This window comes from Triticum urartu, chromosome 7A, assembly GCF_056163025.1.
Source record: "Triticum urartu cultivar PI428250 chromosome 7A, HENAU_Tu73, whole genome shotgun sequence".
NCBI classification, from domain to species: domain Eukaryota; kingdom Viridiplantae; phylum Streptophyta; class Magnoliopsida; order Poales; family Poaceae; genus Triticum; species Triticum urartu.
This window is the reverse complement of record NC_141879.1, coordinates 606,317,674-606,439,569: the sequence shown is the minus strand read 5'-3', so window position 1 is coordinate 606,439,569 and position 121,896 is coordinate 606,317,674. Positions and strand designations below refer to the sequence as shown.

Below are 121,896 nucleotides of genomic sequence, written 5' to 3'. Positions count from 1 at the left end.
TCTCCACACCGCTACATATCTTCTCAATGTCCGTCCTACCAAAGCCAATCCCAACATCACCCCATATTTTTCTCTGTTTCTTTGCCATCCAAAGTACTCCAACATTCGTGTTATTGGTTGTCTCTGTTTCCCTAACACTTCCGCTACCGCCGCTCATAAGATCTCTTCCCGCTCTCTCCCGTGCGTTCTCCTCGGGTTTTCGGATGAGCACAAAGGCTATCGCTGCCTTGACTTATACAACGGTCGGGTTCTTGTGTCTCGGCATGTCACCTTCGCCGAACATATCTTTCCATTTGCTCAACGTACTACTCCATCCGACACCACTACTTCCACACCTAGCCTCCCTCCTACCCGTTTCCCTCTCTATGCTCCTCTCCTGATGTCTCAATCTCTAAATACCTCTTCTCCACCAAACCAACCAAACGCCACTATTTTTTTGATACACCGATGACTCCCACACATGTCGATCCACCACGATCCCCTCCAGCACCATCACCCACACATGCTGATCTGCCATCATCCCCTCCAGCACCATCACCCACACATGCTGATCTACCATCATCCCCTCCAGCACCATCACCCACACATGCCGATCCACCACAATCCCCTCCATTGTTCGCATCTTCCGCTGCGCCGGACACCAGTATAGCTCCTCTTCCCATTCACGTTGTTCCCACTATCCCATCAGTCAATGATCATTCTATGCGCACTCGTTCCAAATCGGGTTTTCGTCAACCCATCGACCGTCTCAACCTTCATGCCACACTGTCCCTGTCTCAAGTTGCCAAATCATACAAAACCGCGCTTCTCGATCCTAATTGGGCTGTAACTATGCAAGAAGAATTTTTGGCCCTTACTGAAAATAATACCTGGCAGCTTGTTCCTCGCCCTTCCAACACCAACGTTGTCTCTGGCAAGTGGGTGTTTCGCCAGAAGTTTCACTCCGATGGTACTCTTTCCCGCTACAAAGCACGTTGGGTATGTCGTGGCTATTCCCAACAGCATGGCATTGATTACGATGAAACCTTTTCTCTTGTAGTTAAGCCCAGTACCATACGCACTATTCTCAGCCTTGTTGTCTCCTCCACCTGGCCTATTCACCAATTAGACGTCAAAAATGCCTTTCTTCATGGTTCTCTTCAAGAGACCATCTACTGTCAGCAACCTCTCGGTTTTGAAGACCCTTCCTATCCCAACCATGTTTGTCTTCTTCAAAAATCTCTCTATGGTCTCAAACAAGCTCCACATACATGGTTTCAACGTTTTTCTTCCTTTATTCAAACCATAGGCTTTATTCCTTCTCTTTCTGACGCCTCTCTCTTTGTCTACCATCATAATTCTGACATTGCCTACTTACTTCTTTATGTTGACGATATCATTCGCACTGCTTCTTCTCAATCTTTTTTGGACCGCATCATTACTCATCTACATTCTGAATTTTCTATGACCGATCTTGGTCTTCTTCATCATTTTTTAGGTATTGCAGTGATTCATGATTCATCTGGTCTGTTTCTTTCCTAGCGTCAATACATTATAGATCTTCTCAATCGTGCTGGTATGCTAGACTGTCATCCTTCCCATACTCCTGTCGACACTAGTATCAAACTTTCTGCCAATGGTGATCCTTTCTCTGATCCTACTCTCTATCGTAGTCTTGCCGGTGCTCTCCAGTATCTTACCATTACTCATCCTGAAATCTCATTTGCCGTCCAACAAGCTTGTCTCTATATGCATGATCCTCGAACTCCTCACTATAATCATATCAAACGCATCCTTCGGTATCTCAAAGGTACTCTTGATCATGGTATCCACATAAACAATTCATCCCCCATCTCTCTCATCGCGTATTTTGATGCAGACTGGGCTGGTTGTCCCAACACTCGACGATCTACATCCGGTTTCTGTGTTTTTCTTGGTGACAATTTGATTTCTTGGTCCTCGAAAAGGCAGGTAACCGTCTCCCGCTCGTCCGCTGAAGCTGAATATCGTGTTGTTGCACATGTTGTGGCTGATATGATTTGGTTTCGTCAGTTGCTCTCGGAGTTGCATCGACCGCTTGCACATGCTACCATTGTTTATTGTGATAACATATCATCTGTCTACATGTCTGGAAATCCTGTTCAACATTGCCGGACTAAACATATTGAGATTGATATACACTTTGTTCGCGAGAAGATGGCTCTTGGACAAGTTCGGATGCTCCATGTTCCTTCTACGGCTCAATTTGCTGATATTTTTACCAAAGGACTGCCATCTACTTCATTTTGTAATATTCGATCCAGTCTCAACGTTGTCGAGCCTCTCGTTGATACTACGAGGGATGTTAGACTATTACTTGGCTCTCATGTTATCTAGTCCTAATCGTATTGTAATCTAGTCCTAGTCGTATTGTAATAGGCCTATTTGGCTTGTAAACTCTTATATATACCGCTATATGCGGCCAACAAATCAATATCAATAGTTCTATTCAAAGCTTACAATAGAATAGGCCATCTTTTAAGAAAAAAAGCTTTACTTCTTCTGCGAAGAATCCCAGTGCCATGGACCCGTGGTAGTAGGAAGTTTAGAGCATTTCCAGCCGCGCCCCCAACAGGCCTCCCCAGGCCACTTTTTCGGCGCCGGCGCCGAAAAAATGGCTCAGTCGCGCCCCCAGGACACCGAAAATCGCCGGTTCGGCCCTTTTTCTGCCTGGCGGTCACAGGCCGAACCCGGGGCACTAGGGAGCAGTTGGGGGCTCCGGCGCAAGGGAAAAGCGTGGCTGGCCCACACCGTCAGGGGAAAAGTCAAGCTTTTCTTCCCCGACTCGCCTCCCACCCCCCGCGCCCTCAGCCACCAGTAGCTATATCCCAACGCCGCCCGCCGCCCTACACCGCTAGATAGTCATTCCCCACCGGAAAAATAGCAGCGCTTCGCCGCGGCAGCCCCTCCAACAGCAGGTGGGCGTTTCTGGCCGTCGTTTCCGGCCGCGGAGGCGTGGTTTAGCGGCGGGTACACGCCCATCAAGCGCAAGGTGTTCGGCGATTTGCCTTCCTCGGCGATGCACTCGGATGACGAGGAAGCGCTCGCCGCGCTGCTGGAGGGGGAAGCCGAGGCCGACGTCCAGGAAGAAGAGCATCTCATGGTGCTCGCCGCCCTCGCCCAGCTGCTGGCGAGCAATGAAAAGCCGTGGCGAGGTGGCTCGGCGCTTGGGCGGGTGAAAGCAAAGAACCGGCATCGTCTCGAAGGCTACCGCATGCTCTACTCCGACTACTTCGCCGATGCTCCACTTCACGGCGAGAAAACATTTCAGCGCCGTTATCGGATGAGCCGAAAGCTCTTCCTCGGGATTGTGAATTCCATCCGGGAGTTCGACAACTACTTCAAGTGCAAGATGGATTGCACCGGCGCTCTTGGATTCACCTCCATCCAGAAGTGCACGACAGCGATGAGGATGTTTGCATATGGAGCTCCTGGTGATTCACTCGACGACTATGGGCGCATGGTCGAGTCCACCAGCATAGAGTGTTTCTACAAGTTCTGTCGGGCAGTGGTGGCAGTGTTTGGATCACAATACTTGAGAACACCCAATGCGGAAAACACTGCTCGGATCCTAGCACAAAATGCAGCAAGAGGATTTCCTAGGATGTTTGGAAGCATCGACCGCATGCATTGGAAATGGAAGAATTGCCCATTTGCTTGGCAGGGGATGTACAAAGGCGCCAAAGGCGGTTGCAGTGTGGTGCTTGAGGCGGTGGCCACACAGGACCTCTGGATTTGGCACTCCTTCTTTGGTATGCCAGGAACTCACAATGACATCAACGTGCTGCAGTGCTCTCCTGTCTTTGCCAAGCTTGTTGAAGGTCATTCTCCTCCGGTGAACTTCAAGATCAATGGGCGGCACTACAACAAGGGGTACTATCTAGCTGATGGCATCTATCCGAGATGGTCGATATTTGTGAAGACGATCTCAAACCCTGTGCCAAGAGGCAAGAACGCCTGGTTTGCGAAGGTTCAGGAGGCTTGCAGGAAGGATGTCGAGCGGGCATTTGGTGTGCTCCAATCTCGATTTGCTGTTGTCCGGTACCCCGCTCAAGCCTGGTCGAAAGATCAAATGTGAGAGATTATGACTTGCTGTGTCATCTTGCACAACATGATCATCGAGAGCGAGCAAGAAGATCCAGTGTTTGACACTGAACCATACTACAGACAGGGTCCTCTAGCCGAAGTTGATCACCAGCTACCGGCAACCTGGACTGCCTATCTCAGTATGCGTCAGGAGATCCGAGACCCACAGGTGCATCATCAACTACAGCAAGATCTAATAGAGCATCTATGAAGGCTCAAGGGCGACGCCGGGCGCGACGTGTGATGAAATATGAGTTTTTATTTGTTGAACTATATAATTTGTATTGAACTATTTGTTGTTGTACTATTTTGTTGAAGTATTTGATATTTTTGTGATGAAATATGTGATAAAAAAATTTATGTGCATAATTGAACGCCGAACAACGGCGAACCACGTTGAATATGGGCCTATTGTCGCCCATATGGGCCCTTTATTCGCCGAAACGAGGCTGAAAATTAGGCCAATTTCGGCGCCTGGGGGCGACGACTGGGCGCGAAACCGCCCCCAGCGCTGATTCATCGCCGGCTCATCCCCAGGGGGCGATTTTTATGCGTCCTGGGGGGGGGGTGCGAACGGCTGGAAATACTCTTACGGTATAAGTAATTCGGTAAGGTACATCTCAAGACAAGTAGCTACGTTAGTGTCCTGACTTACTGAATTTCTCTATTATTATTACCACTAGACTTAAGCTCGAAGCATCATTGGGATACGACAATTAGTCAATTCCATTATTTCGTAGGCCTTTCAGAAGATCAAATAGTATGCCATTTCCACTCTCTAAACAAATTGTTCTTTAGCATCCTAAGGACGACTAGTGATAGCGATATCCTGACGCACTGAGAAGTTTCCAGCAAGAGGATGGAAAAACAAATTACGGACCTAGTACATCATGCTTGGTTTGACAAACACTAGTGGCTGGGACGCGCCCCGGGCGCGTCTCTTGACGCGGTCATGTGCGCACCTATCTTGCTTATCCACATTGACACGTCTAGTGTAATCCTTGATGGCACTAATGTAAATTTATTTGAATTATCTGAATATAGGTGAATACGCTATCTTTGCTGACTTCAACCTCCAAAGGGGTTCTAGAATTTATGACAAACTTGCTATTATGAGGATCACAAGTGCTCAAACGCGAACATATAAGAAAAATTTAGGTATAATAACAACAAGAGAAGTTGAAAGTAAACATATATGGTTTGGCCTCAAGTCCCATCATCCTAGAAACTTCTGAATCATCATCCTTGTGATAACTAACTAAAAATGATAAATGGTTGTGGGTGAGGAGCTTCTCAGCCTTGCTCTAGAAACATATTTGTATATGTGAATTCGCTAGTCCCAATCATATGTGTACAGGCTTTTGATCCTTTTGTCTTGCTACCCGTCCATATCCAAGTTGACAAATTATGGCACAAACACCGTATAATTTGTCAATATGATGGTGTGCACTTTGTAGGTGCATAGAAAGATCAGGACCTGATTGTTGCATGGAAGCATGTCAAAATGTACAACGCAACACTGATCAAGGTTGCTTACCTCATGCCGTTGCTGCCGGCGCTCGCACCCAAGGCCAGTGTGCTCGATGAAGGCTCACAACGTCTGAACCAGCATAGCAAATCCACAAAAGACCACTCTCATGGCGCAAGAAAATGTCCAGCACTGAAAATGATGTCTGAGGGTAAGAAACATAAAGGGAGCAGGGCATGAATTATAAGTGTAGTTACAAAAGAGAAAAGAAGAATTGCACAAATTCCAGCCAATTAGTGAGCTTCTATCGGCCCTTCATATTTCATGATATGCACCTAGCGCATCTTATGTAAGGCAAATAGATGAGAACAAACAGTCAAACAGAGCACACAAAAAAGGGTATTGTCATAAACTTCACAAACTGACAACATCTAAAGGCTTAGAACCATAGAACTGGAGCTCATGAAAATCAAGATCTATATATCTTCCTACCTGCCCCGACAATAGCGTGAATATCGCCATTGAATGTAATGACATGCGGATCAGAATATGTGACTTTTTAAGTACAACTGTCAAGCAATCAAAGCACCCATGTCAAGTACAATTAGCTACTAAAAAAAAAGTAAGCATCAGACATAAGATCCTCCTAATATAACCCTAGATGACATAACATCATTGCATTGACAAATAAACTTACTCGTTGGTTTGTCTACTCGCCTGTTTGTCAGTGCTTGTGGAACATCTCCTTTGTTGGCATTTCCTCAATTAAAGTTTGATTGACATGACGATGAGGGCCTGTGAAATTTTGCTCAAGCAAAATCTGTGTAAGCCATTTTACAGAAATTATTATGGAATAGAGAGCCGAATCAATAGAAATGTCATAAAACTTCGATGGAGAAATCTAGGAAAGTGTAAAGGTGTAACTAAACGGAATTACTCTGGGTGAAAATCAGAAGAGGCATTACTAAAACGCATAGCACATTCAGCATGTCATTTTGACAAATCGTGGTGGGCATTCTTCTAAAAATCAGTAGTGATGCTTCAAAAGAAAATCACTAATGCATCTAATTAGAGTCTCAACAACACATTAGACAACGTGCTAGAAAAATGTCGGATAAGAGATGATGAGAAGTTCCAAAACCCTTATAGGCTAAAGAAACAAAATTATGTCACTTATTTTTGAAATGGGTATTGAAGTTGCAGTTCTAGTTCAATGCAAACATATTTTATCAGTTTGTGTTCAAGTACACTTCAGGGCTCTTGGACAGAACAACTCTATGACAGAAGAATGCAAGAACTTACATCACTGTCAGTCATGGCACCCCAATGAGCATCAAGAATCTGATTCATCGAGAAGCTTTCATAAGATTCCACTAGATGAACATCGTCCCAGTAATAAGAACATAAGAGTACATAAACACCTATCTCCTGCCTTATCATGATAAAGAGATATGCCCAAGAAAATCAATAGGGGATATTTAAACAGGACAACAACTACAGCGTACCGCAACAAAATTCTACTACAAATTTGCAATAGCAAGACATAATTTTTCTCACCTGTCTCCCTGCTCATTGTGATCCATGAAATCAAGGTTCCACTGGATGACCCGCCTCATAGTTATGTAACCTCCTGTCGCGATAGCACGCAGCAAGTTGAGCATCGCCACCGACTACGCGTACGTCCTGATCATCCTATCTGGGACAGACACGGCCCTTCAGATCAAACGCGTCGCCCTTGACGTTTTTTCTCCTGTAACTGGGCAGCTTAACCCCATCCTTCTTTTCAAAGTTACCAGACCTCAGCTTGGTGAACTGGCCAGCCATCCGCCCCACCTACTATGCGCAAAGAACAGGAAACAGATAGGATCAGATCTCACAAATCAAATGACCAATAGGCGTATCTGGTTCAATTCAATTTGATTTGGGCAATCGATTTGCACCTTGACGATGGGGACATGGCCGCCGAACACGAGGACATTGCCCATCTGGAGCAGGACAGGGAAGGTGCCACGGATGTTGTTGGCCTTGAACTCCTTGAAGCTCTCGGCGCAGTCCCCTCCCTGAAGGCGCAGTGGCCGGAGTAGCGGCGCCGTACGACAGACAGGAGGCACACCAACCATCTGTTTGTAGGCAAGCAAACAATACATGGTACAAACACAATATTTGTGTTACTGCATGAACTTAATAGAAGCATCATCATGAAGTTAGGGATAGGACTGCTGAGCACGTTGCTTCCCTCACGGCCAGCAACGCCAGCGAGGCCTTGGCGAAAACCATGTTCTGTTGTCCTTGGTTGGTCTGCCTCTTGCATCTGAAAACGTCAAACAATACATAACACTTTCAGGGAAAAGTTCAGGAAACTATACGAATTTTCAATACGTGATTTGGGAGTACAAGCACTTGAATCTCTTCTTCTTAATTCTTATTAAATCTGAAAATGGTGTAAACAAACACATGGCATCCAACGGGCAAGTACACCCCCGAAATCCACACATAATAGGAGCAAAAAAAAAAAACGTCCATGGATCAGCCGAGGTCGGCGCCATCGACAGACTCTGTCCGGCTTGAAGACCACCCCCAAAATCCAAACGAAATGGCGAGGTCATGGCGGGGCGCGCGAAGGAAGCCGCCGCAGGGGAGAGTGGGTTGGGGGAGGGGGCAGTCCACTTGTCGCCAGTGGATGGCCGCAACTCTCCGTTGTCGTTGCTGCGATGAGCCTTCCTCGCCCGTCAATAGATGGCATGTGATGGCCACCTCCGCGGATCCGGTCATAGATAGGGAGAGACGGGTGGTAACCCTAGCTGGCCCGGCCGGTCATGGATAGAAGAGAGCTCGCGTGGGAAAGAGGAGAAGACGGCGGCTGCATCTGGGGAAGGAAGACTTGGGAACGACACTATTTTTCTGGCCAATACACAGGTGCGTGCGTTTTTGTCTCGCTTGTCCAGCTCCGACGTGGCATGCGCGAGCACACACTCCATCCGCGCACCTTGATTGGTAACATTGCACATTTTTTCAGAGCGTGGTTACGTTGCCTTGAAAACCAGGCGCTACTTTCCTTAAAGAAACAGCAAGTGCTAAATGCGCTATAAATATACTGGCTGGAAGGTAGAAGCTGCAGTTTGGAAAATGGAGGGTGCAATCATCAGCTTGACCGAGGGCGCCGTGCGAGGCCTCCTGTGCAAGCTCGGCGGCCTCCTCGCGCAGGAGAGCTGGCCGGTGCAGCGCCTCCACGGCGAGGTCCAGTACATCAAGGACGAGCTCGAGAGCATGACCGCCTTCCTCCGTAGTCTGGCCGAATCGTCCGACGGCCACGACGACCAGGTCCGGGTCTGGGTGAAGCAGGTGAGGGAGATCGCCTACGACGCCGAGGACTGCATCGACGACTACGTCCGCGGCCGCCAGCCGTTCGACAGGGACGGCGGCGCCGTCATGGCGTCCCTCCGCCGCTTTGTCCGTCTGCTCGCCACGCTAGGATCAGGCGGTGGTGGTCGCCGTCACCGGCGCATGGCGGCCCAGCTCCAAGAACTGAAGACTCGCGCCAGGGACGCCGGCGAGCGGCGTTCCAGGTACGGGGTGCTGCCGCCAAAGACGGCGCTCGGGCGTGCCAGCAGCCACGCGTCCAGCTCCGGCGTCTCCGGCCGCCTGGACCCGCGGCTGCACGCCCTCTTCACCGAGGAGGCGCAGCTGGTGGGCATCGACGGGCCGAGGGACGAGCTCGTGGGCTGGCTGATGGAGGACGACGCGCGGCTCCGGGTGCTCGCCGTCGTCGGGTTCGGTGGGCTCGGCAAGACCACGCTGGCGAGGATGGTGTGCGAGAACCCGCGGGTGAAGAGCGCTGACTTTCAGTGCTCCCCGTTGCTCATCGTGTCGCAGACGCTAAACGTCAGGGCGCTGTTCCTGCACATGCTCAGGGAACTGATCCAGCGGCCGCGCCTGGCTGCCGGCGACGATACCATGGATGATAGCTTGCACGGGGCGGAGAGCTGGGAAACGGCGCTGCTGGCCAACAAGCTCAAACTTTACCTGCAAGACAAAAGGTACGTACATCCGCATCAGTGGACCGAGACCAAGTCACGCACTATTGGGCATTAAGGCCCTGCTTGGAATGTCGTTTTTCAGCCCATTACACCTGTAAAACATCCCCTCCGTAAAAGAAAACAGCTGGGCTTCGACTAGGTGCTTGGAACGCCGTTTTCGGGCTGTAAAAAATACACCAGTTTTTGCTTTTACACCCGGAACAGGCCCGTAAGATGGATCGGTAATTTAGCTTTTTCAACTTACTTTTGCCTAGGTAATTGTTGTCAAGGGACGCAAATATCATACTAGTATACACAAACAAAATTTGCATATTCGTGGCGCTACGGTTTTAGCGAGATTTTGTACACAATCATCATAATTTACTAGTTATTTATTGCTCTCCCCGTCCTAAAATAAGCTGATTCAATACAAATTTACTATTTCATCTGTTCCATAATATAAAAATGTTTTTTACATTAGTTTTTTTTTCTTTTTCGAAAAGGAGGCGTACCCCTGGCCTCTGCATCTCTATGCACACAGCCATTTATTAAAATTAAGTTTCCCAAAGGTTCCAACAACAAGTCTCAACATGAAACAAAGATCTTACTAAACAAAGAAAAGCCACAAGCGGCCAAAAATAAAAATCACAACCGGCGCCATAAAGACTAGGAGACTGAACGCCTATCTTATTATTGGACCATCATCCAAACCGGTTGTATGTATCCCGTGCAACCATCTCCCATCGGCTGCACCCAATATGCATATGCTTCCTGTGGTCCGCACGGCTGAGTAATGACCACGTACGGATCCAAGTAGACGCTCTGAAAATGACCTGCAAAAAGTTGGTAATGGTTTGTCTGTTGAAGGCAACGTCATTGCGATAATTCCATAAAGACCAAAGTAATGCACATGCTCCCACTCGGATATGTGCCGCGGACTTTGGCTTCACTCCAGCCAACCAGTTATCAAACAAGTGTGATATCGTGAGAGGTGGAGTTATGTTGAAAGTAACGTGAATAGTTCTCCAAAGCAATTTAGCAAGCGGACATTTGATAAATAAATGTTCTATTGTTTCATCTTGATCACAAAAGCAACATCTTTTACTTTCTTCCCACTTACGCTTAGCTAAGTTATCTTTAGTAAGAATGACACCCTTATGCACAAACCACATAAATATTTTTATCTTCAAGGGCACCTTAATTAACTTTCCAAATATGTACTGTCCTCGGGATAGTCCCGGTATTAATGAAATCCGTGTACATGGATTTAACCGAGAAGACTCCTGACCTGGAAAGCTTCCATTGCAAAGTGTATGGTACATCCGAAATGTTAACCTCCATTAATCGATGCACAAGATGTAACCATCTATCCCAACGCTCACCTATAACAGACCGCCTAAACTGAATATTAAGCGGAATGGAACCCAACACTGTAGCAACGAACACCTCTTTCCGTTGTGCAATGTTGTATAAGGATGGATACTGCAAGGCCAGCGGTGCATTGCCTAACCAAGTATCCTCCCATAATCTAGTATCCCGTCCATTCCCGACGATAAATTTAGTCCTGCTGAAGAAGGCTACTTTCGTCCTCATAACCCCTTTTTAGAACGGTGAGCCAGACGGTTTTGCCGTAACCTAGGCTAGTGTTTTGGCATAGAGATATTTGTTACGCAATATCTGAGCCCAAACTCCATCTCTTTCTATCGATAAACGGTATAGCCATTTGCTAAGTAAACACCTATTTTCACCTCCAAATTTTCAATTCCCAAGCCTCCCTGGTCCTTTGGTCTACAAATTACATCTCATTTTGCCAATCGATACTTATTTTTATTCTCATCAATTTGCCAAAAGAATCTAGATCGATAAAAATTCAATCTTTTCCGTACCCCAACCGGGACTTCAAAGAAAGAGAGGGGGAACATGGGCATACTTGTAAGTACAGAATTAACAAGCATCAATCTTCCTCCATAAGACAAAAGTTTACCCTTCCAGCAACTCAGCCTCTTTTCAAACTGATTCTCGATACATTTCCATTCTTTATTAGTGAGCTTGCGGTGATGAATCGGAATCCCTAAATACGTGAAGGGTAACGTGCCTATTTCACACCCCAAACAGTATGCCTTTTCAAAATCCACTTTCAAGACCACTCCATCGAGCTTCTTCGAGTGAATTTCGTGCAAGGTCTCATGGAGAACGACCACTCCCTCAAGAATGTGTCGACCTGGCATGAAGGCGGTCTGGGTTGGTTGTACCACATAATGGGCAATCTGAGTCAGACGGTTTGTGCCAACCTTTGTGAAAATCTTGAAGCTCACATTGAGCAAACATATCGGCCTGAATTGCTCAATGTGAATTACTTCCGCCTTCTTTGGTAACAACGTGATAGTACCAAAGTTAAGCTTAAAAAGCCGAAGGTGGCCATTAAACAGATCCTGGAACATGGGCATCAAGTCGCCTTTAATAATACCCCAACATTTCTTATAAAACTCATCTGGGAATCCATCCGGACCAGGTGCCTTATTATTTTCCATTTGGGATATCGCGTCAAACACCTCCTTCTCAGAAAAAGGTGCAGTGATCACTTCGTTCTCTTCATCCCTCAGTTGAGGAATGTCGTCCACCATGCTCTCATCGAGGGCGACATAATTCTCAGCTAGGGCCCCAAACAGATTCTTAAAATAGTTGGTGATATACATTTTATAATTTTCATGACCAACAATCGTACCCTCATCTTGTTCAAGTTGAATGATTCTCTTTTTCCTATGTTTCCCGTTGGCAATCATATGGAAAAACTGAGTATTGTTATCACCTTGAACAACCTAGCGCACTTTCGCTCTAAGTGCCCACTTCAATTCCTCTTCTCTAAGAAGCTTTGCCAAACTAACCTCAGCTTCTCTTTTAGACACTCGCTCATCCATATCCACCGCAGTGCTTTCAGCTTTTATGTCAAGGTCATTGATAACCTTTGACAATCTTTCTTTCTCTTTTCTGTAAACACCACTATTGTTCTTAGCCCATCCTCTCAAGAACTGTCTAAGATGTCGAATCTTATACTGCCACCGATCAATATTTGACTCTCCCCTTTGTTTCGCCGCCCATTCCCTTGTGATCAACTCAAGGTAATCCTCTCTCTTGAACCACGCAGTTTCAAAAGAGAAAACATTCTTGTTTCCTTGGTGAGCCGCCTCACCAGAGTCCACAAGAAGGGGTGTATGATCAGATATCCCCCTCTGTAATGCCTGCACCGTCACTAGAGGAAATTTTTGTTCCCACTCTATACTTGTGAGGATTCTATCAAGTTTTTCATACGTCGGATTTGGAAGAGTATTTGCCCAAGTAAATTGCCTCCCCGTGAGATCAATCTCTCGCAGGTCCAGGCTTTCAATAATCGCATTAAACATGAAAGAGCATCTGCCATCAAAATTGTCATTATTTTTCTCTTCTCGTCTTCTAATAATGTTAAAGTCACCACCAACGAGAATAGGTAGGTTGTCATCCCCACAAATCCTAACTAAATCTGTGAGGAAGTCCGGTTTTAGCTCAGGCTGTGCCGCACCATACGCAGCCACTAAAGCCCACCTGAACCCGTCAGTTTTCGACCGCACATGGAACTTAACTGCAAATTCCCCTCATAATACATCTAGCACTTCCAGAGACTCGCAATTGACACCGAGGAGGATCCGCCCCGAGGTGGCAAACAATGCCAATCAAAGTCAAGACCACCTGAGATCGTTCCAAGAAATTGCGCAGTAAAATTATCCCTACCAGTCTCTAACAACGCAATAAAATCAAGTTTGTAATCCCGAGAGGCATCCGCCAAAAACCTACGCTTAGCCAAGTCCCTTAGACCTCTGCTATTCCAAAAAATGTCTCTCATGAATCGTCATGAATTTTTTTCTTAAACTTAAGCCTAGCACTTCGACGCACCGCAGAAAGGCCATACACCTTTTTTTGCCGTTTACGCGTTGGTGCCTGAGGGAGGATCATACAGTCCGCATAACTAGTGTCCTCGCCGAGACCTACAGGTGATGACAGAGTGGCCGCATGCCCCTCTTCTTCCAAGGTCTCCTCATGTAGAAGGTTCACAGGAACGAGATCCTCGCATAAACCCTCCAACTCACATATACCCAACTCATTAATCTCACATTAGTGTAGTGTAAAAAACACTTTTATATTATGGGACGGAGGGAGTACAAAGTTGTATTAAATCAGCGACACTTATATTTGAATAAATTTGTATTAAATCAGCGGCACTTATTTTTTGACGAAAGAGGTATTAATTTAGTTGAAATAGTTTCAAGACAATTATAATTGAAACCCGACCATGCCTCTGTTCTTCCTTCCCGAGGCACCATGATAGATAGCATGTTTGTTACCAAGGCGTCGTGTACTGAAATTTCTTGTTTTTAGTAAATTTGGCATACATAAAGTTCACAACACATACTTTTGTTCACGACATATCATAAGGACATTCATAACATTTCACATACATAAAGTTCATGACACATGGTAAGTATATGATATTCACAAGATCTGACATACATGAAGTTCACAAAAAGTTCATAACGTTAAGCCCTAAGGACGAGTACAACACTTCACGGCGACCTAACATCCAAGTCAATAAACAAAGGCATTTTCGTGGCCACCACCATCGCCTTGGCCATGTCCACCATCACCACCACCACCGCGACCATGTCCACGACTGACACCACCAACGATGTCTCCAACACCGCCATCACCACCACCGCTATCACAAGGCTTCGCCCCATTCGTGATGGAATCCACCACCCAATCATCCATGTCACCCCAAGAAAACGTTTTGTCTTCCATCTTCCACATGTTACCACCTTCATCTCCGGATCAGGGTATAGTGAGGTTCCGTGATATTAACTGTTGTAGCTTCTATAGGAAACCAATTATGGGAACCTTCTAGAAGTTTTCGAGCCCCTTTTTTCATTTTTTTTCTTTACCGGTTTTGCTTCTTCATTTTTAAATGCTCACACAGTCCAAAAAAATGTTTACAAAATTTCAAAAAATGTTAATTTCTTCCAAGAATATCCACCTCTTAAAAAATGTTCCCTTTCTTTTTGAATTGTTTTTCAAAATATCTTTATATTTTAAAAGTATTTACAATAAAAAATGGTCAAAATTTTCTAAAATTATTTAAATCGACTAAAGACAATAAAAACCCGAAATCACTAATTATGGTGTACTCCTTGCAAAGATCACTCCCACCTCCCCACGTTGTGACAGGTGACGCGCTGCATGTGCATCACTTGTCGCAACCTGGGAGTTTTCCCTTTATTCATAGATTTGTTTATTCAAAACGTCTTATCTCTTAAACCGTGCGTCCAAATCTCGAATCATTTTCATCATTGGATTCCTCGCATCAAGATTTTCAAAATTAGATCCCATGTTGATGGGTTTTGACGAAGTCTTTTTTCTAAAAAAAAAACAACCCGGGACCACGGTTTTTTCTCTTTCTGGAAGAGGCACGACCGTGCCTTTCGCGAAATCACAATCGTGCCTCTCGCGGAAGAAAAAACATAGAGAGCATTTTTTTTCGTTTCCGAGAGGTACGGCTGTATCTCTCGCGAAAGCACAACCGTGCCTCTCACGGAAGAAAAAAATGTGTTTTCCCTTTCCGAGAGGCACAACCGCGAAAGCACAACCGTGCCTCTCGCGGAAGAAAAGAAAACAGTAAACGCGGTTTTTTTCTGAGAGGCACGGTCGTGCCCCTCGCGAAAGCAAAACCATACCTCGGCCGAAAGGGAAAAAAATATCATAAAACACGTTTTTTGTTTCCGAGAAGCATGACTGTGCCTCTCGCAAAAGCAAAACCGTGGCTCTCGCAAAAGCAAAAAAATGCCTTTTTCACACAAAAAGAGTGTTTTTGAAAAAAAAATTGATGCAAAAGCTAAAGAAGACCAATGAAAAACCAAAAGGCAAAAAAAGAAAACAATTTAAAAAACTGAAAACGTTTGCGAAAAAATTTGGAGGAAGTATCCAAAGCGCTATACGTGACGACGGCTGAGAGCGCGCAACACTGATCACTGCGAGCCTCCCAAAAATGCGCTCGCCAACTAGTTGCTTCTATATAAACCTCTAGAAAAAAATCGTTCACTACAGCCAGTGGCTCCCAATATATGGGCTAAAAAAAATCTTAGTAACGAATTTCAGCCGACGGCCCATTTCCCAATTTGTTTCTCCGCTCAGCCACGGTCCACTCAGGCCTCACGACCCGGCCTCACCTTCCCTCTCCGGCTAAGGCCTGGCCAAACGGGCCGGCCCGGCCCGGCCCGTGCTAGTCGTGCTTGGCCCGGCACGGCCCGCCGTGACACGTTTAATAGTCGGGTCGCGATGTGCCGGCCCACGGGCGCTGCTCCTTGGCCCAGGCACGACCTGATAATGGGCCGGCCTGTTGGCCCGTTTAGCATGTTGGGCTGCACATTTTCAGCATGTTGGACTGATTTTTAGACCTATTAGACTATATTTTAGGTATACATATAACATATGTATTGATTTAAAAATTATATAAAAAATAAGCGGGCCGTGCAGTGCCGGCCCGTGTGCCCAGGCTCCAGGCCCAGGCACGACCTAAGGCGTGCCACGTGCCGAGCACGACCCATTTAGCCCGTGCTGTGCCTGGCCCATGGCGGGCCGGGCCGGCGTGCTCGCGGGCTGGCCTGTTTGGCCCGGCCCGTTTGGCCAGCTATACTCCGGCTCTCCCCCGCAGCCCCAACCTGACAGCGACGCCCACGACCTCGCGGCCGGCCCGCGCATCGCCGGAGCCCGTGCCGCGGGCCACCATATCCCCTCCCGCAGGCGGCCCCTCGTCCTGCCGAGCTCGACGCGCCAACGCCGGTGATGCGGAGCTCGAATCGGACGAGGACCTAGGCGTCTGACTGGCCGTGGGGGGCTTGGAGGCGGGGCTCCGGCATTAGCGGCTGCGAGGCGATGCTCCTGTGACCGGTCGTCGTCCCTCGTCGAGCAGGTCGCGATCGCGAGCTGCGCCGCGCAGCTGGACGCGCTCGTCCCAGATCGCCCGTGGCAGCTCCATGCTTCCATGGGAGGTCGAGCACTTCGCAGGCGTGCCGCGTGCGCGGGGCGTGGCCGTGCTGCTCGCGCGGGAGGAGGCCGAAGGCCGAGCTGGGTGTGCGCTACGCGCGAGTCAGCCGCATCCACTGGGTCGTCCGGACTGGGTGTGCGCCGCGCGGTGGCGACGGCCTCCCCGGCATGGACGAGGACGGGCTCGTCCTCAGCTGCTGTGCTTGCTTGCTGCTACATGTGCTGCTGTGCGTGCTCTGTGGGGGCTGGCGGAGGGCATGCTCGCCGGGGAGATGATGACGGCATGCCAGTGGTGTGCTGGTACCGCGACGTGCAAGGCAATGCCTGTGGCGGCGTGGCCTTATCATTGCTCATCCCGGTCGACGCTCAATGGCGCACACCGATTGCTCGATGAAATGTGTGCACAAATGGGGGAATCCCTTGTATTACCATGGTAAAGTCTCCACCCCCCGTTGTCCGTTTGTCCACAAAATGGGAAAATGGGGTGGACAATTGAGGATTTTCCCTTCGAGATGCCCTCGAGATTGTCCTGGACGGATGTTTCAGAAGATAGGTGTGGCTGTGTTTGCATCGGGAGAAGATGAGTTCCTTTTTCACCCAATTGATATCTGGTTCACCACTCTTTGTTCACAGGACCTACAATGCTAGGTGCTTAAAAAAATAAATCAGGTTTTTCAGAAGCACCAGTGTCTATTTCTACAGGAGAGGCACCTAATTAAGCATCTACCCTCTACAAATAAACACCGGTGCTTAAAGAAACACTAGTTTATTTTCTAACCATCTCCCGTAAGCACCCTGCATTGTATAAGGCCTTAGTAGCCTTAAGCATGTGACGTCATTATGCTGATGATACACACGGCCTAGCACGATATTGGTCCACTCTGCACATGGCTCTCCTCAATCGTCATAAGCAATGAAGGATTGAAGGCAATTTTAATGTTCTTTTTCTTTTCGTTATTAAGCAATGTTCTTATTGTCCTAACAAACATGTCTATGATTTGATATTGTAGGTGCTGAGATTTTCTAATATAAATTTGGTCAAAATTTACAAATTTTACTTAAGACAAAACTAATATGCGAAGTAAAAAACCCGGAGGGAGCACATGTTCCTCGAGTTAAAAGAAAGTTTCCTTTTCTTTTCCCTGGTCGAGTGAATCCATGGCATGATAGCCTGGCCTCTGCTCTTTGGACATGACTAGTTAGTGTCCAAAACTAAATCTATCAATTTTTTTGATGATGGTATAGTCCTTGGACGTGAGTACGCTTAGTTACTAATATAGTTTAGGGAAAAGGAGTAATTTTTATCCCTTAGCCCCTACTCAGAGTGTAGTTTTGATCATTAAACTCTAAAACCACATAAAGACCTCTCTTTATTTGGTGTTCAAATCTTCTGGGCTGTATCGTTCATATATCTCTGTTACCTGTTGTGTTTGTTATTTTGCATTAAGTAGCTCTGGATAAAAATTATATTCCAATTAATTGTACTTCATTTTTATATCCATGTGCTCCATCTCCTGAATACTGGATGTTTTGATTCTAAAATATTGTCCAGTGACTTTAGTATTGTGAACTTCATATTGTAGGTACATTGTGATTCTTGATGACATATGGACTTCATCAGCATGGGAGAACATCAGATGTGTGTTTCCTAACAATGAAAAAGGAAGCAGAATTATAGTGACCACCAGGAACGAGGATGTCGCTAATACATGTTGTTGTCATTCCCAAGATCGGATTTACAAAATTCAATGCCTATCTGAGATTGCATCACGTGAGCTATTCTTCAAGAGGATCTTTGGCTTAGTAGATGGATTGCCAAACAATGAGTTGGAAGAAGTTTCAAATGTCATACTCAAGAAATGTGGGGGGTTACCATTAGCCATAGTCAGCATTGGTAGCCTTCTCGCTAGCAAACCAAACAGAACCAAACAAGAGTGGCAGAAGGTTTCTGATAACTTGGGCTCTGAACTTGAAATAAATCCAACTCTGGAAGGGACAAAGCTAGTCTTATCTTTGAGTTACAATGATCTGCCATACCATCTGAAGGCTTGCTTCTTGTATCTAAGTATCTTTCCTCAAAATTATGTGATCAAGAGGGGACCTTTGGTGAGAATGTGGATAGCCGAAGGATTTGTCACCGCAAAACATGGACTTAGTATGGAGGAGGTTGCTGAAAGATACTTTGATGAGTTCGTCGCCAGAAGCATGGTGCATCCTGTGAAAATTGATTGGAGTGGTAAGGTGAGAAGCTGTCGAGTTCATGATATAATGGTTGAAGTCATCATGTCCAAGTCACTTGAGGAGAACTTTGCATCCTACTTCTGTGAAAATGGAACCACACTGGACTCCCATGACAAAATCCGGCGCCTCTCCTTCCAGAGCAGTAGCCACTTAGTGCAGAGAACAAGTGCTAGTGTAGCTCATGTTCGCACATTTAGAATGTCACCTTCCATGGAGGAAATCCCATTCTTCTTCGCACACTTGCGGCTGTTAAGAGTGTTGGATATGCAAGGCAGTAGCTGCTTGAGCAACAAGGATTTAGACTGTATCTGTAATTTTTTCCAACTGAAATACCTAAGCCTCAGAAATACCAGTATTTCCAAATTGCCGAGATTCATAGGTCATCTAAATTACTTGGAGACACTAGATATCAGAGAAACACTTATCAAGAAGCTACCAAGTAGTGCCAAGAGCCTGGTACGTCTGAAGCATTTGTTAGTTGGACATAAGACACATCTTACTAGGACAGGTAGTGTGAAGTCCTTCAGAAGATCCTCTGGTCTAGAAATGACACCTGGGGTTCTCATGAACATGGCATCCCTTCAATCAGTATGCCATATAGAGATAAAAAAGGACCCATCAGTGTTCCAGGAGATAAGCTTGTTAAGAAATCTAAAGAAGCTGAATGTTCTCTTCCATGGGGTAGAGGTAAACTGGAAACCTTGTCTGGAATCATTAAGAAATTTGCCAGGCTCTGTGCGCTCGCTTTCCATTCAAATATTTGATGGAGATGGAAGCATCTCATCGGAGGAAATGCTATCTTCAGTGGAGTCACCCCCTCTCTTGGTTACAAGCTTTGGCCTGACGGGCAAGCTGGAGCGCTTGCCTCTGTGGGCAGCATCACTTAGAAACGTCTCGACGTTTACTCTTCGCAACAACGGGCTCCACGCTGACGCCATAGACGTCCTTGGAGATCTGCCAAGTCTGCTCTGCCTCAAGCTGTATCACAAATCATATGCCGATGACTGCCTCATATTCCCGCAAGGTAAATTTTTGAAAGTCAAGCTATTGGTTATTGACAACTTGGAGAACATTGACAAGGTGTGCTTCAAGGATGGTTCTGTGCCGTGTCTTGAAAGGCTTACATTGTCATTCCTACAGGAACCCAAGCACGGGATCTCTGGTCTTGAGAACCTTCTGAAGCTGAAGGAGATAGAGTTCTTTGGTAACATCTATTCCTATCGGCCGTTGTTAGGATCTAGGGTTCGGGCTCCTCTAGATCGTAGGTGGTAGGGAAAGGAGGGAGCGGGGCGTGGGCTAGAATACGGCGGCCGGCGGTGAGGCGCCGTCCTTGCGGCTGGGTGGCGGCGGCGCAGGAGAGAGAGAGCTAGGGTTTAGGGTTCCGGCTCCTCTGGGAGCCGGGCAATAGAATAGTCTTATTGCTTAATCCTCAAAATAGTCTTACAACTTGTATATATAATCATAATCTGAAAATAAACTAAGATAACTTGGGCCTTAAGCCTGCCCAGTGGGCCCCCGGCGGCCATAGACCTGGCCGGTCATAACATCTCTCCCCGCCTGCGCAAACAGCTCGTCCTCGAGCTGAAAGTGTGGGTAGTGCTGGCGGAACTCCTGCGTTGCTCCCAAGTAGCGTCCTCCTCTGGTAATCCAGCCCACCGAATCAACACGTACCAGGAGCCTCGGCGCAGCTGAGCCTTCAGCGCCTTCTCTGGTGCAGGAAGGAGACGCCCGTCCGCGAGCAGCGGAAGCGCCGGTGGTGCCGCGGGTGGATCGCCGCAGAAAGGCTTGAGCAGCCCGACATGGAAGACATCATGGATCCGTGCACCTGCCGGAAGCTGAAGACGGTACGCCACTTTGCCAATGTGTTCCAGGATAGCAAAGGGACCGGCATAGCGAGGACCGAGCTTCTTCCTCGCGCGGGGGTCCAACGACTGCGTAGAGCGATGAAGTAGACGCAGCCAGACCCAATCACCCACCGCGAACTCCGCCTCGCGATGGTGGCCATCATAGTATCGTTTGGCCAACTGCTGGGCCTGGAGGAGTCGTTGCTAGACCTCCGCAAGCATCTCATCACGGCTCCTCAAAAGAGCCCCGGCTGCCTCGGTCCGTGCCGAGGCTGGATCAACCGGCAGAATCGGCGGGGGCGGCCGGCCATACACCACCTCAAAGGGCGTAGCACGGAGGGCAGAGTGGTAAGAGGTGTTGTAGCAGTACTCTGCCCACGAGAGCCAGTCCACCCATGCGCGAGGGCGATCACCTGTAACACAACGCAAATACATGGCAATCACCTTGTTAACGATCTCCGACTGGCCATCTGTCTGAGGGTGGAAGGCGGTACTCAGGCGGAGCTTCACGCCTTCCAGTTGGAAGAGGTCGCGCCATACATGACCCGTGAACACAGGATCTCGATCACTGACGATCGAAGAAGGAAACCCGTGGAGACGGACAATGCCATCGAAGAAGGCCCGCGCGACAGATGCCGCTGAATATGGATGGCCAAGGGCGATGAAATGAGCATACTTGGAGAAGCGGTCGACCACCGTGAGAATGACAGACTTGCCGCCCACCTTGGGAAGGCCCTCGATGAAGTCCATGGAGATGTCCGCCCAAACCTGAGACGGGACCTCCAAGGGCTGAAGCATACCAGCTGGTCGCAGGGTCTCCGTTTTGTTGCGCTGGCACGTCACACAAGAACGTACCCAGTCGCGGACCAGGGCACGGTCACCTGGAATGTAGAAGTCGGCGCGGAGGTGATGTAGCGTCTTCTGCATGCCCTCATGGCCCGCCGAGTGGGCGAGACGCAGCACCTGCTGACGAAGATCGTCGTGGTCCGGAACGAAGACGCGGCGCCCGTGGAGAAGCAGGCCGTCGGCTAGACGCCACGGCTCCTCTAGCTCGCCCGCCGCCAGCTGTTGCTGCAGGAGGAGGGCGTCGGCCGCGGCAGCGTTCGCCCGGCGAATGTCGGTGTAGAGGGCGAAAGAGGGCCCGGTGATGATGCAGAAGGCAGCCCCTTCCGCCGCCCCATCGTCCACATCGGCGTCACGCCGAGATAGGGCGTCGGCGACGGTGTTGACGCGACCCGGCCGGTACTCGACGGTAAAATCAAAGCCAAATAGTTTACTGATCCACTGGTGCTGGGGAACCGTCGAGAGCCTCTGATCCAGCATGAACTTGAGGCTGTAGTGGTCCGTGCGGATCTGGAAGGAACGGCCCCAAAGATAGGGCCGCCAATGGCGTACTGCCTGCACCAACCCAATGAGCTCACGCTCATACGCCGCCAATTTAAGATGGCGAGCAGCAAAGGGGCGGCTGAAGAAAGCGAGGGGTCCATCGCCCTGGTGCAAGACCGCACCAAACCCCTCACCGGAAGCGTCGCAGTCGACGGTGAAGGGAAAGTCGAAGTCCGGCATCTGTAGTACGGGTCCCGTCATGAGGGCCCCCTTGAGGGCCTCGAACGCTGAAGTGGCCTCCGTATCCCAAGAGAAGGCGTCGCGGCAGAGGAGACGCGTGAGCGGGGCCGCGATAAGGCCAAACTCCCGGATGAACTTCCGGTAGTACCCGACAAGACCAAGGAAGCCGCGAAGAGCCCGCGGAGACTGCGGAATGGGCCAGGCGGCGACGGCCGCCACCTTGTCGGCGTCCATGGCCACACCCTCGGCCGAGGTAAGCGACCGAAGGTGTCCCGAACGAGCACTTCGAGCGCTTAAGATGAAGATGATGCGCCCGAAGCTTGTTGAAGACGATGGCCACATGCTGGAGGTGCTCTGCCCAAGAGGCGCTGTAGATAAGAATGTCATCAAAGAAAACGAGCACAAACCGACGTAAGTAGGGCCGGAGGACATCGTTCATCAAGGCCTGAAATGTCGCCGGGGCATTGGCGAGGCCAAAGGGCATCACCAAGAACTCGAAGTGGCCGTGATGGGTCCGGAACGCCGTCTTGGCGATGTCGTCGGGATGCATGCGCACCTGATGATATCCCGACCGGAGGTCCAGTTTGGTGAAGAAGCGCGCACCATGTAGCTCATCCAGGAGTTCATCGACCACCGGAATAGAAAACTTATCCTTAAGTGTGAGAGCATTAAGGGCGCGGTAGTCGATGCAGAAACGCCAAGTTCCGTCCGACTTATGGACGAGGAGGACCGGCACCGTAAAGGGTGATGTAGAGATACAGATAATGCCCGCGGCAAGCATGATGGCGCACTGCCGCTCCAACTCGTCCTTCTGCAACTGAGGGTACCGGTAGGGTCGTACTGCCACCGGAGCCGAGCCCGGCAGGAGATGAATACGGTGGTCGTAGACCCGGGCCGGCGGAAGGCCCTGGGGTTCCGCAAAAAGATCACCGTGCTGCTGCAGGAGGTGATCCAGCAGCGGATGCTCGGCCTCCGTGGTGGCCGCGGCTAGCTGGAATGGGGGCGACGCCGGGGTGCCGCCAACGCCCTCCCATCGGATGCGGCGGCCGAGGCGCCAGAAGGTCATCGTCAGGGCGTCGAAGTCCCAAAGGATGGGGCCGAGAGTCCGCAAAAAGTCGACGCCGAGGATGAAGTCGAAGCAGCCCAAGTCGATGTCGGCACATGTGATGGTGAAGTGCTCGTCGCCGATAGTAATGGGAACGCCCCGAGCGAGCCCATGGCATCGAAGGCGGTCGCCATTAGCGACGGTGACCCGCAGCTGCTCCCCTCCCGTCGATTGTAGGGCAAGGCGCCGCATAGTAGCCTCCGGAAGGAAGTTATGTGTAGAGCCCGTGTCTAAGAGAGCCACCAGAGTCTCGCCGTGGATCGTGACCGGAATAAGCATAGTCCGCTCATTGCGGATGCCGGCCAACGTGTGGAGGGAGACGACAAGGGCCGTAGCCGGCGCAGGCGCGGGTGCCGGCGCGACCTCGGCGGCGGCTGGGTCGCCGAGTCCCTCGTCGGTGGCAGCATCCTCGGTCTCGTCGACTGTCTCCAAGTAGAAGATGCGCGGGCAGACATGGCCCGGGGCATAGGGCACATCACAGTTAAAGCACAGCCCCAGGCGGCGGCGCTCGAGCTGCTCGGCCTGCGAGAGGCGCCGGAAGGGCCGCGTCGCGGCCGGAGTGGCCGTCGGTGAGGCGGCTGCAGAAGCTGGTGCGGCCGGCGCGGCCGGCGGTGGTCGTGGAGGCACTCGGCTCCCCCGAGGTGGTGCGGGCCGTGTTAAGGCCTGGGCGCGCTGCTCGAACACCCGAGCGTAGTACATGGCCGTCTGCAGGTCCTGGGGTCCCTTCATCTCGACGTCCACGCGGATGTGGTCGGGAAGGCCGCCGACGAAAAGCTCAGCCCGCTGTAGTGCTGTCACCCCCGGTGCGTGACACGCCAGAGCCTGGAAGCGGTCGGCGAAATCCTGGACCATGGAGGTGAAGGGTAGGCGGCCCAGCTCGGACAAGCGGCTGCCGCGCCGTGGCGGACTGAAGCGAAGGAGACACAGCTCGCGGAAACGATCCCAGGGGGGCATGTCGCCCTCGTCCTGCTCGAGGGCGTAGTACCATGTCTGGGCGGCACCCCGGAGGTGGTATGACGCGAGCCAAGTGCGCTCGGACGCGGGTGTGCGCTGTCCCCGGAAGAACTGATCACACTGGTTTAACCAGTTAAGAGGGTCCTCCGAGCCATCATACGTGGCAAAGTCGATCCGGGCAAAGCGAGGTGGTGTCGGGGTCGATGCGCCAGTGCCCACCGGTTCGTCGATGCGAAGGGCCGAGGACGGCGCGCCGAACTGTAGCGTGGGCACCGCCGGTTTGCCGGCCTCCGTGTAGACCGGCGGTGGCGACGATCCGGTGAGCCAAGCCGGAATCGGAGAGGGCGACGGTGGAAACCGCACCTGCTGGATCGGAAGCCCCCCGGAAGGGTCTTGACTCAGGCCGGCGGTAGGCGGTGGGGACGGCGTGGGGGCTGGCGCAGCCGGCGCGGAGGGGGTCGAGGCAGACCAGACCGGCCACAGGGTTGGGGCGGACGCGGCCGATCCCGCGGGTGCTGGCGCGGGCCAGTGTGGCCAGGCCGGCGCTGGAGCGGCCGGCTGTTGTAGCGCCGGGTAGCCGCCGGCGAGCGCGGCAGGCACCGAGTGCCACAGAAGCGTCGGCGGCCCGGAGGGCGCAGGCGGCGGGGGCGGCTGTGGCGGTCCGTACGGGCTGGCCAGGAAGAGCCGGATGCCCTGGACCGCGACGACCAAGTCGTTGAGGACCCCCGCCATGGCCTCCGGGGTGTAGTGGGCCGGTAGAGTTGATGGCGACAGCGGCGTAGTGGTGATGGGGGCCGGCGGATGGCCGGGTGACGCGCCGGGGATGAGGTCCAGCGACGCGGACGGGAGGACCAGCGACCCCGTGGCGAGGGGCGCTGACGCGGCGGTGGTGGTCACGGGCAGCGACGGCGATGATGGTGAGGATGACATGGTCGAACCAGAGTTGGCTGATACCAAGGTGTTAGGAGCTAGGGTTCGGGCTCCTCTAGATCGTAGGTGGTAGGGAAAGGAGGGAGCGGGGCGTGGGCTAGAACGCGGCGGCTGGCGGTGAGGCGCCGTCCTTCTGGCTGGGTGGCGGCGGCGCAGGAGAGAGAGCTAGGGTTTAGGGTTCCGGCTCCTCTGGGAGCCGGGCAATAGAATAGTCTTATTGCTTAATCATTAAAATAGTCTTACAGCTTGTATATATAATCATAATCTGAAAATAAACTAAGATAATTTGGGCCTTAAGCCTGTCCAGTGGGCCCCCGGCGGCCATAGATCTGGCCGGTCATAACAGCCGTGGTGACTAAAGTGGTGTCCTCTGTGAAGACATATGTAAATCGTCCCAGAGTAATAGGTGACAAAGGGAACATTGTGACAGAGTATTCTTAGGAAGCAAATAAAGTTTGGTGTATCTTGCTAGCGCATTGAAAGGTCACGTGTTGGTACTAAGTCGAGACTCTTCACTTCACAGGTAATAATTCTTTAGTAGGTAGCCTGCAGGGCAGCATATTTTGTGCATGTACATATACTCTTCTGATTTTAAGCGAGTTGTAGTGTTGCTAGTTTCATCTGCACATTATGATTACTTGGTTGAATCTGTGCAGGCATTTGACGATGGCATCCTGTCTGTCAGCGCTGGAGTACTATATAGTGTGGTTAAGCTGCTGCGAAGGCCGGAGTGGAATGGAACTGAAGTGGCTGCCACCTGCCAGTAAGCTCTGCTCCGACCATATGTATGTGCCCGCCTTTTGATTATCTAGTGTATATGACGTAAAGGGGCTGCAGTACGGTGCACTCCTGTTCGCTCCTGATCGTATATGCTCCCCACAGTTTTCTCTAACATGCTTGCGATTCTGTGTTCTGACTAGGAACTTTTTTCTAGTCATGCGTACCACTATTTTAGCAATTTTATCGATAGTTCTGATCTGACCGTGACCAAGCATCTGCCACTTAGGAGTACTTGTTTAAGCCATGAATCTTTTAAGAGACTTTTGTGTAGGGAAAGATCGTGCCACTACGAGTGGGATGATTCCACTCACAGTACTGGGACAACGTCGAAGCACAACATAAACATCTTTGCCCCCTGGGCAGCATCGACTGTACATCAAAATCCAGTGACTCTCTCCTGATCCATCAAACTTTAGTTTCAATGTTCCTCTACTTGTTACAGCAAACACAACATAAACAATGATGACTGTGATCCCAAGAACAAACACAACGGATATATGTATCCAGTCCTGAAATAGGTGACCAAACAAAAATACATGAGGGCCCAGTCCACCTATAAGAGCATTATTCCACGAGAAATAATACATGAGAAGCAGCTTTAAAATCCAGTAAAAAATGGTTAACTAAATTAGTAATGGATATGCCAACATGTCTTGGACATTGCATTCTTAACAAATACTCCCTCCATCCCAAAATAAGTGACTCAACTTTGTACTAACTTTATACTAAAGCTAGTACAAAGTTGAGTCACTTATTTTCGGATGGATGGAGTATCATGTTAAATCAAGGTTTATATATGTATTGTATTCCTCTAGTGTTTGATGAAGTATAAATATCCATACTGTAATATCAATTAGGAAGAAAACACGGCTTGATGTAACACCTTGATGATGATGATGATGATGATTTATGTAAGCCTACTCAATTTATTTGTATAATTTATTGCTTTGTAATGCTTTTACAAAACAGGATGTCCCGGGGCTCTAAATTCATGTAGAGTATCCTTTAAGAATAATTTTAAGAGCTTAAATTCCTTTTGATCTGCCAACTGTTTTGTTACATAACCATGGCATCTTGGCCTTTTAGCATAAGATTTTTTTTAGAAAGGAGTTTGAAGAAGGGGAGCCTTGGCGCAGTGGTAAAGCCGCTACCTTGTGACCATCAGGTCACGGGTTCAAGTCCTGAAAACAGCCTCTTACAGAAATGTAGGAAAAGGCTGCGTATAATAGACCTAAAGTGGTCGAATCCTTCCCCGAACCCTGCGCAAGGGGGAGCTACATGCACTGGGCTGCCCTTTAAAGGAGTTTGAAATCTCCAGCCTCTGCATTATTGTGATGCACACATCCATCTTTATTAAAGTTGATGCAAGAAAATAAAAAGTACTCCCTTCGTCCGGAAGTACTTGTCATCGAAATGGATAAAAGATGACGCATCTAGAACTATGGCAGGATCATTACAAGATATAAAATTAACACCTACGACTAAGTTGACTTCTTGGACTTCTTCCGTAGCAATGCTTTAAGAGGACTTGAACCCTGCTGGGCTGGGAATACCACTGTCCCTCTAACTATCCAACTACTGCTTGGTTCATGATACATCATGTTATTTTAGTTCTAGATATATCTCTTTTTATCCATTTTGATGACAAGTATTTTCGGACGGAGGGAGTAGTATTAAGTTTATTCAATGATTCTTTTTACAATCAATCCAATGTTATGATTAGGTGGATGGATTCCTAGCCAGTGATGAGAGTGCAGTTGCGTGGTCCCACCGACGCGGGTTCGAACCCTGACTAGGCTTCCGTCCTTCATGTTGGGTACAACGCCGGCTGCCACCTCAAATCTCTTTTTAGCGAATTTTTTGGCACCACATGTAAGAACATGTCCAGCCGTTGGAGCCCCAAGAACACCATCGAACCAAAAAAGTTGGTGTATTAGGGGGCCAAATGCTTCATCCAGCAGAAATAGAAATGCATGTGGAGGGCATCTTCCCAGCCACACCCCACCTCAATCAAAAGTTTATGAGGGAAATAATTAAGTAGCCAAGAAAAAGGACATGGGAAGACACGATTCGCTGAAACTTCCGCAGGCATCCCCAAGAGCCCACCAACGCGCTGGGTTTCGCTTGGGTTTGCCGGCGCTATTTTAACGTCATGGGGTGGACAACAATACATAAGTATAGTTTGACGCCCCCGCAAAAAAGAGAAAAAAAACAGTTTGACGTACGGGCGTACGGACGCACGCGAGATTTTAATTGGTGATGAGAATGAGAAGGGAAAAAATAAAACATACTCCTATTACTTAGCATACGAGCTACTCCCTTCGGTCCCTTTTATTCTGCACATTAAAATTCTCTAAAGTCAAACTTCACAAAGTTTGATCGTATTTATATGAAAAAATATCAACATCTGCCATGCTAAAGTTATATAATATGAAACTTTAAGTCATGACACATCTAGTGGTATTGATTTCAGATTGTGAATGTTGGCACTTTTTCTACAAAATTAGTCAAACTTTATGAGGCTTGACTTCAGTCAAATCTTATATGAAAACTAAAAAGGACCGGAGGGAGTAGTAGCTTGCTTTATTCGGCCGCGTAGTGTACGATCGAGTTCTTTTCTCTTTCTTTCTTTTTTGGGCGATCCGCGCGTGACGGCGATATGATATATCAACGAATCAATCGCTCCATCCATTCTCGTGGCCGGCTCCTTCGTACTGCGAAAGGTACCGCGCGTGAAGGCGTCGCAACTGTGAAAACGAGGGTTAAGCATATGCTCGTTGCAGGGACGCGTGTGTGTTGATATAGGGGCCGAAGCCAGGATAGATACAAGGTTAGTTGGGCTCGGATTGATCTCCAAGTTAGCTAACAACCTGATAAGATCATATCTCATAGACCCAACTGAATACACAACACGCACGCCTACTCACCTGTACAAATACAACACATATACGGTTTATATACTCTACTGTATATGTTTACAATGTTTAACACTCCCCCTCAATCGCAACTATCCAAGTTGAGATTGCGTCTAAAGGCCTCAAGCTGCTTAAGAGTAAGAGGCTTAGTGAATCCATCTGCAACTTGATCTCCAGTAGGTATGAACCTAATATTCAACAATTTATCTGCCACCCTTTCGCAAACAAAGTGATAGTCTATTTCAATATGTTTAGTCCTGGCATGAAAAATGGGATTAGCAGACAAATATGTGGCACCAAGATTATCACACCAAAGTGATGCAGCCTTTGAATGATAAACACCCAATTCTGTCAGCAGATTCTGAACCCAAATAATTTCTGCAGTGGCATTGGCTAGAGCCTTATACTCAGCCTCTGTGCTTGACCTGGAAACAGTGGGTTGCTTGCGAGCACACCAAGATACCAAGTTACCTCCAAGAAATACTGCAAAGCCTCCTGTTGATCTTCTGTCATCAGGACAGCCTGCCCAGTCTGCATCTGAAAAAAACACTTACAGCATTGAATCTGACTTACCAAGTTTGAGACCATGACCCTTGGTTCCTTGAAGATATCGAAGTATCCTCTTAACTGCTGTCCAATGCACACTAGTAGGAGCATGTAAGAACTGACAAACTTTGTTTACTGAATAAGAAATATATGGCCTGGTCAAAGTCAAGTATTGAAGTGCTCCTACAATGCTCCTATACCTGGTTACATCCTCTGCTCCAAGTGCTTCTCCATCATACAGAGACAGTTTTTCAGAAGTAGACAAGGGCGTGGATGAAGGCTTGCAACCCTTCATGCCTACTTTCTGAAGCATTTCTTGCACATATTTTCCTTGTGACAGCACAATCCCTTCTTTAACAGGTTTTACCTCGATTCCAAGAAAGAAATGAAGACTACCAAGGTCCTTAAGTGCAAACTCCTCGCCCAAGTCCTTGAGAAGAGCTTCAACAACATTAGGCGAAGAGCTTGTAACCACAATATCATCAACATAAATGAGCACAAAAATGGTAATCCTATGCCGATGATAAAAGAATAGTGAGGTGTCCCCCTTTGAAGGAGAGAACCCTAGAGATTGTAACTTTGATGACACTCGAGAATACCAAGCCCTAGGTGCCTGTTTTAATCCATACAGTGCCTTATCAAGTTTGCAAACATGACGTGGAAACTTTAAGCTTTCATACCCAGGAGGTTGTTTCATGAACACTTCCTCTTCCAGAACACCATGCAAGAACGCGTTCTTTACATCTAGCTGTCGAATGCACCGGTTTCTAGACACTACAACTGAAAGGATTAATCTGATAGTAGCTACTTTGACTACAGGACTAAACATGTCCTCATAGTCAATCCCATACCTTTGCTTAAACCCTTTTGCAACCAAGCGTGCCTTATACCTATGAACAGTACCATCAGATTTCTGCTTGACCTTGTAGACCCACTTGCCGTCAATGACATTCCTCCCCTTGACTGGAGGCACCAAACACCATGTTTTGTTCTTCATAAGAGCATCATATTCCTCATCCATTGCCTCCTTCCACCGACGTTCTCCAAGGGCTTCTCCCAAGTTTTGCGGTTCACTTGTGGCACAAAAGGAACCCCAACGAACACAACCATCATTATAAAGCTTAGGCTTGATAATACCACTCTGTGACCTGGTATGGGACCGTGGAGGAGGAGGCAGAGCTGGACGTGAGATATGGTGTTGAAGACGATTTGAAGAAGAAGACACAGCAGATCCAGAATCCGCAGAAAATCCACCCGAGAACTCCTGTTGGAACTCCTGTGTTGGCTCAGCGCGATCAGCCTCGAGGCGCGCGCCAGCCTCTCCGAAACTGCCACTTGGAGCCATCAGCGATGCGGCAGGCGATGGAGCGGGACCGCCCAATCCAGCAGGCACGCTCGTCCCCGAGGAAAGCCGACCAAGGCCATGCAGTGGGGACCCGCCTGGTCCCGTCGCAGGCGCGGCCCGTGACCGACCAATGCCATGCAGGGGGGACCCACCTGGTCCGGCAATGGGCGCGCCCCGCGGGTGAGACTGCAGCGCGGATCCCGAAGGCGATCCACTTGACGCGCCTGCCACAGCAGATCCCGAGGGGATCCCGCTGTTGGGTTTCGTAGTAATTTCAAAAAAATTCCTACGCACACGCAAGATCATGGTGATGCATAGCAACGAGAGGGGGAGAGTGTGATCTACGTACCCTTGTAGATCGACAACGGAAGCGTTAACTTGGTTGATGTAGTCGTACGTCTCCACGGCCCGACCGATCAAGCACCGAAACTACGGCACCTCCGAGTTCTAGCACACGTTCAGCTCGATGACGATCCCCGGACTCCGATCCAGCAAAGTGTCGGGGAAGAGTTCCATCAGCACGACGGCGTGGTGACGATCTTGATGTACTACCGTCACAGGGCTTCGCCTAAGCACCGCTACAATATTATCGAGGACTCTGGTGGAAGGGGGCACCGCACACGGCTAAGAATATGATCACGTGGATCAACTTGTGTGTCTAGGGGTGCCCCTTGCCTCAGTATATAAAGGCTCAAAGGGGGGGGGGGCTGGCCGGCCAAGAGGAGGCGCGCCAGGAGGAGTCCTACTCCCTCCGGGAGTAGGACTCCCCCCCTTTCCTAGTTGGAATAGGATTCGCGGAGGGGGGAAAAGAGGAGAGAGAGGAGGAAGGGGGGCCGGCCCCCTCTCCTTGTCCTATTCGGACCAAGGTGGGGAGGGGCACGCGGCCCATCTATGGCCACCTCTCCTCTCTTCCACTAAGGCCCACTAAGGCCCATATACCTCCTGGGGGGTTCCGGTAACCTCCCGGTACTCCGGTAAAATCCCGATTTCACCCGGAACACTTCCGATATCCAAACATAGGCTTCCAATATATCAATCTTTATGTCTCGACCATTTCGAGACTCCTCGTCATGTCCGTGATCACATCCGGGACTCCGAACAAACTTCGGTACATCAAAAATGCATAAACTCATAATATAACTGTCATCGTAACCTTAAACGTGCGGACCCTACGGGTTCGAGAACAATGTAGACATGACCGAGACACATCTCTGGTCAATAACCAATAGCGGAACCTGGATGCTCATATTGGCTCCTACATATTCTACGAAGATCTTTTATTGGTCAGACCGCATAACAACATACGTTGTTCCCTTTGTCATCGGTATGTTACTTGCCCGAGATTCGATCGTCGGTATCCCATACCTAGTTCAATCTCGTTACCGGCAAGTCTCTTTACTCGTTCCGTAATACATCATCCCGCAACTAACTCATTAGTTGCAATGCTTGCAAGGCTTCGGTGATGTGCATTACCGAGAGGGCCCAGAGATACCTCTCCGACAATCGGAGTGACAAATCCTAATCTCGAAATACGCCAACCCAACATGTACCTTTGGAGACACCTATAGAGCTCCTTTATAATCACCCAGTTACGTTGTGACGTTTGGTAGCACACAAAGTTTTCCTCCGGCAAACGGGAGTTGCATAATCTCATAGTCATAGGAACATGTATAAGTCATGAAGAAAGCAATAGCAACATACTAAACGATCGGGTGCTAAGCTAATGGAATGGGTCATGTCAATCAGATCATTCAACTAATGATGTGATCCCGTTAATCAAATGACAACTCTTTGTCCATGGTTAGGAAACATAACCATCTTTGATTAACGAGCTAGTCAAGTAGAGGCATACTAGTGACACTCTGTTTGTCTATGTATTCACACATGTATTATGTTTCCGGTTAATACAATTCTAGCATGAATAATAAACTTTTATCATGATATAAGGAAATAAATAATAACTTTATTATTACCTCTAGGGCATATTTCCTTCAGTCTCCCACTTGCACTAGAGTCAATAATCTAGATTATACTGTAATGATTCTAACACCCATGGAGTCTTGGTGCTGATCATGTTTTGCTCGTGGAAGAGGCTTAGTCAACGGGTCTGCTACATTCAGATCCGTATGTATCTTGCAAATCTCTATGTCTACCACCTGGACTAGATCCCGGATGGAATTGAAGCGTCTTTTGATGTGCTTGGTTCTTTTGTGAAATCTGAATTCCTTCGCCAAGGCAATTGCACCAGTATTGTCACAAAAGATTTTCATTGGACCCGATGCACTAGGTATGACACCTAGATCGGATATGAACTCCTTCATCCAGACTCCTTCGTTTGCTGCTTCCGAAGCAGCTACGTACTCCGCTTCACATGTAGATCCCGCCACGACGCTTTGTTTAGAACTGCACCAACTGACAGCTCCACCGTTTAATGTAAACACGTATCCGGTTTGCGATTTAGAATCGTCCAGATCAGTGTCAAAGCTTGCATCAACGTAACCGTTTACGATGAGCTCTTTGTCACCTCCATATACGAGAAACATATCCTTAGTCCTTTTAAGGTACTTCAGGATGTTCTTGACCGCTGTCCAGTGATCCACTCCTGGATTACTTTGGTACCTCCCTGCTAGACTTATAGCAAGGCACACATCAGGTCTGGTACACAGCATTGCATAATGATAGAGCCTATGGCTGAAGCATAGGGAACATCTTTCATTTTCTCTCTATCTTCTGCAGTGGTCGGGCATTGAGTCTGACTCAACTTCACACCTTGTAACATAGGCAAGAACCCTTTCTTTGCTTGATCCATTTTGAACTTCTTCAAAACTTTGTCAAGGTATGTGCTTTGTGAAAGTCCAATTAAGCGTCTTGATCTATCTCTATAGATCTTAATGCCTAATATGTAAGCAGCTTCACCGAGGTCTTTCATTGAAAAAACTCTTATTCAAGTATCCCTTTATGCTATCCAGAAATTCTATATCATTTCCAATCAGTAATATGTCATCCACATATAATATCAGAAATGCTACAGAGCTCCCACTCACTTTCTTGTAAATACAGGCTTCTCCGAAAGTCTGTATAAAACCAAATGCTTTGATCACACTATCAAAGCGTTTATTCCAACTCCGAGAGGCTTGCACCAGTCCATAAATGGATCGCTGGAGCTTGCACACTTTGTTAGCTCCCTTTGGATCGACAAAACCCTCTGGTTGCATCATATACAACTCTTCTTCCAGAAATCCATTCAGGAATGCAGTTTTGACATCCATCTGCCAAATTTCATAATCATAAAATGCGGCAATTGCTAACATGATTCGGACAGACTTAAGCATCGCTACGGGTGAGAAGGTCGCATCATAGTCAATCCCTTGAACTTGCCGAAACCCTTTTGCGACAAGTCGAGCTTTGTAGACAGTAATATTACCGTCGGCGTCAGTCTTCTTCTTGAAGATCCATTTATTCTCAATTGCTTGCCGATCATTGGGCAAGTCAACCAAAGTCCACACTTTGTTCTCATACATGGATCCCATCCTAGATTTCATGGCTTCAAGCCATTTTGTGGAATCTGGGCTCACCATCGCTTCTTCATAGTTCGTAGGTTCATCATGATCTAGCAGCATGACTTCCAGAACAGGATTACCGTACCACTCTGGCGCGGATCTCACTCTGGTTGATCTACGAGGTTCAGTAGTATCTTGTCCTGAAGTTTCATGATCATTATCATTAGCTTCCTCACTAATTGGTGTAGGTGTCACAGAAACAGTTTTCTGTGATGCACTACTTTCCAATAAGGGAGCAGGTACAGTTACCTCGTCAAGTTCTACTTTCCTCCCACTCACTTCTTTCGAGAGAAACTCCTTCTCTAGAAAGTTTCCGAACTTAGCAACAAAAGTCTTGCCTTCGGATCTGTGATAGAAGGTGTATCCAATAGTCTCCTTTGGATATCCTATGAAGACACATTTCTCCGATTTGGGTTCGAGCTTATCAGGTTGAAGCTTTTTCACATAAGCATCGCAGCCCCAAACTTTCAGAAACGACAACTTTGGTTTCTTGCCAAACCATAGTTCATAAGGCGTCGTCTCAACGGATTTTGATGGTGCCCTATTTAACGTGAGTGCGGCCGTCTCCAAAGCATAACCCCAAAACGATAGCGGTAAATCAGTAAGAGACATCATAGATCGCACCATATCTAGTAAAGTACGATTACAACGTTCGGACACACCATTACGCTGTGGTGTTCCGGGTGGCGTGAGTTGCGAAACTATTCCGCATTGTTTTAAATATACACCAAACTCGTAACTCAAATATTCTCCTCCACGATCAGATCGTAGAAACTTTATTTTCTTGTTACGATGATTTTCAACTTCACTCTGAAATTCTTTGAACTTTTCAAACGTTTCAGACTTATGTTTCATTAAGTAGATATACCCATATCTGCTTAAGTCATCTGTGAAGGTGAGAAAATAACGATATCCTCCACGAGCCTCAATATTCATCGGACCACATACATCTGTATGTATGATTTCCAACAAATCTGTTGCTCTCTCCATAGTACCGGAGAATGGCGTTTTAGTCATCTTGCCCATGAGGCACGGTTCGCAAGTACCAAGTGATCCATAATCAAGTGGTTCCAAAAGTCCATCAGTATGGAGTTTCTTCATGCGCTTTACACCGATATGACCTAAACGGCAGTGCCACAAATAAGTTGCACTATCATTATCAACTCTGCATCTTTTGGCTTCAACATTATGAATATGTGTGTTACTACTATCGAGATTCAATAAGAATAGACCACTCTTCAAGGGTGCATGACCATAAAAGATATTACTCATATAAATAGAACAACCATTATTCTCTGATTTAAATGAATAACCGTCTCGCATCAAACAAGATCCAGATATAATGTTCATGCTTAACACTGGCACCAAATAACAATTATTTAGGTCTAATATTAATCCCGAAGGTAGATGTAGAGGTAGCGTGCCGACCGCGATCACATCGACTTTGGAACCGTTTCCCACACACATCGTCACCTCGTCCTTAGCCAATCTTCGCTTAATCCGTAGTCCCTGTTTCGAGTTGCAAATATTAGCAACAGAACCAGTATCAAATACCCAGGTGCTACTGCGAGCATTAGTAAGGTACACATCAATAACATGTATATCACATATACCTTTGTTCACCTTGCCATCCTTCTTATCCGCCAAATATTTGGGCCATTTCCGCTTCCAGTGACCAGTCTGCTTGCAGTAGAAGCACTCAGTTTCAGGCCTAGGTCCAGACTTGGGTTTCTTCTCTTGAGCAGCAACTTGCTTGCTGTTCTTCTTGAAGTTCCCCTTCTTTTTCCCTTTGCCCTTTTTCTTGAAACTAGTGGTCTTGTTGACCATCAACACTTGATGCTCCTTCTTGATTTCTACCTCCGCAGCTTTCAGCATTGCGAAGAGATCGGGAATAGTCTTATTCATCCCTTGCATATTATAGTTCATCAAGAAGCTCTTGTAGCTTGGTGGAAGTGATTGGAGAATTCTGTCAATGACGCTATCATCCAGAAGATTAACTCCCAGTTGAATCAAGTGATTACAATACCCAGACATTTTGAGTATATGCTCACTGACAGAACTGTTCTCCTCCATCTTGCAGCTATAGAACTTATTGGAGACTTCATATCTCTCAATCCGGGCATTTGCTTGAAATATTAACTTCAACTCCTGGAACATCTCATATGCCCCATGACGTTCAAAACGTCATTGAAGTCCCGATTCTAAGCCGTAAAGCATGGCACATTGAACTATCGAGTAGTCATCAGCTTTGCTCTGCCAGACGTTCATAACATCTGGTGTTTCTCCAGCAGCAGGCCTGGCACCCAGCGGTGCTTCCAGGACGTAATTCTTCTGTGCAGCAATGAGGATAATCCTCAAGTTACGGACCCAGTCCGTGTAATTGCTACCATCATCTTTCAACTTTGCTTTCTCAAGGAACGCATTAAAATTCAACGGAACAACAGCACGGGCCATCTATCTACAATCAAACATACATAAGCAAGATACTATCAGGTACTAAGTTCATGATAAATTTAGGTTCAATTAATCATATTACTCAAAGAACTCCCACTTAGATAGACATCCCTCTAATCCTCTAAGTGATTACGTGATCCAAGTCAACTAAACCATGTCCGATCATCACGTGAGATGGAGTAGTTTCGTTGGTGAACATCACTATGTTGATCATATCTACTATATGATTCACGCTCGACCTTTCGGTCTCCGTGTTCCGAGGCCATATCTGTATATGCTTGGCTCGTCAAGTATAACCCGAGTATTCCGCGTGTGCAACTGTTTTGCACCCGTTGTATTTGAACGTAGAGCCTATCACACCCGATCATCACGTGGTGTCTCAGCACGAAGAACTTTCGCAACGGTGCATACTCAGGGAGAACACTTCTTGATAATTAGTGAGAGATCATCTTATAATGCTACCGTCAATCAAAGCAAGATAAGATGCATAAAAGATAAACATCACATGCAATCAATATAAGTGATATGATATGGCCATCATCATCTTGTGCTTGTGATCTCCATCCTCGAAGCACCGTCGTGATCACCATCGTCACCGACGCGACACCTTGATCTCCATCGTAGCATCGTTGTCGTCTCGCCAATCTCATGCTTCCATGACTATCGCTACCGCTTAATGATAAAGTAAAGCATTACAGTGCGATTGCATTGCATACAATAAAGCGACAACCATATGGCTCCTGCCAGTTGCCGATAACTCGGTTACAAAACATGATCATCTCATACAATAAAATTTAGCATCATGTCTTTGACCATATCACATCACAACATGCCCTGCAAAAACAAGTTAGACGTCCTCTACTTTGTTGTTGCAAGTTTTACGTGGCTGCTACGGGCTTAAGCAAGAACCAATCTTACCTACGCATCAAAACCACAACGATAGTTTGTCAAGTTGGTGCTGTTTTAACCTTCGTAAGGACCGGGCGTAGCCACACTCGGTTCAACTAAAGTTGGAGAAACTGTCACCCGCTAGCCACCTTTGTGCAAAGCACGTCGGGAGAACCGGTCTCGCGTAAGCGTACGCGTAATGTCGGTCCGGGCCGCTTCGTCCAACAATACCGCCGAACCAAAGTATGACATGTTGGTAAGCAGTATGACTTATATCGCCCACAACTCACTTGTGTTCTACTCATGCATATAACATCAACACATAAAACCTAGGCTCGGATGCCACTGTTGGGTTTCGTAGTAATTTCAAAAAATTTCCTACGCACACGCAAGATCATGGTGATGCATAGCAACGAGAGGGGGAGAGTGTGATCTACGTACCCTTGTAGATCGACAACGGAAGCGTTAACTTGGTTGATGTAGTCGTACGTCTCCACGGCCCGACCGATTAAGCACCGAAACTACGGCACCTCCGAGTTCTAGCACACGTTCAGCTCGATGACGATCCCCGGACTCCGATCCAGCAAAGTGTCAGGGAAGAATTCCGTCAGCACGACGGCGTGGTGACGATCTTGATGTACTACCGTCGCAGGGCTTCGCCTAAGCACCGCTACAATATTATCGAGGACTATGGTGGAAGGGGGCACCGCACACGGCTAAGAATATGATCACGTGGATCAACTTGTGTGTCTAGGGGTGCCCCTTGCCTCCATATATAAAGGCTCAAAGGGGGGCTGGCCGGCCAAGAGGAGGCGCGCCAGGAGGAGTCCTACTCCCTCCGGGAGTAGGACTCCCCCCTTTCCTAGTTGGAATAGGATTCGCGGAGGGGGGAAAAGAGGAGAGAGAGGAGGAAGGGGGGCCGGCCCCCTCTCCTTGTCCTATTCAGACCAAGGGGGGGAGGGGTGCGCGGCCCATCTATGGCCACCTCTCCTCTATTCCACTAAGGCCCACTAAGGCCCATATACCTCCCGGGGGGTTCCGGTAACCTCCCGGTACTCCGGTAAAATCCCGATTTCACCCGGAACACTTCCGATATCCAAACATAGGCTTCCAATATATCAATCTTTATGTCTCGACCATTTCGAGACTCCTCGTCATGTCCGTGATCACATCCGGGACTCCGAACAAACTTCGGTACATCAAAAATGCATAAACTCATAATATAACTGTCATCGTAACCTTAAACGTGCGGACCCTACGGGTTCGAGAACAATGTAGACATGACCGAGACACATCTCTGGTCAATAACCAATAGCGGAACCTGGATGCTCATATTGGCTCCTACATATTCTACGAAGATCTTTTATTGGTCAGACCGCATAACAACATACGTTGTTCCCTTTGTCATCGGTATGTTACTTGCCCGAGATTCGATCGTCGGTATCCCATACCTAGTTCAATCTCGTTACCGGCAAGTCTCTTTACTCGTTCCGTAATACATCATCCCGCAACTAACTCATTAGTTGCAATGCTTGCAAGGCTTCGGTGATGTGCATTACCGAGAGGGCCCAGAGATACCTCTCCGACAATCGGAGTGACAAATCCTAATCTCGAAATACGCCAACCCAACATGTACCTTTGGAGACACCTGTAGAGCTCCTTTATAATCACCCAGTTACGTTGTGACGTTTGGTAGCACACAAAGTGTTCCTCCGGCAAACGGGAGTTGCATAATCTCATAGTCATAGGAACATGTATAAGTCATGAAGAAAGCAATAGCAACATACTAAACGATCGGGTGCTAAGCTAATGGAATGGGTCATGTCAATCAGATCATTCAACTAATGATGTGATCCCGTTAATCAAATGACAACTCTTTGTCCATGGTTAGGAAACATAACCATCTTTGATTAACGAGCTAGTCAAGTAGAGGCATACTAGTGACACTCTGTTTGTCTATGTATTCACACATGTATTATGTTTCCGGTTAATACAATTCTAGCATGAATAATAAACTTTTATCATGATATAAGGAAATAAATAATAACTTTACTATTGCCTCTAGGGCATATTTCCTTCACCCGCCCTGATCTACTCCGGGATCAGCATGCGGATCTTCTGCGGCTGAATAAGTGGACTCCGTGGCCTGCATAAAATCATGCGGATTTTCTTCCATGTTTGCACTGTTTTCCTGCACACTTTCATCAGAGTTTTGATCAAAGGAATTATTGGGCATTGACACATGATCATCAGCATCCTCTACGCCCCCGAGAACAAAGTTGGGTGATGGCAGAAGATGGGAGGGAAGAAGGACAGGTTCTTTACGAAGTTGTGCGCCGGCGTTAGGGTGAAGTTTTGCAAAGGAAAAAATTTGCTCATCGAAAACCACATCACAGGAGACATAGATATGACCCGTGGCAACATCCAAACACTTGTAGCTTTTGTGAAGACTACTGTACCCAATAAACACACACTGTTTCGAGCAGAACTCAAGCTTATGTTTATTGAATGGGCGAAGGTTGGGCCAGACAGCACAACCAAAAATGCGAACGAAAGTGTAATTTGGTTTAGTGCCAAAAATACGCTCAAGAGGAGTCTGATTATTGATGACTTTACTAGGAACACGATTTATGAGATACACCGCCATGATAAACGCCTCGTCCCAAAATTTGAGAGGCATATAGGCATGAGCAAGAAGGGAGAGGCCAACCTCCACGATATGGCGGTGTTTATGTTCAGCGGATCCGTTTTGCTGATGAGCATGTGGACAGGAGACATGGTGAGTGATACCTATGCGCTCAAAAAACAAATGAAGTTTTTGGTATTCACCTCCCCAGTTCGTTTGCATGGCAAGAATTTTGCGATCAAAAAGACGTTCAACATGTTGCTGAAAGAGATTAAACTTTGCAAACACATCAGATTTATTCTTAAGCAAATAGATCCAACTGAACTTACTAAAATCATCAATGAAAGTAACATAATACTTTTGTCTGCCAACAGAAACGGGTCCAGGACCCCAAACATCTGAAAAAACTAGCTCTAAAGGAGCCTTTGATTCACTAGTAGAGCGACAATATGGAAGTTGATGGCTTTTGGCCATCTGACATGAATCACACACAAGAAGATGATCTTGCTTATTTGATACTGGAAGATTAAAATCTCGAAGAATTTTCTGAACCACCGGAAAAGCAGGGTGCCCTAGGCGTTTGTGCCATCTTGAAGTGGAAGGCTTGACCACACTGAGGGCTTGTCGAGGAGGGGCATCATGGCGGCCAGAGACAGGAAACAGGCGACCCCTAGTCCTGTTTTGAAGAACGGTTCTCCGAGTGGCCCGATCCTTAACAAAGAAAATTTCGGGGTAAACTTCCAAGAAAGCATTGTTATCTTTGATAAGTTGATAGGCAGAGAGTAGGCTTTGATCGGCTTGAGGAGCATGGATGGTATTATTTAGATGCAAAGAGCCATGAGGGGTAGTAAGAACTAAATGACCAATGTGGGCAATGTCTATACCTTGACCACTCGCAGTGTGGATTTGTTCCGTGCCGGTGTAGCGGTCGTGAACCGCAATTTTCTCCAGTTCTCCCGTCACGTGATCAGTTGCACCAGTGTCAAGATACCAATTGGTATCAACTCCATAGGAGTGGGCAGCGTTGGCCGAGCGGTGTCCTCCACCACCACCGCATCCTCCGCCACCACCGCCTCCTGCGGGGTTGCGGACGTTGTTGTTGAAGTTGCGATCGTAGCGTTTCTTGCAGCGCCATGCGCCATGCCCTTCAATCTTGCAAATTTGGCACTTCTCGCGCTCACGGTCACCACGGTCACCACCTCCTTGCTGCGGACCACCTCCAAAGCCGCCACCACCGTGGTTGTCAGGGTAGTGGGCGCCCGCGTTGTTGTTGATGTAGCCGCGGGAGCCACTTCCACTGTTGCCGCCGCCCCTTGAGTTGCCGCGACCTCCACCCCTTGCCGCCAGATTTGCGGGGTGGAGGGCGGTGTTTTGGGCGGCGATGCGGGCTTCAGCCGACAGCAGCAGGGAGAAGAGTTCGCTGAGGCCGATCGGCTGCTCGGTGGTGGTGCGGGTGGAGATGGCCGAGACGAAGCCGCTGTAGTCGGGTTCGTGGAGGAGGCCTTGCAGGATGTGATCGATGACGTCGTCTTCATCCAGGGGCTTGCCTGCGGCTGCCAGCTCGTCGGCGATGCTCACCATCTTGGTGTAGTAGGCAGCGGCAGACATGTCCCCTTTGCGGGTGTGCTCGATGGCCGAGCGGAGCTGGATAACCCTAGCCCTTGACTGCGAGGAGAAGCTCTGCAGCAGGGCGTTCCAGATCGATGCGGCGGTGGTGTGGGAGCTGACCTGCAGTAAAACCTCACGGGAGAGCGATGAGATAAAAAACGTGAGGATTTGCTGATCTTGAGTAACCCACACAACATGCTCAGGGTTCGGCGAGGATGTGGTCTCCTTGCCGGCGACGTCCTTCTCGGTGTAGAGCACGGCGGCTGGCTCCTTGATCGAGCCGTCCAGATAGCCCATCAGCCCCGCCCCCTTGATGTGCGGCAAGACCTGCGCCTTCCACACTAGGAAGTTCTCTCGGGTCAGTTTTTCGGTGATGGTGTGACCAAGAGAGGCAATGGAGGGCGTGGCCATGGCGACGGCTGAGGAGCAGCTCGACATCTAGATGCGATGGAAAAGGTAGGCTCTATATACCATGTGAAAACGAGGGTTAAGCGTATGCTCGTTGCAGGGACGCGTGCGTGTGTTGATATAGGGGCCGAAGCCAGGATAGATACAAGATTAGTTGGGCTCGGATTGATCTCCAAGTTAGCTAACAACCTGATAAAATCATATCTCAAAGACCCAACTGAATACACAACACGCACGCCTACTCACCTGTACAAATACAACACATATACGGTTTATATACTCTACCGTATATGTTTACAATGTTTAACAGCAACAAGTACCCTGATCCATACTAATCACCACTCTGCAGTCTTGAGCTTGCCTGATCCAGACTTGAACTGAATTCTGTTTTTGTGCAGGGCATGCCGATGACAGCTCTCTCCGCGTACCTGCCGCCACCAACAGTGAGGTGCTGCAGCGACGGCCGGATCGGGTGCAGAGTTGCTATTGGAGATTATTACTACTACTACTCCGTACTCCTAACTGGAGTGTTCTGATTGCCGATGGTTTGTTCCTTCTCCCTCGCCGTTTATATATAGGACGCCAAGCAACACCAACCACCAGAGCCGCCATTAAATCTGCGAGTTGGCCGACCTGCCGTTTGCCAGAATGATGGACACCGCGGCGCACGTTCTCGTGTTCCCTTGGCCACGGCAGGGGCACATCAACCCCATTCTCCATTTCGCCACCGCCCTCGTCGACGCCGGTCTCCAAGTCAGCTTCCTCCACACCGAGCGCAACCTCCGCCGTCTGGCCCAGGCGCCTCTGCTGGGCCTCCGCTTGCTTTCCATTCCCGACGGCCTCCCCGAAGACCAACCCTGCAGCTTCTTGGATCTCATGGAGTCCATGTGCACGACCGGCAGCGCCGCGTACCGTGCCCTGCTCCTGTCGCTTCTCTCCGCCGTTGATGCGCCCGTGACATGCGTTGTCGCCGATGGCACCATGCCGTTCGCCTTCGACATCGCCGAGGAGCTCGGCATCCCGGCGCTCGCCTTCGCCCCGCACAGCGTGTGCAGCTACCTGGCGCTCCTGTCCATGCCCAAGCTCCTCGAGCTCGGCGAGGCCGCCTTCCCCGCGGACGACCCGGTGCGTGGCGTGCCGGGGATGGAGGGCTTCCTCCGCCGACGTGACCTTCCTCGTGGTCTCTCCTTCGCTGAAAAAGGCGACGGAGACCCCTTGGTGCTAAAGCTTGCCGAGGTCACCGCCCGGAGCTGCAAGGCGCGTGCGCTCATAATCAACACCGCTGCGTCCATGGAGGGGCCAGCGCTCGCTCACATCGCGTCGTGCGCATGCGAGGTCTTCGCCGTCGGCCCACTGCACGCCAGGTCCACGATCGCCGAAAGCGCGAGCCTGTGGCGGGAGGACGACGGGTGCATGGCCTGGCTGGACGGCCACGAGGACCGGTCCGTCGTGTACGTGAGCCTGGGAAGCCTCGCCGTGATCACCCACGAGCAGTTCACTGAGTTCCTCTCTGGTCTGGCAGCCACCGGGTACGCCTTCCTCTGGGTTCTCCGGCCGGGCATGGTCCAGATGACCAGCTCCAAGCTCCTCGGAGAAACCGTCGAGGCAGTGGGAGGCGGCAGGGGGCGCGTCGTCGAGTGGGCTCCTCAGCGGGACGTGCTGCGTCATCGGGCGGTGGGCTGCTTCCTGACACACGCCGGATGGAACTCGACGCTGGAGTGCGCCGTGGAGGGCGTGCCGATGGTGTGCTGGCCCTTCTTCGCCGACCAGCAGACCAACAGCCGCTTCGTGGACGCCGTGTGGAAGACGGGGCTGGACATGAAAGACGTCTGCGACAGAGGCGTCGTGGAGAAGACGGTGAGGGAGGTCATGATTTCGGACGAGATCAAGGAGGCGGCCCAAGCCATGGCGCAACAGTTGAGGCTCAACATCGCGGAGGCGGGGTCGTCGTCATTCCAGTTCGAGCGGCTCGTCCGCTTCATCGGGGAGCTCAACATCAGCTCCTCTCTAATGAAGCCCAGAATGAACGAAGACTAGTACAGGCTGGTAGCAATTTGCCAGACACTGAGTAAAATAATCGCATTGTTAAGTGCCACCATCAATTATGGAGATATATGCAGAGCAATAATGTTTTCTTAAAAAACTAGATAATTGTCCGTGTATTGCAAAGGAATATACTATTAAGTTGATCCAATGATTATTTTCTCAAAGAAAAAATTGATCCAGTGATTAGTATGATTTGGTGGATGGACTCCTAGCCCAGTGTTGGAGTGCAGTTGCGTGCTCCCACCGACGCGGGTTCTCGAACCCTGTGGGTGTTTATCATCACTCCTAATTAAAAAAAGCCACACCTTCCCTGTTGGATTCAAATAATTGCTGCCACAGACGTAGGCTTTCGTCCTTCACGCTGGGTGCACAGCCGGCGGCCACCGCAATTTTAATCATTCGTATCTTTTGAACAATAATTTTGTTTAATATATATATTGGAGCTTCTAGTGTCAATACCTTTAGAACAAGGTCAATCTAGGATAAATTTTAAACATGTCTTAATTTTGATGATTCAATCCACTTATTTCACTCAATCTGTTTCGATCCACTTATTCAAAAATGTGTTTAATTTTGAACAACAACATGAGTGACATAAGTTTCTAAAAATAAAAACTATTTGAAAAGAAATATTGTAAACAAACCTATTTCAAAAGAAATATGTGACACAAACCTATTTCACACATTTCACATGTTAAAAAATTTGTAAAATATTTGGAGGAGCGAAATATGTGTGGGGACTACGTACCCAAAACAAAAGAATGAGTAAAATGTGTTTTTGAGTGAGATAAGTTACTGAAACTGAAAAATTATATTTGTGAAAATGAGTGAACAAATATTCAAAAGAAACATATTTGAAAAGAAATATGTGAAACAAAGCTATTTCACATTCCATATGTTGAAACTTCTGTGAAATATGTGGATGAGTGAAATCTGTGTGGGAATTTCTTAGAACAACACAAATGAGTGGAATGAGTTAATCGAAACTGAAAAATGATATTCGACTTTAACATTTCAACCCACCTATATCAGCCATTCAATTTTCAGTGTGCAAAACAGCTTATAATAACACCAATGAGTGAAATATGTTTTTCAATTTAGTGAAATTGGTTCTTTGAAATGAGTAAAATCGGTTATTTCTGTGATGAAATCATTTTTTATGTGAGTGAAATATATATTTTTTAAATGAGCACAATCATTTTTCCACATGGGTGCAATATGTTTTTTTGATTTGAGTGAAATATGCAATTTGGAATCTGTGCAATAAAATTAGTTGAAATGTATCAAGTATTGAACTTATTTAATGGTCTTGCCACGAGTAATTCAAATATATAAAGAATATCACCAATCGGATTTATTGTTTAAAAGATATCACTCTTCAGATATTTGGCAATGAAATTTAATAATACTCCATCCATTCCATAATTTTGTGCAGACATGCTTTTCGAGATTTAAATTTGATTATAAATTAGACGAATAATACATCAATCAAGTCACTGAAAAATTATACCATTGAAAACTTCCGTCGAATACGAATACAATGGTATCATTTTTATGACACATAACTCACATTTCATTGGTTAAATTTATGGTCAAAGTTAAATCTTAAAAAGCGTGTGTGCACTACATTGTGAAATGGAAGGAGTGTTATTTAAAAAATATGGGTATTCCAAATAGACTATATACAAACTAAAATGATTGAACACACACATTAAAGCACGCTTACATACATCCAGTTCCGGGAAAAATAGAATATCTTATAATTTAGAACGGAGGGAATAAAACATACGAGAAGTGGAAGTCCTAAACTGGCCAGTTTACGTCCTAAAACAGGATTGAGGACTCTAAATATACTTTTTTGGCAGATGAATAATGCAAGATTAGATCAAATAAAATTTTAATGAAGAAAGGTAGAAATTTGTAGAAGTTAAATGGACGAAAGTGGACTTTCTCCATGAGAAATACTGAAAGGATACGTCAAAGTATGCATTCTTTTTTTGCGGGGGCCAAAGTATGCATTCTGATCTTCGAAGAAAATGAAATGACAACCGGGTCCTTCAGTACTCACCGTCTATGTTCACACCTGGGGATCCTGAAACATATTTTTCTTATCAAAAATGCTAAACATACAGACCCTTACATGAGTTTTACAGGGACCTTCACTCTAATTCGCCCCCCTCCCCCTGATTTTCAGGTGGGTGGGGCTCCTTCCTCACCTTAATCCAATGATTAGTTGACAGCTCCACACCTGTCCGTAAAGCCCTGTAAAGAGCCCGTCGATGTAGCATTACTGCTTTCTTATTTAACGATGTGGTTCTTCAGCAGTCAGCACATGTGGAATTGAGGCCAAATTGTCATCAATGACGTAGCCAACCTGATTGATTGAGCAGATATTCAAAAGTAGAAGGAGCATCGTAGCTTCGTTCTTTGGCATGAGTCACGGGTTGTACCAACTCAAGTTCTATCCCACAACGACATGTGCAGAGATGCTACTGTAGATTGATTTGGAGGGCTCTTCGAGCAAATGGTTTACAAAAATGGTAAACATACAGACCTTTATATGAGTTTTACAGGGCTCTAATTTGCCCCCCCCCCCCATCACGCTGAGTAAATGGCACTGGTGGTCCCAGAACTTGCGCTGCGGGTGCATTTAAGTCATGGTACTTCCAAACCGGAAAAAACCCGTCATTGAACTTGCATTGCGGATGCAGATAGGTCACATATGCCATCTGAACCGGCCAGCTGCCCTATTTTCGAGAAAAATCCGTCATAGAACTTGCGTTGCGGGTGCAGATAGGTCACGTTTCACATTTTTCATTCCTGGACTTTTTTTTTAAAGTCACGAATCACAAAAAATTTAAATAAATATTTTCTAATTTTTTTAAAGTTGCGAATCATTAATATTTTTTTAAAATGTTCACAACTTAAAAACAATGTTTGTGAATCACAAATATTTTTCAAATTTATCATTCGCGAACATTTTTTATAGTCGTGAACAAATAGTTTTCAAATTAATCTTTCATTAACATTTTCAAATTTATTATTCATAACTATTTTCAAAATTTTTCTTCGTGAACATTTATTAAAAGTCACGAACACAAATATTTTTAATAAATATTTTTTAATTTATCGTTCACAAACTTTTTTTTAAAGTCGTGAATCACAAATATTTTTTTAAATGATCACAACTTAAAAAAATGTTCGTGAATCACAAATATTTTTCAAATTTACCGTTCTCGATTTTTTTAAAGTCGTGAACAAATAGTTTTCCAATTAATCATTCATGAAGATTTTCAAATTTATCATTCGCAAGCATTTTCAAATTTTTTGTTCGTGGACCATTTTTTAAAGTCACGAATCACAAATATTTTTAATAAATATTTTTTAATTTACCGTTCGCGAACTTTTTTTAAAGTCGTGAATCAGAATTCTTTTAATGTTCACAACTCTAAATAAATGTTCGCGAATCAAAAATATTTTTCAAATTTATCGTTCTCGACCATTTTTTTAAAAGTCGTGAACAAACAAATTTCAAATTAATCATTCACGAAATTTTTTTAATTTATCATTCAAAAATATTTTCAAAATTTTCATTCCTGGACATTTTTTTAAAGTCATGAATCACAAAAAAAATTTAATAAATATTTTTAATTTATCGTTCGCGAACATTTTTTTAAAGTCGCGGATCACAAATTTTTTTAAAAACTTTCGCTAACATTTTTTAAAGTCGTGAACAAATAGTTGTCAAATTTATCGTTCACGAACATTTTTTTAAAGTCACGAATCACATATATGTTTAAAGTCGTGAACAAATTTATCGCGCTTGACTGTTAGAGAGAGAAAACCAGGCAGCTGGCCGGTTCAGATGACCTGTATGATCTATCTGCACCCGTAATGCAAGTTTAATGACGGATTTTTTCGGTTTGCAAGTAGCGTGACTTAAGTGCACCCGCAGCGCAAGTTCTCGAACCGCGGGTGCCATTTACTCCATCACGCTTGTAGCAAACGCCGGCCCGAGCTTGCACTAAATCTGCGAGTTGGACGACCTGCCGATTTGCCGCGGTGATGGATGACGCCGCGGTGCACGTTCTCTTGTTCCCTTGGCCGCGGCAGGGGCACATGCTCCATTTCGCCACCGCCCTCGTCGATGCCGGCGTCCAAGTCACCTTCCTCCACACTGAGTGGAACCTCCGTCGTCTTGCTCAGGCGCCTCCACCGGGCCTCCGCTTGCTGTCCATCCCCGACGGCCAACCCGACGATGCGCCGGGCCCACCGGGCGTACCGGGCCCTGCTCTCTGCCGCCGATGCGCCGGTGACATGCGTTCTCGCCGGTAGCACCATTCCGTTCGCCTTCGACATCGCTGACGAGCTCGGCATCCCATCGCTCGCCTTCGTCACGCACAGCGCGTCCAGCTACCTGGCGATCCTGTCTATGCCCAAGCTCGTCGAGCTCGTCGAGACCGCCTTCCCTGCAGACGACCTGGTGCGTGGCGTTCCGGGGATGGAGGGCTTCCTCCGGCGACGAGATCTTCCTCGAGGACTCTCCTGCGCTGAAAAAGGCGGCGAAGACCCCTTGGTGCTCAAGCTCGCCGAGGTCACCGTTCGTTCCAGCAAGGCACATGCGCTCATAGTCAACACCGCAGCGTCCATGGAGCGGTCAGCGCTCGCCCACATCGCGTCGTGCACAAGCGACGTCTTCGCGGTAGGCCCACTTCACGTGAGGTCGAAGTTCGCCGCAAGCGCGAGCCTGTGGCGGGAGGACGACGGGTGCATGGCGTGGCTGGACGGCCACGACGACCGGTCCGTCGTGTACGTGAGCCTGGGGAGCCTCGCCGTGATCACGCATGAGCAGTTCACTGAATTCCTCGCAGGCCTGGCAGCCACCAGGTACGCCTTCCGCTGGGTGCTCCGGCCGGACATGGTCCAAATGGCTAGCTCCGCGCTCCTCGGAGAAACCGTCGAGGCAGTGGGAGGCGGCAGGGGGCGCATCTGATAGCTAATCTGTTGCAAGACTCAACACTGAACTTGTTGTTTCTCTGAATAAAAGGGATCGGGAGCGTGCACCTGTACACGCATGGTTCAGTAGATTCAGTTAGGCGTTTTCTGTCAGTAGTTTCAGTTAGTTTGTTAGCTAGAAATGCTCGTCTCACCGGGTCATGGGATGGCATGATCGTAGCGGTCTGTGCGGGCAAAGTAGTTGCTCGATCTCAGCTTGGCGTCGTGGGATGGCACGACCAGTAGGCCAGCCGGAGACGTGGGCGTTTTCCTTGTATCTCGGCAGCCGTTTGAGCTTGCTACAAATAACAGAAAAGCAGAGAAAAGCTGCAGTTCAGTGCGCAGCACAAAATACCTCTGTCAGACTTGATCTTCTCTCTCGCGAAATTCTCTCTCTCGTGCGATCGGCAGCCATCTGCAACTACAAGTGGCATCAGAGCCTCGGTGGTGTTTGATCCATCCTGGGCGCCGACGGTGTCTGATCCGCCGGAGTGATGGCAGGCAGCGACGACGAGAAGTCGAAGAAACAGCAGGAGGAGGAAAAGGGCGCTGCCGATGCGGCGGCGCTGGAGAAAGCCCTGGCGCGTCTCTCCACAGAGGAGGGGTCGGGGGTGCGTGTGATCGAGCGCGTCGTGCACGGTGGCGGCGGCGGTGCTCCCCCGATGATGCTCACGCGCACGAACTACTCCGACTGGGCCATGATCACCAAGCTGCAGCTGCAGGCTGATGAGCTGTGGAGGGTGGTGGAAACTGGCCAAGGTACGGATCGCGACGACCGGCGCGCCATGATCGCCCTCCTGAAGGGGGTGCCGCCGGAGCTCATGCGTATTCTGGGCGCCAAGGCCACGGCCAAGCAGGCATGGGACACCCTGAAGACCATACGCGTCGGGGTCGAGCGCGTGCGTGAAGCCAAGGCGCAGACTCACCGTTCGGAGTACGAGGCGCTCCGGTACAAGGACGGCGAAGGGATCGAGTCGTATGTGATGCGGCTTAGGACGATCATCGACGAGCTGGAGGCGCTCGGCGACCCGGTGGACGAGCACATGGCTGTTCTCAAGGTCCTCCGGACGGTGCCGCGGCCCTACCGCGAGATGGCGGTGGTGATTGAGTCCCTCGTGGACACCAAACAGCTCTCCCTCGAGGAGCTCTGTGGCCGACTCCTTGTGGTCGAGGAGCGTGACCGCGAGGAAACACCGGCGCCCGGCGCGCAACTGCTCTTCACTGCTGATGAGTGGCGCGCGCGCGAGAAGCTGTTGGATCAAGCCGGCCGGTCGTCGGGGTCCGGAGATCGACGCGGGCGCGGCAACGGCAAGCCGAAGAACTCCCAAGGCGGCGGTAGCCGTGGCCAAGGTGGTGGCCGTGGCAACGGCGGTCCGGCGACGCCCAAGCGCAAGGGCGACTACCGATACTGCAACATCCCAGGGCACTGGGCGAAAGAGTGCCGGAAGAAGGCAAGGGACCAGCGCGAGCAGCGGGACCAGCAGGCCAACGTCGCCCAGGTCGACGTCGAGCAGCCAGGGTTGCTCCTGGCCACTTGCGCGGTGGTGAGCAGCGAGGTCACGGACACCGACGCGCGCTGCCCGGCCCCGGAGATCTTCCTCAACGAGGCGCGGGTCGTGCCGGTGGCCACGGATGACGACCGCTGGTATCTGGACACCGGCGCCAACAACCACATGACAGGGCGCCGCGACATGCTCTCGGAGCTCGATGAGACAGTACGAGGTACGGTGCATTTTGGTGACGGCTCTGTCGTGCAGATTTGTGGGCGCGGGGTCGTGTTGTTCTCATGCCGCAATGGCGAGCATCGCGCACTCGCGGACGTGTACTTCATCCCGCAGCTATGCACGAGCATTGTCAGCCTCGGGCATCTTGATGAGAACGGGTGCAAGTCCGTGATCGAGGACGGCGAGCTCTGTCTGTACGACAGGCAGAGGCTGTTGCTCGCACGGGTGCGGCGGACGAGCAACCGGCTTTACGCCGTGGCTCTGAACTTGGCCGCTCCCGTGTGCCTGCTCGCCAGAGCCCAGGACGAGGCCTGGAGATGGCACGCCAGGTTCGGTCACTTGCACTTCCGTGCGCTGCACGATCTCAGAGCGAAGAGCATGGTACGCGGGATGCCGGCGATCGCGCACGTCAATCAGTTCTGCGAGGGCTGCACCATTGGGAAGATGCATCGTACGCCCTTCCCGCGCGCGTCGGCGTATCGCGCCGAGCACGCGATCGATCTCGTCCACGGCGACCTGTGCGGCCCCATTACTCCGGCGACGACTAGTGGTAACAAGTACTTTCTGTTGATTGTGGATGATTACAGTAGGTATATGTGGCTTGAGGTACTGAAGAGCAAGGACGAGGCTTTTCGGTACTTCAAGAAGATCAAAGCACACGCAGAGATGGAAGGCCGTGTCAAGCTCCGGGCGCTCCGGACTGACAGAGGCGGCGAGTTCACTTCAACTGAATTCGCCACCTACTGCGAAGAGCTGGGGATTCAGAGGAACACAACGACGCCGTACTCTCCCCAGCAGAACGGAGTCGTCGAACGACGGAACCAGTCCGTGGTGGAGATGGCACGCAGCCTCATGAAGGCCATGGACGTGCCGTGCACGTTCTGGGGTGAGGCCGTGCGCACTGCTGTCCACATACTGAACAGGTCACCGACGAGAAGTTTGCAAGGCATCACTCCATACGAGGCGCGGCGCAAGAAGAAGAAGCCGGCGGTGGATTACTTCCGCACCTTCGGCTGTGTCGCGCATGTCAAGCTCGTCGGACCCGGCGTGACCAAGCTGGCGGATAGGTCGCGCCCGGGCGTCTTCCTGGGGTACGAGCTGAGCACCAAGGGCTATCGGGTGTACGACCCGATCGGCAAACGCCTGTACATCACGCGCGATGTGCGCTTTGAGGAGGATCGGCGCTGGGACTAGCGCAAGGGCGGCGGCGACTCCGAGCCCGCTCACACCAGGGAGTTCACGGTCGTGTACTCCAGTGCGGGGGCGCCCGTGATGACAACCTACACGGTGTCCACTGACACAGCTGCATCGCCACGCTCTCCAGCAACAACAACGGAGCCGTGCTCACCTGTTGGGCCGGTGCAGTCGCCGCACACGCCGACCGGGGCGGCTAACACGCTCTCGCCGGCTGGCCCCGTCGCCTCTCCATCACTCACGCCGCTCACCATTGACGACGATGGGTGGGTGTCTGCACCGGACGGCGAGACCTTCGACTCGGAGGGGGTGCCGCTCCGATACAAGACCGTCGAGCACCTGATCGATCACGCTCCGGCACGCACCCTTGAGTACAGCGGGTTGTGTCTCTCAGCTGCGGAGGAGCCCGCGTCCGTCGATGTTGCACTGAGCGAGCCGGCATGGCGTGGCGCCATGGAAGCGGAGATGGAGTCAATCCGCGCCAACAACACTTGGGAGCTCGCCACGCTCCCGGCTGGTCATCGTGCAATTGGTTTGAAGTGGGTGTTTAAGGTGAAAAGAGACCCTGCTGGCAATATTGTGAAGAACAAAGCACGGCTAGTGGTGAAAGGCTATGCTCAGAGGCAAGGCATTGATTTCGACGAGGTCTTTGCTCCCGTCGCGCGGCTGGAGACAGTGCGCGTACTGCTTGCCGTGGCCGCACACCGGCAGTGGAAAGTGCACCACATGGACGTCCGATCAGCATTCCTCAACGACGACTTGGCAGAGGAGGTATATGTGCATCAGCCAACAGGTTTTGTCAGCAGTAACAGTGAACAAAAGGTTCTCAAACTGAAGAAGGCCCTATACGGGCTCCGGCAGGCGCCGCGTGCTTGGAACACCAAGTTAGACTCCACACTGGTGTCACTTGGGTTCGAGCGATGTCAGTTGGATCATGCATTGTACCTACGAGGTGATGACAAAGAGTTTCTTCTGGTTGGAGTCTATGTTGATGATCTAATTATCACTGGAACATCAGACTCTGCTATCGGACAGTTTAAGAGACAGATGCAGGATCTTTTCCAGATGAGTGATCTCGGTTTGCTCAGTTACTACCTGGGAATCGAAGTAAAGCAAGATTATGGAGAGATAAAAGTCTGTCAGGCAAGTTATGCAACCAAGATACTTGAGGATGCAGGCATGGGACAGTGCAACCCTAGCTGGACACCGATGGAGAACCGTCTGAAACTGACGAAGAACAATGGTGAAGTTGTTGATGCTACCAAGTATCGCAGTGTCATTGGCAGTCTCAGGTATCTGGTTAACACGTGGCCAGACATCGCCTATGCAGTGGGTGTTGTGAGCAGATTCATGGAGGCACCAGGGAAGGAACACTGGACTGCAGTGAAACAAATTATGCGCTATGTGAAGGGAACTTTGAGCCACGACTGTACATTCAGAGCAGGGAGGGGTGACACACTAGTCGGTTTCAGTGACAGTGATCATGCGGGGGATCCTGTTGATCGCAAGAGCACGACTGGGCTGGTTTTCTTCCTTGGAGCCAGTGTGATTACGTGGTCATCCCAAAAGCAGAAGATTGTGGCGATGTCGTCCTGTGAAGCTGAATACATTGTAGCAGCTACAGCAGCAACTCAGGCAGTGTGGCTCAGTAGGTTGCTTGCTGAGATGTTCGGGGGTGATGTTCAGAAGGTGAAACTGAGAGTGGATAACAAGTCTGCGATCGAGTTGAGCAAGAACCCGGTTCACCATGAACGGAGCAAACACATCACCTCAGGTACCATTACATTCGCGAGTGCGTTGAGCTGGGAAGAGTTGACATTGAGCATGTTCGGACTGGCGATCAGCTAGCTGACATACTTACAAAGTCCTTGGGAAGAACTCGATTCGCTGAACTACGGCTCAAGCTCGGAATCAACCAGGTGCAACAGATTTAGGGGGTGAATTGATAGCTAATCTGTTGCAAGACTCAACACTGAACTTGTTGTTTCTCTGAATAAAAGGGACCGGGAGCGTGCACCTGTACACGCACGGTTCAGTAGATTCAGTTAGGCGTTTTCTGTCAGTAGTTTCAGTTAGTTTGTTAGCTAGAAATGCTCGCCTCACCGAGTCATGGGATGGCATGATCGTAGCGGTCTGTGCGGGCAAAGTAGTTGCTCGATCTCAGCTTGGCATCGTGGGATGGCACGACCAGTAGGCCAGCTGGAGACGTGGGCGTTTTCCTTGGCAGCCGTTTGAGCTTGCTACAAATAACAGAAAAGCAGAGAAAAGCTGCAGTTCAGTGCGCAGCACAAAATACCTCTGTCAGACTTGATCTTCTCTCTCGTGAAATTCTCTCTCTCGTGCGATCGGCAGCCATCTGCAACTACAGCATCGTCGAGTGGGCTCCTCAGCGCGACGTGTTGAGGCACCGGGCGGTTGGCTGCTTCCTGACACACGCAGGATGGAACTCGACGCTGGAGTGCGCCGTCGAGGGCTTGCCGATGGTGTGCTGGCCCTTCTTCCTCGACCAGCAGACCAACAGCCGCTTCGTGGATGCCGTGTGGAGGACAGGGCTGGACATGAAGGACATCTGCGACAAAGGTGCCGTGGAGAGGACAGTCAGGGAGGTCATGGTGTCCGACGAGATCTAGGGGGTGGCCCAAGCCATGGCGCAATAGTTGAGGCTCAATGTCGCGGAGACGGGGTCGTCGTCCTCTGATTTCGAATGGCTCGTCCGCTTCATCGGGGAGCTGAAGCACTGTGTGAAGCCTGCCTCTAGGTGTGTATAGGTGTAGGGCTCGGGACGAGGGCCGGAGAGTGCAGTGGCTGCACTATGCCGATACCACCAAGGGACTTTTCAGGGAGCTTCAGTTGTAGTACTCCCTCCGTCACAGTTTATACAAGTCTTATGCGTATACCTAGGTTATCAATTTTATCATACTAATATAAACTATATAACACAAAAATTATATCTTTTGAAAATAGAACATCTGAAGTTTATATTGATATATTTTTTGTAATATATGACTTGTATTAGGTTAGTCAAATTGATGACCTAAGGGTACGCGCACGCCCTGTAAACTAAGAGAGAGGGAGTACACACAAACATTGGGGACCCAGGGACGCTGGAAGCATTGGTAGTCCGGGAGACTCTTGCGCTGGCAAATGTACCTGTTGGAAATATGAGCAATTTACCAAATGATTTTATTAACAGAAATACTAGATAAAGCATGATTAATATAGAAGAGATAAAACAAGTCATGCGTTCTGACAGAGAGAAGGTAAATAGCTTCTGCATATATGAACCGTAGCCTATCATATCTAAAGCAGACAGTATAGCAAGTAGCATATATGAAGTAGAACCTAACATGTGTAGGACAAGGACTAGAACAAGGAACTGTGGCAGAACCTTTAACAGGAAAGACAAGAACACGTACGGGACAGCAGCAGCAGAAGCGCTGGACTTGGGGTCGGTGTCCTCGCCTGCCATGTCGTTGAGGAGGTCGTGGACGTCGGGGAAGAAGTTGTCGTCGGGGAAGTAGTCGTCGGCGACCGGATCGTCCGTGATGAAGCAGCCAGTAGTCGCGCTGAGCGCTCCCCAAAAACCTTATCACCCTTCTCCCGTACAGGACTCAAAAGGTGCGGTTTCGGAGGCCTACTGTCCCGACCTGCGGTGCACGCCGCAAGATGGGATGGGGAAGAACGTAGCAGCAGCGCAGTGCTCAGGAACTTTGTGGCGAGAGGAAGGGGATTTTCTGGTGTGTCTCTCTGGAGAGGAGCGACCTCTCTTATATAGGCACAGGAGAAGGACGCGAAGAGGCTGCGGCGGGAGCCTTATCACCCTTCTCCCGTACAGGACTCAAAAGGTGCGGTTTCGGAGGCCTACTGTCTCGACCTGCGGTGCACGCCGCAAGACGGGATGGGGAAGAACGTAGCAGCAGCGCAGTGCTCAGGAACTTTGTGGCGAGAGGAAGGGGATCTTCTGGTGTGTCTCTCTGGAGAGGAGCGACCTCTCTTATATAGGCACAGGAGAAGGACGCGAAGAGGCTGCGGCGGGAGGTGAAGCAACGAAGGGAGACGAAGCGAACAGGCAGCGGCCGAAGAGGCGTGCCATTCGAATTCAGTGTCCACTACAGAAAACGTTTCAACTCCCACGTGACCTTTCGTATACCCGTCGTGCGTGGCAAAATTTTAGACATCGGCTCGCCTCATTCCCGCAACCCGCGGCGCGTCGTGGCGAGGCGAGGCGAGGCATGGTGTGGCGAGGCGGGCGGCAGAGGAGGAGCGCGCGTGGATGTCCCTCTTGTTCTCATGCTCATACATGTGGGGAAAGAACCTCCCTTATAAAGAGGTCCAACTCCCTCTAAACTAGCAATGTGGGACTAAACTTTTGTTCCACCTCTTGCCTTGCACAAATGGGCTGCATGGGCCTCTAGGATTTATTAGGAATTTCTGAAACTGCTATTGGGCTAGGCCCAAAATAGACAAAATTTCAGCAATTCCCCACCAGATCCCAGAGGCACACAAAAATTTGCCTTTGGTTCCAAAACACTGTTTTATATACCGGTACTGCAGTGGAGACTGTTAAGTTGAACTTCCACCTAGAACTCTATGCTACACTAGTAAGCAACTTGAACAGTGGACTGGGCCTTGAACTGCAAGTTTTCTGCGAATCTAGCTTCACATAAAGCCTTGACCGATATGTGGCTACCGTGGGTCTTCCCCACGGATGGAGCTTATGTGTCATACTCCGTGACCTTTCATGAGTTTACTAGAGAGAACCCTACTCTCATAGATTGCGACGTTTGACAATCAGACTCATATAGGTGTGTTCTTCAAAAGATGTTCTGCAGGATAACATCTCTGCTTAAATAAGCCACTTAGAACACATTAAGATATACATCAACCTGCCATGCAGATAAGGAGAGTATTGCATCTTCATGGAGTGGTATTGTGAATAGTAAGGATACTCTCCTCTCAGTTGACCAACAGCTTGTCTTCCACATCTAATTCACGGGATCTCCGATCACAAAGAATAGGTTACCACTGTGAACAACTCATATTGTGGGTCTCATACCCATCTCCCTCGATGCATTATCTATCACATTACGTGATAGACCCTTAGTAAAAGGACCTGCCAGATTTTTAGACGTTTGAATATAATCCAATGCAATAACTCCGGAGTTTTTCATTTTCCTGACAGATTTTAACCTTCTCTGAACGTGTCTTGATGACTTCATGTTATCCTTTGAGCTGCTCACTTTCGTGATCACAGTTTGATTGTCGCAGTTCATAAGGACACCCGGTACAGGTTTCTCAACAACCGACAAGTCATTCAAGAGCCGGCGAAGCCAATCTGCTTCAACCGTAGCTGTATCTAGTGCTGTGAGTTCTGCTTTCATTGTTGACCTCGTTAAGATGGTCTGCTTGCAAGACTTCCAAGAAACAGCGCCACCTTCATGAGTGAATATATAACCGCTCGTGGCCTTTATCTCATCAGCATCTGAGATCCAGTTTGAGTCACTATACCCTTCAAGCACCTTTGGATGCCCGGTGTAGTGAATTTCATAATTTGCAGTGCCTTTCAAATAACGCAAAACTCTCTCTAGAGCTTTCCAATGCACATCTCCTGGTTTTGAAACAAACCGACTCAGTTTGCTAACAGCAAAAGAGATGTCAGGTCTTGTAGCACTGGCTAAGTACATAAGCGAGCCAATAATATGAGAATACTTCAATTGGTCTTTAGCAATTCTTCGATTCTTTCGAAGCAACACACTAGCATCATATGGTGTTGGAAAGGGCTTGCAGTCACTATAGCCAAAGCAACTCAAGATCTTTTCCACATAGTGAGATTGAAGCAATGTAATCCCACCATCATCGTCTCTCAACAACTTGATGTTCAGAATGACATCAGCCACTCCTAAATCCTTCATCTCAAAACAACGAGATAGGAAATCCTTGACCTCCTTAATAACATTTAGATTGGTTCTGAAAATCAGTATGTCATCAACATACAAGCACAGGATAACTCCCTCGCCCCCACCATGGCGATAGTACACACATTTGTCAGCTTCGTTCACAACAAAGCCTGCAGCTGTTAAAGTTCTTTCAAACTTCTCATGCCACTGTTTGGGTGCTTGCTTAAGTCTGTACAAAGACTTCAGCAACTTGCACACTTTCCCTTCCTGACCATCTAGTACAAACCCATCTGGTTGTTCCATATAAATTTCCTCGTCCAACTCTCCATTTAGGAAAGCAGTCTTAACATCCATTTGATGAACGAGAAGACCATGCGAGGTAGCTAGTGAAAGTAGAACTCGAATAGTGGTCAGTCGAGCCACAGGTGAGTAAGTATCAAAGAAGTCTTCACCTTCCTTTTGGGTATAACCCTTAGCCACGAGTCGAGCCTTGTACTTTTCAATAGTACCATCAGGCCTAAGCTTCTTCTTGAATACCCATTTGCATCCTATAGGTTTGCACCCATAAGGACGATCAGTTATCTCCCAAGTTTCATTTGCCAAGATGGAATCCATCTCGCTACGGACCGCTTCTTTCCAGTAGTCAGCATCTTCAGATGCATAGGCCTTTGAAATAGACTGGGAGTGTCATCTATGAGGTATACAAGAAAATCATCACCAAAGGACTTTGCAGTCCTCTGTCTCTTGCTCCTAATAGGAACTTCATTGTTCTCCTCCACAGGACTTTCAAAGTGTTCCATCGAAATTGTGGGTTCGGTAATTGTAACTGGTTCCTGATTGGATGAACTAGGCATCTCCTGATTAGATGAGGTAGCCATATCCTTCATGGGAAAGATATCTTCAAAGAAAGTCGCATCATTCGACTCCATGATCGTACCGACATGCATGTCAGGTACCTCAGATTTTACAACCAAGAATCTATAGCCAATGCTATGAAAAGCATATCCCAGGAAAACACAATCTACAGTCTTTGGTCCAAGCTTCCACTTCTTTGAAATTGGAGCATTGACTTTCGCCAAACAACCCCATGTTCGCAGATAAGAGAGTTTTAACCTTTTCTTCTCCCATTCCTTGAATGGAGTTATCTCTTTGTTCTTTGTGGGGACTCGGTTCAGGACATGACATGCTGTCAATATTGCCTCCCCCCACCATGCCTTGGAGAGACCCGATGTATCTAACATGACGTTAACCAAATCAGTTAGAGTATGGTTCTTTCTTTCGGCCACCCCATTTGACTGAGGTGAGTAGGGAGGAGTCCTCTCATGGATTATACCATGTTCCGCACAAAAAGCATCAAACTCATTGGAAAAATACTCTCCACCATGGTCGGACCTAAGCCTCTTGATTTTTCGATCAAGTTGGTTTTCCACTTCAGCTTTGTAGATCTTGAAAAAGTTCAAAGCCTCATCCTTAGATTTCAGAAGATACACACGGCAGTATCTAGTGGAGTCATCAATTAACATCATGAAATATTTCTTTCCACCTTTTGTCAACACACCATTCATTTCACATAGATCTGAATGTATGAGCTCTAGTGGTGCAACATTTCTTATTTCCGCAGTCGTGTGAGACTTACAAGGTTGCTTAGCTTGCACACACACTTGACACTTAGATCCCTTGACGGTGGTGAAACTAGGGATTAAGTTCAACTTCGCTAGTCGCGAGATGCAACCAAAGTTAACATGACAAAGACGTGAATGCCACACATTGGATTCACTATTGTTGCAAATATGATTAACAACTTTATTGCAAACGTCTGATAAGGATAAACGAAACAAACCTCCTGACTCATAGCCTTTACCAACAAAGGTTCCATACTTGGATATTACAAATTTATTCGACTCAAAGACAAGCTTGTAGCCATCTCTACACAGAAAAGATCCGCTAACAAGATTTTTATTGACGGAGGGGACATAATGCACGTTCTTCAGCCGCACGATCTTCCCCGAAGTAAACTTCAGATCGACCATGCCAACACCATGAACAGAAGCACTTGAACCGTTGCCCATCAACACGGTTGAAGTCCCTGCGGTCTGATAAGACGAAAACATGGAAATATCACCGCATACATGCACATTAGCACCCGTGTCAATCAACCAGTCAGGAGAATGACATACTGAAAGAATAGTGGGAAATATACCATACCCAGCATCCTTCATGTCAGTGTCTCCAATGACAACATTAGCGGTCTTGCCGCCTTTCCCAGGATGACGCTTGTCATAGCGATTAGGGCAACTAGGAGCCCAATGATCGGGATCCCCACACACATGACAAGCACCTTTCTTCTTGCCATTCTTCTTCTTGAAGTTCGTGTGTTGCACAGCCTTGTTCTTCCCATCAAACTTTGCTTTTCCATCAAACTTCCCCTTGTTCTTGAACTTGTTGGGCTGGAAGTTCTGCTTCTGTACCACATTGGCACTAGATCCTCCCTCAATACCTCGAGCACGTGTGTCCTTTGCTCTCGCCTTTTCTTCCACATCAAGAGTGCCAATGAGATCCTGTACGGAAAACTCCTGCCTCTTATGCTTCAGCAAGGTAGCAAAGTTCCTCCATGAAGGAGGAAGCTTAGTGATGATACCTCCGGCAACAAACTTGTCCGGTAGCATACAATTGAAGTGCTCAAGTTCTCTAGCAAATGACTGTATCTCATGAGTTTGCTCAACCACGGAGCGCTCTTCAGTCATCCTGTAATCATAGAATTGCTCCATGATGTACAGCTCAGTGCCAGCATCCGAGACCCCAAACTTGGCCTCGAGTGCATCCCACATATCTTTTCCATTATCAATTGACGCATAAGCATCAACTATGTTCTCACCAAGAACACTCAAGAGAGCAGCCTTAAACAGAGTATCCATTTTCTGAAAAGCTTGTGCCTGTTGAGCATCAAGCTCTCCTTCAGGTTTGCCGAGAGTGGCGTCATAGAAACTCATGGTTCGAAACCATAAGACTGCTCTCACGCGCCACCTCTTATAGTGGATACCCTCAAACATAGGAGGTCTCATGGAAACAACAAAACCACTTGGGGTAAATTGCCTATAATAAGGTTTTTGGATTGTTTGAAATATGAGCAATTTACCAAATGATTTTATTAACAGAAATACTAGATAAAGCATGACTAATATAGAAGAGATAAAACAAGTCATGCGTTCTGACAGAGAGAAGGTAAATAGCTTCTACATATATGAACCGTAGCCTATCATATCTAAAGCAGACAGTATAGCAAGTAGCATATATGAAGTAGAACCTAACATGTGTAGGACAAGGACTAGAACAAGGAACTGCGGCAGAACCTTTAACAGGAAATACAAGAACACGTACGGGACAGCAGCAGCAGAAGCGCTGGACTTGGGGTCAGTGTCCTCGCCTGCCATGTCATCGAGGAGGTCGTGGACGTCGGGGAAGAAGTCGTCGTCGGGGAAGTAGTCGTCGGCGACCGGATCGTCCGTGATGAAGCAGCCAGTAGTCGCGCTGAGCGCTCCCCAAAAACCTTATCACCCTTCTCCCGTACAGGACTCAAAAGGTGCGGTTTCGGAGGCCTACTGTCCCGACCTGCGGTGCATGCCGCAAGACGGGATGGGGAAGAACGTAGCAGCAGCGCAGTGCTCAGGAACTTTGTGGCGAGAGGAAGGGGATCTTCTGGTGTGTCTCTCCGGAGAGGAGCGACCTCTCTTATATAGGCACAGGAGAAGGACGCGAAGAGGCTGCGGCGGGAGGTGAAGCAACGAAGGGAGACGAAGCGAACAGGCAGCGGCCGAAGAGGCCCGCCGTTCGAATTCAGTGTCCACTACAGAAAACGTTTCAACTCCCACGTGACCTTTCGTATACCCGTCGTGCGTGGCAAAAATTTAGACATCGGCTCGGCTCATTCCCGCAACCCGCGGCGCGTTGTGACGAGGCGGGCGGCGGAGGAGGAGCGTGCGTGGATGTCCCTCTTGTTCTCATGCTGATACATGTGGGGAAAGAACCTCCCTTATAAAGAGGTCCAACTCCCTCTAAACTAGCAATGTGGGACTAAATTTTTGTTCCACCTCTTGCCTTGCACAAATGGGCTGCGTGGGCCTCTAGGATTTATTAGGAATTTCTGAAACTGCTATTGAACTAGGCCTAAAATAGACAAAATTCCAGCAGTACCTACGAAGAATAAAGATAGCATCAGATTGCAAAGTGATGGTAGATGCCATCAAGCATGGGAGTGCCCCTGCTTATGGTGTAGTGTTACATGAAATATCACTTAGTATAAGGTCGTTGAGTCTCGGACTTCGAATGTTGAGGCCAACCGTCTTGCAAAACATGCACTAGCGCTAGGGACTGACCGTTATGTCTGGCTGGGGGTCCCTGGGGAGCTTAGGGGTGTTTGTTTCCAGGGACTTTTTTGTGTAGGGACTAGAAAAAGTCCTTCTTAGAGACTTTTTTGCCAAACGGAAGGGACTTTTTAGGGACTAAACTAGGCATTTTTGGGACTAAATGAAGAAGACTCTCAAGGAGAGTCTTTTTGGGACTTTTTCAACAATGTCCCTCCATGCACCCATTGGCCCGCCACCCCATGGTGTTATTTGATTGTTATTTTTCTATATACTAGGGGCAACATGGTCATTTAATAATCTCTAGGAAGGGACTAGGGACTTTTTAGTCTCTGGAAACAAACAGGAAGGGACTTTTTAGGGACTAGGGACTTTTTAGTTGGGACTAGGAAAAGTCCTAGGACTAGAGAACCAAACACCACCTTAGCCGCAAAGTCCTTTTTACCGGTGGCGGGAGCTACCGGTCAAACATCCACCCTCCGCAGCTGCTTCACGATTCGTGCGCCTGCCAGCTAATATTTCTCCTTATCTCCTATACAAAAGCAATACCGTCCTAAATACAGCCAATGGACCCCACGTCCGAGTAAATATCTACCTACCCACGACCTCGCTCTTCAGATTCGCTTGATCCAATAGTGCTTCGCCTCTTGATCCAGAACCGGCGGTTGGCTGCGCATCTTCTCCAACGCCGGCCGTCGTCGGGTCCAACTCTGCCGACGGCAGTACCTACGCGCCAGCGCGAGTTCCCCGTCCTCCTTCGTCTTGCTGCCTGGCCGCCGTGCTTGCCATGATTGTGAAATATGTCAATTGTGAAACACGACTTGTGCGCTTTGAAATCCAGTGAAATCAATGGATATAATTGATATTCTGAAATCAAACTAAATTTCTTTCTGGAATTGTCAAAATTAATGTGCAAATATATGAAATTAATTTTTTTGTGATCGCTGAAATTAGTGAAATAGCTGAAATAGAATTGAAATATGTTATTAAAAAGAGTTCAAATCAGTTTTGACAATTGAGTAAAATTAGTCTTTTGAAACAAGTCAAATATGTGTTTTGGAACAACTGAAATTTGTTTTTGAAGTAACCAAAATATGGTCTGAAAGAGTTGAGTTCAGTTTTTGAAAGAATTGGAATTAGTTGTTTCAAGCGAGTGAAATTAGTCTCTGAAAAGGAAAATTCTATTACTTGAAAGAGTTGAAATCAGTTATTTGATATGATGAAATTATTTCTTGAAACAATTGAAATCATTTTCTCTGTATTAGTCTTATGTGTTTTGGTAAAACTGAAATCTATTTCCTGGAAGAAATGAAATCGAAGGACCTAACCTCATGTTTTATTGAAATTTGTTATGAAATAACTGGAATACATTAGTTTTTTATAGAACTTAAACCTATTCTAATAAGTGAAATTATGTATTGACCAAAAAGAACTCCCTCCTTTTATTAGTTTTTGTATTGATTGAATTGTGTTTTTTGAAAGAATTGAAATTAGTTGTTTCAAGCGAGTGAAATGAGTTTCTGAAATACAAATCTATTACTTGAAAGAGTTGGAATAAGTTGTTTGATATGATGAAATGAGTTTCTGAAATACAAATGTGTTTTGGTAAATATATAAAAAGTTTTAAAAAATAATATTTGGTTTCCAAGATATGAACCATCTAAATTATCAAAAGGAAATTAATAGTGATGGGTTCTTATAAGTACAGACAAAGATAAGATGCACGTTGGTGCTATGCACAGAGAAAAAGATGCGTGTGTCAGGGTTATCTTGTCTGTGCATGGGACCAAGGTGAAATAATACAAAATTGGAAAAGTGAGAAAGCAGTGGAATACATTGGATACTTGGCCCACACAAAGTTAGCTGGCAGCATTTCATTGGCCAGGACTTCACCTGTAGCTCCCAGCACCGGTAAATTTACTTAAGATGTGTTTGGTTGCAAGAATCGTCTAGGTTAGGTCGGGATGGTACCAAAAAAAAGGTTGTTTGGTTATAAAACAGATGAATGGATCCACCCTAAAAAAGAGAATATCCACCAAAGATGTTGGACCGATCCACCCCACAGAATCGGCCGGCCCAAGCGGCCCGCTCCCTCGCTGCTTCCGCACGTGACAAGCACGCACGCCTCGGCCTCACCTCCCGTTCTCTCCCTCGCTATCGCTCACCCTCCCGAAACCCTCGCTCTTTCCCTTTCCAGTTCGAAATCCTAGGCGGCGGCGCACTCTCGCCCTCCTCTCTCGTCTCTCCACTCCGACCGCCCCATCTCTTCTTCCTCCTGCTCTCACCTCACGCGGCGGCATGGAAGAGGGCGCGGGGTGACCTGCTGCTTGTTGGAGTAGGAGGGAGGCGGCTGGGCTTCTGGAGGGCGACCCCGACCAGGCGACCAGGACCTCCGGCCACCACTACCACGACCTTCGGTGACCAGGATCTGACTCAGATCGACAACCAGAACCACCACCACTCTGTTCCACCTCGGATCCAAAGGTAAGGACAGAAAAACACTATGCTGATAATGTGTTTTTGTGATTCCCTAGATGTTTGCATGTATGATAGATGGACCTTTGTGTTTTACATCTTGTGTTGTAGATGAACAAACAACAGAAGTTGTTTGTTTTTGGTGCTGCAACATATATGATAGCTTCAATGATGATGATGATTGTTCAGTCTAGAAAAAGGAAAAGGAGACAGATGAGAGAACGTATGACCTATGGGCCTATAGAGGAGAGGGATAGGATGAGAATTGAGTATCTTCACAATAAAATATGGAAGAATGATACAAACTATATTAACATGATTAGACTTGGGAGAGCTCCTTTCTTTCGGTTTTGCAAACTTCTGAGGACTCGTCAGTTGCTTCATGACACTATACATATGTGTGTGGAGCAGCAAGTAGCAATGTTCTTGAACACCGTTGGACATAACCTTAGAAATAGGTTAGTTGGCACCAATTATGATAAGTCTGGTGAAACGGTTAGTTGGTATTTTCATTTGGTCATTCATGCCATTGGTGAGCTACGGAATGAACTTATTAGCCGACCGTCATTGTCGACCCCAACTGTTGGTGATAAGATTGCTAATGCTATAGTTGCAGCTGGTAAGTCCGATGATGAGTTGCCTGCTGGACTTTGGAACAACATCAAAGACATTCCTGGTTTCCAACCGGCACATCTTTCTCACTACTATGCGCATTTGGTTGAGAATGTTCGAATTGCACGTGCTTTCCACTCGCTGGACTTTGACAACAAGCTGATCTCGGTTGCTAGGTATGTTTCCACTACCTTTGGATGCTGAAGGCCAAGACTTAGGTTGACCGTATGACCTCTTTTGCTTGTCACATATATATAGTTAATTGTGGCAAACGCCTAACAGGCTTGTGTGCTTTTGGTTCCAGTCAGAGGCATTGAACTCCACTCTATTATGTATCGTTCTGTACTATGGCTTTTGTATTGAGCCAATGACATTCAGTTTGTATGTACTAGGTTCTAGACTATGGCATGTATTGCCTCCTGAACTATGACTATGGCATATTTTGCTTCCAATACTAATATGTGAAGCAATTACCAAGGATTGCCATGAAATGTTGAATTATGTGCATGTGGGTAGCACATGTGTTATTTGTCACAAATGCAATTTATGTGAAGATTTGTATATATCTTGTGATTATTTTGCAACTCAACTGGCATACATCAGATTGTTGCACTATATGGTGGTATTCTTACCATATAGATGAGAAGGTTACCAGAACCCAACTGCCCATGTTTATTTATTAACCAAACACAACAGTTGGCTCATCCAAACCTACTATATTCCTCAAACCAAACAGAAAATGGGTTCATCCCACCTATCCAAACCAAACACTAAAATTGAACCATCCCATTCACAAAATCCGGACGGTCCCAACCCACCCATATCTACACCTTCAACCAAACACATCCTTAGTCGGGAGCTTAGCTTCGTCCCTATAATTGTGACGATTGAATAATATGTGCATATTTGCCTCAAGAAAAAAAGGTGTAGGGCTCGTAGGCGTACACTATGGATGGAGCAGCTGTTACCAAGCGGCCAGGATTTCTGACACACAAGTGTCAGGGCACTCGTGTCCCTGTTGTTCGTTTTTTATTTTCAAATTATTATATTTTTTAACAAAGATTTAAATTAAATTCTGTTTTTGTATTCTTGTTTTCTGTGACCAACGCTTTTAAATAAGATTCATTTTAAATATATTTTAATCATTTCTATAAAAAATGTGTTAAGTTTCAATGTTGAAACAACTTGAACGAGCAATCGATAAATATATATTATATATATACACACTCCTCTAAAAGCACGAAACGACGAGAACCAATTCATCACGTTCATCTAATCCTATCATCTGATGGTCTAAATCAGATCAACATACTAAACATATTGTATGCTTTAATTACTTATCATGTCATTATGTTCAGGACCATGCTAAAATCCGACTAATCGCTAGATAGCGACATATCCGAACGGATTCTCCATCAGCTGTTCCACCCTGCGATTCAAAACATGATTATACTTTCTTTTCCCAGCCCCACGATTCACTCCCTGAGTTTATGAAAAGTTGATCTACTAATTGCCCTTAATTAATCTTAAGTATGCATGCAAGTATATAGGGACAAAATTAATGATGTCGGCAAAAGATTTCACTAAAACTCAAAATTCAAAGTGTTTTGTAGCTTAAACGATTGGTCAGATTGAAAAATTATCTTCACATAAAAGATTCGTCGCGACGAGACATTCAAAATTAGATCTCATGTCGATATGTTTCGACGACTTTTTTATCAGGTCAAAAGTTATCAGGCATTTAGAGCAACTCCAACGCAAGGACCCAAACGGACACCGATTTTGTCCGTTTCCTGTCCGTTTGGGTCACCTGTCCGCCTAGTAGACATGGGGCGGACAAGCCTTGTATCCAACGCACGTCGACCCAAACTCTCCGCACCGCCCGCCCCCTCCCCTCTCCCTCGTGCCGCACGCCCCCTTCTCTTTCCCTCGCGCCGCCCCTCCTCTCCTCCTTGCGGATCCCTTCCCCCCGCGAGATTTTTCTCTGCTCGCGCCTCTGCTGCAGCCAACCTCTGCTCGCACCGCCGTCCGGGCCTCGAGCCCCAGCAGGAGCGCGTGGAGGAGCCCTGCGCCGGTGGCCTCGCTGGGGCGTGGAGGAGCGGCCGAGCGCGCCGTGGCGACCTGCTCTGGTGGCCTCGCGGCGGCACGGAGGAGCGGCCGAGCGCGCGTCGGCGATCTGTGCCGACGGCCTCGCTGCGGCGCAGAGGAGCGGCCGAGCGCGCGTCAGCGACCTGCGCCGGTGGCCTTGCTGCGGTGCGGAGGAGCGGCCGAGCGCGCAGTGGAGACCAGCACCGGTGGCCTTGCTGCGGGCGTTGCAGTCGCTGACATATGGGACCAGGGGCGGACACGAGCGGGCGACAACGGTGGACGAGAGTGTCCGCTTCCGTCCGCTTCGTACCCATTTGTTCCCAGATTTGGGTCAGGTTTGGGTCGGGGACGGACAGCAGGCGGACACGGACGTCCGTTTGAGTCGCCCCGTTGGGCCAAGTTTTCTGTTCGGATGACCTAAACGGACAAAATGGGTCCTCCCATTGAAGTTGCTCTTACTACGTAAGTTATTACGTCTGAGACACATAAGTTACCAAGTTGTTTTCAGAAATTACCGGACAAGAAAAAAAATCATATTCGAACCTTTCTTCCCATGTGCACATGCATGTATGCATTAGATGACAATGTCATTCTATATTCTCTCTATTTTGAAACTTCAAAATGTTTCATAGCTCAAATCATCGCTTTGATTGAAAAACTATTTTCATATAAAAGAATCATCGCGATGAGATCTTTAGAATTAGATCTCATGTTGATATGTCCTGGCGATTTTTTTTTGATAAAAAGTTACCACGCATGTGCTACATAAGTTATCATGTTAGTTGAACATAAGTTATCATGTTTACACAATTACCGTGACATAAAAAATGGTTTCTTCGACCTTCTCCCCACATGCACATTCATGCTTGCCCTAGAGGACGAAACATGCTAATCTCAGGGAAGATTCCACCAAAATTCAAAAAAAATTGAAATGTTTTGTAACTCAAACCGTCGCTCTGATACAAAAACTATTTTCACATAAAAGATTCATCGCGATGAGATCTTTAAAATTAGATCTCATGTTGATATGTACTTGCGATTTTTTTTGATAAAAAGTTACCACGCATGTGCTACGTAAGTTATCATGTCAGTTGAACATAAATTATCATGTTTTTTACACAATTACCGTGGCATAAAAAATGGTTTCTTCGACCTTCTCCCCACATGCACATTCATGCTTGCCCTAGAGGATGAAACATGCTAATCTCAGGGAAGATTCCACCGAAATTCAAAAAAATTGAAATGTTTTGTAACTCAAACCATCGCTCTGATACAAAAACTATTTTCACATAAAAATTCCATTGCGACGAGACATTCAAAACTAGATTTCATGTTGGTATGCTTCGACAACGCCTAAGCTAACTATGTTATCAACTCTATTGTGTGTACATTACCATGTTATTCATACACAAGTTGCCGAAGGGTGTGTTTCAACAAGTCCTCCTCCTGGTCGAAAGTTATCACACCCTAGGCTAAGTAAGTTATCAACTCAGTTATGCACATATTATCATATTATTTACACATGAGTTACCGGGTCAAAACTATCAATGTGTTTGTACGAAAGTTATCATCAGGTCCGCATTGTGTAAATTACCATGTAATTCACACAAAAATTATCCGGGACATGTTTCTTCAACTTTATTTTCCCGGGTCAAAAGTTACCGGCGTGTTGCACAAAAGTTATCCGGTCTGTGGTGCGTAAATTATCATGCTATTCACAAAGTTACCGGGGGTGCATAACAACAACCCCACCCCTGCTAAAGTTACCACAATGTTTATACGTAAATTATCAGGTGTTGATACGTAAATTACCATGCTCTTCACACAGAACATACCACGTTTGTGTTCACGTTGATATGTTCCAATGATTTTTTCCGGGCAAGCATGCTTGTAGTTATCAGATGTGTGGTACATAAGTTATCACGATGTTTACAAAGAAAATTACCGAGACATACAAAATGGTTCCTCCATCCGTCGCGACGAGACCTTTGAAATTAGATCTCAGGTTTGTACGCCATTTATGAAGTTTGCAGTGTTTACACAAAATTTTTGTTATTACATTAAGAAAATGTTCCTTTTAAAAAATATTCATAAAAATGTTCATCTTTCCCGAAAATGTTTGAGTTTTTTCAAAATATGTTCACATAATTTAAAAGTTGTTCTCGTTTAGGAAAATATTCTTATTTTTTTTATAAACACGAATAAAAGCATTTCTAGTTTTAGAAAATTGTTTGGAAAATTCAAAAAATGTTTGTGTTTCCAAATAAATTGTTCACAAGATTTAAAAAGTTTTCAATTTTGCCAATAAATGATCAAAACTTGTAAACTTGTTCACAAATTCAAATAATGTTTTGGAATTTCAAAAATTGTTCCTGTTAAAATTTATTCACAATTACGAAAAAATTTCATGTTTCCTAAACTTGTTTGCAAATTCAAAAAATTGTTCGCATTTTCAATTTTTGTTTGAGTTTGAAAAATGTTCCTCTTTTATAAAAATGTTATTGTTGAAGATTCAATAAAATTCCTTTTTTTCAAAAAAGTAGAGTTTTCTAAATTTTGTTCACGTATTTGAAAAGTATTCGTGTTTCTAAAAATATTCCCATTTTGACAAATGTTCACGTTCGAAATTTAAAAAGTTTCAGATTTCCTGCTGTCTTTGGTTCTTAGAGTCTCAGGCTAGTACATAGACAAGATAGGTCATTAGCTCCGTTGGCTAGCAAAGCATGCACAAGTACATGAGATCCTGAGATTGAACCCATGCGAGCACTTAGCGGCTACAATGACGAAGCTGGTTTATAGCGCTCACGGCAGCCTCTAATGGGTTGGCGCAGTCGTGCTCGCCCATGTGCGTGGTGTCTCTGTTTGACGCAAAACGCGTCAAATAGGAGGTCTCGGTAAAAAAAGACAAGCACGGGGATTATGGGCCGAATCACAGGTTGACCTGGTAAAAAACGAGGACGTGTCCGTGGATTGCGTGCTGACAGTTGGATCGCGACGTGCAAGGCAACTTTGTCGAAAAATCAGGAAAACAGATCGGGACCCATCTACCCACACGTGTGCATCGGACGGCGATGAAATCGTTCGCATCTGTTAGATTTCTCGTTACGTCTTTCCTCTCCTAGCTCTTTTCGTAAGAAAAACAATAACAGAACCGTTGCCCCTCCCGCTAGTTAACCCTTACCCGTCAAAAAAAAAAGAAAAGGTAATATCATCATAAGTCATAAAACTTGCTCTAGGTGTTCAGTTTAACGCTAAAACTTTAAAAACTAGACAATTCCCCGCGCGTTGCTGCGGGAATGTGTGGCAATATGTTTAGATGAGACTTGGGTTGTGTGGAACATGAATATGATAATAAATTAGCAATTAACATTTCCTTCCATTGCCTGAAGTTAACCTGAAAGGTTTTAGTTTCATAACATCATCTCAACCATTTCGACGTTCACATAAGTTGTTTCAATCTAGACCACATTTAGATACAACATTTATCGATTTATTGCACTACATGACATAAAATGTGTATTGTTGCATTTGTTGAAATTTTGTACATGTATAGGTAGAATTTGGTAATCCCTAAATGTAATCAGAAACCTCCAAGCTTGAATGATAGAACCGTGACCTGAAGCTCTCAAATGACAGAAAAAAACCTTAGTGTGCCAAGTTGTTCTTCCCTCCAATTCAGTCTTAATGCTGCTGAAAATATTAGATGGATCTCATATGAAACAAAATGGCAGCAGTAACTATTTGGAAAAAAAATACCAGTGCTATACTCGAGTTACTATCATATAAAAAGAGTCGTCCTCATAAAATTGTGATTTTTTTTCGTTAGCTAATTGACATTAGCTGATAGGGAGAAATATATCTGTATAGAGTGAATAAACATAGTGGTAGCTAGCTGACAAATATTCCACATCTGCAAAAGAGAGAAATATCCTTACGTTACCAAGCATAATAAATTTAGCAGATAGCAGGCATTTTGCAACACATCATCAGGCATCTACCAAACTTGAACCAACAATTTGAAAATAGAATATAGAGCATAATGCCATCAATTACTAAATTCAATAGAACACAAAATGCAAAAGCATCCATGTCAAGCTGATGCCCCTGTCCAAGCACCACCTGCGTATCATCGGCAGGGAACAAAAATAAATTTAATGATTAGACACTCATTGCAGGACGACTCTTTTGTTATTTCACCTGCTGATGACATTAGAACTACCAAGTATCGATCCTCACCTGAAATGAGATCCTCCTTGGGGAGCTAGTCAACTCCTGTAGCAACCATCACGGTGTTGATGTGACCATCCAACATGAAGGCGCTGATGGAGGACTCACGGTGTTCCTAGATACATGAAGGAGCCGCTCAGTGTCTAGCACCAGCTATACTTGTATAGTGACTGACTGGTTCTTTTGTGGCGCAGGTAGGCGGATTCTCATGCGCTGGAGGAGGTGCCGCAGGTGTGTCACGCCTTCTCCTCCTACACAGGCGACAAAGTCGTTGGCGGACACAACAGAGGCGCTGCCGGCATCAACAGAGGCGGACACAACAGAGGCATGTAGGGTGTAGGGTAGAGGCAGACTCTTGACGCATGCGCTATTCGTCTTGTCGGACGATCCAAGTCCCCGCTCGGCATCGCACCGGCGAGGCTGAAAAGAAAGCTAGTGGAACCGAACGGAATCGAACTCATGAATGGCATTGGAGCTACAATGGGCGGAACAAAGACATAGACGGGAGATGAGTACCAGGGCACCATGGCCGCCGTCTCGACGATGCAGGGAAGTACACCAGCAAGGGAACATAGCTCGAGAGAATCCGGGAGAGTTGCGGAGCTGTGCCGGATGAGCGCCCAGATCGGATCTCAACCGCCAGTGAGAAAATTGGTGTTCTTTTTAGGGGATAGAGAGGGTCGATCGATTGAGTAGCGAGAGGGGCTGGTCGCTTTTTATTCTGGAGGGCGAGAGGGTCCTTGTTTTACGGCTGGAAACAGAGAGACGACTTGTCTTCTATTGATTCTTCTGGAAACCGAACGCATGAGAAATTAGAACGTCTCGTCTTCTATCGATTCCACGTTAAAAGTGGCCATGGACGCATGTCTGTAGGTAGCAGAAAAACTGATCTTTTTATGTGGGAAGAGAAAGGTTGTTCGGCTTACTGTTGGAAACGGAATCACTAATGGTTGTTACTCTTCGGCAGAACATTGAGGCTTTTCGTTTCTGCTTGAGCATGCATTCAAGGAATCTGCTGACGTGCCATGTATGCTGAGTTGTAGTAGCTGCATGCTGCGATAAGTCAAAATAATGGGGATCATCTACTTTGAATAATGACGTGGCATATCGCTGATGTGGACAGTGTGCATAATGAGAGAATAGAAAGTAGTGGGAAGCAACTTCTTAAGAATGATAGATACGAATTTATGATCACTCAACTTGCATTCTCATTTAAGTACAGTCACAAAGTGCGTACACGGGCGCATCCGTCACTTGCGTGGCATGCCACGCGTGCATGGCCCCACCGTTAGACTGGTGGTGGAGGCACTAGTTGTGACATCATTTTTCAAGAAAAGATTTAAAAAATATCCCAAAAATAATTGCAACATCAGGTATTGAACCAGCAACCTATTCAGACTTGTCATACGTGCTAACCACCCACACAAGACGTCCTTTCCTGTTTGGTAACTAGTCAATGTGTACGTGCAATGCACGTTAATTCGTAAGTATATATTAAATGCATACAGATATTAAGTAGGATATTATTTGCATGTTACTATGTGATTAGCACTATATTTGATATAACATTAATTACATGCTAAACGTGTTGAGTGCTCGATATTAAAGCACTTTAGGTCATTGGATTGACATGATTTGATGGCCGAAATTAATTGGATCTGCCTCTTCGGGTCTTTTTATATTGGTATAGATATAGATGAGATGACTATTGTATTATATTAGTCAACCCAACAAATAATATATTTTTGCCGGGATAACCTTTAAATTATTTGAATTCAACAAAAATTATAATCTAATTTGTCTGAAAGAATTTTCGATGGTGAGCCAAAAAATTTGCCATTTCAAAATTCGTACTTATTCATGTGTCGAAGGAGGAATACATAATTTTATATGGTGGCAACAATGCTACTCGTGTACAACAATTTATTTTCAATACTGATTTTTTTTCTCAATACGGGCCAGAAAAAAAGGTTTCTAGATAATCTCAGGAATTTCGTTTTTTTACTGAATTTGAATTCAAAAAAATTGGCATTAAAATATATAAAACTAAACCTAGGAAAGAACAAAGCTTATGCATGATTCCAACAGTTAGTAGTGCGCATATGCTAAGAGCATATCTAGCAGACCCCGTATAAGTGGTCAAACCCGTAAATTTTTTGCGTTTTACAGTTTTGGACAAAAAAATATTCAGAACAGAAACCGTAAAAGTGGTCCAACCCGTAAAATTTTGAAGGGCCACCGCAAATGCACACCCGAAACCCTTATCTTTGGAGGTTGGAAGGCCGAATCTAGGGGGCCCCATATACCGGTCAAACCTCGTCGGCGCAAACACGCCGCTGCGGAGTTTGCCGGAATCCATCCTAAACTCATCGGAATTCATCACCGCACACCGAAAAAGGCGGCTAGCGTCGCAATCGATCGCCCCCGGTTCGAATTGGATGAGCTCGACATAGCCGTGGCCTCCCATGACATCAGCCTGGCCGCCGGAATCCTTCCGGCGCGGCAGGCAAAGGGGCACGACTCGGCTGGCAATAGAGTAAGGCGCGGACGGCGGAGGCGGCGTGGCGTGGCCGGCAAGGCTGGGCGCGGACGGCGGAGGCGACGGGGCGTGGCCGGCGAGGCGGGGTGCGGCCGACGGGCGACGCGGCATGGCCTGCGAGCGATGGGGCGCGTCCGACGGGGTTGGACGCAATCGGCGTGCCGGCGCGGCCGGCTGGGGAAAGGGCGGCAACGGCCGGACTGAAGGAAGGAACTCTTTATTCCAGTTTTACAGTTTGTTTTACAGTATCTGTTCGGCCGCAGCTAAAATGAACTCTTAAAATACACTTTTTTCAACCCGTATCCCAGTTTTACAGTTTGCGATTTTAAAGAGTCTGCTAGAGATGTTCTAAGTGACCCCGGCTTACGAGTTCGAGTAAATATCAGCTAAAATTACAAAAATTTAATGATGAAGACCATTGGAATCGATTAGTGACCATGGGGTAATCCTACATACTTAAGAAGTTCATCCCCACTACTTGATTTATCTCAACATGCATCATAGACACATGAGCATCCAAATCACATCTTGCCACATCACCCCTCATGCAGTCCCACTCAAGCCCTCCTTAGGTCTGACCAAATATTTTTCATTGAAATAAACCTTCCTATTTTTTCTTGAGGGGAACACGCCTTTCCTTGTGCACGCCCAGGTTGAGTATGGAAAAGGAAAAAGTCTAAAATAAACCTTAAACTTGTGGACGAAAGCTAAATTGAACCCCAAACTTCAAATCCCGGAAATCAGCACACTGAACTCTCAGATCCCGATCTATTTTCAACCTTGAGTGAGTTCCCAAACAGAGATTATTGACGTGGCATGTTAAATCCCGGGATTGTTGGCTGTGCATTCAACTGGGCCGGCCCATCAGGCACGAAGGGAGTATTTTTTTTCCTTAACGCGCTCGACGTAAAAAGTCTTCTTTTCATTATAGCGCGAAGTAACAAAAATGTCTCAGGCTGAATCGAACTTGGGACCTGGCTGAGTCGAGCTCATCCCGCTAGCCAAAAATACAAACAACTACAAGTGATATAATAAAGGCCCGATGTATTTAAGCACACACTGAAGCGTTGAACTTTGAAAATATTTTTTAGGGGCAAACAAATAGTCAAAACATAAACAATTTTGGAAATGTCCGGACATTTTATAAACTGGGAGCACTTTTTGAAAATCCTGAATACTTTAAGAAAACAACATTTTTTTGGAAAAGCAATCAATTTCAAAAAAGCAAACACTTTTTGAAACATAGATATTTTTGAAACCTGACGAAAATTTGAAAGTGCGAACACTTTTTGAAAATTGTAAAACTGGGAACAAAATTTGAAACCTGAACAAATGTGTAAAGAAAATGTTTGTGACATCTAAAAAATATCACAAGTTTAGATAAAATGTACAACATAAAATAATATTCGTGTGATTCAAAACCAATGCTTGCGACATTTTAAAAAAGTATATACAATATAAAAAAATCTTTGCATGATGTAGAAAAATGTGTCATACCCTTAAAAGACTATATGTGACATGTGTTTGAAAAAAATGCATACAATTTTAAAAACATTTGGAAAAAATGCATACAATTTTAAAAATGTCCGTGTAGTTTATGAAATGTTTATTGTCGTTAAGAAAATATATAATGTGTATCCGGAGAAATATTACCGTGTATTCGAAAAAGTATCGAAAGCATGTATTTTAATAAAAAATGTACATAATGTATTTGGAAAATGTCAAAAGTGTACCAAAACATATGTTATGTCTGCACTAAAAATGTACATAGGGTACTGAAAATAATTAGAATTGTGGAAAAAAGAAAACCAGTTACCAATAAAGAAACAGAATAAAAGCGGAAATTAACAATATGAAAAGAAAAAAGATAAAAATAAAATTATAACGAAGAAAGAAAAAACAGAGAAAAAACAAAGAACATTAAAGAAAATACAAAAGAAGACAAATGAAAAAAGAAAGAAAAAACAAACAGAAACAAAATAAAGAAAAGCAGAGCAGCGCGAGCAACTACTAATAGGCCGGCCCAATTCAGTCAATACCAGCTAAATCCTCTCAAGGTTCAAAATAGACCGGGATCAGAGAGTTCAGTGTGCTGATTTCAAAAATCGAGAATTCAGGATTCGATTTACCTTTCTCTACAAATTCAAGGTTTATTTTAGACATTTTCCTATGGAAAATACTGCTACCCGCCACGTTTTGCATGCCGGCTTCCCAGCCCAATAACTAATACACACATTTATCATCTCCCTAATTAACTCCCCACCGATTGATTTTCCATCTATCTTTCCATCTTCTACACCGGCTCCTATTCTTCTTCTCCACCGAATAAATGAAGGAGTAGATAAAAACGAAATTAGCTCTCGAAGATTCATCACCCTTGAAGATCAGTTGGATACAAACGAATTTTACGCCCAGATGTTGCACAACCGTCACCTGCTGGTACAAGTCTCGAAGAAGAGGAGGGGAGGCTGGAAGCTTCTAGAACTAGCCGGCTGTCGGTGGGAGATGTTGCCTCCGTCACGCAGGCGGTGGCGTCCTCTTCTCCAGTTCTCCTACCCGGCCGTGTTTAGCAACTACCCACTCCTTGCTGTTGCCCTCGCGTTCGCCTAAGATCACCAAGTCCATCAGGTACGCCACTTCCCATGCCTCACCCACCCTACCGCGGCATCTGTCGTCGACTGGATCTGGACTCCTATTACGGCGTCTGTGCATGCAGGTAGAGAAGTGAACCAGCAGGATGCGAAGCAAAGTGTGGTCTTCGTGGGGAAGCCGACATCGTTTTTGTCCACCTACGCCGCGCTCGTCGACTCCGTCGGCCTACGGGAATAATCGAGCAGCCCCCTCTTCGCCATCATTGAAATCTTCGCTTGTGTGGTTACATCACGTGCCTTCTTCGTAGCTGGATCTCCCAGTCATCGTGCCTACAGGTTCCATTTGTAAATCTAGAAAACTGAAAATTGTTTTCTAGATTGCTTTGTATAACCTTGTTTTGTTGGTTTGCTCCCTTTCCTACATCATTGGCCCGCTTCAGAGTAGCAGTTCTGGGTATACTGAAGGTACGACCATTTGGACTGTCATGCATTTTCATTTTCAGTAGTTGTCAATATGATATTTACAAATACGCCTGATCAACTCTCAAACAAAGACAAGATGTTTTGAGCTACATATCCATGCCTCATGGCCTCGCCCATCTAACTGCTGGATGATTTTTTTTTCATATTTAACCCATTATTTGTGGATTAGATTCACTAAATTGGATTCCACTATTTTGCTTGGTACATGTTCCCTTGGCTTCGGAATTAGACAGAAAGTACCACGTTGCTCAGATTCTGTTGTAACCAAGGAACATTTAATCTTTTGTTTTCAATGGAAAACTGTATCTACTAAATCAAGTACCAACTCATCAATGGATCCAGTTTATATAAAACCTACAGTGTATGTTAAAATATATTCATGAATGGATCCAGTTTATGTTCTTTGGTGCACTTACGATCTCAATAGAAACCTACAGTGTGTGTAAAAATATATCCATGAACAGATCCAGTTTATGTTCTTTGGTGCACTTACGATCTCAACAGAAACCTACCGTGTGTATTAAAATAAATTCATGAATGGATCAGTTCATATTCTATGTTGCAATTAGGATCTCAATCGAAACCTACACTAATTAATTGCTAACTTGATTTTGCATGAACCATTTCTTAAACACCGTCCGGTTAGACATTTTTTCCCCAGTAAGACACATGACATTGTAGTCGCTACAACTTCATCTCTGGAATCGGATTTTTTTACTACAGGCACAACCATGGACAACCAACAAGAAGGCTAGAGGTACGGCTACTACACATACAATGTTGTTTTCTACTTCCCTTTGTCTGCTGCAATATGATAGAGGTACGGCTGCTACAATATACAATGCTAGAGGTACGGCTGCTACAATATACACATGAATCTTTCTCCAGGATACAATATGATGGACGAAATAATGTTCTGCCCCACTCAACAACTCATCCATCAAGGGAGGCTCAGAAGAAGTACATGGAAGCAATTGCAAAGATGAAAACTACTACGAAACCACCAATGTGTATCACTTTCAGAGAAATCGTTGCTTGTGAAGACAACACAAAACTATCTTAGCATCATCCATTCAAGTCCAGCAAATACATCTTCGAGTACATTAAGAAAGGAACGCCACATGTCCAGATAGTTCTCGACGAATAACAACCCAACTACAAAAAAAATTAAGCACGTATTATATTCTTTTTATGATCAATAAATAATTATGACCATATGTATTTATGATTATATTCTTTTGCAATTCAATAAGTATTTATGATTACACATATGTATTTCCCAATTTTCAATTACCATATTATTGTTCCAAACATTCTTCCATATGTATTTTTGAATTTTCAATTATCATATTGTCCATCAAAAATTTAGTCTTCTATAGAACCAAATATCATCCAAATGTATTGCATCCAATTCCCGCCGCAACGCGCGGGGTATTATCTAGTACAATAAAATATGTGGCGCCGAGCTATGCACTGTGTTGTGTGATTATGTGCATACAAATTTTATTTGATACAGTTCTGGGTGCTTCAATTAAAAAAAACACATTTGAAATTTTGGCATGAGGTTTAATTAGTGACCACTAGGATTTCTCGGACCAGAATGAAAAAACTTGCTAATATTTTGGACCGTTGTTTAACTCGAATTTCATTTAAAACTTTTTGACGGAAAAATCCGAGATCTTCTGAAAACCGCCTTTTCCGGTCGCACCGGGAAAAACAGAATTGAGAAAAACAATGCACGGTTTTACTATAAATTAACGTGTGTCTCCTTTTTCATGTGAGAACCTGTTTAGTACCGTGGTTGGCAGAAGGCATGCTCGTACATGAGCTCGTGATTTCGAGCACCAATGCTTCTTTTTTTTATGTAGAACGGGAGTTGTATCTGTAAAAAGAACATGCACACATAGCACGGTGTTGTTCCGATCACTGACAGTGGACCGTAGCAATGTTGGTATATGCCACGTAAGCACAATATACGTCTAGATACGGACGAAGTGACCATATTTGCACATGAGGACAAGTTGAATGACCATAATTCGGTATTTTTAAAATTTTGATACTAAACTGAACATCAAATACAACTTCTATGACTTCTGATGGTATTAGCTCAAAGAAGAACGGATTCAATAACTCCCAAACGGCCTGTCTTTTGACTTTCAGCCCGAACGCTTTAGCTGCCGTCAGATGCTCTGCACTATTCTTAGAGCATGTGTCACTGCCAAGTCAGCACAAAAAATCGTTCGGGATTTTTAACAGACCGACCAAACGACCATGTCTCCTATCTCCTTTCCTCTTCACCACTCGCCCACTCCCCTATCCACTATGTACCCCACATTCTCCCCTCTATCGAATCTCCATCCCTGGGGATCTCGGCAACGGCGCTCCGGTGTGAGCGGGCGCACCCCAGCGACTCCCTACGATGTGGGTACTGCGCGGCACATGATTTTTTTGTCCAAAAGGACCCCCTGCCGAACGCTATTGACAAAAAAGACTACCTACGGATAAAATTGTCAAAAAAGACCCCCTCACTAGTAGCGGCAGGCGCGGCAGGCGACACGTGTCACCTGCCGCCACACCAGGAGGCGGCGGGCCTGGCCGCCACGGCAGGAGGCGGCCACGCGCGGTATAACGGATTCGGCACAGCGCAACAATCGCGACGTAACGGGCGAGGCCAGGTGGGCCACGCCGCCATTGGGTGAGGCGGCCACTGCTGCCCATGCCGCGCCTAGGCCGACAACAGCATCTGCACGGAATGCGAGGCGCGGGCCCAGCCGCCACCGGGTGAGGCGGCAGCGCTGCATGCGGCCCGACAGCCCCTGACCCCTGACGGCGCTGATTCCTATGACAGCGACCTGACGACACTAATTTCGACGGCAGGAAATGTGCTCCTGCTTTTCCCCGGAAATTGCTGCTGCAGCGGGTGATTTCCGCATTGTTTTGCTTTCTGCAGCTGACACTGATGCTTTGTAATTTGGAATCAGATTCCCGCCTGCGTGATTTTCGCTTCTTGCCGACACCCGAGAGCGTTGTAGTTGCTGCGTGTGATGAGACACCGTGATGCTGGAATCCGAGGCTGCGGTAGGTGAGTCTACCTCGTTCTGCCGACAATACAGTGCTCCTCTTCTATATACCCATACGAATTTAGCGAGGGTGCCAGCGCAACTATGGCTACCAGGTGGACAAAGGCACGGAAACGTTGGTCTCCAGATATTGCAAAAAATTGTTACCCTATATACCACCAGCAGTTTGAGATACTTGATGAGGCAGAAGTCACATGGAACCCGTGTACTCAGGACCAGCTACAAATGGTCTTTGATGCTCGACACTTCACACCAGGCATGTTGACCGATAGTGCATTCTGGCTAACTCGCTGCAACTTATTGTTCATGTGGTGTGTTGAGCCTTACAACCTAGAGCGTGTAATGAGACAGTTCAGTCTCTATCAAGAAATTCCACCACCTTTTCCTAGATGTATCGACGAGGAAACACATAAGTAAGATGTGACATCCCTAAATAGTTAGTGTTATTTTTAATTTACTAAACTCACACTTTGTTACATAATTTGCAGGCTAACCAATATGGGCAGGGGTTGGAGTTTATACGATTGGAGGGAAGAGAACATTGAATGGGTACACAAGTGGGAAAATGAAGCGCTAGCAGATATAGTGCATCAACTTAGGTATATTTTATTTACATTATTTTATGTACATTATTTTATTACGATGATCATACGATGCGTGAAGATGCTTTGCTTTGATCACAACGGTTTATGTAATTATTTAATTTTGCAGACCATACGATGGAAGTACAGATCAAGCGTACAAGCAGTGGTACTGCATGAACACACGTGCTAGCCTGGCCAGTCAGCCAGCTACTATACCAACACATCTCACACAAGAGGAGCAGGCGCGGAGACATGTTGAGCTGCATGCAGCTTACTATCGTGACCAGATGGTAATCACTTGTAACTTTTTTAGGTCCATCATTTCATAATCATTTGAACTAAATAACATTCAAATATTGTTCAGCTTCAAAATTGCAATGAAGTAGGGCAGATGGCTACGGATAGCATGCCGGCCTAGGGCCCATCTCGCAAGACATTCCAGAAACGTTTTCAACAATACGTGGCAAAGAAGTTCAGATGCGGTAGAGGCGACGACGTTGTCACTGGAGCATACAACATGCCGGTAGCGAGGTCAGCCAGACCGAGTGCGGCGCCATCGTACAGACCGAGCGAGGCACGTACGAGCCATGGGCAGTGCGGGGAGGGTCCGAGTACTAGAACGACATTGCCACGACATGACTCATCTCTGCCACTGCATCGCTCTTCTTCGATGCAGCTTCGTCAGGGGCAGACATCTCAGGACCATGGCACAAGCTTGGATTCGATGCCCGAGCAGTTTCTTTCCCCTAACCCATATGCGTACACAGGATATGATGCATACACCCAAGGTGAGGGATCTCAGCCGTATCTCTCCACACAAGGGATCCCCATGCCCGAGGAGACTCGTGTACCAGATTTAAACCAGCACCACGTACAATGGCCAGACAGTATAGGAGAGGGATCTGATCAGGTAGTCATGTTTACATTTCAATGCATTTACAATGATATCATATATTATCCTCTAACAGTTTGTTTACAATGTTTCTATGTGCAGGACATACCTGATGTTAATTGGGGCGATGAGAACACCCAACGTGGCGTTAACACAGGCCTTCGGGGAGCATCACATGATCATGGCGCCAACACAGGCCTCCAGGGAGCATCACATGATCATGGCGACACGGTTACATCATTAGTTACAGAGTTCTTCGGAGGGGACATTATTGGCCCATCTTTTATCCCCGCGGAGTCACAACCATACGCCTACAATTACGCTTCAGGTTCGCAACAAGGATTCGCAACTCCACCACCTACGCAGAACTCGCAGACACATGAAGCCGAATTGGAGTACGGTCGCGGTCTTCGTGTAACTCGGCCACCTAATCGCTTGTCGCCTTCCGGTCGTAAGGAAAGGGCAGGTGGTCGTCGTAAAGTAGGGTGACTCATCTATCCACATGCGCGACCCATTGTATCTACATATGTCTGTATCAGACTTTTCGATTTGAACATCTATGTATGCTGAAATAAAAATGCACCAGTCAGGAACAATTTTTCCCGCCTATATCTCCCGCTCCACTCTTTTGCTTATGTTAGGCTGAAATGATTTTTTTTTAATTTTGGCTGATGAATACTATGCAATCATTGCCCATCTTAGACATTGAAAAAATATATTTTCAGGGAACGCTTTCCCCTCAATATTTTCCCGCCAACGCTTTCCCTCCATATGTTCCCGCCACCCGTTTCCCGCCAACCCCTTCCCGCCATATCTTCCTGCCACCCGTTTCCCGCCAACCCCTTCCCGCCATATGTTCCTGCCAACCCTTTCCCGCCATACCGCAGTCGTTCTTTCCCGCCATTTTCTCCTCTCTACCTATAAACCCCCCTTCAGACGGAGGTTGATAAGCATTCGAGTGTAGTGTAGGCGAGATGTCCCATTATCCTTTCGATCGTAGTTTTCACCCTGGGATGAGCAACACTCTTCTGAGGCTAGCTACCGATTTCAGGATGGACAATAGGATAGTTCCATGGGACGAACTCACCGGTAGTGACACCATAATGAATGAGTTGGCTCACCAATTACGTAGGTCTGGGTGGCCTGAAAGGACCTATGAGGAGGTACGCAAAGAACTTCTTAGGTTGAATGCAAGGTGGAAGAAGGTAGTGGAGCCGAAGAGTGAAACTTTTAGAAGGACTGCAGAAAAGCATCCATTTTTATGGACTGAGGAGAGCGAGGATGAAGATGATATCTTCATGCCGCCGCTTCCGGGTTCTGCATCGTCAAAGGGGAAGAGTTCTGCATCGTCCAAGGGCAAGAGTACTGCATCCTCGAAGGGCAAGAGTTCTTCATCGTCCAAGGGTAAGATTTTTGCATCGACGGAGGATGACGATGATGCCTTCATGTAGTTTTTAAGTTGTATTCCAATTGTACCGTTTAATTCAGATGTACTTGCATTATTAGTTTGTACTCTCTTATTGTAAGGCATTATGTTCTATCTTAATTTTATTTTGTAGTTGTTGCACGATGTTCGATAAGTAGTGGAGGGAAAGAAAATGCCACTACTTATTCTAAAACTATATTTTTTCCCATCACGACAAGGTACAACTGAAAATAAGATACAACACGACAAGGTACAACTGAAAATAAGATACATCGTACAATTTAAATAAAGCTACATTTAACTACTGAAATAAAGCTACATTAAACTGCAGAAATAAAGATACAAATGATTGCGAAATTTAAAATACTACCACAGGAATCTACTGAGTCCAACGTGGATATTTTCCTTTTCCATCGCCAGCTTCTTCTGCTGCCTTGGCCTGACGAGCCCTTTCTTTCTTTCTCTGCCTCTCCGCCTCACGAGCCTCCTTTCGCTGTCGTTCCTGCTCCTCCATGCGATGAGCCTCTTCCCTATTTTTTTCCTAAATCCTGAAAAAACCGGTGTTGCTCCGCATAGTATTCTTTTAACTCTCTCTCTTGCTCTGCTTTCTCCTCAGCTTCCGCCTTCTCGCGTCGCTCTTCTGCATAGAAACTATTCCACGCACAGCGACTTCTTTCATGAATCTCAGTCACTGCCCAAGCCATCATCTCCGTGTCAATCCAATGATAGTACATGCACAGAGGCGGAGGAGACTACAACAAGAAACCAGAATGTTATTAAAGAATCTATCAAAATACCAACAATATCTATTTGTGATGGTTAAAGCATACCGGAGGCTTGTCGTACTCTGAAATAGCTATGGGTGGATCTTCCTCATAATTGGCGCACATGAAAAACTTCATGCCCAACCAATCTGAAAAATCCGTAACCTCCTTCACCTTGCAAAGATCGCCACACCAACACCGCAGGACTGCCACCCCCGGAGGCAAACTTGCATTCTTCATTTTCCTCGGCCTAATGCTTTGATCCGAGCAAGGCAAACTCATACCGACTGAAAATATGTGTTACACACTTTGCGCAGTGCCGATTTCGAGGATGGCTGGACGAGAGCCTCGGTGTCTCCTTTTATAAGCTCAGACGATAAATGATGGCTAGAAAATTAAGCGGGGATATTTAGGATGCCTGTAGTGTCGACACAACAGCTTCCCGCAGCATCGGATTCCCAGTGCCATCGCATCCGCTGAGGCAAAAGAAGCAAAGGCAGGACTGATTCCCGGGCGAAAGAACCAAAAGCGTCCATATTCCCGCGCGTCGGAGTCACCGCCGTCAGTGTCGCTGTCGCGCCTCGGAATCAGCGCCGTTTGCGCACTGTTGCGCGTGCAGAAGCACAACACATGCCGCCTCGGCTGGTGGCGGTGTGGCCCACCTGCTGGGCCCGCGTGCAGCAGGCCGTGTCGGCCGGGGAGCGACAGCGGCAGCGGCGGCCGCCTCACCCGGTGGCAGCCGGGCCCACCTGGCGCGGCCCGTTCCGTCGCGGCACGCTGCACTGTGCAGAAGCCGTTGTGCCCCGCGCGGCCGCCTCCTGCGGTGGCGGCTGGGCCCACCGCCTCATGGTGTGGCGGCAGGTGACACGTGTCGCCTGCCGCGCCTGCCGCCATTTGTGAGAGGGTCTCTTTTGTTAATTTCGTCCGCAGGAGGTCTCTTTTGGCAATTCCAGTGGGCAGAGGGTCTCTTTCGACAAAAAATCCGCGGCACAGCGCTGCCTCGTTGGGGTGCACGGGGGTAGGCCGTTGCGTGCGAGGAGGCGGCTATCGTAGATGGGCGAGGAAGCTGCCGGCGAAACCGAGAGGAAAAGCCGATGAACGAGCTAGATTCATTAGGCGGCGGCCATGGAGGGATCACAACGACTTTTGGCGGCTACTCACGACCCCGGCGGCGCCCCCCTTCAGCGCTGGCGCGATCCAATAGCCGGCAACCATGGCGGCGGAGATGACGCGGTCGGGCACGGGGGTGATGCGGCAGGCCTGGCGGCTGCTCGCGACCGGCGGCGATGTCGGCCGCGATCCAATAGTCGGCAGCCATGGCGGGGGTTGCAGTGGAGGTGACGCGGTGGGGCATGGGGGTGATGCGGTAGGCCTGCCGCCACCTCCTGCATTCACAGTGATGGCCATCGATGGGCCGATGCCCTCCACCCATTTTTTTTCTTAATTTGTGTTGCGGTTGTGCACCGGAGGAGCTGCTGGTGCTTGAGGAGGTCGAGAACCCGGACCCAGCTCGAGTTCGACCTTCACAGCAGCGCACTTCACAAGCCCCTCGTGCTGGCTAAATCATTTGCATGTAGCACATTGCTCAAGCTCCGTTTCTTCATTTTTTTTCAGTTTATCTCTTCAAATGCCATGCGGTTACCTAGGAATGCACAACACATTTTTAGTGATTCCCATATCAATGAAATTTTGTAGTTTTGCCATGATGTGTTGCCATGGAACTAAATCAATGTTGTGTTTTTGCCATGTGTATTTATGATGTGTTGCCAGGGCAACTAGAAGTTTGTGGGACTAAAAGAATGTTTGTGTTTTTGCCATGTAAATTTATAGATGTGTTTGCCATTGAACTACATGATGTTGTATTTTTGCCATGTAAATTTATAGTTGTTTTTTCTATACAACAAATTTTTCATTTTTTGCCATGGCAAAAATGCAATGTTTGTTTGCCATGTCAAATTTTCATCTCTGTCCTTGTTCATAAACAGTGGCAATTGCTCTATATTATAACATTCATTTGGATTTGCCATGTCCCTTTTTTCTCTACTCTTATAAAAATGTGAGTTGGTGGTGACGGTGTGCATGCCTTCACATCATCTGGACCGTTTGATCTATAACATAGGGCTGAGATGAAAAGTTGCCCCATGCCACTTGCACTTTTGCAAAAACACCCAGAGTTCAGAAAGAATTGTGGAGCAGGGACATCAGAACACAATAGTCTGGATATTCTCCTTTCTTCTTCTCCCGCGAAAGAAACAGACTCTTCGAGAATCTCCCAAATTGCCCGCCGCTGGCCACAGTCGTAGTTGAATTGGGTGAGCCACCCCCTCCTTCCCCCACCCCGCGCGCGCCCTATAGCTTTACTTACATTTGGCAGCAAGCTTTCCCAAGGACCTCTCCTTCTAGATCTGGTCGTGCAGGTTGCCTGAGACAAAGACGACAGTGGTGGCGGCTGCGATGTGCAGGTATGTTCAATGTAGTAAGTATTTCGTTTTTTCTTTGTGGCTATCAAGTTGATTCCCTTTTGTTTAGGCTCTGGTTCTCAACTCCATGAGTCCCTTTCTTCCGTGCTGCCCATGGAGGCTACCAGTAGCAGGAACACCATGAGTCGGCTCAGGCATTGCAGACGCAGATGATTTTTTTCCGGAGGCGAGCTACTCATTCCCGGCAGCGCCCGCGTTAATATGAGTCCCTCTGTAAGTTCTGTGTTTCTCCTACTAGATCAAAGAATGGACTATAGATGTGTATCATATCAGTTTTTTTTGAATAAAAAGGTAGGGTACCATCTACCTTATGCATTCAAAACGGGCAGTGCCCGGATGACCGAGGTCATTTACATGAAGGTGATGTTAACGCTGCGCGGGGGATGCAGCAGGCCATCACCAGACCTTAACATGAAAAGAGGAGTAGGAAGGGAAAGAAAAAGGGAAAAGAGGGAAAGAGAAAGAGAAAGAAGAAGAAGAAGAGGGCACCTGGCATGTGTCTATCCTGAAGTAAGAAGATACGCCCATGCCCGCATGGTGGCCTTGGAGTCGGCATCGCATGCGCGCGTGGTCCACAACGTGAGCAACTCAGCCGCCTCATGGAAGGTTGATAGGTCCATTTTGCATCATGCTTTTATATCGATATTTATTGCATTATGGGCTGTTATTACACATTATGTCACAATACTTATGCCTATTCTCTCTTATTTTACAAGGTTTACATAAAGAGGGAGAATGCCGACAGCTGGGATTCTGGGCTGGAAAAGGAGCAAATATAAGAGACCTATTCTGCACAGCTCCAAAAGTCCTAAAACTTTACGGAAGACGTTTTCAAAATATATAAAAAATACTCATTGGAAGAAATTCACCAGGGGGGCCACACCCTGCCCACGAGGGTGGGGGGCGCGCCCTACCCCCTGGGCGCCCCCTACCTCGTGGGCCCCTTGGTGGCCCTCCGGTGGCCATCTTCTGCTATATGAAATCTTTCGATGGGAAAAAAATAGCAAGCCATCTTCTCGGACGAAACTCCGCCGCCACGAGGCGGAACCTTGGCGGAACCAATCTAGGGCTCTGGTGGAGCTGTTCTGCCGGGGAAACTTCCCTCCCGGAGGGGGAAATCATCGCCATCGTCATCACCAATTCTCCTCTCATCGGGAGAGGGCAATCTCCATCAGCACCATCTCCTCTCAAAACCCTAGTTCATCTCTTGTATCCAATTCTTGTCTCCAAGTCCGGGATTGGTGCTAGTAGGTTGCTAGTAGTGTTAATTACTCCTTGTAGTTGATGTTAGTTGGTTTAATTGGTGAAAGATCATATGTTCAGATCCTATATGCATATTAATACCCCTCTGATTATGAACATGTTTATGCTTTGTGAGTAGTTACTTTTGTTCCTGAGGACATGGGAGAAGTCTTGCTATTAGTAGTCATGTGAATTTGGTATTCATTCGATATTTTGATGAGATGTATGTTGTCTCTCCTCTAGTGGTGTTATGTGAACGTCGACTACATGACACTTCACCATTGTTTGGGCCTAGAGGAAGGCATTGGGGAGTAATAAGTAGATGATGGGTTGCTAGAGTGACAGAAGCTTAAACCCTAGTTTATGCGTTGCTTCGTAAGGGGCTGATTTGGATCCATATGTTTCATGCTATGGTTATGTTTACCTTAATACTTTTGTTGTAGTTGCGGATGCTTGCAATAGAGGTTAATCATAAGTGGGATGCTTGTCCAAGTAAGGGCAGTACCCAAGCACCGGTCCACCCACATACCAAACTATCAAAGTACCGAACACGAATCATATGAGCGTGATGAAAACTAGCTTGACGATATTCCCATGTGTCCTCGGGAGCGCTTTTCTCTATATAAGAGTTTTTCCAGGCTTGTCCTTTGCTACAAAAAGGATTGGGCCACCTTGCTGCACTTTATTCACTTTTGTTACTTGTTGCTTGTTACAAATTATCCTATCACAAAACTATCTGTTAGCACTTATTTCAGTACTTGCAGAGAATACCTTGCTGGAAACCGCTTATCATTTCCTTCTGCTCCTTGTTGGGTTCGACACTCTTACTTATCGAAAGGACTACGATAGATCCCCTATACTTGTGGGTCATCAAAGGTCTGCCGCGGCCGCCAGAGTTCATTCCTGAAGACTTGCGCGTTTCTGGCGTTCCATAGGATGGTTGCGCATGCGGAGAAAAGGATATGCCATAGCTTGCCATGGATGGCCCCTGGTTGCTCCGCCTTGAAGAAGTGTGGGATTCCATCGGAGGAGAAGGCAACCTCCTTTAGTCCCAGCTTGTCCCAAACTGCATCTGCTAGTCTGCATCTTAGTATGACATGGCTCATTGTTTCTGTGGCTAGGCATAGATCACATCCATTGTGTGCTACAATCTTGTCCCATCTTTCCAGATCATATTATCCCTCGTGTTCTGTCTGTCTCGGAATGCCAACCAAAGAAACACCCGGTGCCTGTGTGGCATGATCCTGTCCTAGATGTACGGCGCCAGGGGGCAAGCTTCGCCCCTAAAACTTATAAGCTTGTAGAAGTATGCTGTTGAGACTGCCCTGTCCTCGGTGAGAGGGGTACGGTGGTCCGACTCATCTGTTTGTAATTGAACAGTTTGTAATATATCCTGAAGTGCTTGGAGCTACTGGGATGCTGCCAGAGATAGGTTTGGGTGTAGCTATATCATCCAGTTTCCCTCGATGCATTGAGACACGACCGTACAATAGCTGGCTCTTGAGAAGGTGAACAACATTGGAAAGACGAATGCTAGACGGCCGCATTGCAACCATAAGTCGAACCAAAAAGAAATAGTTCGTCCATTCCCTAGCGTGCACCTTGTGGCCTAAAAGATTATTTGTATTCCGGATTTGAGGCCTTTCCATATGGCTGTATCTCCGTTCCTCGGCGTGGTTGAGATCTCTTTTTGACAGTACCTCATGGAAAACCAACTATAGCACGGGTTGTCATTCTGTTGGAGCACTTTTGCCATGAGGTTGCAGACCAGCGCCAAGTTATGAGCCTGAGGTCTCGTACTCCAAGCCCTCCATTTTCCTTTGGCATCGAGACCACGTCCCAAGCAACGAGACAGTGGCCCCCCTGAGCACGGTTTCTCCCCTGCCAAAGAAAACCTCTCATGATCTGCTCCAACTGCTCAAGTGATTGCTTCGGCCATATGAAACACACCATGAAGAAGCTCGGTATTGTTGCTAGCACTGTATTGACAATTGTCAGCCTTCCTCCCCAGGAAAGGAAAGTGGCAAGCCAGCCCGACAGACGCTTGTCAACTTTGTGGATGATGGGAATTGGCAGATTGTGTGGAATCTTGTTGGGTGAGAGGGGTAGCCCCAAGTAAGTGCAAGGGAAAGACTCCACCGGGCACTGAAGGATCTGTGCGGCCTGTTGGCAGGTTTCTTGGGGAATGCAGATCGGTATGAGAGTGCTTTTGTGGTAGTTGATCTTCAGCCCCGTGAAGCCAGAGAAAGCATCAAGAATTTGCCTCACTATATGATGACCCACAAGTATGGGGGATCTATCCTAGTCCTTTCGATAAGTAAGAGTGTCGAATCCAACGAGGAGCAGAAGGAAATGATAAGCGGTTTTCAGGAAGGTATTCTCTGCAAGCACTTAAATTATAGGTAACATATAGTTTTGTGATAAGGTAATTGGTAACGAGCAACAAGTAACAAAAGTAAATAAAGTGCAGCAAGGTGGCCCAATCCTTTTTGTAGCAAAGGACAAGCCTGGGCAAATTCTTATATAGAGAAAAGCGCTCCCGAGGACACATAGGAATACCGTCAAGCTAGGTTTCATCACGATCATATGATTCACGTTCGGTACTTTGATAATTCGGTATGTGGGTGGACCGGTGCTTGGGTACTGCCCTTACTTGAACAAGCATCCCACTTATGATTAACCTCTATTGCAAGCATCCGCAACTACAACAAAAGTATTAAGGTAAACCTAACCATAGCATGAAACATATGGATCCAAATCAGCCCCTTACGAAGCAACGCATAAACTAGGGTTTAAGCTTCTGTCACTCTAGCAACCCATCATCTACTTATTACTTCCCAATGCCTTCCTATAGGCCCAAATAATGGTGAAGTGTCATGTAGTCGACGTTCACATAACACCACTAGAGGAGAGACAACATACATCTCATCAAAATATCGAATGAATACCAAATTCACATGACTACTAATAGCAAGACTTCTCCCATGTCCTTAGGAACAAACGTAACTACTCACAAAGCATATTCATGTTCAAAATTAGAGGGGTGTTAATATGCATATAGGATCTGAACATATGATCTTCCACCAAATAAACCAACTAGCATCAACTACAAGGAGTAATTAACACTACTAGCAACCCACAGGTACCAATCCCAGACTTGGAGACAGGAATTGGATACAAGAGATGAACTAGGGTTTGAGAGGAGATGGTGTTGGTGAAGATGTTGATGGAGATTGACCCCCTCCTGATGAGAGGATCGTTGGTGATGACAATGGCGATGATTTCCCCCTCCCGGAGGGAAGTTTCCCCGGCAGAACAGCTCAGCCGGAGCCCTAGATTGATTCTGCCAAGGTTCCGCCTCGTGGCGGCGGAGTCTCCTCCGGAAAGCTGGCTTATGATTTTTTCCTCATCGAAAGACTCCATATAGAAGAAGATGGACATCGGAGGGCCACCAGGGGGCCCACGAGGTAGGGGGCACGCCCAGGGGGTAGGGCGCGCCCCCACCCTCGTGGGGAGGGTGTGGCCCCCCTGGTGAACTTCTTGCGCTCAGTATTTTTTATATATTCTGAAAATGACTTCCGTGAAGTTTCAGGACTTTTGGAGCTGTGCAGAATAGGTCTCTAATATTTGCTCCTTTTCCAGCCAAGAATCCCAGCTGCCGGTGCTACCTCTTGAGCACTGCCTTGGATTTCCCCAAAGAGGAGAGGATGATGCAGCAAAGTAGCGTAAGTATTTCCCTCAGTTTTTGAGAACCAAGGTATCAATCCAGTAGGAGGCTACACGCAAGTCCCTCGTACCTACACAAAAACAATAGCTCAACGCAACCAACACGCTTAGGGGTTGTCAATCCCTTCACGGTCACTTACGAAAGTGAGATCTGATAGAGATGATAAATAATATTTTTGGTATTTTTGGTATAGAGATGCAAAGTAAGAAGTAAAAGCAAAGTAAAAGCAAAGCAATAATAAAGTGATGGAGATTGATATGATGAAAAAGAGACCCGGGGGCCATAGGTTTCACTAGTGGCTTCTCTCAAGAGCATAAGTATTCTACGGTGGGTGAACAAATTACTATTAAGCAATTGACAGAATTGAGCATAGTTATGAGAATATCTAGGTATGATCATGTATATAGGCATCACGTCCGAGACAAGTAGACCGACTCCTGCCTGCATCTACTACTATTACTCCACTCATCGACCGCTATCCAGCATGCATCTAAAGTATTAAGTTAAAAACAGAGTAACGCCTTAAGCAAGATGACATGATGTAGAGGGATAGTTTCATGCAATATGATAAAAACCCCATCTTGTTATCCTCGATGGCAACGATACAATATGTGCCTTGCTGCCCCTTCTGTCACTGGGAAAGGACACCGCAAGGTCGAACCCAAAGCTAATCACTTCTCCCATGGCAAGAAAAACCAATATAGTAGGCCAAACCAAACTGATAATTCGAAGAGACTTGCAAAGATAACCAATCATACATAAAAGAATTCAGAGAAGATTCAAATATTATTCATAGATAGACTTGATCATAAACCCATGATTCATCGTTCTCAACAAACACACCGCAAAAAGAAGATTACATCGAATAGATCTCCACGAGAGAGGGGGAGAACATTGTATTGAGATCCAAAAAGAGAGAAGAAGCCATCTAGCTACTAACTATGGACCCGTAGGTCTGAAATAAACTACTCTCACTTCATCGGAGGGGCTTGGATGATGATGTAGAAGCCCTCCGTGATCGATGCCCCCTCCGGCGGAGCTCCGAAACAGGCCCCAAGATGGGATCTCGTGGATACAGAAAGTTGCGGTGGTGGAATTAGGTTTTTGGCTCCGTCTCCGATCGTTTGGGGGTATGTAGGTATATATAGGAGGAAGAAGTACGTCGGTGGAGCTTCAAGGGGCCCACGAGGCAGGGGGCGCGCCCTAGGGGGGGGAGCCCTCCTCCCTCGTGGCTTTCTTGACGGATGGTCCAAGTCTCCTGGATCTTATCTGATGAGAAAATCACGTTTCCGAAGTTTTCATTCCGTTTGGACTCCGTTTGATATTCTGTTTCTCCAAAACACTGAAATAGGCAAAAAAACAGCAATTCTGGGCTGGGCCTCTGGTTAATAGGTTAGTCCGAAAAATAATATAAAAGTGGAAAATAAAGCCCAATATAGTCCAAAACAGTAGATAATATAGCATGGAGCAATCAAAAATTATAGATACGTTGGAGACGTATCAAGCATCCCCAAGCTTAATTCCTGCTCGTCCTCGAGTAGGTAAATGATAAAAAGAGAATTTTTGATGCGGAGTGCTACTTGGCATAATGTAATTCTTCTTAATTGTGGTATGATTAGTCAGATCCGAAAGATTCAAGACAAAAGTTCATATTGACATAAAAATGATAATACTTCAAGCATACTAACTAAGCAATTATGTCTTCTCAAAATAACATGGCCAAAGAAAGTTCATCCCTACAAAATCATATAGTTTAGTCATGTTTCATTTTCGTCACGCAAGAATGCTCTCATCATGCACAACCCCGATGACAAGCCAATCAATTGTTTCATACTTTAGTAATCTCAAATCTATAAACTTTCACGCAATATATGAGCGTGAGCCATGGACACAGCACTATGGGTGGAATAGAATATAATGAGGGGTGTCGGTGTCAAAACCGGCGGATCTCGGGTAGGGGGTCCCAAACTGTGCGTCTAAGGCGGATGGTAACAGGAGGCAGGGAACATGATGTTTTACCCAGGTTCGGGCCCTCTTGATGGAGGTAAAACCCTACGTCCTGCTTGATTTATTCTTGATGATATGAGTATTACAAGAGTTGATCTACCACGAGATCAGAGAGGCTAAACCCTAGAAGCTAGCCTATGGTATGATTGTATGTTGTCCTACAGACTAAAACCCTCCGGTTTATATAGACACCGGAGGGGGCTAGGGTTACACAAGGTCGGTTACAAAGGAGGAGATATCTATATCCGTACTGCCTAGCTTGCCTTCCACACCAAGTAGAGTCCCATCCGGACACGAGACGAAGTCTTCAATCTTGTATCTTCATAGTCCAACAGTCCGGCCAAAGGATATAATCCGGCTGTTCGGATACCCCCTAATCCAGGACTCCCTCAGGAGCCCCCGAACCAGGCTTGAATGACGATGAGTCCTGCGCGCAGTGTTGTCTTCGGCATTGCAAGGCGGGTTCTTCTCCATATTTCGAACGTTTGTAAAGCAGTGTCCGGTCCCATAAATGTTTGGACCTCTTGGCTTCTGTGCCCAATAAGGGCTATCTCCCACGCGTTGAATGAATACGAGGCGCCAGGGCGTTTTTACATTCGCCCCCCCTAGCCAGACAAATAAATTGTCTATTAAAAGGACGGGGATTCTCAGATCCGATCCATACCATTCTCCCCCAGCGAGAATCCATCAGAGCACGCTTTAGAAAGATCCATTCCAGCATGGCCGACCCCCGCAGCTCCTCCTCCCGCCCCCGTAGCCCTACGCCCGGTGATTGGGAGAGGTGTTCAGTCTCACACAGTCGATTAATCGAACTGCAGACTAAGGGATTTCTCCCTCCAGCATACATGGTACCCGTTCGTGCCGGGCTTGCCACCTACAATGGCGGAGAGCAAGCGGAGAGCTTTCCCAATCCCTCTATGGGGGAGCGGGTCTGCCTTGTTCCTTATTTATTAAGGGGACTCAGATTTCCAATTCATCCATTCCTCCGCGGGCTCCTGGAGTTCTACGGCCTCCAATTACACAATTTCACCCCTGCCTCCATTCTACATATCGCCGACTATGTTGCTCTCTGCAAGTTGTTCCTGGGCTGCGAGGCTCACTTCGAGCTGTGGAAAAGGCTATTTTGCCTCGTCCCTCGCACACAGAGGGGGTCACTTTATCAAGTGGGCGGAGCCGAAATATGGCGCATCGCCGGTACCGGATACCTATCCGGTACCCCGAAGAAGTCGTCCGAAGACTGGCCTTCGGAATGGTTTTATATGGAGGACATTCCCCTTCAGGACCCTGTTCGGCGGGGTCTTCCTGAGTTCAGCAATGCTCCTCTGAAGAAACGCCGAAGTTGGCGCCCACAGAGCCCCCAGGTGGAAGAAAATGGAGAAATCCTCTACTTGATGAACCGAATTAAAGCACTAGCTCAATCAGGATTGACAGTAATCGAAGTTATGTCGATTTGCATAATGCGAGGAGTGCAACCACTTCAATATCGTGGGCACCCCTTGTGGTGTTTTAACGGGGTGGATGATGCCACCCGCTGCGGGCGTAAGGGTCCGGACAATGCTGCCGCTTTAGCAAAAATTCTGTCTGAATTGTTCAAGGGAGAGGAAGAGGAGTTCATCCGCATCAAGCCACGGGATGGATTCTCCATGCACAATCCTCCAAGCTGGGTAAGTTATATTTCCTTACTCCCATTTTTCCCGCATTCTTTGTCGTAAGTATTCACCTTGCCACTTTGCGGCAGGAACTGCGAAAAGCCATAAAGGAGGTCAGCAGCCCTTCTCCACAACTAGAGGACCCTGACCGGGCCCTCGACTCCAGACTTGAAGAAGATCCGGTTATATTCGTGGAGCTGATAGACCGGCAGTTCTATCAGTTAAGCTGCAATGATGCCATGGTAGCAATTATGGCCGACTATCCCGGACTGCTTCCTGCATCGCACGTAAGAAAACCAAAAAATCCCAACTCCAAAAACTAGGATCCCCATTTAGACACTTCACCTACCATATACATATGGCGTTTTTACAGGGAAGGCATTCGGGACGCCCTGCCGAACCCGCAGCAACTCGCCAACAAGAGGCACCGAGGCCAAGTAGGCCAAAAAGGAAGGCGGTCAGGACGGAGACGCCGACGCACATGTATAACAAAAACCCCACTCTGTGGTTGTCGTCTTTCTCGAAATGTAATGACGCCCGTGCTTCTTTAACAGAAAAAACACTCGCCGAAATATGTCCGGCGATGTTGCTAATCACGCTTCCACCAGTCGGGCGCCAGGACCGGACATAGAGGCAGAAGCCGATATGGGGCGGGCGCAGGATAATCCTCCTACAGAGGATGTGGATATATTATCTGCCAAAAATTCCGAAGTGGAAAGCGCCATGAATCATAGGCGCCGCCGGGCCGTACTCCGCGACGCTTGTTTCTCACCAGAGGCATTTGATGCCTTTAATTCTGGAGAAGCGTACCTCTGTGCTGCTCAAGATGGTCTAGCCAGAGCCACGGATCAGTATGCAAAGGATGTACGGGTAAGTAAATCTGGCGATTATATGTATCAGTAGCCCCTCAGACTTGAAACAGTTAGCAGAACTGATTTAAGGATCATCTTTATTGTGCAAGTTCTTACAGAGAAGAATACTCGGCTGTCACAAGAGTTGGAGGAATGCAAGACCCAACTGCGGGCCGCTGTTGCCGCATTGAAGGAACCGAAAAAGTCACCCGCTGGTAACATTTACTTTAAAGAATGATGGTTACCATATAGTGTGCGGTGTGGCTGCAGATCTAACAATAGATGTTGCAGATGAATCCGGAGAAAATCCGGAGGACCAGCATGTCGTGCGACTAGGGCTGGAATCCGAGCCGAGTCGAGCCAGCTCGGCTCGACTCGCTAGAGCTCGTTTCGTTAACGAGCTAGCTCGACTCGACTCATTACTATAACGAGCTCAAACCCAAGATTGGCCTGACTCGTATAGCTCGCGAGCTGGCTCATTTAGCTTGTTAAGCTCGTTCAAGATATAAACACAAAGTCCTCAAATATAATAAAAATGATTATGTATATATTAAACATATATATCACTAAACAATTGTAATTTCCTTGTAACGCATGAGTCTCCTAGGCGGCTGGGCCTTCAATGGCCGGGCCTTGTGTTGTGCGCCTGGGACGTAGGGTGCTGAGTGGATGATCTTTCTTTGTATTGGGAGTGGGTGATCTACTGTATCGATCCTAACGAGTTACACGAGTACTCGTGAAATTGGCTCGTTTAACTTGGTCTATAAACGATATTAAACTAAAGCTCGGCTCGACTCATTATTCTTCGAGTTCGAGTCGATTCGAGCCGAGTCACGAGCTACTTGTTTAGCTCGCGAGCTTCGAGCTTTTTTTCCAGCCCTACGTGCGACAGCTAGAGGCTGGCAAACGCGTGCTGACTGAGGTTAGGCGGGAGAAAAACAATCTCCAAGACGCCAATATCAAGCTGAGCGTGGAACTAAAATACGTTTGAACCCAGCTAGCAGACTCCGAGAAGGAGAATAAGCGGCTTCAGCGCGGCATTTTCAGTAAGTGCTTGAACGAATCCTTTTGAAGGAGTTCGGCGAAGAAGCCGACTAACAGCGTTATGTCTGTAGGTATGCTAACGGGTCGTCCCACGGAGGAAATGCCTGGGTATGCAGGTGATCTTCTATCCAAGCTCTCACATCTGCACGAACAAGTTCGGCAGGTGATGCAAGGTGTTGCCCAGGCCTTGCGGCCATCCGTCTTCCTGCCAGAAGGCGTTGCAGAGCTTACGAAGAAGCTCAAGGGAGCACGGCGGCGCTTCCAATTATGGAAGATATCGGCCTGCCGTCAAGGTGCCAGAGAAGCCTGGGCCACGGTGAAGATGCGGTATACCAAGGCTGACCCAAATCACATGGCCGAGGTCGGACCTGTGGGGCCCGACGGAAAAGAGATCCCCATTAGCTTGGTTTATGGGCAAGTAGAATTAGCCGTAAAGTATTCCAAACAGGATTGTAGGCTAGACCGCCTATTGGATGGTATAGAAGAGGAATTTAGTCAGCCTGCATGACTATGTAATTAAAGTGACATGTATAATGCCTTCTAGCCGGATTGTAGATCATTTGTCTTGGCGGACCTTTTCGCTTCAACCTCGGGACCCAATAGTCCGGAGTGTATCCGAGTACCCGCTCAGTTATATAAGAACCAGGGTATGCGTGGATACTAGGCGTAGGGGTCATTCGTGCTTGAACGGACAAGTGCCCAACTAGTTATGTTATATTACATGGGTAGTAAGAAACATCTTCCAGGGAGAATAGTTCCGTTAAGGGTTCCTTTCCCTGGGTATGCATGCCCTAAAGTGCATGTCCGGACTGCGATAAGAAACGCAGGAAAAAACATCTGTGGGCAGATATGGAAAATAAATAAAAATCATCTTTTGTTCACTGACCGAATATTCCCTTAAGAACGCTAGCTTTCGGCTTCACCCAGTCTGAGGTACACATCCAGCTGACCCGGCAGTAACAATCGCAGAGGTGCTCCCCTTATGTCGGTGTCAAAACCGGCGGATCTAGGGTAGGGGGTCCCAAACTATGCGTCTAAGGTGGATGGTAACAGGAGGCAGGGAACACGATGTTTTACCCAGGTTCGGGCCCTCTTGATGGAGGTAAAACCCTATGTCCTGCTTGATTTATTCTTGATGATATGAGTATTACAAGAGTTGATCTACCACGAGATCGGAGAGACTAAACCCTAGAAGCTAGCCTATGGTATGATTGTATGTTGTACTACGGACTAAAACCCTCCAGTTTATATAGACATGGGGCTAGGGTTACACAAGCTCGGTTACAAAGGAGGAGATATCTATATCCGTATTGCCTAGCTTGCCTTCCACGCCAAGTAGAGTCCCATCCGGACACGAGATGAAGTCTTCAATCTTGTATCTTCATAGTCCAACAGTCCGGCCAAAGGATATAATCTGGCTGTCCGGATACCCCCTGAGGGAGTCCTAGATTAGGGGGTGTCCGGATGGCCGGACTATACCTTCAGCCGAACTCCTGGACTATGAAGATACAAGATTGAAGACTTCGTCCCGTGTCCAAAAGGGACTTTCCTTGGCGTGGAAGGCAAGCTTGGCGATACGGATATGCAGATCTCCTACCATTGTAATCGACTTTGTGTAACCCTAACCCTCTCCGGTGTCTATATAAACCGGAGGGTTTTAGTCCATAGGACAACATACACAACAATCATACCATAGGCTAGCTTCTAGGGTTTAGCCTCTTCGATCTCGTGGTAGATCTACTCTTGTACTACCCATATCATCAATATTAATCAAGCAGGACGTAGGGTTTTACCTCCATCGAGAGGGCCCAAACCTGGGTAAAACTTCGTGTCCCTTGCCTCCTGTTACCATCCGGCCTAGACGAACAGTTCGGGACCCCCTACCCGAGATCCGCCGGTTTTGACACCGACATTGGTGCTTTCATTGAGAGTTCCTCTATGTCGTCGCCGTCAGGCTTGATGGCTCCTACGATCATCAATGGCGATGCAGTCCAGGGTGAGACCTTCCTCCCCGGACAGATCTTCGTCTTCGGCGGCTTCGCACTGCGGGCCAATTCACTTGGCCATCTGGAGCAGATCGAAAGCTACGCCCCTGGCCGTCAGGTCAGATTTGGAAGTTTAAACTACACGGCTGACATCCGCGGGGACTTGATCTTCAACGGATTCGAGCCACTGCCGAGCGCGCCGCACTGTCCCGACGAGCATGATCTAGCTCTGCCGCCGAACAGTGCCCTGGAGGCCGTACCCGCATCGGCTTCGACCCTTAATTCGGAGCCAACTGCGCCGATCGAGGATGGGTGGTTGGACGCCGCCTCGGGGGCTGCGATGCCAACGGCGATCGAGCCGAACACCAGCCCCGCACTCTGTGAGACTCGTGACTCCAAGGAGCCAGACTCCTCTCCGGACTCCGAACCCTCCGCGCCCCTGCCGATCGAATCCGATTGGGCGCCGATTATGGAGTTTACTGCCACGGACATCTTTCAGCACTCGCCTTTCGGCGATATTTTGAAGACACTGAAGTCTCTCTCTTTATTAGGAGAGCCCTGGCCGGACTACGGTCAGCAAGGTTGGGATTCGGACGATGAAGAAATTCAAAGCCCACCCACCACCCACTTTGTAGCCACTGTCGACGACTTAACCGACATGCTCGACTTCGACTCCGAAGACATCGACGGTATGGACGCCGATGAAGGAGACGATGAAGAACCAGCGCCTATCAGGCCCTGGAAAGCCACCTCGTCATATGACATATACATGGTGGATACCCCAAAAGAAGGAGATGGCGATGGAACAGCGAAGGATGACCCCTCCAAGAAACAGCCTAAGCGCCGGCGTCAGCGGCGCCGCTCAAAATCCCGACAAAACAAATACGGTGATTCCAGCATGGGAGATAATAATACTCCGGAAAGTGCCGAAGAAAACCCCCTCCAGCAAGATTTAGCACAGGAGGATGGAGAAACCAGCCCTCATGAGAGAGCGGCAGACAGAGAGGTCGAGGACGATAACTATATGCCTCCCTCCGAAGACGAGGCAAGCCTCGACGACGACGAATTCGTCGTGCCAGAGGATCCCATCGAGCAAGAGCGTTTTCAACGTAGGCTTATGGCCCCGGCAAGAAGCCTCAAGAAAAAACAGCAACAACTTAGAGCTGATCAAGATTTGCTAGTCGACACATGGACTGAAGTCCTTGCGGCCGAAGAGCTTAAACTCGAACGCCCCTCCAAGAGCTACCCAAAGCGCAGGTTGCTACCCCGATTAGAGGAGGAAGCACTTGATGCAGCCGACCGGCCACCTCGTGGCCGTGACAGAGAGGCCTCTCACCCCTCCACTCAAGCCGCACCCCGTACCAAGGCACGGGAATATGCGCCGGACTTACGAGATATGTTGGAGGACAAGGAAAGGCAAACAAGATCGATCTACGGATCGCGTGGGCGCCCCACAACTCGAGACGGTATCCGTCACGCCGGCCACAAATTCGGCAGGGCCGAACATAGTAGACAAAGCTCATTGGAGCTACGTCGTGATATAGCCCAGTACAGAGGCGCCGCACACCCACTATGCTTCACAGACGAAATAATGGATCATCAAATCCTCGAGGGTTTCAAACTCGTAAATATCGAATCATATGATGGCACAACAGATACTATGGTATGGATCGAGGATTATCTCCTTCATATCCACATGGCCCGTGGTGATGATTTCCATGCCATCAAATACCTCCCACTCAAGCTTAAAGGACCAGCTCGGCATTGGCTTAACAACTTGCCAACAGGATCAATCAGTTGTTGGGAGGACCTGGAAGCCGCATTCCTCGATAATTTCCAGGGCACTTATGTGCGACCCCCAGACGCTGATGACCTAAGTCACGTAATTCAGCAGCCAGAGGAATCGGCCAGGCAATTCTGGACACGGTTCCTAACAAATAAAAATCAAATAGTCGACTGTCCGGACGCTGAGGCCCTAGCAGCCTTCAAGCACAATATCCGTGATGAGTGGCTTGCCCGGCACCTTGGGCAGGAAAAGCCGAAGTCTATGGCAGCACTCACGACACTAATGACCCGCTTTTGCGCGGGAGAAGACAGCTGGCTTGCTCGTAGCAACAATATGACCAAGAACCCTGGTAATTCGGATACCAGGGACAGTAGTGGCAGGTCGCGTCGCAATAAGCAGAAGCGCCGCATTAACGGCGACAATGCTGAGGATACGGCAATTAATGCTGGATTCAGAGGCTCTAAATCCGGTCAGCGGAAAAAGCCATTCAAAAGGAATCCTAGGGGCCCGTCCAGTTTGGACCGAATACTCGACCGCTTGTGCCAGATACATGGCACCCCCGAAAAGCCGGCCAATCACACCAACAGGGATTGTTGGGTGTTCAAGCAGGCAGGCAAGTTAAACGCCGAAAATGAAGACAAGGGGCTGCATAGCGATGACGACGAGGAGCCCCGGCCGGCGAACAACAGTGGACAGAAGGGTTTTCCCCCACAAGTGCGGACGGTGAACATGATATATGCAACCCACGTCCCCAAAAGGGAGCGGAAGCGTGCGTTAAGGGATGTATACGCGGTAGAGCCAGTCACCCCAAAGTTCAACCCATGGTCCTCCTGCCCGATCACCTTTGATCGAAGGGACCATCCCACTAGCATCCGTCATGGCGGATTCGCCGCATTGGTTCTAGACCCAATTATTGACGGATTTCATCTCACTAGAGTCCTTATGGACGGCGGCAGTAGCCTGAACCTGCTTTACCAGGATACAGTGCGGAAAATGGGCATAGATCCCTCAAGGATTAAGCCCACCAAAACGACCTTTAAAGGCTTAATACCAGGTGTAGAGGCCAACTGTACAGGCTCAGTCACACTTGAAGTGGTCTTTGGATCTCCGGATAATTTCCGAAGCGAGGAGTTAATCTTCGACATAGTCCCATTCCGCAGTGGCTATCACGCACTGCTCGGGCGAACCGCATTCGCCAAGTTCAATGCGGTACCGCACTACGCATACCTTAAACTCAAGATGCCAGGCCCTCGAGGAGTAATCACGACCAGTGGAAACACCGAACGCTCCCTTCGAACGGAGGAGCACACGGCGGCCCTTGCAGCAGAAGTACAAAGCAGCCTCTCCAGGCAGTTCTCCAGTCCGGCCATTAAACGACCGGACACCGTCAAGCGCGCCCGGAGTAACCTACAACAAGACCGCCTGGCATGATCCAAGCAGGTGTAGCAATGCGGCCCCAACCCCAGCCCTCGCAAAAATGCGACACCAGTACTTCGCGTACATAACTACGCTCTAGAAATACCATGGGTACAGGGGAAGGGGCACCATCACGGCACACCCGAAACACGGCTTAAACCGCACCAGGGGCTGCCGATTTTTTAATTTTCTCTTACTTTCAGGACTCCACACTTCAGAAGGCCTGTTCGGCAGTTCAATTGCCGCACAAACGATGCAAGAACCAGGGAAGCAGACAAGCCGCGCCGCATTACGAAACTCCCAGGTGGTCTCTATCACGAGCAGTATACCTGTTTCGCATACTATTCTGCAGCTTGCCCCTGGAACGGACATGTTACATAGTCCAACCTTTTGCTTGTCGCATTATTTGTATCGTTCTGCTTTGATCGCAGCCCTCTTTAATAAACAGTGCATAGCTTTTGTCTATTTTTGCATTACTCTTTATATATATATATATATATATATATATATATGTTCCTTAACGACATATTGCACCCGTACACTTTGGTACGGCCTAAATACGCCAGGGGCTTTAGTACCCCTCAATATGGTGTGAGAAGTCCGAACACTTTAACAAGTGCGGCACCCCGAACTTATAGCATTATATGCATCGGCTCCGAATCATGTCTTGGGTCAATAGTTGGGTTTGCCCGGCTCCTATGTTTTGGTGCCTTACGTTCCGCTATATCGGCTAAGGTAGCACTAGGAGAACCACTGCGATTGTGCCCCAGTTGAGCTGGGTCGAGCACCTCAGTGGAGAAAGCTAAAACTGACTGTCATGATGAAGCGAGAGCTGGTCACTGTTCGAGAGGTTTTTTTGAGTCCCTAATAACTTATGCCGCTTAGAGTGAGGAGCCGGCTCTATCCGGCCAAGGCGTGGATAGCGCCCCGAACTCGGTCTTCCGAATACCAGGGGCTTCGCCGAAATTTAAAATTATAGAATTCTATGGCTAAGTGAGAGTGTTCACGCATTATAGTCCGATTGCCTTGTTTGTTGGGCTGAGCGCCTCCCTCGAAGGACCCAAACATGGGAAAAAGAGCGCTCAGGTTTATCCCCGAACACCCCAGCACTAGCGGCACGGGGGCAGAAGCCGACGACTTGCCATCTCTTAGAATTGATAAACAGCCGCACATAAGGTAATATTTTAAATTCCAACAGCATTGCTTAGCGCATATGAACAAGTTTTCAGCGCACAGGACAAAACGAGCAAGTTTCACTCAAAAATTACATCCCTAGAACATCCATCCGCCACAAGGCAGGCACCCTTCAGAACATCCTTATAATAATTCTCGGGCTTGCGATGCTCTTTCCCCGACGGTGGCCCATCCTTCACAAGCTTCTCAGCATCCAGCTTGCCCCAGTGCACCTTAGCACGGGCAAGGGCCCTACGGGCACCTTCAATGCAGATGGAGCGCTTGATGACTTTGAGCCTTGGATAGGCCTCCACCAGCCGGCACACCAGCCCAAAATAGCTCCCCGGAAGAGCCCCTCCAGGCCACAGCCGAACTATGAGGCCCTTCATGGCCTGTTCGGCCGCCTTGTGGAGCTCGACCAGTTGCTTCAGCTGGTCGCTCAGGGGCACGGGGTGTCCGGCCTCAGCATACTGAGACCAGAACACCTTCTCTGTCGAGCTGCCCTCCTCGGCTCGATAGAATGCGGCGGCATCGGACACACTCCGGGGAAGATTTGCGAACGCTCCTGGAGAGCTCCGGATTCGGGTAAGTAACAAGTAACTCACGTTTATGCGTTTGGTTTGCATAAAGAATGCCTTACCCACCGCTATCTTCTTCACATCATCCAACTCCTGGAGGGTCTTCTGGGATTCGGCCTTGGCAGACTTGGCATTTTCAATAGCCACCGCGAGCTCGGATGCTCGCGTCTTTGAGTCAAGCTCCAAACTCTCATGTTTTTCCATGAGAGCCTGGAGCTCTTGCCGTACCTTGCCAACTTCGGCCTCATACTTCTCCCTCTTGGTGCGCTCCGTGGCTGCCCTCTTCTCAGCCTCGACCAGCGCTTGCTTAAGGGTCGCCACCTCAGACGTGGCCCCTACAATAGCCACGATAATCCTGTCATTTTTTGCAATTGCACCTTTTTATATATGTTTAAACAAGTTATTTCTTACCTTCATTGTCCTCGAGCTGCTTCTTGGCACGCCCGAGCTCTTGCTCGGACCGCTCGAGGTTCTGCTTTAGCGTGTCCACTTCCGCAGTCAGTGCGGCGGACGCAAGCAGAGAAGCCTGCATACGCATATTGACTCCCTTTTGTTAGACTCCTGCGAATTTTATTTGATCCTCTATTCGGCTTTTCTTCCCGAATGCCAAACAAAGCATCAGGGGCTACTGTCTATGCGGTAATATTATTTACACATTCTTTACTTACCTCAAAGCCTGTTAAAAGGCTAGTACAAGCTTCAGTCAGTCCGCTCTTGGCGGACTGAACCTTCTGGACCACCGCACTCATAATGGTGCGGTGCTCCTCGTCGATGGATGCGCCTTGGAGCGCCTCCAACATATTGTCCGGCGCCTCCGGTTGGATGGGGGTCACCGGCACGGTGGGCTTGCTCCTCTTGGAAGGAGGTCCCCCGCCGGACTCTGGAACCTTTGAAGGTTCCGGAGCGGTGTCTGGCCTAGAGCTGGACTTGGAGCCCTGGGGGGTTTCATCCCCTTTACTCCTAGAGTCCAGGAGGTCGCCTTGCGGCGCCTCCAGGACCACCTCCTCTCGGCTTGGAACCTGTTGGGATAACACTTCGGTGTCGTCCGTAGGGCGGGGGGAGGAAGCCGTCGGAAGCGAGTTCACATCCGGCGAGTCCAGTGATCCGCTCGACGACGCGTCGAGCCGGTCTTTGGGTGGGCTGCATAAACATATTCGACATAAGGGAAAGCTGTGCAATAAACGAATACTATGAATTGCTCCGGTATCCGGATACTTACGATTTTTCCAGGGGCTTGGCCCTGGGAGGCCACTCCTCTCCGCCGTCGTCGGCATCGGTGGAGTAGACCGGAGGAAGGGTTTTCCCCTTCTTGGACCATCCAGCCTCCCCAGAGAGGGCGGCCTTCCTTTTCTTCTCTCCTCCCGCTGGAGGGGGAGAGGTCTCATCTTCTTCCTCCCCGTCTTCACGGGAGGAATGCGCCTCGGAACCGTCAGATGATGGATCCGACACCTCCTGGCGCCGGGCACTCTTTCGAGTCCCCGTGGCCTTTTTCGCGGCCTTCTTCTCCGGCACCACATAGGGTGCCGGAACCAGCAGCTTTGCCAAGCGAGCGTCCGCTAGGCCTTCAGGCAAAGGAGCCGGACAGTTGATCTGTCCGGACGTCACCTGCCAATCCTGTTAAAGGTAAGGGAGCTTAGATCCCGCATGGAGTCAAACTATGAAAAACTGATACCCTGTAAAAGGAAAAAACAGCTTACCGCATGAGCGTGACACTGCATACTGAATCCGCGATCCTCGGTAGCGGATGCAGGGGCCTTGGCGCCCTTGAAAAGCACCTTCCAGGCATCTTCGTACGTCGTGTCGAAGAGCCTGCTCAGAGTTTGGTGCCGCGCCGGGTCGAACTCCCACAGGTTGAAAGCCCGTTGTTGACACAGGAGGATCAGGCGGATTAGCATAACTTGGACTACATTGACAAGTTTGAGCTTCTTGTCCACCAGGGTTTGGACGCATGTTTGGAGTCTGGTCAGCTCTCCTTTTTTACCCCACGACAGGCCCGTCTCCTTCCAGGAGGTGAGTCGTAGGGGGTCCGGATCGAAACTCGGGGCTGCGACCCACTCGGGGTCGCACGGCTCGGTGATGTAAAACCACCCCGATTGCCACCCCTTCAGGGTCTCCGCAAAGGAGCCCTCGAGCCATAAGACGTTGGCCATCTTGCCCACCATGGCGCCTCCACACTCCGCCTGGTTGCCGCGCACCACCTTCGACTTGACATTAAAAGTCTTGAGCCATAGGCCGAAATGGGGGCGGATGCGGAGGAAAGCCTCGCACACGACGATAAACGCTGAGATGTTGAGGACAAAGTTCGGGCCCTGATCGTGGAAATCCAGGCCATAGTAGAACATGAGCCCCCGAACAAATGGGTGAGGAGGGAAGCCCAGTCCGCGGAGGAAATGGGGGAGGAACATCACCCTCTCATGGGGCCTAGGGATGGGGATGAGCTGCCCCTTTTTGGGAAGCCGGTATGCAATGTCATTAGACAAGTATCCGGCCTTCCTCAGTTTTTTATGTGTCCCTCCGTGACGGAGGAGACCATCCACTTGCCTCCCGCTCTGGACATGGCTGGAGAAGGTTGAGGTGGGGAGTGCGGACTTGGGCACTGGAGCTCGAGTGCGCGAGAATGGATAAGCAAGGGAGGAAGAAGGCATAGGTGAAAAGCTGGATCCTTATCCCCTTATATGGGTAGACGCAACTACGTGTCCCCACCAGCCTGGTAAAACTCGCTTATCTCCAAGCGCCGTAATCAATGGCGCGGTTGGGTTACCCACGCCCATATTGATGAGAATCCCGGAATAAGGGGACACGATCTCTGCTTTAACAAGACGTGCCAAGGAAACCGCCTCCCATGACATGCTGAGGTGGGATAATGAAACGACTCGGATAAAGGCTTGGCCGTGGTGTGTCATGCTACAGAATATGTCAGCAGATTAGATTGGTGTAAATATTATTCTCTCTATGGCAATATGTGGAAACTTATTTTGTAGAGCCGGACACTATCTTTGTGTTCAAAATCTTCTATGAAGTACTTGGAGGAGGAACCTGCCTAGCAATGCCGAAGACAATCTGCGCACGGGACTCGTCGTCATTGAAGCCTGGTTCAGGGGCTACTGAGGGAGTCCTAGATTAGGGGGTGTCCGGATGGCCGGACTATACCTTCAGCCGGACTCCTGGACTATGAAGATACAAGATTGAAGACATTGTCCCGTGTCCGGAAGGGACTTTCCTTGGCATGGAAGGCAAGCTTGGCGATACGGATATGCAGATCTCCTACCATTGTAACCAACTTTGTGTAACCCTAACCCTCTCCGGTGTCTATATAAACCGGAGGGTTTTAGTCCGTAGGACAACATACACAACAATCATACCATAGGCTAGCTTCTAGGGTTTAGCCTCTCCGATCTCGTGGTAGATCTACTCTTGTACTACCCATATCATCAATATTAATCAAGCAGGACGTAGGGTTTTACCTCCATCAAGAGGGCCCGAACCTGGGTAAAACTTCGTGTCCCTTGCCTCCTGTTACCATCCGGCCTAGATGCACAGTTCGGGACCCCCTACCCGAGATCCGCCAGTTTTGACACTGACACCCCCTAATCCAGGACTCCCTCAAGGGGGTTATGTGGAGAAGACAAAAAAGGAGAAAGTCTCACATCAACGAGGCTAATCAATGGGCTATGGAGATGCCCACTGATTGATGTTAATGCAAGGAGTAGGGATTGCCATGCAACAGATGCACTAGAGCTATAAATGTATGAAATCTCAACAAAAGAAACTAGTGGGTGTGCATCCAACTTGCTTGCTCATGAAGACCTAGGGCACTTGAGGAGGCCCATTGTTGGAATATACAAGCCAAGTTATATAATGTAAAATTCCCACTAGTATATGAAAGTGATAACATGGGAGACTCTCTACTATGAAGATCATGGTGGTACTTTGAAGCACAAGTGTGGTAAAAGGATAGTAACATTGTCCCTTCTCTCTTTTTCTCTCATTTTTTTGGGCCTTCTCTTTTTTTATGGCCTTTCTCTTTTTTGGGCCTTCTCTTTTTTATGGCCTTTCTATTTTTTTATTCCTCACTTGGGACAATGCTCTAATAATGATGATCATCACACTTCTATTTATTTACAACTCAATGACTACAACTCGTTACTAGAACAAAGATGACTCTATATGAATGCCTCCGACAGTGTACCGGGATATGCAATGAACCAAGAGTGACATGTATGAAAGAATTATGAACAGTGGCTTTGCCACAAATACTATGTCAACTACATGACCATGCTAAGCAATATGACAATGATGAATGTGTCATGATGAACGGAATGATGGAATGTTGCATGGCAATATATCTCGGAATGGCTTTGGAAATGCCATAATAGGTAGGTATGGTGGCTGTTTTGAGGAAGATATAAGGAGGTTTATGTGTGAAAGAGCGTATCATATCACGGGGTTTGGATGCACCGACGAAGTTTGTGCCAACTCTCAATGTGAGAAAGGGCAATGCATGGTACCGAAGAGGCTAGCAAGGATGGAAGGGTGAGAGTGCGTATAATCCATAGACTCAACATTAGTCATAAAGAACTCACATACTTATTGCAAAAATCTACGAGTCATCAAAAACCTCGGCACTACACGCATGCTCCTAGGGGGATAGATTGGTAGGAAAATACCATCGCTCGTCCCCGACCGCCACTCATAAGGAAGACAATCAAATAACACCTCATGTTTCAAATTTGTTGCATAACGTTTACCATGCGTGCATGCTACGGGACTTGCAAACTTCAACACAAGTATTTATTAATTTCACAACTACTCAACTAGCATGACTTTGATATTATTACCTCCATATCTCAAAACAATCATCAAGCATCAAACTTTTCTTAGTATTCAACACACTCATAAGAAAGTTTTATTATCAATCTTGCATACCAAGCATATTAGGATTTTAAGCAAATTACAATGCTATTAAGACTCTCAAAATAATCTAAGTGAAGCACGATAGATCAATAGTTTATATAAAACAAATCCACCACCGTTCTCTAAAAGATATAAGTGAAGCACTAGAGCAAAACTATAAAGCTCAAACGATATAAGTGAATAACACAGAGTATTCTATCAAATTCCAAATCATGTATGGCTCTCTCAAAAGGTGTGTACAGCAAGGATGATTATGGTAGACTAACAAGCAAAGACTCAAATCATAAAAGACGCTCCAAGCAAAACACATATCATGTGGCGAATAAAAATATAGCTCCAAGTAAAGTTACCGATAGAAGTAGACGAAAGAGGGGATGCCTTCCGGGGCATCCCCAAGATTTGGCTTTTAGGTGTCCTTAGATTATCTTGGGGGTTCCATGGGCATCCCCAAGCTTAGGCTCTTGCCACTCCTTGTTCCATAATCCATCAAATCTTTACCCAAAACTTGAAAACTTCACAACACAAAACTTAAAGTAGAAAATCTCGCGAGCTCCGTTAGCGAAAGAAAACAAAAGACCACTTAAAGGTACTGTAATGAACTCATTCTTTATTTATATTGGTGTTAAACCTACTGTATTCCAACTTCTCTATGGATTATAAACTATTTTACTAGCCATAGATTCATCAAAATAAGCAAACAACACACGAAAAACAGAATCTGTCAAAAACAGAACAGTCTGTAGTAATCTGTAGCTAGCGCAAGATCTGGAACCCCAAAAATTCTAAAATAAATTTCTGGACGTGAGGAATTTATCTATTAATCATCTTAAAAAAGAATTAACTAAATAGCACTTTCAAAATAAAAATGACAGCAGTTCTCATGAGCACTAAAGTTTCTGTTTTTTACAGCAAGTTCAACAAGACTTTCCCCAAGTCTTCCCAACGGTTCTACTTGGCACAAACACTAATTAAACACAAAAAACACAATAAAAACAGAGGCTAGATAATTTATTTATTAATAAACAGGAGCAAAAATCAAGGAATAAAAATAAAATTGGGTTGCCTCCCAACAAGCGCTATCGTTTAACGCCCCTAGCTAGGCATAACAAGCAAGAATAGATCTAGGTATTGCCGTCTTTGGTAGGCAATTCTTCAATGAGGCATCTATCTCCCTTAGGAATTTCTTTATTTCTAGTGATTATCAAACTCTTAGGCACAAGATTGAAAAATTCATTTGTAGCAATTGGTTCCTTAATGATAGCAAAAAGATTGGGATGAATACTTATAGATTTAAGATCCGCAGTTTCCTTACTAGATGATTCAGCCTTATTTTTAGGAACATACATAAGCTTGGAAATTTTAGTAGGAGGACTTGGAGTATTATTTACGGAAGAAAAATTGGTTCCCAAGTTTGTAATGATACCCTCAAGTTTATCGATTCTAGTGGAATCTAGATTTATTTTCTCATTAACTATGGGTTCCTTTTCCTTAATATTTTTCAAAGTCATTCCTACCCTAGATCCATATTGGGTAATCTGATTGTGTATCTTTTTATCTAGATTTTCAATTAATTCAATGGTAGCAACTTTATTTCAATAATTTCAAGTCTTTGCATGACATGCTCCAAAGTTAACATAGTTCCATTAACCAAAAGAGGTGGTGAGCCAAATAAATCTAACATAGCATTATAAGAATCAAAAGTATGGCTACCCAAGAAATTCCCTCCGGTAATGGTATCAAGGATATATCTATACCAAGGACTAGCACCTACATAAAAATTGCAGAGAAGAACTGAAGTAGATTGCTTCCTGGTAGATCTATTTTAAGCATTGCAAATTCTATACCAAGCATCTTTTAGATTTCTCCCTCCCTTTGTTTAAAATTTAGAACTTCATTCTCGGGAGACAATGGAGAAGATATGAGACTAGCCATGGCGACAAGCAAACAAACTAACACACGAGCAAACAAAAAACAAACGGGCAAAAGAGGCAAATAGAGAGAGAGGGAGGATAGAGAGAGAGGGCGAATAAAACGGCAAGGGTGAAGTGGGGGAGAGGAAAACGAGAGGCAAATGGCAAATAATGTAATGCGGGAGATAGGGATTGTGATGGGTACTTGGTATGTTGACTTTTGCACAGACTCCCCAGCAATGGCGCCAGAAATTCTTCTTGCTACCTCTTGAGCAATGCGTTGGATTTCCCCGAAGAGGAGAGGATGATGCAGCAAAGTAGCGTAAGTATTTCCCTCAGTTTTTGAGAACCAAGGTATCAATCCAGTAGGAGGCTACGCGCGAGTCCCTCGTACCTACACAAAAACAATAGCTCAACGCAACCAACGCACTTAGGGGTTGTCAATCCGTTCACGGTCACTTACGAAAGTGAGATCTGATAGAGATGATAAATAATATTTTTTGGTATTTTTGGTATAGAGATGCAAAGTAAAAAATAAAAGCAAAGTAAAAGCAAAGCAATAATAAAGTGATGGAGATTCATATGATGAAAAAGAGACCCGGGGGCCATAGGTTTGACTAGTGGCTTCTCTCAAGAGCATAAGTATTCTATGGTGGGTGAACAAATTATTGTTGAGCAATTGACAGAATTGAGCATAGTTATGAGAATATCTAGGTATGATCATGTATATAGGCATCACGTCCGAGACAAGTAGACCGACTCCTGCCTGCATCTACTACTATTACTCCACTCATCGACCGCTATCCAGCATGCATCTAGAGTATTAAGTTAAAAACAGAGTAACGCCTTAAGCAAGATGACATGATGTAGAGGGATAGTTTCATGCAATATGATAAAAACCCCATCTTGTTGTCCTCGATGGCAACGATACAATACTTGCCTTGCTGCCCCTTCCGTCACTGGGAAAGGACACCGCAAGATCGAACCCAAAGCTAAGCACTTCTCCCATGGCAAGAAAAACCAATCTAGTAGGCCAAACCAAACTGATAATTCGAAGAGACTTGCAAAGATAACCAATGATACATAAAAGAATTTAGAGAAGATTCAAATATTATTCATAGATAGACTTGATCATAAACCCATGATTCATCGGTCTCAACAAACACACCGCAAAAAGAAGATTACATCGAATAGATCTCCATGAGAGAGGGGGAGAACATTGTATGAGATCCAAAAAGAGAGAAGAAGCCATCTAGCTACTAACTATGGACCCATAGGTCTGAAATAAACTACTCACACTTCATCAGAGGGGCTTGGATGATGATGTAGAAGCCCTCCATGATCGATGCCCCCTCCAACGGAGCTCCGGAACAGGCCCCAAGATGGGATCTCGTGGATACAGAAAGTTGCGGCGGTGGAATTAGGTTTTTGGCTCCGTCTCCTATCGTTTGGGGGTACGTAGGTATATATAGGTGGAAGAAGTACGTCGGTGGAGCTTCGAGGGGCCCACGAGGCAGGGGGCGCGCCCTAGGGGGGGTGCGCCCTCCACCCTCGTGGCCGCCTCGTGGCTTTCTTGATGGAGGGTCCAAGTCTCCTGGATCTTATCTGATGAGAAAATCACGTTTCCGAAGGTTTCATTCCATTTGGACTCCGTTTGATATTCTGTTTCTCCGAAACACTAAAATAGGCAAAAGACAACAATTCTGGGCTGGGCCTCCGGTTAATAGGTTAGTCCTAAAAATAATATAAAAGTGTAAAATAAAGCCCAATATAGTCCAAAATAGTAGATAATATAGCATGGAGCAATCAAAAATTATAGATGCATTGGAGACGTATCAGCCGGTATTCTCCCTCTTTATGTAAGCCTTGTAAAATTAGAGAGAATAGGCATAAGTATTGTGACATAATGTGTAATAACATCCCGTAATGCAATAAATATTGATATAAAAGCATGATGCAAAATGGACGTATCAACTCCCCCAAGCTTAGACCTCGCTTGTCCTCTAGCGAAAGCCGAAATCGAAAAATATGTCCACATGTTTAGAGATAGAGGTGTCGATAAAAATAAAATACGGACATGAGGGCATCATGATCATTCTTAGAACAACTACTTATATAATTCTTGTCATATGATCTCTTATGCTAGAGTAATAATGCAATCACAATTTCAAGTATGAATCATAAACTTCATTGAAAACTAACAAACTATAATCTCAGTCATTGGAGCAATTGCAATTTATCATAACATAGGAAGGAGTCAATATAAGAGCCTTTCAGCAAGTCCACATACTCAACTATCATATAGTCTTTCACAATTGCTAACACTCACGCAATACTTATGGGTATGGAGTTTTAATCGGACACAGAGAAAGATAGGGGCTTATAGTTTTGCCTCCCAACATTTTACCTCAAGGGTAATGTCAACAATAATAGTTCATGAAAACTCACATCCAATTAGCCATATATACCAGGATATTTCCAACATGGTGTGCTTGCCAAAAGATAAAATGTAAAAAGGAAGGGTGAAGATCACCATGACTCTTATGCAAGGTAGGAGATAAAAGTAAAAGATAGGCCCTTCGCAGAGGGAAGCAGAGGTTGTCATGCGCTTTTATGGTTGGATGCACAAAATCTTAATGCGAAAGAACGTCACTTTATATTGCCACTTGTGATATGGGCCTTTATTATGTAGTCCGTCGCTTTTATTTCTTACATATCACACGATCGTATAAAGCTTATTTTCTCCCACACTAATAAGTCATACATATTTAGAGAGCAATTTTTATTGCTTGCACCGATGACAACTTACTTGGAGGATCTTACTCAATCCATAGGTAGGTATGGTGGACTCTCATGGCAAAACTGGTTTAAGGGTGTTTGGAAGCACAAGTAGTATCTCTACTTGGTGCAAAGAATTTGGCTAGCATGAGGGGGAAAGGCAAGCTCAATCATGTTGGATGATCCATGACAATATAATTTATCTCAGATGTAAGAAAACATAACCCATTACGTTGTCTTCCTTGTCCAACATCAACCCTTTAGCATGTCATATTTTAATGAGTGCCCACAATCATAAAAGATGTCCAAGATAGTGTATTTATATTTGAAGACCTCTCTTTCTTTATTACTTATTATTAATTGCAACGATGACCAAAACTATGTTTGTCAACCCTCAATAACTTTTATTCATCATACTCTTTCTATGTGAGCTCATTACTCTCCATAAGATCTCTTTTATTCCCTTTTTATTCTTTCTCTCCTCTTTTATTCACTCAAGATCATGGCAAAATAATCAAGCCCTGACCCAACACTAATCTTTATTATATATAGCTCACAGACTCGATTACATAGAAGGATCATAAAGCAAAACTCACAACTAGATCATACTAAGAACTTTTATTCTACTAGATCAAAATATTATCAAAAGGATCGAACTAAGAAAAACGGGAAAGATAAAAGTGATGGTGATACGATACCGGGGCACCTCCCCCAAGCTTGGCAGTTGCCAAGGGGAGTGCCCATACCCATGTGATTATGTCTCCTTTGTTGGTGAAGAAGATGGAGTTGTTGATGCTGGATAGTCGCACATCGAGCGTAGGAGATCTTCCAACTTGCGGATAATGCCCTTGAGTGCGATGATATGCTCCTTCAACAAAACATTTTCACGTGTTTTTTCGATAAAGGGCGATTTTATTAATTCAAAATGTAGCATCAAGTGGATACAAAGCATTATGAGTAACGCCCGGCCTCTGCATAACTAGGATGCACACAGCCAAATCCGAAAGTCCGACAAAAAAAATCATCAAATAAAAACTGACAAAATGGCAATAGTGGAGTCCTATAGACCGACACTATGCCTATGTCGAAGGAGGTGGTGGGTCGATCCGAAGGTTATGCTGTCACCCATCTCGGGAAAAAACCTCCATAGCCACCTGCTCCAATCGCGTACACACCGCCTTGAACAACGGTTGGTACTCCGGTTGTTGTAGAATAGACCACGTATGTAGCGAGTGCGTACACCGGAAAATAACCTGCAAGGAAGAAGCATTTTTTCCATTTAAAATAAAATCATTTCTACATAGCCAAAGCGACCAAAATAAGGCATACGCTCCCACCCTTATTAGCGTTTTGAAACTATTTGGAATACCGTCCAACCACTGACCAAAAATATTGGCAACACTTGTGGGTGGATGCAAATTTGACACTATTTGGATGAGTGACCACGTAGAACGTGCAAACTTACATTGAAAAAAGAGGTGTTTGATTGTCTCGTCATGAGTACAAAAACAACACTTCTTACTCCCTTGCCAATTGCGTCGTGCGAGGTTGTCTTTAGTTAACACAACTCCCCTACGAAGATACCACATGAAAATTTTCACTTTTAGTGGAATCTTGGACTTCCAAATTTTCTTGTTATTACTGACAGGTACCTCAGAATGTGTGAGCGCACGGTACATAGAGTCTATAGTGAAAGACCCAGATGTAGTAAGGTTCCAGCAAAACACATCACGGCCTTCTGTCAGGTTAACCGAATCCAACCTGGATAAAAGATTATGCCATGACACAAGTCGGGGGCCAATCAAATCCCGTCTGAACGAAATATTCGGTGGGGATGAATGGAGCACCTGTGCAATAGTATTATTCTTATCGCGAGCAATGTTGTATAAGGCTGGATATTGTTCTCGGAGACTAGCATTACCTAGCCATATGTCCTCCCAAAAACGAATCTCCGACCCATCCTTTATCACGAAAGACCCAAAGCGAAAGAGATGTTTCTTTGTCTCCATTAGGCTAGCCCAAAAGTGCGAGTTGCCAGGTTTCCAAAATGCCTGGGACACCGCCTTTTGGCCTAGATACTTGTTGCGCAACATGGTTTGCCAAACCCCATTCTCAGTAAGAAGTTTGAATAACCATTTACTGAGTAGAGCCTCATTCTTGACCTGCAGGTCATGAATTCCAAGGCCACCTTGGTCTTTCGGCCTACAAACCACGCTCCATTTGGTCAGCCTGTATTTTTTCTTTTCACCGTCTCCGTGCCAAAAGAATCTAGATCTAAAATAGTCCAGTCTTTGTAGGACCCCTTTTCACGTGTGAGATACTTGTTTTGTATATGAGCTAACTCAATCATCTTGAAAGCTTCGATCTCAGTTGGGGTAAGAAGATTGTGATCAAGTTGAAGGATGTCTTCTGTTGCCAGAACTTGGTCCTCTGTGGCCTTCTTGATCCCTTCATCCTTGTTGATCTTCATGGGTTCTTCTCTCTTCAGCTCTATCTTCATTAGCCAAGCATCGTTGCCCTCATTGTTGGAGGAGGAGGGAGACGACATGATGCTTGGCTTTGATAACCCTGGCAGAAAAAAGCTCGAAACAAGAACATGAATTTTTTGCGTGTTACGGTGTTCAAAACTTTCGGGAGATTATATAATGAATTTTTACTGACCAAAATACGTGTCGTGCAAGAAAACGGAGTCCGGAGAGCACACGAGGTGCCCACGAGGTAGGGGGCGCTCGTGTCCTTCCCGGACTGCATCTTATTTTTCTATTTTTCTAATTATTCCAAAACGGAAGAAAATTGCCATTAGAACTATTTTGGAGTTGGTTTACTTACCGTACCACATACCTATTCCTTTTCGGAGTCTGAAACATTCCAGAAAGTGTCCCTTATGTATTCCTCCGGGGTTACGGTTTCAATAACATTGGTTTCAACATTTATAGGATTACCTGAGATATAATGTTTTATTCTTTGACCGTTCGCCACCTTCGGGTTTGTGCCTTCGAAGTTGTTGATTTTTATGGCACCGGAACGATAGACCTCCTTGATAACGTAGGGACCTTCCCATTTAGAGAGAAGTTTTCCTGCAAAAAATCTTAAACGGGAGTTGTATAACAATACATAATCACCTACATTAAACTCACGCTTTGTATTCTTTTGTCATGCCATCTTTTAACTTTTTCTTTAAATAATTTGGCATTCTCATAGGCTTGGGTTCTCCATTCATCAAGTGAGCTAATGTCAGATAACCTCTTCTCACCGGCAAGTTTGAAATCATAATTGAGCTCTTTAATAGCCCAATAATCCTTATGTTCTAGTTCAAGAGGTAAGTGATGACCCACAAGTATAGGGGATCTATCGTAGTCCTTTCGATAAGTAAGAGTGTCGAACCCAACGAGGAGCAGAAGGAAATGATAAGCGGTTTTCAGCAAGGTATTCTCTGCAAGTACTGAAATAAGTGGTAACAGATAGTTTTGTGAAGGGATAAATTGTAACGAGCAACAAGTAACAAAAGTAAATAAAGTGCAGCAAGGTGGCCCAATCCTTTTGTAGCAAAGGACAAGACGGAACAAACTCTTATAATAGGAAAAGCGCTCCCGAGGACACATGGGAATATCGTCAAGCTAGTTTTCATCACGTTCATAGGATTCGCGTTCGATACTTTGATAATTTGATATGTGGGTGGACCGGTGCTTGGGTGCTGTTCTTACTTGAACAAGTATCCCACTTATGATTAACCTCTATTGCAAGCATCCACAACTACAACAAAAGTATTAAGGTAAACCTAACCATAGCATGAAACATGTGGATCCAAATCAGCCCCTTACGAAGCAACGCATAAACTAGGGTTTAAGCTTCTGTCTCTCTAGCAACCAATCATCTACTTATTACTTCCCAATGTATTCCTCTAGGCCCAAATAATGGTGAAGTGTTATGTAGTCGACGTTCACATAACACCACTAGAGGCTAGACAACATACACCTTATCAAAATATCAAACGAATACCAAATTCACATGACTACTAATAGCAAGACTTCTTCCTTGTCCTCAGGAACAAACGTAATTACTCACAAAGCATATTCATGTTCATAATCAGAGGGGTAATAATATGCATATAGGATCTGAACATATGATCTTCCACCAAATAAACAAATTAGCATCAACTACAAGGAGTAATCAACACTACTAGCAACCTACTAGCACCAATCCCGGACTTTGAGACAAGAATTGGATACAAGAGATTAACTAGGGTTTGGAGATGAGATGGTGCTGGTGAAGATGTTGATGGAGATTGCCCTCTCCCGACGAGAGGAGCGTTGGTGATGACGACGGTGATGATTTCCCCCTCCCGGAGGGAAGTATCCCCGACAGAAGAGCTCTGCCGGAGCTCTAGATTGGATCCGCCAAGGTTCCGCCCCGTGGCGGCGGAGTCTCGTCCCGAAAAGTTCCTTCTTATTTTTTTCTCATCGAAAGACCTCATATAGGAGGATATGGACGTCGGAGAGCCACCCGGGGGCCCACGAAGTAGGGGGGCGCGCCCTAGGGGGGGGGGCGCCCCCCACCCTCGTGAGCAGGGCGTGGGCCCCCTGGCCTTTATCTTTGGCGTGGATTTTTCTTTATTTATTTTAAGATGTTCCGTGGAGTTTCAGGACTTTTGGATTTGCGCAGAATAGGTCTCTAATATTTGCTCCTTTTCCAGCCCAGAATTCCAGCTACCGGCATTCTCCCTCCTTATGTAAACCTTTTAAAATAAGAGAGAATAGCCATAAGTATTGTGACATAAAGTGAAATAACAGTCCATAATGCAATAAATATCGATACAAAAGCATGATGCAAAATGGACGTATCAACTGTTGGGGAACGCAGTAATTTCAAAGAAATTCCTACGCACACGCAAGATCATGGTGATGCATAGCAACGAGAGGGGAGAGTGTTATCTACGTACCCACGCAGACCTACCGATCCAAGCACCGTTACTCCGGCACCTCCGAGTTCTTAGCACACGTACAGCTCGATGACGATCCCCGGGCTCCGATCCAGCAAAGCGTCAGGGAGGAGTTTCGTCAGCACGACGGCGTGGTGACGATCTTGATGTTCTACCGTCGCAGGGCTTCGCCTAAGCACCGCTACAATATGATCGAGGTGGAATATGGTGGCAGGGGCACCGTACACGGCTAAGGAACGATCTGAAGGATCAACTTGTGTGTCTAGAGGTGCCCCCCTGCCCCCGTATATAAAGGGTCCAAGGGGGAGGGGGCAGCCGGCCAGGAGGAGGGCGCAGGAGGAGTCCTTCTCCTACCGGGAGTAGGACTCCCCCCCAATCCTAGTTGGAATAGGATTCCCCGAGGGGGAAAGAGAGAGAGAGGGGGGCCGACCACCTCTCCTTGTCCTAATAGGACTAGGGGAGGGGGGAGGCGCGCGGCCCACCTTGGGCTGCCCCTTTATCCTTTCCACTAAAGCCCACTAAGGCCCATATAGCTCCCGGGGGGTTCCGGTAACCTCCCGGTACTCCGGTAAAATCTCGATTTCACCCGGGACACTTCCGATATCCAAACATAGGCTTCCAATATATCAATATTTATGTCTCGACCATTTCGAGACTCCTCGTCATGTCCGTGATCACATCCGGGACTCCGAACTAACTTCGGTACATCAAAATGCATAAACTCATAATAACTGTCATCGTAACGTTAAGCATGCGGACCCTACGGTTCGAGAACAATGCAGACATGACTGAGACACATCTCCGGTCAATAACCAATAGCGGGACCTGGATGCCCATATTGGCTCCTACATATTCTACGAAGATCTTTATCGGTCAGACCGCATAACAACATACGTTGTTCCCTTTGTCATCGGTATGTTACTTGCCCGAGATTCGATCGTCGGTATCCAATACCTAGTTCAATCTCGTTACCGGCAAGTCTCTTTACTCATTCCTTAATACATCATCTCACAACTAACATATTAGTTGTAATGCTTGCAAGGCTTATGTGATGTGCATTACCGAGAGGGCCCAGAGATACCTCTCCGACAATCGGAGTGACAAATCCTAATCTCGAAATACGCCAACCCAACATGTACCTGTGGAGACACCTGTAATGCTCCTTTATAATCACCCAGTTATGTTGTGAAGTTTGGTAGCACCCAAAGTGTTCCTCCGGCAAACGGGAGTTGCATAATCTCATAGTCATAGGAACATGTATAAGTCATGAAGAAAGCAATAGCAACATACTAAACGATCGTGTGCTAAGCTAATGGAATGGGTCATGTCAATCAGATCATTCAACTAATGATGTGACCTCATTAATCGAATAACAACACTTTGTTCATGGTTAGGAAACATAACCATCTTTGATTAACGAGCTAGTCAAATAGAGGCATACTAGTGACACTCTGTTTGTCTATGTATTCACACATGTATTATATTTCCGGTTAATACAATTCTAGCATGAATAATAAACATTTATCATGATATAAGGAAATAAATAATAACTTTATTATTGCCTCTAGGGCATATTTCCTTCAGTCTCCCACTTGCACTAGAGTCAATAATCTAGATTACACAGTAATGATTCTAACACCCATGGAGCCTTGGTGCTGATCATGTTTTGCTCGTGGAAGAGGCTTAGTCAACGGATCTGCAACATTCAGATCCGTATGTATCTTGCAAATCTCTATGTCTCCCACCTGGACTAAATCCCGGATGGAATTGAAGCGTCTCTTCATGTGCTTGGTTCTCTTGTGAAATCTGGATTCCTTTGCCAAGGCAATTGCACCAGTATTGTCACAAAAGATTTTCATTGGACCCGATGCACTAGGTATGACACCTAGATCGGATATGAACTCCTTCATCCAGACTCCTTCGTTCGCTGCTTCCGAAGTAGCTATGTACTCCGCTTCACATGTAGATCCCGCTACGACGCTTTGTTTAGAACTGCACCAAATGACAGCTCCACCGTTTAATGTAAACACGTATCCGGTTTGCGATTTAGAATCGTCCGGATCAGTGTCAAAGCTCGCATCAACGTAACCTTTTACGATGAGCTCTTTGTCACCTCCATATACGAGAAACATATCCTTAGTCCTTTTCAGGTATTTCAGGATGTTCTTGACCGCTGTCCAGTGATCCACTCCTGGATTACTTTGGTACCTCCCTGCTAAACTTATAGCAAGGCACACATCAGGTCTGGTACACAGCATTGCATACATGATAGAGCCTATGGCTGAAGCATAGGGAACATCTTTCATTTTCTCTCTATCTTCTGCAGTGGTCGGGCATTGAGTCTGACTCAACTTCACACCTTGTAACACAGGCAAGAACCCTTTCTTTGATTGATCCATTTTGAAATTCTTCAAAATCTTGTCAAGGTATGTGCTTTGTGAAAGTCCAATTAAGCGTCTTGATCTATCTCTATAGATCCTTATGCCTAATATGTAAGCAGCTTCACCGAGGTCTTTCATCGAAAAACTCTTATTCAAGTATCCCTTTATGCTACCCAGATATTCTATATCATTTCCAATTAGTAATATGTCATCCACATATAATATCAGAAATGCTACAGAGCTCCCACTCACTTTCTTGTAAATACAGGCTTCTCCGAAAGTCTGTATAAAACCAAATGCTTTGATCACACTATCAAAGCGTTTATTCCAACTCCGAGAGGCTTGCACCAGTCCATAAATGGATCGCTGGAGCTTGCACACTTTGTTAGCTCCCTTTGGATCGACAAAACCTTCTGGTTGCATCATATACAACTCTTCTTCCAGAAATTCATTCCGGAATGCAGTTTTGACATCCATTTGCCAAATTTCATAATCATAAAATGCGGCAATTGCTAACATGATTCGGACAGACTTAAGCATCGCTACGGGTGAGAAGGTCTCATCGTAGTCAACCCCTTGAACTTGTCGAAAACCTTTTGCGACAAGTCGAGCTTTGTAGACAGTAACATTAC

General features: G+C 46.9%; 6 protein-coding genes and 2 pseudogenes across 14 annotated transcripts; 4 read left to right on the top strand and 4 right to left on the bottom strand.

Annotated features, from left to right (window-relative positions):
• Nucleotides 1-5,248: 5,248 nt before the first annotated feature.
• Nucleotides 5,249-7,719, bottom strand: LOC125519886 (phospho-2-dehydro-3-deoxyheptonate aldolase 1, chloroplastic-like). Of its 4 annotated transcripts, none has more exons than XR_007288357.2 (6): nucleotides 7,513-7,649; nucleotides 7,130-7,405; nucleotides 6,875-6,913; nucleotides 6,270-6,392; nucleotides 6,065-6,141; nucleotides 5,249-5,764 (listed from the first exon to the last, which is right to left on the bottom strand). XR_007288357.2 is itself a non-coding variant. In XM_087536057.1 (6 exons), exons 1-2 carry the CDS (start codon nucleotides 7,717-7,719, stop codon nucleotides 7,265-7,267), a joined length of 348 nt encoding a protein of 115 aa, XP_087392183.1. In that variant the 3' UTR covers nucleotides 5,249-5,764; nucleotides 6,065-6,141; nucleotides 6,270-6,367; nucleotides 6,875-6,913; nucleotides 7,130-7,264. The 4 variants fall into 4 exon arrangements, 1 of the variants encoding a protein (XP_087392183.1); XM_087536057.1 differs by having other exon boundaries at nucleotides 6,270-6,367; nucleotides 7,513-7,719; XR_015611186.1 differs by lacking the exon at nucleotides 6,065-6,141.
• Nucleotides 7,720-8,373: 654 nt separating this feature from the next.
• LOC125519884 (disease resistance protein Pik-2-like) lies at nucleotides 8,374-27,001 on the top strand. Of its 6 annotated transcripts, XM_087536056.1 has the most exons (5): nucleotides 8,374-8,488; nucleotides 8,589-9,609; nucleotides 18,240-19,921; nucleotides 20,038-20,101; nucleotides 25,953-27,001. In XM_087536056.1, the coding sequence occupies exons 2-4, from the start codon at nucleotides 8,651-8,653 to the stop codon at nucleotides 20,064-20,066; spliced, it is 2,670 nt and encodes an 889-aa protein (XP_087392182.1). In that variant the 5' UTR covers nucleotides 8,374-8,488; nucleotides 8,589-8,650; the 3' UTR covers nucleotides 20,067-20,101; nucleotides 25,953-27,001. The 6 variants fall into 6 exon arrangements, with proteins under 6 accessions (XP_087392182.1, XP_048540621.1, XP_087392181.1 ...); XM_048684664.2 differs by lacking the exon at nucleotides 20,038-20,101; XM_087536055.1 differs by having other exon boundaries at nucleotides 18,240-20,101.
• LOC125519883 (uncharacterized) lies at nucleotides 22,258-25,635 on the bottom strand. The gene has a single exon (XM_048684662.2). The coding sequence runs from the start codon at nucleotides 25,294-25,296 to the stop codon at nucleotides 22,258-22,260; it is 3,039 nt and encodes a 1,012-aa protein (XP_048540619.1). The 5' UTR covers nucleotides 25,297-25,635.
• A 2,383-nt stretch (nucleotides 27,002-29,384) lies between the features above and the next one.
• LOC147960648 (uncharacterized) lies at nucleotides 29,385-41,991 on the bottom strand. Its single transcript, XM_087533462.1, has 5 exons — nucleotides 41,295-41,991; nucleotides 30,389-30,500; nucleotides 29,738-30,001; nucleotides 29,565-29,655; nucleotides 29,385-29,522 (listed from the first exon to the last, which is right to left on the bottom strand). Exons 1-5 carry the CDS (start codon nucleotides 41,989-41,991, stop codon nucleotides 29,385-29,387), a joined length of 1,302 nt encoding a protein of 433 aa, XP_087389588.1.
• A 501-nt stretch (nucleotides 41,992-42,492) lies between these two features.
• Nucleotides 42,493-44,620, top strand: LOC125521077 (myricetin 3-O-rhamnoside 1,2-glucosyltransferase UGT709G2). Its single transcript, XM_048686133.2, has one exon. It carries the CDS (start codon nucleotides 43,075-43,077, stop codon nucleotides 44,461-44,463), a length of 1,389 nt encoding a protein of 462 aa, XP_048542090.1. The 5' UTR covers nucleotides 42,493-43,074; the 3' UTR covers nucleotides 44,464-44,620.
• A 3,840-nt stretch (nucleotides 44,621-48,460) lies between these two features.
• On the top strand, nucleotides 48,461-66,129 carry LOC125523474 (myricetin 3-O-rhamnoside 1,2-glucosyltransferase UGT709G2-like; annotated as a pseudogene).
• A 15,710-nt stretch (nucleotides 66,130-81,839) lies between these two features.
• On the top strand, nucleotides 81,840-82,703 carry LOC147960647 (uncharacterized). Its single transcript, XM_087537252.1, has 2 exons — nucleotides 81,840-82,232; nucleotides 82,317-82,703. The coding sequence occupies exons 1-2, from the start codon at nucleotides 81,840-81,842 to the stop codon at nucleotides 82,701-82,703; spliced, it is 780 nt and encodes a 259-aa protein (XP_087393378.1).
• A 1,316-nt stretch (nucleotides 82,704-84,019) lies between these two features.
• LOC147960646 (uncharacterized) lies at nucleotides 84,020-84,686 on the bottom strand (annotated as a pseudogene).
• Between the last annotated feature and the right edge of the window lie 37,210 nt (nucleotides 84,687-121,896).

Coding starts and splice junctions, on each gene's coding strand:
- LOC125519886 (XM_087536057.1), bottom strand. CDS start 7,719: ATGTATTGTTTGCTTGCCTACAAACAGATGGTTGGTGTGCCTCCTGTC. Junction 7,406..7,512: donor GCCATGTCCCCATCGTCAAG/GTGCAAATCGAT, acceptor TGCGCATAGTAG/GTGGGGCGGATGGCTGGCCA.
- LOC125519883 (XM_048684662.2), bottom strand. CDS start 25,296: ATGTCATCCTCACCATCATCGCCGTCGCTGCCCGTGACCACCACCGCC.
- LOC125519884 (XM_048684665.2), top strand. CDS start 8,651: ATGCGCTATAAATATACTGGCTGGAAGGTAGAAGCTGCAGTTTGGAAA. Junction 9,610..18,239: donor CTTTACCTGCAAGACAAAAG/GTACGTACATCC, acceptor TTCATATTGTAG/GTACATTGTGATTCTTGATG. Junction 20,108..25,633: donor GATAGAGTTCTTTGGTAACA/TCTATTCCTATC, acceptor AGATCTGGCCGG/TCATAACAGCCGTGGTGACT.
- LOC125521077 (XM_048686133.2), top strand. CDS start 43,075: ATGATGGACACCGCGGCGCACGTTCTCGTGTTCCCTTGGCCACGGCAG.
- LOC147960647 (XM_087537252.1), top strand. CDS start 81,840: ATGCCGGTAGCGAGGTCAGCCAGACCGAGTGCGGCGCCATCGTACAGA. Junction 82,233..82,316: donor TAGGAGAGGGATCTGATCAG/GTAGTCATGTTT, acceptor TTCTATGTGCAG/GACATACCTGATGTTAATTG.
- LOC147960648 (XM_087533462.1), bottom strand. CDS start 41,991: ATGGTGAGCATCGCCGACGAGCTGGCAGCCGCAGGCAAGCCCCTGGAT. Junction 30,501..41,294: donor CCACACTGCGAGTGGTCAAG/GTATAGACATTG, acceptor TGGTGCCTCCAG/TCAAGGGGAGGAATGTCATT. Junction 29,656..29,737: donor GGAGCAGAGGATGTAACCAG/GTATAGGAGCAT, acceptor AAAGTTTGTCAG/TTCTTACATGCTCCTACTAG.